Source organism: Schistocerca piceifrons, chromosome 3, assembly GCF_021461385.2.
Source record: "Schistocerca piceifrons isolate TAMUIC-IGC-003096 chromosome 3, iqSchPice1.1, whole genome shotgun sequence".
NCBI classification, from domain to species: Eukaryota; Metazoa; Arthropoda; class Insecta; order Orthoptera; family Acrididae; genus Schistocerca; species Schistocerca piceifrons.
The window spans coordinates 949,431,444-949,553,339 of record NC_060140.1 but is presented as its reverse complement, the minus strand read 5'-3'; the positions used below and the strand labels follow the sequence as shown (position 1 = coordinate 949,553,339).

The following is a 121,896-nucleotide window of genomic DNA, read 5'->3' as shown; positions in this document are numbered from 1 at the left end:
AAAAAAAAAAAAAAAAAAAAAAAAAAAAAAAAAAAAAAAAACCTGGAATGTTGTTCTTGAATGGCAACACAACAGGACGAATCACCAGACTGACATAAAATTTTCAGTGAAGGTGCATTCAGCATTGGTTTGGGGTCAGTGAAATGCATGCAACAAGATATATGTATGAGAACTGTCCTTGAAGTACTCGATTTGTAATAGTTTGTTGTGTCATTGTGGTGCCACCTGCTGCTGAAATTGCTGTTGCAGATGTATTACGATGCGCCGGGGCCATACATTGAACACAATGGTCTGCTCTCTTGGTATTGCCACGTCACTGTCCATAGTCTGGTCTTCTTGCGACTGTAGATTCTCATGATCACCACAATGAACATAATGAACACGAGGGTTCTCATAGCCCTATTATATGACCTCATTCAAGCTCAGTGAGGTGTTGATAATGGTGTCTTTGCCATCTTAAACGCATTCTTGACTAACGTCCACTCATCACATGCAATCTCAAAAGTAACTAATGCTCACAATCGTTACAGCGTGTATTTAAAGCAAACCTGATTTGCATCCTCATAGCAGTGTTACTGGCACCACCCTTATGCGACTGGCACAAAATCTGAATAGACATCATCTTTCAGATGTAGAAACACACCTAGCAAATCCCGTTTATGTCGCACAACTCCTTCTTGGTGTGGCGACTTTTTTTGCGTCAGTGTATTAACTGATGGTATTCCACTGATGAAAAAGCAACCACTTGGTGACTGGAGGACATTGCTGTTCTGGATTGCAGACCTTGACACTGCGAGGGCAGTGGAGGTTAATACCGATATTTATTGATTATGTATGAAGGCAGATTAGCATTTCAAGGTAAGAGATTTGAGTTTTTCTTTATGCATCAAGTGAGGGAGGTGATCAAAGTAAAAATCTAAGTGAGTTATTAATATACCTGATGAACAGTAGAGCAAATTACAAGTGAGAATAAAAAAAGGGCAAGGCATACTTAGGGTTTTCCACATAAAACACTGGAGATACAATAAAGTAATAATGAACAGGTAATAGAGAAAAAAAAATATTTTCATTATATGCAGACAGGCACAACTGTGGTTTCTGTTGCCTGATAGTGTGATCGTGTGTGTGAGTTGCGTTTGCGAGTGTGTGTGTACGTCTATTGCTGATGAAGGCCTTAATGGCCAAAAGCTTTATTTGTTTGTGACAGCCTTTTTGTTGTTCCTGTCTGTGACTCAGCATCTCAGCTATATGGTGAGTACCAACTTCCGTTTTCATAATATTGTTCCATTCCATCCTGGAGTTTCCATTGTTTGATTTCCATTATATGCCTGCTACGAGCTAGATAGTATATTTTCTAATATCACTGACCTCGTGAAAGTGACACACAACACTTGATAGAAACACAATAAAATGCACTGGAACACATGATTACTTCCCCTGCAGGATAATCAGAATAACAATAATGGAGGCTAAATATGAGGCTTTGCAGGCAGACACAAAACATAACCACAGCAGCTGGTTTTTGATGGTGTATCAGCATTGTCCACCAGAAAAAAAATATATCATGAAATAAATAAACAGAATTATCTTATTTGCCACTTAATGGCATGTATAACGAAAAAAAAAAAGCTCAAAAAACCAGTAAGAGGGCACATCTTTCCTTCCACATCAATACATCTCCTATTATGACCTATTTTAGTTAATGATCAGGGCAGTATAGAATCACTTTGTTTCCTACTTACTCACTTAAAAACTGAATTATCATAAACTGGCTCAAATTAGCATATTGAAAAGCTTATCTTTCTACTTCTTTTCTTTTATTTCTTTAAAAGCTTATCAAAAACGTTTGTTCAGATTTCTTTGCAGTTACCTTGCAGACAAAAGTTGTGTTTGCTGGTGTAGTGCATCAACAGCCAATACAATTATCCTGTAGAGACAGCAGTTAGACTGCTGTTTGAGACCTATGGTTGAACATCTTGAAAGATCTGTTAGGTTAGTAATACCGATACAAAGTATGTGTGTCCCTGAAGGAGAAGGTGGATTCATATGCTGGACCATCACTCTACACATCCGCTATACAGTGAGTGGTTACCTTCAATGATTCCATTGCTTATATTTTACATAGATATGCCTAGTACCTTTTCGAGCATTAGCACATTTTCTACATGGAAGATAAATGAATATTGCTACTCTTTTCCTCTTCTCTAGCTTACTTTAATAGTCTTTTGACTATCACCAGCCACTTGTTTATACATTCCGAAAAAATTCAGAAAAATAACAGTACAAGTTACCTTCATAATGACAATTTCCCGCAGAAATTTCAGTTTCAACAAGGGCAATATCATCTATGTCTTGTAACACCTATTACCCCACTGTTCCCCACATTGATTATCAGATAATGCAATCCAGAGGCAACACAGACAACATTAGCAAAATATCAAATATAAGAAAAGCAGGAATGTAGACAGGAAAGTAAAAATGGAAAATATTCAAAATAAATACATAACAAAATAATTTAGGACAATTTTTCAAATGGAAAGTAATATGGTGCATTTAATAAAACCCCGTAAAGTTCATATAAATTCTGTAAAAAACTTTAACAGTCATATTGTCTTACTATATTTTATAAAAAGTAAATTTAAGCAACATCTGCTTTAAATTTCTATAAAATTATAAAATTTATTGCACAGAGAGGTAAGAGGACAGTTTCTTCTGAGTTTTTGAAGAAACTGGTTGAGACAGCCACGAAGAAAAGTATCGCTGCAAAATAGCATGTTTTCCAACATTCACTGTCGGAACAATATGTTCTGGCTGCAGAAACTGTACAAACTCACGTAATTCTGAATAGCTGGAGTGTTCACTATAGGGGACACCTGTAAAAAAACACATTAGAGATTTATTAATGGCACAAATTAAGAGTAACTCTTATGCAACTTACATGTATGAAAGTTTTCAGAAACAGCTACTAGACGAAAATGCTACTGTTTTAAAAAATTTGTTATTGTTAACACAATTACAGCTCAGAAATTGGACATGTTGGCTGTTTACAGTGAATGATTAAAAAACAGTGTTGTCAAAAAATGGAAATTTCAGGTAAAGAGTTCCATTGGATGAATTTTTACAATTTTGATGAACACCTATCAACAATGTCGCGAACAGCTTCATTCAAATGGTAATAATCAATAGCCGTCAGAAAAGACTGTCTGTGATTGGTTTACAGAATTTCATTCTGGTTATGCTCCTGTCAGTGATGAATTAAGTGATGGCCAACCAACATCAGTTTCTTTCCATGACTGAAGAGGACTGGCTTGACACAAAAGAGGCATCATCAAGCATTTCGAAGATTGTGGTCTGTTTGAATTTGCACAAACATTTAGCTGTAGACAAATCTGTTGCTGATGGATTCTACAACAACTTGAGCAAAACTCAGAAACATGCTCGAGTCAATCAGCCTGAGGAAATGTTCAATAAACTATGCCAAAAAAAGCAAAATCACCATGCAACACTGTAATTGGAGAAAATGTGTTTATATTTGTATGAGCCAGAAACTTACCAGCATGAGATGGTCTGATAACCAGAAATTGCACAGATTGAGAGCCAGTGAACAAGTAGGCCATGCAACTGGATCCCCTTGTCTGATCCATTGACCAGGGAAGACACGATTGGGATATGTTCGGACATTAACAGCGAAGTAGGTGGAGCACCATCATGTGGCAGTCACATAACCCTTTGAATCATCAATGGCATTTCTCCCAGCAGTGGAGGCAAAGTCACCCACAAGAAACGCTGATAGTTCTGGTGACAAGGAAGGAAGACTGGTCCCACAATATGGTCATCAATTATCCCAGCCCACACATTCCGGCTGCACCGATGCTGATGATTTGCTGTCACCATATCAGGAGGATTGTGCATAGTATCCCACAGATGACTGTTATGAAAGTTGAAGATAGCACTCCACAAAAAGGTGGCCTTATCTGGTAATAGGATGGACGACACAGATCCTGGAATCATGGTTGCCTAGTGAAGAAATCAGTGACAAAACTGTTCCTGCTGTGGAAAGTCTGTCGCTAGTAAGCCCTGTACATGATGTAAGAGATAAGGGTAGTAACAATTGTCATGGAGAATGTTCCACATGATCGTCTGGCTTACTCTGTACTGGTGGGCCAACTGCCTGGTACTGGTACGGTGGATGCCTTCCACAGTGTTAGTCATATTTTCTTCCAAGTCTGCTGTCTGAACATTTTCGGAATGTCATTCATGATTTCCTGCTTCCTGATATGACCCTGTCTCAGACAAACGGTGAAACACTGTTACAAACATTGAATGCTGTGGTTGTTGCCAGTGGGGATAGACCTCCTGATACAACCTTGCTGCCTGCTGCATGCTACCATTTGCCTTTCCATAAGTAAACACCATGTCGGAAAGCTCTCAATTCGAATATGGAACCATTGCGTACAATGCTGTATCAACATCCATTACAAGGTGCGACAGCTAGAGAAGTGAATCAGACACAACATTACAAATTATTACAGCAGAAGAGGGTGCTAGAGCACGACGTATGAGGAACAGTACCACCCTCTAGGAGGAAACCATGCATACTTTAACTGTGGCTGCATGGTACACTGTGTATTAGACCGCAGTATCTGTAACAAAGTATGACTGAATAAATGGTCTCTGTGCTGGTGTAAGTTGGCACCAGCACACCAGGTGGCAAAGAAGTTGTGAGAAAATCAACAGAGGCCAAAAACGGTCTTGCAAGAAAGGCGTTGCCAATGCCGTCTTGGCCGCCAGTATTTGGATCGCCGCTGCGGATTGGAGGGCCCAGTCAATTCCAGTCTGTCATTCTGTGAGTCACCGAGACATCAGTCGCAGCCCAGTCACTTGCAGTTGCAGACAGTCGCAGGCAGCACGCAGCGACCATAGTGGAACGTGCAGGCTACACTTAGCGACCAGAATAGTGTACATAATGGGACGTGTACTTCACCAGCAGTGAGGCTAATGTGGACTATTACAGAAGAGCTTGTACCACGGCAGCTGGACTACCTTGAGTCAACTAATTTTCTATTTTAATATATGCATGCAGTTTGTGATATAGACAGAGGATACTGGCTGGCAACCAGCATCCTCTCCTTGCTTCCCATGGTACAAACCTACAGTGACAATGAGACAACACAAAAGTCCCTAGCATGGAAGCCATACATTTCTGGACATAAATTCATTAGACCTTTTTTGTTCCATATCCTCTCTTTGATCATTTTCTAGAGTTTGCATATGATGGAAAAAATCACAGCTGAAGGTAGGAGAAACACCTTCTACATTCTGCATGTAATGGAAGACTACCATGCAGGTTTCTCACTCACAAATCACATCTGAATACTGTCAATGTGTCTTACTGTAAAGAAGACACGTTAAGTTGAAGACAAGCACAATTAAAAGACACTTGCAGAAAGCTTTTGGCCACAGCCTTTATTAGTAAAAGAAACACACCATTTACACACAAGCAAGCACACCTTATGCACACTGCTTGCATCCCATGTGATAGTTACATTCCAGACCGAGATGCTGGAGTTGGTGATCATGTGTACATGAGCTGTGCTCTTTTACTGATGAAGGCTGTGGCCAAAATCTTGCTATAAGTGTCTTTTATTGTGCCTATCTCCAACTTAACGTGTCTGCTTTACGGTAAGTAGCAAACAGTCTTTTCCTACATTGCTGACATTCCTACCTGCAGTTTCCACATCTGAATATTGGCTATTTGTGAGAAGGTCATGTTATGCCTCATGTAAGACGGAGAAACATCTACCAGTGCATGCCAGAATGAAAGGGCAGCCAGATCATGGACAATCAGGACTGTTTCACCATTCCAGCATAATACTGATCGTGTTGATCAGGATCCCATGACTGCCACACAACTATGAAATCAATGGCTTCAGGAGGGTGTAATATACCGAAACACTAGCAAATAAATGAAAAATGTAGTGAGGCAGATACAGACCAGAGCCACATGCATACCAATTGGAGTAACAATAGACGTTAACGTTCGCTAGTGAAAACCCATCTAGTATTCAGTACTAACATTTGAAGCCAAATGACTTCCAAAGATGACATTTATACAGCTATATCAACAAATAACTATTCTATATTTTGTAAAGGTAAAATCTAAATACTGTAACACATATGTTGACTTAGTATTTCCATTTTGTAAACTGTTATGCTGTCAAGAGAGAGCAAGTAGTTTGAAATGTTTTTGGATTACATAACTTGTTAGGGAAAGGGCATCCGACATATATTTTACTGCCAAATATTCGTACCACTAACAACTACATAAGAATATTGGATTATTTGTTGTGAGAACTCTATACACACAATGGTATTGTGGCACGAAGGTCACTAAAAAAATTAATTTTACAACAGTCTGCCATCAGAAATAAAATGTATGAAGACTCTGTTTTTGTATGCAAAAATCTGAAATCCTCTTTGCTTGATAATTACTTTTACACTGTATCTAAATTTTGGTCCATGTGCATACAAAGCTATGAAATTGATTGCAGAAATGATTTTTGTACAAAGAATTTCCTGTGTGTGTGTGTTTATACTCTAGCTCATCAAAGGCTTTCTTCCAAAAGCTAGCAAAGTTTTCATTCCCTTTTGTGTGTCTGCTGATAAGTCAATACTTCTGCTTTTCAGAGAGTCCTTTACTCTAAATTATTTACATTTGGCCATAATTTTCCTTGCTATATCTATCTATACTAACTACATAAGCCTCTTTAGATGTCAAGTGAATATTTCACAAACCCAGAGTAGAAAAGGGGGGGGGGGGGGGGGAGAGGAGCAGCTTCAAGTATTGCAGATAAGTCTTTCCAACAACAAAGATAAGATTAACAACAAATTTCCATTGAACACTCTAAGGGGAGAGGGGGGTGGGGAGAAATAAGAACCACAAAGGAATTGCCCACATTGGACGGAAATTGGTACGTGCGATATACATGTACAGAAAAACAAATGAAGAAAACTTCTATGATTTATTCAAGAGGCAGAACTTTACAAATTGAGCAAATCAGTAATGTGTTGGTCCACCTCTGGCCCTTGTGCAAACAGTTATTTGGCTTGGCACCAACTGGCAGAGTTGTTGGAGCTCCTCCTGAGGAACATCGTGCCAAATTCTGTCAACTGGTGCATTTGATCCTCAAAATCACGAGCTGCCCATAATGCTCCAAATGTGGGGAAAGATCTGGAGGCTTTGCTGACCAAGGTAGGGTTTGGCAAACATGAAGACCAGCTGCAGAAACTTTTGTCGGGTGCGGGCAGGCACTGTCTCGCTGAAATGTAAGCATAGGATAGTTTGCCACAAAGAGCATTGACAGAGGGCAGAGAATATCATTGACGTACCTCCTTGGTGTGAGGGTGCTGCAGATGAGAACCAAAGAGGTCCTGCTATGAAATAAAATGGCACCCCATACCATCACGCCTGGTTGTCAGGCCATACAGTGGTCAACAGTCAAGTTTGCTATCCCAACGTTGTCCCGGGCATCTCCAGGCATGTCTTTGCTGGTCATTAAGACTTGATTTGAAGTGTGATTCATCACAGAAGACAATTCTACTACAGCCAATAAGATTACACAGTGAAGGCATGTCTGTAGATGCTCCACACAGTGGTGGGGCACCAACTTGACTGTCGCCCACAATACGGCCTCATGAACAGGAGTGGTGGTCTGGGGTGCCATTTCTTTTCACAGCAGGACCCATTTGGTTGTTATCCACAGCACTCTCAAAGCATAGCGGTACGCCAAGGATATTCTATGCCTCATTTTGTTGCCCATTGTGGTGAGCCATCCTGGGCTTACATTTCAGCAAGATAACGCCAACCAGCACATGATGAGAGTTTCTTCTACTGCTTGTCTTTGTGCCTGACAAACCCTATCTTGGCCAGCAAGGTCACCAAATATCTCACCAGTTGAGAACTTTTGGAACATTATGAGCAGAGCCCTTCAAACAGCTTGGAACTGAGGATCCCATGCACCAATTGAACAGTATTTAGCATGATATACCTCAAGAGAACATCTAACAAGTCTACTAATCAATTTCAAGACAAATAACCACATGCATAAGGGCCAGAGGTGTAACAACACATTATTGACTTTCTCAATTTTGAAGCTCTTTCTCTTGAAATAAATCATCCATTTTATCTGAAATTGTAATCATCGTTTTGTCTGTTTATGTACTTCACATCTACCAATTTCCATCCCAAGTGGATAATTCCTTTGATCTCACTTCTTACAGCACTGTAACCTTATTAACTGGATGAGATATGGGGTGTTTCTTTCTCACACAGATTCCAATACGACCACACACTGCACACACAAATTGAAATAAATGAAATATGGAAGTAAGTATCTTTACATTTATCTACTAATTTCAGTCAAATGACCTAAATAATTGTCCAGGCAGCGGCAATACTGCAATATCATTATCAGAACCCTTTGAATCTTCAGAAGGAAGTTGAAGGAAGAAGGTGCAAGGTTCTGGTGTTGTGGGAAGTCTAACAGAGTTACAGATGCAATTTCTTATTTTCCATCTACCCGTTTTTCCTAAATGACAGTATTATGAAAAACATAGAGTGCTAATCACCATACAGCAGAGAACTTGAGTCACAGACAGGTACAACAAAAACTACTAAACATATAAACTTTCATCCAAAAGGCCTTCTTCTGAAATAGACCACACACACACACACATTCATGCCAAGGCAGTTCACACACCCACGACCTCTGTCTCTGGCTGCCAAGTCTTTTTGCTGCACCTGTCTGTGACTCAACTTCTCCACTATACGGTGAGTCACAATCTATCCTTCTCATGATATTTTCATTACTCCACCCTGGATTTTCCATTTTTTTTTCTCCTTAATATCCTTCTGTCCTGCCCCTTGGCTGGCCAGCGTATTTCAACTACTAGCATTGAACACACATTCAGGCCTTACATGGAACACTATCTTTAACAATTTTGTCTCTCATTACAATCTGATCGATAAATTTTCCATGAGAACCAGCCTTCGAAGAATTCTTTACTTGACACCTTTTATTTGTGTGTATTCTAATACCTTTGCACAACTGTTCCAAAGTAGCATATGTTTACTTGGTACTGCAAAGTCAAACTTAAACCTCTATAAACACGTAAATGCTCTACAAATACATGTGGTCCTTCTGCTCGCAAAACCATAACATCATTTCTCACTACTTCCATCAATCTCATTCTAATAAGAATTTCATCTCTGAAAACCAAATCCACAAACAGACTATTATTGTGAGAAGTAGGAGGGCAGTGTCCTACACTAATCTCCTTATAGCCCATCTTAAACAGTTTACTTGAAGTAAAAGGCTCTCACGTAATTCCTTAGGAAAGGAGTTCTTTTAGATCTCTCACTGGTGTTATCAACATAACTATAAATTGGTACAAAGTTCACAAAGACTGTACTCATTGCCACTTTCGGTCCGGTCCATTCCTTGAAATGCCCCCATACTGTGATACGTATATATTGGAGAGTGCTTCAGACTTACCGTAAATAGTGACATTGTCATCAGCTGTTAGCTTGAAGGTTAGTGAGGGTCCTGAGTCTTGCAACTCCCATCCTGATGGCCGGAAGGCAAGAACATTGGAATATATCCCTTGTAAGCTCTTGAGATGATCCTTCAAGTCCTGTAAACAAAAATGTTTTACTTAACTGGCTGTGACGTGAGGTCTGAGTGGGGTACGGTCAAATTGGGGGTGCCCCCAGGGACCAGTGTTGGGGCCACTCCTGTTCCTTATTTATATAAATGATGTGCCCTCTAGTATTACAGGTAATTCTAAAATATTTCTGTTTGCTGATGACACTAGCTTGGTAGTAAATGATGTTTTGTGCAACATTGGCTCAGTTTCAAATAGTGCAGTTCATGGCTTGTAGAAAATAAACTAATGTTAAATCACAGTAAGACTCAGTTTTTACAGTTTCTACCACACAATTCAACAAAACTCTACATTTTAATTTCACAGAATGGGCGTATGATTAGTGAAACTGAACAGTTCAAATTTCGAGGTGTTCAGGTAGATAGTAAGTTGTCGTGGAAAGCCTATGTCCAGGATCTTGTTCAAAGGCTTAATTCTGCCATTTTTACTATTTGAATGGTGTCTGAAGTAAGTCATTGTTTAACACGAAAATTAGTCTACTTTGCTTACTTTCATTCGCTTATGTCATAAGGTATTATATTTTGGGGTAACTCTTCCCATTCTAAAAGGATATTTTTGGCTCAGAAATGGGCAGTTCGGGCAGTAAGTGGTGTAAGTTCGAGAACCTCTTGTCAACCCCTGTTCACTAGTCTAGGTATTTTGACATTGCTCTCTCAATATATATATTTTTTTACTGTCATTTCTTGTTAACAATATCAGCTTATTCCCAAGAATTCCCGAGTATTAACTCGGCAGAAATCCAATCTGAATTTGGATTGCACTTCCTTAACTCTTGTGGAGAAAGGTGTGCAGTATACTGCTGCATCCATTTTCAGTAAGCTACCACAAGAATTCAAAAATCTTAGCAGTAATCTGCACGTTTTCAAACTGAAACCGAAGAGTTTCCTCATGGGTCAATCCTTCTATTCTGTTGAGGAGTTCCTCGAAAAATTAAGCTAATTTGTATGTTATATTGTTCATTGCATTTACTTAAACTGGTGGCTTGACATTTTTTGGGTTCCTAAACATTTCATTTTTTCTGTTATTACTTTTATGCTATAATTTCATGTACTGAAATGTTCCATGACCTTGGAGATTTGCTCCTCAATTTGGTCCTACAGAACTAGACATGTAAATAAAAAAAAAAAAAAAATTAAAAAAAAATAAAAATACCTCTGTTGGTTTAATAAAATTCAAATGTCCATAGTTTGAAAAAATAAGCTGATAGCCTTAATTTAAGATGATTTCATATTTCTAGATTTCCAGAAGGCTTTTGACACCATACCACATAAGTGGGTTGTAATCAAATTGTGTGCTTATGGAATATCATCTCAGTTATGTAACTGAATTCGTTATTCCCTGTCAAAGAGGTCATAATTCGTAGTAATTGGCAGATAGTCATCGAGTAAAAGAGAAGTGATTTCTATGGTTTCCCAAGGTAGTGTTACAGGCCCTCTGTTGTGCCTTGTCTATATAAGCTATTTAGGAGACAATCTAAGCGGCCACCTTAGGTTGTTTGCAGATGATGCTGTCATTTATTGTCTAGTAAAGTCATCAGAAGCTCAAAACCAAATTGCAAATGATTTAAAAGATATTTGCATGGTGCAAAAATTGGCAATTGACCCTAAATAATGAAAAGTGTGAGATCATCCACGAGTGCTAAAACGAATCCATTAAACTTCAGTTACACGATGAATCAGTCAAATCTAAAGGCTGTAAATTCAACTAAATACCTTGGAATTACAATTACAAAGAACTTAAACTGGAAAGAACACAAAGACAATGCAGTGGGAAAGGAGAACCAAAGACTATGTTTTATTGGTAGAACACTTAAAAGGTGCAACAGATCCACTAAGGAGACTGCCTGCCCTCTTTTGGAGTACTGCTGTGTGGAGCGGCATCCTTACCAGATAAGATTAATCGAGTACATCAACAAAGTTCAAAGAAGGGCACCACATTTTGTATTATCGAGAAATAGGGAAGATAGTGTCATGGACATGATACAGAATTTGGGGTGGAAATCATTGCGGCATTGCAGTATCACCTTTTTCCCATTTCATTTCTCTTGTAGAACAAATGTTTATGCATAACCAAGCAAAAGATTTATATGGCTCAAAGACTCATTACGACTGTGAGATACAGATTAGCTCTGACTCATAATATAAAAACTCTGCGGATATAATGTGGAACATTACGCGTAAAAGGAACTCACTGACTTTCTGTGTGAGAATTGCAGAAAGTAGGATCGCAGTGGAACTGTAATTAACAGCATTATTGTAAGCTGCCATTTTGAACAATGAATGTAATTTGATGGATTATGATAACATTTCATTTCATACAAGATGATGACGTATACTTAAATGTAGCTAGGAAAATCATTTCTGGAAAAATACAATTTTATGAATGAAAAAGGTATGTTCAATTCTATGGTTATTTTAACTTCTCCCTTGTCTGTGGCTCAGAGCAATATTTGGTGAGTCGTAACTCATAGGGAACTTTGTGTCCTAGGAAATCAGTAGAGTATGCGCCATGGCTGTTTATGCTCTATTTTAAGAAATTAAATTCTGGACTTTATCAAAACTGATACATACCTTGGGCACTGATTACCACATTGCATAGCGAGTATGTCATAGGACCCAAGCCATGCGGTCTGAGGCGCCTTGTCACAGTCCGTGTGGCTCCTCCCATCGGATGTTCGAGTCCTCCCTCGGGCGTGTGTGTGTGTGTGTGTGTGTGTGTGTGTGTGTGTGTGTGTGTGTGTAAGTTAGATTAAATAGTGTGTAAGCTTAGTGACTGATGACCTCAGCAGTTTGGTCCCATAAGGCCTTACCACAAATTTCCAATTTCCATAGCACCCAAGACGGCTTCCCCACGGCGTATGAGTGTGCCTCTGATTATTTTAAGAATTTTCGGAGTTGACAATTGCCAGAATTCTGCAGAGCCAGGTGCTGACTTCAACAATAAGGGTTAGACAAAATATGATTATGAACCATAAGCTCTAATCATTGTGTTTTATAGACTTGAGAATTCAAAATTAACAAAATTTCTACCTGGAAGTGTGGGAGATAATTTTGTAAAACTATTGGGGATGCGAATTCTCTTGCCCAAAAGTTTCCAAGTAACTAGATATTATTCAGTCACAATAATTTGACTTCAGTTACAGGGGCAAAGAAGTTAAAGCATGATTTCCTATTGAAATTTTAATCATCAATGTTCTCCTCCCAAAGCAAAAATATTTTGTTGACACTGGTCTACATAGAGAGAAACAATCACAATAATAAAATAAGGGAAATTGCAGTTTGCATGGAAAGATATAGATGTTCATTTTTTCTGCAAGCTGTTTGAGAGTGGAATAATAGAGAATTAGTGTGAAGGTGATTCGATGAACCCTCTGTCTGACACTTTAGTGTGATTTTGAGAGTAGCTATGTAGATGTAGATTTACGTTATGATAATGGAAAATATCAGGTAGGATATAAAATGAATAATTACATGAAGAAAAACCTTCATTACTGTATGGCTTATGGAGAAAATGTTGAGCAGCAAATACATACAGGTTATCCATAAGTACCTCTGGAAGTTTCAGAAGAAGACTGTCAGAAAACTGTAAGACATACAGAAAACAAATACATATCAGAGGATGGAGCATCTCTCCAAGTCTTTGACTCACATTACTGGTGTTCAATATGGGCACCATTTGCAACACGGAAAACATCAATATGATAGTCATGGTCGATATCAGTGAGCACATTAATTATATGACCTCGGAATTCTTCCAAATTAAATGGGTATGGCCGCAAGAACACATGATCTTTGATATAACCCCTTAAGAAGAAATTACACTGAGTTAAGTCAGATGATTGTGGGGGGGGTCTCTCTGAAGAAGAGGAGTGTTATGATGCGAAGCATGTCCAACAAAACACTGAGGCAGTTCGGCAGTGAGGTAATCACGAATGTCTGAGAGAGAGTGTAGTGGAGCACCATCTTATTGCTAAACTAACTCTTCACAGTCCTACTGTAACTGTGGCACAGACTACTGCTGCAGCATGTACAGATGCATGAAACAGTCACAGTTTTCTCTGCAAGGAAAAACAGTCCATAAACTTTTGAAGAGGGCATGGCAAACAGATGTTAACTTACAGAATCAAGAATGTGCTCCATAATCCTGTGTGGGTTTTCAGTGTCCCAAAGAGACACCTTATGATGATTCACCTTTCCAAATACATGAAACATTGTTTCATCACTAAAAACAAACTTCTGTGTCAACCAATCTTCCTCCAGAGGTGATTCTTGTTGCACGCTGTTGAAGTGAGATGTGATGTCATTATGACACGCAAATGTTGTATGGAAGATGATAGGAGCCAAGCATTGACTTTTGTGATCATTTGACAGACATTAAACTGTGGTAGCCATTTTTTATGATGGATTCAAGGAGAGGATCATTATATCCTCAATTAGTATATTCACCACAATTTTGGAAGCTGTTGATGCCTTTACATTTTCTTTGGACATATGAACCTGACAACTTTTGGAAAATTTGACTCCAAAGTAGTCTATCTAAATGATAAAACTGGCTGTATTCAAAGCAAAGTCACTGTGGCTCAGTCAGTTAATTGCATATGTTCGGTGACAGAGGTCCCATGTCCAAAACTCCCCAAAGTATGATTTTTTTATGCGAAAATTGCCATTATTTTCAGAAGCGACTCAGTTGTTAAAATGGAAGACTGAAATGTCTAAAGCCAAAGAAGAGCTTGACAGGTACCATCTATACCGTCAACCAATCACACATACCGATATCGCTGAAGAATTGCATCAGTGTGTCTGAAGTTGACTAGTAGGTTATTACTACTGGGGTAAGGATTACTCGATCTGACCTTTAAATACACTTTTGAGATTTTCAGTCTCACCAGTGAGGAACACAGGTGCCACTCCAACTTGTTTGCCATGAGACATCAGGGAAGTCATAAAGCATTTCTGCTGAAAATAGTTGCCCCTTAAATACTAGTTACTCATCACAATTCTAAAAGCTTAGGGCATGATTAATGACAATGTACGAAGCAAAGTAGTCTTCCCTGACACACGAAAAATAACATTTTCCTCTTGGATGTAGAAGGGCATACCATGCCACAGATTATTTTTCAAGGTAATTTAATATCTTCATCCCATTTTACTCGAAAGTCAGCAAGTACAGAATTCTTCAATTCAATATTCATCAACATTTGGAAACTGCAGTGAAAGTACTTCTGGAAATTTTAAAATGAGTTGAAAGTAAGTGAAGATGGGTAATATTAACATAACTTTGCATTTTACTGTTATAGGGAACCATCTGCAAATACTGTCAGCTCAGTATAGCCACCCGAAACTGGTATTTCAGAAAAAAAGCTTTTTGGTCAACTATTTTCTGCAAAAATGCTGTACCTATCATGTACACACAAATGAAATGAGAAGTTGCATTTAGCATTAGATGTGAACGATGACTTCCTTGATGTCTCACAGTGAAAGTCTTTGTCCCTAATGAAATTGAAAAATTTCTAAAGTGATTTTGAATGTCAAATCCAGTAATCCTTACCAGTAATAATAAATTACTAGGACAACTTCAGGCACACTGATAAAGTTTTTCAACGATACCGATATGTGTAATCAGTTGACAATATGGAGGGTATCCCCCAAACTTTTGAAAGGGAAATTAGAAATTTACTGTATTGCATACATCATGATATCCCTAATGAAAAATTACCTTAAGCATCTAATACTATGGAATCAAACCAAAATACTGATAATACTTACCCGGCTGTTGAGCTCTTTCATAGCAAGCACATGCACCTGAGCCTCATGTGGTTTTGTTACAAGTCTCGTTTCAATGTTTGGATCACACAAACATTTTAGTACACCTCTCTTATCAGGGCGTGCCCACAGTTTTGCTCCTATTGCTTTACTGATACCTAGAAAAACTTTTTCCTTTCCTGAAAGTAACACTGCCCTATTAGAAAAATTAGAGGTTACACCATAAAATGTATCATTACAATGATGCTCACTGTTACAGTGGCCAAAGAGACAGGTATATTATATACTATGACGTGATTGACAGTACGAGAAAATTCTGTGTGAGGAATATTACACCAGCTTCAAAATTGTAATTTTGTGATTGTGCAAACACAGTTGCACATTTAGTATATCTCTATGACTAGAAGGTAAAATGTGAACAACTTACCAATGAGATATGTTCCACACACTACCAAAGTTTTAGGACATCTTTGCAATGTTACTGTTGTTATTTCTATGGCCTTTGCAATAACTTCTTCCTGTGATGGAAAATCATACTTTGGATCACAATATCTGTAAACAACACATTTCTATAAGACAGAATACTTTAATGTGAATCCAACTGCAAAAGTATTTCGCAGACAACTACCAAAGTTCCTGATTTCATCAAGGAATAATGAAATTATGTTTACAAATGACAACATTATTACTGATAATACTACAGAAGTGTAGTACAACACATACTATAATAGAAGCAGCACTGAACAGACCAATTGCTTCAGAATGTTATATAAACTATTTCTGATCGCTAGCAGAAGAAATTAAATGACCAGTTGTGATACATCCCCAATAACTATGCGCTGCAGTTTCTATAGTCACTGCAATGCACAGGAATAGATAAATGACTGTACAACTGTAATATGGGAAAGGAAAGAGATATAGACAAAAATACATGTATCACTAAGATTTCATCACATGACGACGGCATTGTAGGCACACTGAAAAAAAGACTGTGAGAAGCAAGAGGAAAAACTGAGCACACCGAATAGGAAAGACAAAGAGAGAGAAGAATTTGACGACTTGTGTATGACAAGAGGAATGGCCAAAGAAAAAAGATGGGTGAACAAGACAGTTAACTGAAAATTGCAATTAACTGGATGAAGAGGGAACAGAAGTAATGTAAGGGAAATAATACAGGAACACAACACTCCTTGGTTACAATTAGCACTGAAAGTACAACAGCTACAAAAGTCATCAATGCTGTGTTATGTGGTTTGGTCAGTAGCGAGGCAGAACACTTCCCTGTCTTCATCACAGACAAAAACACAACAAGAAAACCAGGAAAGATAGTGCTAACTGTATCAGAAAGTTCCTTGTATTTAATAGGTATACATAACTTCCTGACAAGCACTATCCCTGAGATACAGTCTGCAAAAAGGCCTCAGATGCTAGTTCCCCTCACAAAGGAGTGCATCCTATCCTGCCCAGCAACACCTCGGACACCAACAACTGAACCACATCCTTTGCCAGGGCTTTGATTGCTTATTATCGTGCCCTGAAATGAGGGACATCCTACCTGAGATCCTTCTCACTCCTCCTAAAGCAGTGTTCCATCACCCACATCATCCTACATCTTAGTCCATCCCTATGCCACTCCCAATCCCAACCCCTTGCCACAACGATCCTATCCCTATGGAAAACCCATGTGCAAGACCCACCAAATCCACCCAGCCAGCACTTCCTATTCCAATCCTGTCACAGGTTTATCCTACCCCATCAAGGGCTGGGCCACCTGCAAAAGCAGCAATGTCATTTACCAGCTCTTCTGCAATCATGCAGCAAAGCTTTTTACATTAATATGACTACCAACCAGCTGTCAAATGGTTCAAAGGGCTCTGAGCACTATGGGACTTAACATCTGAGGTCATCAGTCCCCTAGAACTTAGAACTACTTAAACCTAACTAACCTAAGGACATCACACACATCCATGCCCGAGGCAGGATTCGAACCTGTGACCGTAGCAGTCGCACGGTTCCGGACTGAAGCGCCTAGAACCGCTCGGCCACTGCGGCCGGCCAACTAGCTGTCCACCAGGATGAACAGCCACCACCGAACTGCAGCCAAGAGCTTAGTGGACCATCCTGTGGCACAACATGCAGCTAAACGTAACAACCTTGATTTCAATGGCTGCTTCACTACCTGAGACATCTGGATCCTCTGTTCCATCACCAGCTTTTCTGCGCTGCAAAAATGGGACTTATTCTTACAACACATTCTCCGCTCCCATAATTATCCCGGCCTCAACCTATGGTAACATACTGCCCCACACCCTTCACCCAGCAGTTTCCAGCCCCTCTGTCCTATCACCTCCTCCCAATTCCCATCTCCTGTACTCTTTGTTTATCACCCTGTGCCAACACACCTACTCATCTTTCCCTGCTCCTCTCGTTTTTTTGCTGTTTTCCCCACCTCCCTGCCACACAACCTGACATTGCACCCATTGGCATTCTAGTCCCTGCACATACTGCCAGTCAGTGCTTCTCCCCACCCATACACTGCTATCCGTTCCCCTTCCCCAACCCCTCCAGATTGCGGCTACCAGCCCACTTGATAACTGCATTCTGGCTCGAGCTGCTGGAGTTGACGGTGTTGTGATCATATGGTGTGCTTGCTTGTGTGAATGAACGGTGTGTGTTTCTGTTCTTCCGACAAAGGCTATGGCCGAAAGCTTACGTGTAGATGTCTTTTAATTGTGCCTGCCCGCAACTTAGCGTTTTATCTACATGGTGAGTAGCAGTCTATCTTTTCCTACATTTTTAACTTTCTGTAGAGTATTATATGACTTATAAGTGCCCTTCGATAGTTTATGCTTACCTTATTTTACACCACGGGCATGAAAAGCCCTTGCAGGAATACAGATACTGGTAAGAGTAAAGATAGAGTCAGCACAGAATAACGTGGCCAGTAGATGCACAGTCAGCAGGGCACATGTGGGGAGAGCAGTAGTGGTGGGGATTAATGGGCAAGTGCTATAGGGGAGATGCCAAGAGCTGGAGGGTGAGTGCCGTTCTAAACATTTTTTTTGTAAATATTAAGTGGAGCCCATCCATGCCCACACTTGCATGGTGACCATTCAAAAAGATCTATCACTTCTGCTTTGGTTACTATCTAAAAGGAATTCTGCTGAGAATGCAGTGATTTATTTTTGCCTGGTTTGTTAACCATTTGGAACTTTCAGAGAAGCATCACGAGTGGCGAATTTTGGGTAAAACCTACACATTTATCTTGTTGCCATGTTGAAATTTGCTTCTTTTGCCAACACACAGGGAAATTTATGCTGTATCACCTCACTAACATGTTGTGCAGACACAATTGTGAGAGAATTCTAAAACAGTGGTTTACTAAGTTTATTAAGAGAGGAACTGGGGACAAGTAATGTCAGTAACTTATGACAAAGCATGTCCTTGGCACAAACTAAACGTGTAATGTCTTCACTTATGTTGTTCCAAAACCCATAGCATTTCTCATTTCACTAGCTATTGATGACCCTTAAAAATCACATTCTCTCATCAAAAAAGTCTGTTGTTAGTGCAATAACATGGTAGCCTCCTCTTTGTGTGCTACCATTTCCCAAAGTCTCATTTTATGTCTTAAAACGTTTATGAAATACGTGGAATGTTATAAATATTTTACTCTGGCTTTATCGCTGGCACAGCATGATCCCAAATGAGTGTGCTAAATCAGTCCCCCCCCATACACACACACTTGCCTTTTTCTGGCTGACTAAATTGTGCCAACTGTACAGTTCAACTGGGATGATGGGTTGCAGCACATAGAGTGGGCAAGGAGAAAAAGGATGCAAGGAGTGAAGGAAAGGGTGGCAATGGCTGTGAGGGAAAGGACAGATGCACGGGTTAGGAATGTGGCACTGCTGAGCTCTTTCTGGCTGTAAGAATCCTTCTGGAGCTTACTGTCATCTGCTAGCACAGATTTCATACAAAATATGAGACATTAAAATTGCTCTACAAACTGTGTATCATAGGTGCATTTCTTAACTTTTCTTATTGGTTTACCAGATTTGCCTGTCATATGTACAAATAAATCACACAAAAGTAGTGGAAAAAATGAACCATCACAGATAAACTGTCTGTAACCCTAGTATTCAGTTACTCAATACGCACAACAGCATGATTCAACACCGGATCCATCTGAGGCCTCCCTTCGACACACTGTTCCACCCTACTACCTCCCAGTTTCAAATTATATCAGTCTTCTACACTCACTTACACCTCCCCCCCTCCTTCCCTTCCACTACACTTCTTGCATCTGATTTCCTATTCCCCCCCCCCCCCCCCCACTTCTTCTTACCACCTTTTTGGTACTTATCTCTTGTCACTTCAATCCGTTACTCGTGCATTTCTTTCTTTGTCTATCTAAGCTCTTCCTCCTCTGTTCTTTACATTTTGTCTGGCAAATGCTTGCTATCCTATTTATTTCACCCCACACCCTCACATATGTGTTCTGTTCTTCTTCCTTTCTTGCCCTGAAGAGGGGGCTTGTGGTTCTGAAATCTAGGGGTTATTTTTCTTTGTGTGTGTGTGTGTGTTTTTGAAAAACCAATAAAAGCTGACTGAAATATATATTGCATAATCTTTGTTCTACTATCCTCAGAGATGATTTACAAAGTTTCTCAGAATTTGTGGTTGGGATTCAAGATCAACGTGAAATGTAAACAAATAAGGTGAAAGCCCGATAAATGCCAAACTTCATCATCTTGCTGCTCCACGTAAGGAATAACTAAATATTGCCTGTGCACAGGTATTTTCACCTTGGAAAATGATTCTCTCGGCATTTGATTCAAACAGTTTCAGTACAGTGGTCCTAGATGCCGATATCTCCCAACAGATTAAAACTGCGACACCGGTATCCTTACCTTTCTATGTGATGCCAACACACATCACATGCCAACTCAATGTTTAAGTCACTTACACTACTATCACCCTCTCCAAACTTCACAGAGGTTTTCCTTTGTAAATTTATGGAGAAACATCAATGGTAGGAGGGAATGGCAGATGAATGGCTTAACCACAGCATCAGAATTTTTTTCCCACAATGAATCTCTCTCACAATGAATTAGAGTACACACTTAAACATAACTTCCTGGCATGTCACAGCAACATTCAAATCCAAATACTTAAAGCAAGCAAGATTCAAACCCAAACTTTTAGTGTGCAGATGACAATTAGTAACAGCACTTCCCATAAACAACGACAGTGCCACGTCTCAGTCTACCCCACACTTTTAATGTGAAATTTCCTCCCGGCATACATTCCTGCAACTTCACAGGCCATTAGAATTCTTTTGTCAATTGTCTCCTTCTGTTAGAGCCGACCTTAATTCAACACTCTTTCAAATTTCTGTGCATGTTTCATTTCAGTTTCAAAATTATTAATGAGCACAGTGTTAACTAAGTAGTGAAAATGAAAAACAGTAGTTGGTGCCATGGTTCCAAATGCTAGTTAAGCAGGGCATCATCTATCAAGAGAGCTGGACAAAAGTACGTGATGAAAATACTCAAAATGGTTGAAGAAATATTTTACAGAAACAGGATGACAATAAAAAAGCAAAAAAACCTGCTTACGTGGTGTCGAGGAATAGCTTGTTTATAGAGCAGTGTTGAATGGCTGGAAATGACTTCATGACTCCATGATAACGAAAATCACCCACATGTAAAAAATTTCTACCATCAGGTAGCTGAAACAGTAGCATAATTGAACCAGGACAACTGCAAAAGTAAAACAGAATATATGTTATGAAAAAAAATCACCATGTCGGTAAAAACATCCATTATTTGTCATTCCACTTACTCCTACTAAAATTCTTATGCTAAAATTACATCTTTAAAAAACAACGCTCTTACATTTAAGAAAACTGTGAAATGAGGTTTTCCTAGATTATACAGTACATTCCTTAGTAAGTTGAATGTTTGTAATTTTTATGCAAGAGACATAGCATACACTGAGATGACAAAAGCCATGGGATACCTCCTAATATCGTGTCGAACCTACTCTTGCCCAGCATAGTGCAGCAACTTGACACTGACCCGGCAGAAATATTGGCCATGATGCCTCTACAGCCGGCCATAAGTGCAATAGTGTTGCCATGAAAGGATTTTGTGCATGACATGCTCTCTCAATTATGTCCCATAAATGTTTGATGGGATTAATTTTGGGCAATCTGGATGGGCAGGTCATTTGCTCGAATTGTCAGGGACGTTCTTCAAAGCAACTATTCTGAGCCACTGACATTGTCCATTGTTATCCATAAAAACCTCATCATTATTTTGGAATGTGAAGTCCAAGAATGCATACACATGGTTTCCAAGCAGCCTAACATAACCATTTACAGTCAGTTGAACCAAAGGACCCAGTCCATTCCATGTAAATACAGCTGACACCATTATGCAGCCATCACCTGCTTGCACAATTCCTTATTGACAATTGGGGTCCATGGCTTCATGAGGGCTGCGTCACACTTCAACCTTACCATCATCTCTTATCAACTGAAATTCGGACTCATCTGAAGGTTTTCCAGTTGTCTAGGGCCCAACTGATATGGTCAACAGGCCAGGAGAGGCACTGCCGGCTATTTCATGTTGTTAGCAAAGAGACTCGTGTCAGTCGTGTGCTGCCATAGCCCATTTACGCAAAAATTTGCCGCACTGTCCTTACGGATACGTTCGCCATACATCAAACGTTGATTTCTGCGGTTACTTCAAGGCTTGGTGCTTGTCTGTTGCCACTGAAGACTCTACACTAGTGCCGCTACGCTTGGTCATTACGTGAAGGCCATCGGCCACTGCGTTGTCCGTGGTGAGAGGTAATGCCTGAAATGTGGTACTCTCAGAACACTCCTGACGTTGCGAATCTCAGAATATTGAATTCTCTTATGATTTCTGAAATGGAATGTCTCATGTGTCCAGCTCCAACCACCGTTCTGTATTCAAAGCCTGTTAATTCCCACTGTGTAGCCATAATCATGTTACAAACCTTTTCACGTGGATCAGCTGAGTACAAATGCCAGTGCACTGCCCTTTTATACCCTGTGTACATGATACTACTGACATCTGTACATGTGCATACTGCTATCCCATGACGTTTGCCACCTCAGTGTAAATAAAAGAGCAACAAAAGAAAACATACACAAAATTTTTCAACATTTTGAAATTTTTATTCTATACTTCTTGATATTAGTAATATTACTGAACAAAAATACTTTAACTTTTTACTCTTATGATTTCTGAAATGGAATGTCTCATGTGTCCAGCTCCAACCACCGTTCTGTATTCAAAGCCTGTTAATTCCCACTGTGTAGCCATAATCATGTTACAAACCTTTTCACGTGGATCAGCTGAGTACAAATGCCAGTGCACTGCCCTTTTATACCCTGTGTACATGATACTACTGACATCTGTACATGTGCATACTGCTATCCCATGACGTTTGCCACCTCAGTGTAAATAAAAGAGCAACAAAAGAAACATACACAAAATTTTTCAACATTTTGAAATTTTTATTCTATACTTCTTGATATTAGTAATATTACTGAACAAAAATACTTTAACTTTTTAGAAAGGTAGTGGTGTGGAATTTAAGTCACATCTATATATTTTATTGTAAGGCAGAAGTGGAGATACAAATTTGTCAACTTACTGATTTGCATCTAATGCTGTAACCCGAACCATTCCAATCACTCTTTCATCATTAAGTTCTAGGACAGTCAAGTACTTCTCATCCACACCAATTTTTTTCTTGACAAGGGCAGCTAGTAAGCATAAAAATTAACAATCATATATTTTATTCACTTTCAATAACACAATAATATTCTCTGCAAGTTGACACAATAGGTTTGGTTTAAAAAAGCTGAATGTTAAACAAAATTTTAAGCCACAAAATTGTCATTACAATACGGTTACACAACAAGTAATGTGGTTGTCACCACCAATAGACTATAAATGTTACCATGCCTCCATTTTGCCATTCCAATCCCTCTTGCTTTTCTCACAACAGTTCCTATTTTTGACGAATTGTCCTGATGTCCCCAGGCACTCTTTTTGGACAGTAAAATGTCCTGGATTTTCATCTTACACAGTATGAATTAGTTTTTCTTTTCTTTTTAACTAATCATGTGATCTGATTGGATGGTTTCTTTCAGAAGACCGGGCAAGGTTCCCTAATTATTCCAATTATTGTGTGAATTTGAGGAATGTTGGTATTACGCTTAGTTCCATCAAAAAATTAAGCTGTCTCAAGCCTCTAGCTCAATAAATAACATTGATTTTATAAGGAATTTGAAGGGGTTGGTGTCCTATCAGCAATGGTGTTCACTTGGGTCTGCATTATTGTTTTTATTCGGTAACACTTTTCCGAGTATATGCCCATCTTTCTGAGTATACGGTCACGAGTATATGGTCACACTGTCATGTTGTTTTGTAGACCACTGTTGCGAACAGTCTTCATCAGAGTTACTCTTCATACTACTGGCCATTCCTGTTTTAAAATGTTATATAATGTTGATTTCATCCTGCTCCTAGAGCCATTTTGTCCTGAACATCATTGAACTCTATTTTAATTCAAGGAGGAAGTTGAGACTGACATCCTTTATTAATAGTAGTTTTTTATTTTAATTTCCATTGGCTCATATCAGTGAGTGAGGAACAAGCCATTTCACTCCCACAGTGGCAGCCTAGACAACTGAGTGCACTCTGAGCCTTCAGTCTTTATGTTTATTGCCACATTTGAGTGGGGAAACCATGTGAGCAATGTCAGCCCAAAGGCCAGTTATGGCTGTCAGTCAATATGATCGGAGCTGTATTTGTCATTTACAATTCATACTGGCATGCTGCCTCACAATTCCAATCACCTCTCACATCTCTCTCTTGAAGGTAAGGCTTCACAGCCAGCATGCGAGCTTATGGAAAACGTGTAATATATAACTGTGGCAATGTTCCACCACTGCTGACTTCCTGTGTTCGTGTGAGCCATATGTGCCTTTGTTTTTCATAAGACATGTATTAACTAGACACTAGATCTCACAGTGTATACTATAACACTCTCAAAGCCAACTTTATAAGTCCAGAACTGGAGATCCTAGCATGCCACATTTAGTTGCTGCATCAATATATTGGCTTGCCACGCACTTGGCAGATAACTTTTCCGCATATTTGCTGACACCCTGCACATACAGTAGGAGGATGAAGTGATTCTACACTTTACCTTCAAGTGTCCTAAATCAGTACACCAGTGCGTAGTGCAGAATTACTACTGCTATTATTATTATTATTATTATTATTATTACTGTAATTATTACTGCATAATGGTGGGAGCTGCTGTGCACCTGCATATCGGTACTGGTTGGTTTTCTGTACACTCTGTGCTGAGTGAGCCATCGGGTTTTCTGTACACCTCTACATCAAGGAAGGGAAGCATGACACTCTCTTCAATTTTCATCATGAGCTGTATATTAGTATAACATTTACCTGGAAAGTAATGTCACTATGTCCATATAAACTAATTTATTGATCAGAATGGTACAATTTATCAAAATTCTTCAAAATAGGACCCTTTCCCGATAGGATATAAGAAATTAGAGCTCATATGGAGGTATAGACAGTCATTTTTCCCTCGCTCTATTTGCGAGTGGAACGAGAAAGGAAATGACAAGTACTAGTACTGTAGTGCTGGCAGAAGAGCCAACACCGTGTTGCTAGAGGAGGCTAAATGCACGTGTTCAAAGCTCACGCAGACTGGCGTGAGGTCTGGAACAATTAAAGGAGTTGAGTCTAATAAGAAAAGAACGTAGTTCTTGGAATACTTAACTTTAATCCATTATTGGTGTACATCGCTCTTGTTGATTCGTTAATAACTATCTCAATATAAACAGGTAATGGCGCCTTGCTAGGTCGTAGCAAATGACGTAGCTGAAGGCTATGCTAACTATCGTCTCGGCAAATGAGAGCGTATGTGTCAGTGTAGCATCGCTAGCAAAGTCGGCTGTACAACTGGGGCGAGTGCTAGGGAGCATCTCTAGACCTGCCGTATGGCGGCGCTCGGTCTGGTATCACTGATAGTGGCGACACGCGGGTCCAACGTATACTAGCGGACCGCGGCCGATTTAAAGGCTACCACCTAGCAAGTGTGGTGTCTGGCGGTGACACCACAAGTACATGGTACCCTATGCCACGCACGATATGGTGGCTTGCAGAGAATCTGTGTAGATGTAGATTTAAGGGTTTAATGCACCATTGACATCAAGGTCATTAGCGACAGAGCAGAAGCTGGACTATTTCGAGGCCGTGGAAGGATATCAGCCACACCATTTCAAAGGATGCCTGGAGAGATTTACGGAAATCACAGAAAACATAAATCTGTATGACAGGATGCGGATTTGAACTCTCGTCTTCCCGAACAAATGTCCAGTGTGCAAGCCATCGCGTCACCTCAGTTGGTCCTGCAAAGTGAGCACGACTCCTTTAATGGCATCCCGAGTGTGTTCAATAGTATTGAAACCACATGAGCTGGAAGCCACACAAAGACCTTCCCGTGTGTCAGGTTTTCTCAAACAATTCAGTAGCAATGAGATGAAGTACATTGGTTTTCTGAAGACACTGGTCACCTGTGAGGTGCTTAGGCAAATCAATGGATGCATACAGTCAGGTCAGGCAGTAGGTTCCTACATTGTTCACCAGTTAAAAACAATGTCAGACAAATAAGGGATCTAATATTCAGTATTCACCTTAATTACATATCCCTCATTTGAGAATATTTCCACCACCTATTCGAATGTTGAGAGGTGGAATATACCCCTTGTGTACCTATGATGTGCTAATACTTTGCCATCACTAGGTGATAAAGGGTACCATGTATCAGTACAGCTGTGCTGCATCCAATGGTAACACTACTTTACCCACAGCAATCTCTCTGTTCTGTGACGCACAGTAAATAGAAGTATACATCCGGGGTGGTGGCTTCTGTATCCCCTGCACTGCACAGATGCTTCTGGGTAATACGTCTACATTTTGCAAGAGTTGACAGTGATCCACGTCATCAACACATTACAGGCCCAGAGCAGCTCATTCTTATGGCAGTGAGGAATTTGTGGTACATCCTTTATAAAGAGGCTATAAAAAGCCCCAGGGCCTGCATGACCTCCATTATGAAGAGTCACATACTGCTTGTATCCACAATCTGGCAACAATCAAACTCAATGAGATATCGTGAGTTTTGACCTTCCTGAATTTGACTGTCACCCCCATTTGTCAATATAAGGTCTGATGACCACTACGAATCATACCAAACTATTCAGACTGCCAGGATGATAAGTGCTGAGTTTCCATCACAATGGCTATATCTAATTCAACTGTTCATTTGTGTATTTATGTAATAATATAATTTACATGATTATACTTCATCTATATTCAACAGGTATTCCTAAACTTGCCTGTAACTGCACTGCAGTAGATTGGTTTACTGAAACCTTTACGAAGACCTATGTAGTGGTCCAAATGAAAATGTGTCAGGAAGTATGAAGTAATGCCCGGAATGATCCCATACTGGAACGCATCAACAACAAATGTTGTATCTGAAAGAAGAATGCACAGAAAGACAGAATTACATCTAGGTTCATGTTAATAAAAAAATCAATGAAATTTATACACACAAACAATGGAAATTATTGACCAGACAAAATCAAATTTTACAGAAATTTTCAACTGTCTAAATATTAGCAAATGAGAAACAAACTAAGAAGTAACAGACGGACTGCAACACACTCAAAATGGATGTAGCAGGAATCAACACATAATGAGCAAAACATCTTTCATTAAGATATCTGCAGTGCACGTAAGACACACTGTAATACCAGATATGCGATTTGAAACTTAACTATGGAATGGATACTGTCGCTCTAAAGTTTACAAGTATGAGAGGAAAATATCATGAGGCACAACTTCTGTTCATTTAGATCAGTTACAATCCCAATCAACACAGTGAAAGCTAAGTACTCCTAAACTGAAGCAGTTCCTTCGGATGTATCACAAACCAAATGCCCCCCCCCCCCCCCCCCCCCGTCCCGGCCACACGAGCATTCATTTTCTAGCAGTCTCACTGCCTGCTCAAAAAAGAAAGCCTTCCAACCACTGTTGATTTCTTTTTTGCCAGGGTTTAATACCTTATAAGCAATGAGGAGATCCTGTTGATATCTTTTTTGCCAGGGTTTAATACCTTATAAGCAATGAGAAGATCCTGTTGATATTTTTTTTCCCAGGGTTTAATACCTTATAAGCAATGACAAGATCCAAGTGTTTCACTGACTCAGACCAGGTTTAATAATGACCCAAACTCATTATGATTTCATGGGCTTCACTAGGAACAGCATTTTGACAGTGATGTCCGTAAGATTAGTTGTGTCACTATTCTGATGCCATGATCATGGTTCAATAACAGTGACTCGCAGTCAACAGTACTACAAGCCAACAGTCCATGGCTGGCTGAAGCCAGATGGTGCAATTGTTAATGTGTAGAATCCAGAAGATTTATGAAACTATGTTGTTGTTGTTGTTGTTGTGGTCTTCAGTCCTGAGACTGGTTTGATGTAGCTTTCCATGCTACCCTATCCTGTGCAAGTTTCTTCATCTCCCAGTACGTACTGCAACCTACATCCTTTTGAATCTGCTTAGTGTATTCATCTCTCTACGATTTTTACCCTCCACGCTGCCCTCCAATGCTAAATTTGTGATCCGTTGATGCCTCAGAACATATCCTACCAACCGATCCCTTCTTCTCATCAAGTTGTGCCACAAACTCCTCTTCTCCCCAATTCTATTCAATACCTCCTGATTAGTTATGTGATCTACCCATCTAATCTTCAGCATTCTTCTGTAGCACCACATTTCGAAAGCTTCTATTCTCTTCTTGTCCAAACTATTTACCGTCCATGTTTCACTTCCATACATGGCTACACTCCATACAAATACTTTCAGAAATGACTTCCTGACACTTAAATCTATACTCGATGTTAACAAATTTCTCTTCTTCAGAAACGCTTTACTTGCCGTTGCCAGTCTACATTTTATATCTTCTCTACTTCGACCATCATCAGTTATTTTGCTCCCAAAATAGCAAAACTCCTTTACTACTTTAAGTGTCTCATTTCCTAATCTAATTCCCTCAGCATCACCTGACTTAATTCGACTACATTCCATTATCCTCGTTTTGCTTTTGTTGATGTTCATCTTATATCCTCCTTTCAAGACACTGTCCATTCCGTTCAACTGCTCTTCCAAGTCCTTTGCTGTCTCTAATAGAATCACAATGTCATCGGCGAACCGCAAAGTTTTTATTTCTTCTCCATGGATTTTAATACCTACTCCGAATTTTTCTTTTGTTTCCTTTGCTGCTTGCTCAATATACAGATCGAATAACATTGGGGAGAGGCTACAACCCTGTCTCACTCCTTTCCCAACCACTGCTTCCCTTTCATGTCCCTCGACTCTTATAACTGCCATCTGGTTTCTGTACAAATTGTAAATAGCCTTTCGCTCCCTGTATTTTACCCCTGCCACCTTTAGAATTTGAAAGAGAGTATTCCAGTCAACATTGTCAAAAGTTTTCTCTAAGTCTACAAATGCTAGAAACGTAGGTGTGCCTTTCCTTAATCTTTCTTCTAAGATAAGTCGTAAGGTCAGTATTGCCTCATGTGTTCCAATATTTCTACGGAATCCAAACTGATCTTCCCCGATGTCGGCTTCTACCAGTTTTTCCATTCATCTGTAAAGAATTCGCGTTAGTATTTTGCAGCTGTGAGTTATTAAACTGATAGTTCGGTAATTTTCACATCTGTCAATACATGCTTTCTTTGGGATTGGAATTATTATATTCTTCTTGAAGTCTGAAGGTATTTCGCCTGTCTCATACATCTTCCTCACAGATGGTAGAGTTTTGTCAGGACTGGCTCTCCAAGGCCGTCAGTAGTTCCAATGGCATGTTGTCTACTCCCGGGGCCTTGTTTCAGCTCAGGTCTTTCAGTGCTCTGTCAAACTCTTCACGCAGTATCGTATCTCCCATTTCATCTTCATCTACATTCTCTTCCATTTCTATAATATTGTCCTCAAGTACATCGCCCTTGTATAGACCATCTAATACTCCTTCCATCTTTCTGCTTTCCCTTCTTTGCTTAGAATTGGGTTTCCATCCGAGCTCTTGATATTCATACAAGTGGCTCTTTTTTCTCCAAAGGTCTCTTTAATTTTCCTGTAGGCAGTATCTATCTTGCCCCTAGTGAGATAAGCCTCTACATCCTTACATTTGTCCTCTAGCAATCCCTGCTTAGCCATTTTGCACTTCCTGTCAATCTCATTTTTGAGACGTTTGTATTCCTTTTTGCCTGCTTCATTTACTGCATTTTTATATTTTCTCCTTTCATCAATTAAATTCAATATTTCTTCTGTTACCCAAGTATTTCTACTAGCCCTCGTCTTTTTACCTACTTGATCCTCTGCTGCCTTCACTACTTCATCCCTCAGAGCTTACCCATTCTTCTTCTACTGTACTTCTTTCCCCCACTGCTGTCAATTGTTCCCTTATGCTCTCCCTGAAACTCTGTAGACCTCTAGTTTAGTCAGTTTATCCAGGTCCCATATCCTTAAATTCCCACGTTTTTGCAGTTTCTTCAATTTTAATCTGCAGTTCATAACCAATAGATTGTGGTCAGAGTCCGCATCTGCCCCTGGAAATGTCTTACAATTTAAAACCTGGTTCCTAAATCTCTGTCTTACCATTATATAATCTATCTGATACCTTTTAGTATCTCCGGGATTCTTCCATGTATACAACCTTCTTTCATGATTCTTGAACCAAGTGTTAGTTATGATTAAGTTATGCTCTGTGCAAAATTCTACCAGATGGCTTCCTCTTTCATTTCTTAGCCCCAATCCATATTCACCTACTATGTTTCCTTCTCTCCCTTTTTCTACACTCGAATTTCAGTCACCCATGACTATTAAATTTTCATCTCCCCCCACTATCTGAATAATTTCTTTTATCTCATCATATATTTCATCAATTCCTCATCATCTGCAGAGCTAGTTGGCATATAAACTGGTACTACTGTAGTAGACGTGGGCTTCGTGTCTATCTTGGCCACAATAATGCGTTCACTAAGTTGTTTGTAGTAGCTTACCCGCACGCTCTATTTTTTTTATTCATTATTAAACCTACTCCTGCATTACCTCTATTTGATTTTGTATTTATAACCCTGTATTCACTTGACCAAAAGTCTTGTTCCCCCTGCCACTGAACTTCACTAATTCCCCACTAAATCTAACTTTAACCTATCCATTTCCCTTTTTAAATTTTCTAACCTACCTGCTCGATTAAGGGATCTGACATTCCACACTCCGACCTGTAGAACGCCAGTTTTCTTTCTCCTGATAACAACGTCCTCTTGAGTAGTCCCCGCCCGGAGATCCGAATGGAGAACTATTTTACCTCCGGAATATTTTGCCCAAGGGGATGCCATCATCATTTAACCATACAGTAAAGCTGCATGCCCTCGGGAAAAATTATGGCTGTAGTTTCCCCTTGCTTTCAGCCATTCGCAGTACCAGTTACAGCAAGGCCGTTTTGGTTATTGTTTCGAGGCCAGATCAGTCAATCATCCAGACTGTTGCCCCGGCAACTACTGAAAAGGCTGCTGCCCCTCTTCAGGAACCACACGTTTGTCTGGCCTCTCAACAGATACCCCTCCGTTGTGGTTGCACCTGCGGTAACGGCCATCTGTATCGCTGAGGCATGCAAGCCTCCCCACCAACGGCAAGTTCCATGGTTCATGGGGGGGTATGAAATTATATACAACTTATTTTGTTTAAAGAGGTTCAAAAATCAGCCAACCAGTTGTAAAATTTGGGCCTTGTTACATCATATGATGGTACCTTAGATTAGATGAAGCTGAGTGGCTCCTGTCATATATAAAATTGACAAAACAAGAATTATCTCAAGCCATGGCTTTAGATAGCAGCCAGATTACATGTATCATGCTTCAGAATGAATGCTCACTAGTAAATGTCCATGGGTAGAGGCTGTAACAGGAGTCACAGGATAAAATATTTGCATACGTTACGTGTACATCATGCTAGAGACTAAGGCCAACTGTTATTTTGTTTATTACTAAAATTTTCTATTTTGTTTAAAATGCTACATTTCATTGCTTAATCAAATCTTTTTACTATATTAAAATCTGAATTTCACTGGTAATACCCCCATTATGAACTACAATTTGCCAATTGAAACTACTGTCTAATAATATGACATGCAGGTCCACTTACGAATGGGAACATTATACAGCAATTACCTGGAATCTTCTTATAAAAAGGGCATTTCTTCTCTTTTGAAGTATCAGACACATTGTTTCTTCCAGAAATGTTTCTTGGAGCAGCGTTTCTTGGAGCAATACTTTCGCTACTTGATGACACACTTTCTGATGAAACGACCTGCATATCTTCATACCCTCTTGCCTTCATACGATCCATAAGTTTTTTCCACTCATCTTTTGCTGACTTTTTTCCTGCAGAATAGTAAACAACGGGGCTTACAAAAGGAAATATGTATTTTCTCTGCCATTAAGCAATGAGGGGACGTTTGGAGCATAAACAGTGTGGAATCCAATATGTATAGAAAATTGCTATGACTAGATATGGATTGTGAGCGAAATTGTTGGAGATCTTGTTAGATGTGACTGAGAGAAACCATGGAAAGCTAAATGTCAAAGGTAGAACAGGAATTTAAACCTTCAGCTGCTAAATATATGTTCAATATCTTAAAACACTGGGGCACCTTGTTCAATTCACCATTAGCCTGAAAATATATACAGACCAGGCCTTGCAACAGAAAACTAAATATATTCAATAATGTACAAGTCAAATCAGTATAACATTCAATAGTGATGTGTAGTAAAAGTGAAATCAACCGTTACAAAACAATGAAACTTGTACTGTTTTACTCAGACATTTGATCTGTCTCTTCAACTGAGATTTCACTAGAATATAATGCTGGCAGTTCCCAGTGTATATAAAGCACCAGGAGTATAAATGAAATACAAGCTATAAAAAACTACATATACAAAATTTTAGTGTAGTTCAAGGAGATAAAGGAAATACTTTTTTATGTGACAAAAATGTCACAGATACACCGTTCCCTACTAGGGATCCATAAGGCTTTGACACTAGTGATGTTTTAAGATGGTGTTCAAGCTGCTGTCAGATTCTGCTGAAAATGTCATCCACTTACATTAATGCAAAACTGGCATCTACATGTAAATGGTTGTCTAATACACTCAAATCAACCAGAGGTTTTGCAAATAATGGCTGCAGTATCAGCCAAATGGGCAACTAGCTCTTTGGAGTATCTAATACACCAAACACTTCATCTCCCCCTACAAAAAGAAATTCACAGGTCAGGAACATCTCTAAAACAATATTCATCACAGACAGTTTGAACACTGTCTCTGAACATCACTAGTGCGCAGACAGACACCAAACCTAAGACTAAAATTACTGCTTACTGATCATTTTGATTCCGAGAACTGACTTTACTGTTTTGAACATAAAAAGATGATCTAAATACTGACTCATATTTTTCTTTTAAAATTTTTTTAAAAACTAGTTTCCACCATAATCATAACCAGCCAACTCAAATTTATGTATCGTTTTAACTATGGTCAACATATAAAACAGTAAAGGTTTTACATAGAAAACATACACTTCAGAAAAAGAGTGGTGAAGATGAGTTTTGGAGCGATCTTTACTGCTGTCTTTCATTGAAGCTGCATATTTTCATAGTAAGTAAGCACAAATATGAACAGTGACAAATATGGCAAGTTAGCTTTGCAGGCACTGAATTTTTCATGATGGCAACTACTCGATTTTCTTCTGTCAGTCAATCAGAGCACAGGACATGTGATTATATCAGTAGTGAACATTTATATTCTCGCTTGTCACAAATATTTAACTGTTTTTGCAAAAAAATCTAGTCATGGTAACAGACTGATAGTTGTAAACCCATTCTACAATATAAAGGATTTCATGACCTGTGATATTAAACTGTAATGTAAATAACAATTCTGTTCTTTTATAGCATGTACTGTGTTGTATTATGATAATGATGATAATAATAATAATAATAATAAAGATTTTATTGTCTTTAGGCCATTACAGCAATTGACAACGTTAAATGAAGTTACAATTTATAATACAGTGTGATAAGGTATTGACTACTGAAATATTTTAGCTTATATTACAATAAATGTACAGTGGGTCATCTGTTGGATTACTGCATTTTACAGTTGAAGAATTCATTGATATCATAGAACGGGTGGGCAATAAACCATTCATGCAGTCTATCTTTGAATGTATGTTCAGGAAGATCCTGTGTGGCATGTGGCAACTTATTAAATAGTTTTGTGCCCTGTGACTTCATAGCTATTTATTGATTTTGATAGTCTGTGGTAAGGCGTGTATATGTGTTTGAAGCTTTTTGTGTTGTAACAATGTACATTTTCTCTACGTTTCACATCTTGTAGGTTCTTCTTCGTAAAGATTAAGACATTGTATATGTAGAGGTTTATTACAGTCATTTCTTCTGCAATAATAGGATGTCATATATGACTACAGTTACCCACCAAGGTAATGCCATAGGATATTATACTTTGGAAAAATGCAAAATAAGATGATCTGATGTATGTTTCAGGTACACAATTTCTGAGTTGTCTTAATAAATAAATTACTCTAGATAGCTTACTACTAATATAGTTTACATGTTGGGCCCCAGGATAACTTTTCGTCTAAATAAACTCCAGGAATTTAACAGAACTAGGGTCATCAGATAGTGGCTTGTCTCTTTAGAGTGAAGATTATCTGCTGAGTTTTATTTTCATTTAGCAGGAAACCATTTGCTCTGAACCAATATGCTGCATGAGTGAGTGTATTTTCAGAACAGGTTTTAAGATCATTAAGATTGTTACTGCTATGAAGAAAAGTCGTATCATCTGCATACAATATAGTGGTGGATCTAATAAACGAGGGGAGGTCATTGATCATTATCAGAAACAGGAAGGGCCCCAGTACAGATCCCTGAGGCACACCTACTTTAACATTTTCTATGTTTGACATTTCCTTACCAACACAAACTACCTGTTTACGGTTGTTGAGATAACCTTTTAATAGTCTGAGACTGTTTCCTTTGATGCCGTAGAATTCTAGTTTCTCTAGTAGTGGCGTTTGCTCAACATAGTCGAAGGCCTTGCTTAGGTCACAGAATGAGACCTGAGCAAAGCCTTTGTTCTCAAAAACTTCGAGGATGTAACTGACTACCGTGTTGATTGCATCAATGGTCGACAGATTCTTCCTAAACCCGTATTGTGTAGCATTAATTATTCCTAGATTCTCAAAGTGAGATGATAATTGTTGGTACATGATGCATTCTATTACCTTGGAGAATGTGGGTACTATTGAAATAGGCCTGTAACTAGATGGAGAGTCTTTATCTCCCTATTTGTATACTGGGACAATCCTAGACAGTTTTAACTCATCAGGAAAATATCCCTCAAGTAAGCACTTGTTTATGCAATGGGTTAAAGGGTAGAGAATGCAATCACACACTTTTTTTAGCAGGTTGCATGATATGCCATATATTTCTAAGCTATCAGATGATTTCAGTTGTTTTATGACCCCTTGTACATATCTTGGCGATACTTCGGAGAAGGTTAGCATGCTTGTATTTAGTGACTGTCTACCCCAGTTTTGGGAGAGTAACTATGATGGACTAATGTCTGGTTTGATAATTGCGTCTCCTATTTCTTTCACTGAATTAATAAAAAACTCATTGAGTGTTTGTGGTGGGATATAAATTTTGTCTTTTTTAGTATCTGTGGCAGCACTGTTAATTACTTTCCAAGCGGTTTGCATTTATTGGTGGAATTATGTATGCTGTTGGCATTGTAGGTTTTTTTTGGCTTGCAGGATGGCTTTTTTGTATTCATTCCTGCATTCCACATAGGCTGATTTGGCACAGTCAGACTTCATACTATTGTATATGTTGTACAGTACCAAAACTTGTTTCTTTAGATCTGTTAGCTGTTTAGTGTACCATATATTTTGTCTGTTTTGAGATCTGGATTTGTGGCTGCTGTCCATTATTTTGATTTTCTTTATGGGAATACTATGGTTAAATAGGGTCAAGAATGCATTAAAAAATCTATCAAATATTATTTTGGCTGGCAGATCATTACTTGATGTGTAATGTCCATCGACACTACAATGGCCAAACCAGTCTCTGTCAGCAAGGGAATTACGAAATGTGTTAATTTTATCCTCAGTTACGGGTCTGGTAATCACAACTGTTGGGACAGGTCTGTTTGCATTGCTCCTATTGAGGGGAATTTTACCTGCATAATTTAGAGATACGGAGTCATGGTCAGAGAATGGGAACACTACAACTTCGCATGAGTTTTCAGTGGTCTTGAAGTTTACAAAGATGTTATCTAAACATGCTTTGTTTCTTGTGGGCCTATTATTAACATGATGTAAATTGTATTGTCTTAGTAAGTTTTCCAGATCTGCACACTACCCTTACATTTAGTAACATCAAAATCAGCATTCAAATCACCTCCTATTGCAATATCATAGTGTAGCCATTTAATATTACTTAATTCACTCAATAGCATGTCCATTTTTTTCTAAAAATATGTTAATGCTTCCCTTTGGTGATCTGTACATGGATACTACTATTAGCTTATGACTATTAATGATTATACCCGTAACTTCAAAGTGCTGTTCATCACACAAGGAATTTAGGTCTAGTTTGGTTATTGTACAATTAAGTGACTGGTTGGAATAAATTGCCACACCACCTCTAATGTGCTCTTTCCTACAGTAGCTATTTACTATACTAGTGCATGACTTTGTCTATTGCTGTAATAGCTTAAAGACAATAAAATTATTATTATTATTATTATCATCTCATCTTCAGAGTACTGCTTGTGTCTTACATGAGCTACCCCTGCCAATTAAAAACGTTCCTGAGTGATAATTACAAAGTGAACCTTACCCTCACATTCGTCACAACATCTCTTACAGTCAAATGAGCATCTACTGTGCTTTTACACATATTTGTGGTGCCTTCATTCCAACTGCTCCCTGACAATGACAATCCCCTTCCCACATCCCCACTCCCACGTGGAAGTGTGAGTTCAGCCTTCAGAATTTTCATAACAGTACAGTATTTTTTTCTCCAGAGGTATATATCTTCTAAAATGACTGAGTCCAGTGAATGTCTACTGGGTTCGTGTCACTGCCTGGTTTTTCTTCCTCTAATGTCAAAGTTTCCATTAATCAACTAGTGCATGTTCACTGCACTCTACTGAAAGAACTGCAGCTAATTTCACTATGTAGTTGAATAATCCTTCTTTCACCCTCTTTGCTGAATGAAACAATGTAAAACAGGACTATCAAATGAAGTTCCAAAATATGTGTACAAACATACACACAGTGCTTTCCGGCTTGCATGGAAATATAACATCTTTCTTGTTGGTTGGGAGGTTTTTTTTCCACTGTAAAATGATCAAAAACAGGAAAAGACAAACATATCCGCTTGGAAATTCTATCTGTACATGTATATTCAGTTTCTAGAAGTACTCAATCATCTGTAAGGTTTTTAATAAGATTCCGTCAGCATTATTTAGTTGGAAAAAGAAGTCTTCTAGGATAATCAATAATCACAACTGCAAAGTATTTAATATAGACAGACATAAATTCCGGCCAGAAAGTCATTACAGAAAAAAGTAACATTTAGCTATCTTGAGGTGTCGGATATTCTGCCAGATATCAGTATTGTCCATGCACAATATTTCAATAATGCCACTCATCTTCATCACCTGCTACCTGAAGCTGCCAGTTGAGTGGAATGGGTCCATTATTTATACCTACTGCCTTATCACTCCATGGTTGGCTCCAGGTATTTTATTTGTGGTCCATTTCCACTAGAATCACCCTGGTATGTCCTGTTTTTGGTTTGGTGCATTTGGTGGTGAGCTGATATTCTGTTTTTGGTCTGTTGTGGCTGACAGCGATCTGGCATTGCGTTCTCAATATGGTCCATATGGTCCACCAGATGCATAGGGTACACACCTCGTCAGACCAAGATAGGCTGACATCGGAGATAGAGACTCTTTGCTTAGTATTCTGCAAAACTGGATACATGGCGAAACGGATTCAGAAGATTACTCAGCCAGCCACTCTGCCACACAAAAGAGAAGAAGAGCAAGATGAAGCAAAGTCTATGGCTTGCCACCTTATGCAGATATGATAAGACCTGGAAGATTCTCAAGAAACATAACACTGTATGTGTTTTGTCTGCCTACAAAAATAAGAGGACTACTGGGAAATGTGTAAGATCACCTTGGTTAACAAAACCCAGGAATCTATAACATACCTTGCCAAAAATGCTATGTCATACATTGGCCAAATGACTAGGGCAGACGACATGACATACCAAGAACATCAGAGGCACAACTGGCTGAGACAGGCAGCTAAATCACCTATTGCTGAGCACTATCAGGAACTTAATCATACTATGATCTTTGAAGACATTAGTTCTGCCACAGACCCCTAGATGATGGGACAGTGTTATGAAGGTGGCAGAAAATCTCATGAATCATGAAACTAGGTAGCAATTCAACAAAGCCTGCCATCCTACGCTGAAGGCGTTAAAAATGCAATAGTTGCTACAGCAGAACTAACAAAAAGAAGAACAGAGAATGTGGACATGGGGAATGAACATCAGACAGAGCACCAGGTACACCATCTCAAGAACAGAATGTCAGATCGTGGTAAGGTGTCCCCTGGACACTTTCCAGGAATTCCTTACCTAAAACTTGGCCTCACCATCCTTCCCCAAGTCACTTCCTAACAACACTAATCTTTCATCACAAGAAACAACAGCCATACACAACCTCAAAACAGCTCCTAATCTAATCATCCTCCCAGGAGACAAAGGCTCCACCACTGTCAAGATGAAATGCAGTGACCACCTAATAGAAGGCTTCTAGCAACTGCTTGACTTCTCCACCTACCAGCTCTACCACAGGAGATGATCCAATCCTAGAATTCCAACATAACCTCCAATCTTTACTGAAGTCCTCAGACCTATACCGGAATCTCTCACCCCTCTCCTAACATCCTCTAGATTCCAAAACCATTTCTAATTCCTCATACACTTTACCAACTACATTGTGACACTCAACTGCTTCTCCTTAGAGGGAAAGGGATATAAACAAATATGCAGCACAGCATTAGACACATGCAGGGTACCCCCCCCCCCCCCTCCATGCCAACCTTTCTATGGACAATCTAGAGGAAAACTTCCTAGCCTTGTTTGGTTCAGGTTCACTATGAAATCTTCATGATCTCCCTACAACCCCCCCCCCCCCCCCCACAAAAAAAAAAAAAAAAAAAAAAAAAAAAAAAAAAAAAAAAAAAAAAAAAAAAAAAAAAAAACACCAGCTGCAAACAGATTTCCTGTGCCATATTCCCGATCTCCCCCAATCCTCCCAGCACACACACCCCAAGAATCAATCACAAAGAAGAGACCCCCAACCCTCATCACCCAATACCTTCATGTATTGGAGCATATTCTTCACCAGAGCTTCGGATTATCTTTTATCGTGCCCTGAAATGGGGACATCCTATCCGAGATTCTTCCCACCCCTGCTAAAGCAGGGTTCTGGGTTCTGCAGCCCACCCAACTTAGACAACATACTAGTCAATCCATATGCTAACTCCTGCTCCCAAACCATTGCCACAGGGATCATATCCCTGTGGATGATCCAGATGCAAGACATGCTTATCCACATACCCAGCACTTTTTTTCCAGCCCTGTTACAGGTTTACCTTATCCCATCAGAGGAGGGCCATCTGTGAAAGAAGCCATGTCATTTTCCAACTGTTCATAACTACATCCAAACAATGGTCAACAACAAAGTTGACCATCTGGTGGCATAACATGCAGCTGAGCACAATTGTCTCGATTTCAATGGTTGTTTCACAATGCAGGTCATCTGAATCCTTCCTTCCATCACCAGCTTTTCTGAACTGTTTGATGAACTTTGTAACACATCCTTCATTCCTAAAACCCTGGCCTTAATCTTCATTAACCCACTGCTTCCATACCCTCCATCCAACACACACACACACACACACACACACACACACACACACCTACCTTATTGATACTATGTCTAGAAGATACTTAATACAATTACTACAGTCAGAGTATGCTAGAGGTAAAATATCTGTCACTTACTCTCTTTATCACCAGCCACAACTGGTTTCTGTGTGTATGAAACATTTGTAGAGTAAGTGCCTCCTGAACTAACACATGACACGACTGATACTTCTTTCATAGGCTGTACAGGTGCTTGTTTCCCAGAAAATCCCAGCCCATCAAGAGATGATTCAAATCTTGGCTCCAAGCACCTCCTCTTTGGCGATGGTGTTTTTACTGTATGTCTTTGATTTGCCACTGTACATTCTACATGCATAGCACTCCGGCAGTTGCACATTTCTACATTTACCTGTAAACATTACAACTACATTTCATTACATGAAAAATGCTGCAAAGGCATTAAATGGGTACAGACTGACAGGAAAAATATGTCATTCGCATAGTCGAGTATCTGATTTTAACTGACTCAATACATTACAAGAAATTAATGTACTAATGGAAACTACAGGATGGAAGTTACAAGACATTATATTATGCTGAATAAACAGTGTAAAGCTTGCAAACTGTCACATATTTTGTAATTACCTGATATATTCAGCATGAAGACATTGCCCTGTACACTTGGATGCTGTAGATTTTATTAAAACCTTTATTTGGCCACGAACAAATGTAGAATACAGTGCTTACGAGATGCAACTGCTTAAACTGTCATCTTCACCTCAGAATACAAACATGCAGTGCCTACATCAAGAGAAGAGTTATCACAGTTTGTCATCACAATACAATACAACATATGTATGTGAAGTACAAACATCTTTTTAGTAATCTGAATATTAAAAAAGATAAAGTAATAATGCCCAATCACAGTATCAGTCAAAATTTTCCAGGCCAAGGTAGCAAACAGTCTATCTGCTGCACATAAGTACACTGCTGAGGGCAGGAGGAAATTAGAACACTTGGAAAGACGATGTCGATTTTGATCTGATGATGGTATATGCCACCAGGAAGATAGTAAATGCACTGATAATTGTTTCAACATCATCCACCAACAGATAACGTAGTGGCATAGCTAACAGAGTGCCATCAGTGTCTACCCTGATGTGCTGCATCAGTTGTGCAACGATGCTTGTATCAGTGATCACATGAACATTCTCACACCTATGGATGAGGTTCTGGATGTCCATGCAGCACACACTCACCATGTTTGTCGAACTGCAATGGAAACATTGGCAGATCATACAGCTACCACAGCACAAATAAGAGGCCATGTGAGCCCAAATGTGTCAACATGAACTTTTGCCAATCAGTTATTAACAGTGGGAATACGAGCATGCACACCTCTAGACTGTCTTCCACTCTCGCCACAGCATCGACATGCACTGCCTGTCTCGTGCCATCAGTGGATCACTTGGAAGAAGGAAGGCATGCCTTGGTCTTCAGCAATGAAAGCAGATTTTGTCTGCGAACAAGTGAGGGTCATTTCACATACAACATAGACTTGGTGAGTGCTGTCTTGTAGAATGCATTCATCCAAGTCACACTGGCCCCAAACCAGGCCTTATGGTCTGTGGTGCAATAAGCTACAACTCTCATTGACCTCTGGTATTTCTCGAGGGGCGCTAACAGTGCTCGGTACATGCCGAACATTATTAGACCCATTCTTTTGGCGTTCTTGCAAAAGGATGGTGATGTGCTGTTCCATCAGGATAATGCTCATCCACACACTGCCTGTGAAACTCAACATGCTCTACAAGACTTGCAGCAACTTCCCTGGCCGGCATGATCTCTAAATTTGTCTCCAATCAAGCATGTGTGGGATATCCTGGGACAAGAAGTGTTGCTGCAACTTGTCAACCAACAGCTCTTGCAGAACTAAATGAACAGGTCGATCACGTGTGGTACAACTTATCCTAGGACTGGGTGCCAGAGTCAGTGTTTGCACTGTCACATATAGCTACACCAAGAACTAATATGGATGTCTTAGCATAGGTCGATACCTGGTACCTCAGAACCGCTTCTGCTATTGATCTGTAAATGTAATCATTTCAAGTAATCCATATGCACTGTTGCAACAATAAATCTTGAATGAATTGGAAATCTCAAAATGGGAGTATTAATTTTTTTTTCAGCAGCTTGTACTGTAAATGTAACTCTTACGTTGACATTTCATTAAGGATGTTAATACCATAATGATAAAGTGTCTTACAAATTCTCTTGCTGTATACACCACATGTTTATATCCTTATCTGAAGATGACCATTTAAAAATTCAAAACTATTTTCTACACTGCGATCTTGGCCAAATAAAGGTTTCAATAAAATCTACAATATGACAATGGAAACTTCAGGATGGAATAACGACAATATTACGAAAAGAATAGTTGCTACTTAGCATGTATTGGAGACCCTGAGTCGCAGACACACATAATAAAAAGACTGTCAAACATAGCTTTCAGCCAAACAGGCCTTCATCAGTATAGATAAAACACACACACACACACACACACACACACACACACACACAAAAGCACAAAAGAAACACTCACACACACGACCTCCCCAGCTGCCAAGGCCAGACTGCAAGCAGCAGTGCATGATGGGAGAAGCTAAGAGGTGGTGCGAGGAAGGAGGAAGCTAGGGTGGGATAGCAGGGTAGGGGTGGGACACAGTAAAGTGCTGGTTGTGGGAGCATACAAGGATGAGGTGGATGAGGTGGGGAGAGGGTAGGGCAGCTGGGTGCAGTCGGGAGGTTAGACAGAGGACAGTTGGGGAGGGGGGGGGGGGGGCAGTAAATGGCAAACGAGGGAAGTAAAAAGACTGTGAGTGAGTTGGTGGAATGGTGGTCTGTGTAGTGCTGGAATGGGAACAGGGAAGGGTGAGGATAATGACTAAAGAAGGTTGAGGCCAGGAGGGTTAAGGGAACGTAGAATATATTGCACGGAGAGATCCCATCTGCGCAATTCAGAAAAGCTGGTGTTGGTGGGAAGGGCAGATGGCACAGGGTACGAAGCAATCATTGAAATGAAGAACATTATGTTTACCAGCATGCTCAGCAATGGGTGGTCCAGTTGTTTCTTGGCCACAATTTATCGGCGGCCTTTAATGCGGACAGACAGCTTGTTGGTTATCATGCTCACGTAGAATGCCTCATGACTCATATCCCCCCAATTGACCTAGATGCAAGACCTGTCCCATGCATCCTCCTCCACTACTGACTCCAGCCCTGTCACTAGCATCACCCATCCAACCAAAGGCAGGGATACCTCAGACCAGTCATGGGATCTACAAGCTAAAATGCAACCACTGTGCTGTATTCTACGTGGGCATGACAACCGACAAGCTGTGGCCAAGAAACGGCTGGACCACCCAGTTACTCAGCACACTGCCCAACACAATGCTCTTCATTTCAGTGACTGCTCCACAGTGGACCCACAAATGTGGCCAAGAAACAGCTGGACCGCCCTGTTGCTGAGGATGCTGCCCAACAAGATGTTCTTCATTTGAATGACTGCTTCACAGCCTATGCCATCTCGATCCTTCCCACCAACACCAGCTTTTCCGAATTGCACAGGTGGGAACTCTCCCTGCAATATGACCTACATTCCCATAACCATCCCAGCCTCAACTTTCATTAGTCACAGTCCTTACCCAGTTATACCCTTCCCTGTTCCCATTCCAGCACTATACAGCCCTCTCTGCAAACTCACCCAGTTTTACTGCTTCTAGCTGCCCTACTCTCCTCCGACCTCATCCCTGACTGCACCCACAACCAGCACTTTACTGTCCCCCACCCCTACCCTGCTACTACTATCCCTCACTGCTTCCACCTCCCCCTTCTGGCCTTGACAGTCATGTGTGTGTAAGCTGTGTATATGGTTATAATAGAGGGAAACATTCCACGTAGGAAATATATATCTAAAAACAATGATGATGTGACTTACCAAATGAAAGTGCTGGCAGGTCGACAGACACACAAACATACACACAAAATTCAAGCTTTTGCAACAAACTGTTGCCTCATCAGGAAAGAGGGAAGGAGAGGGAAAAGACGAAAGGATGTGGGTTTTAAGGGAGAGGGTAAGGAGTCATTCCAATCCCGGGAGCGGAAAGACTTACCTTAGGGGGAAAAAAGGACGGGTATACACTCGCACACACACACATATCCATCCACACATATACAGACACAAGCAGACATGGGGTGACTTCGGACACTTTATTTAACTGCCTCAGATAAATATACCTACACATACACTTTCTGGTTCTGGGATATTTTATTTGTTACACATATACCCTACCACTTCCATAACAACCAATTTAATCTAACAATATATATGAAAGTTACAATCAAAATAATGGCAAAACCATCCGAAATCACCCTGTAAGACGGTACCAACAAATATGAAGTACAGAGGCTATACAAGCTTTAAGAATGCGCTTACAATGGCTCACTATCTACCATCACGGCTTAACACAGAAAGAAAGCCAGTTTTACCAACCTTCGTTTTTTTTTCTAAAATTGCTTATCTTCATTATTTGCAGCTTGAAATGATACCTTCACCTGTTTTATAATGAAGATAAATACTACAAAATTACCTTTGATGGTTATATGGACTGAAGCATTTAAGGTGACTGCTCTGAGGTCTTTCTCTCACAGCATAATGGTTAGAGTGCTGAAGTGGTAATCTGAAGGTGCAGAATTCAAAACTACTTGTTTCCATTTTTTTATCATTTGTATGAATTCACTAGAATGAAAAAGACAGCAAAATTCTGGCCAATGTTTACCCAAATTATGAAATTGAGTACGAGAGAAATGAAATAGATGGCCTTACTGCATATTGACTTTGCTACAATTCAAATATTTTTTCTTCAAGTGGCTAAAGTTTCTGTGAGATCTGATGTGCCTGATTTCCTGTAACTGTTGGATCTTCTTTGCCTTGAAAATGGTACTGAGAATTTTTCTTGGCTCAGATTTTTTGTCACCATGCAGTGTTTTAACTGGGAGTTAAGTAGAGTCAATTAGGTGGAGACTGGTACCAATGTATGTTTCTGGTTCTGTGGGAGTAATCTGCAGCTTAACTTAATGTAACAAGGTTGCTACAGATCTGATAGTAGTATATGTGTGGTACTGCTTTTATCCTTGGCTCGCAGACCAAGGCGAGGCTGGGGATCATTGCTAAAGCTATTTCAGTAATACTCAAGTGTTGGGACTTGATCTGCATCTGCTGATAAATTTTTCCCACAGTGGGCACAATTGCCCCATGCAGTGAGCCTGCATACCTTATTGCACTAGCACTGCGTTTATGCTCGTCACCACATGCTGCAAAGGTAAGAGACCATCTATGATGCTTGTTAGGTGTTCTTTCATCATTTGGGGAAAAATAAAGATAGCAATGAACTTCCTTTGGTGCCTAAATTTTTAATCTATTCACTTCTCATATCATCTAAAACTGCTGGTTTATCATTCTTTCACCTTCTTAATGACTATATCATCAAGTTCTTGCATGGCAATTCCAACTTTGGGGCTGCTAGTCTTGATATCTATTTGTCATTCCATTATGTTAGACCCACAATTTTTTCATTTAAGCAAGACCTGATGAGCAATAGTATGAGGAGATAGGTTGATTTCCCAGGACCTATACTGAAGACATTAGTCTACCTTTACAATATTCTCCATGCATTTCAACTGGTTTAAGACATGCTGAACACGATACAGGTTCAAACGAAACGATTTTGTTTATCTGTTGTTTACCATTTCAGCAACATCTCTCTGAACAGAGGGTTTAGCTGAAACACAGAACAGTCTATGCACATCATTAGACTATGCCCGGAAACATAATTTACAGTCCACCCATATGCTGCGGGTCTATTGTCTGAAACTGCTGCTTATCTTTACCACAGGAAGTTCTCAATCTACTACAGCCAAAACTGCATTGTCTACTTACTGAACAATTTTTTAAGTGGCATTCAGTATTTAATAAAAATTACGAATTCACAAATTTTTTTGGGAATAATGTTGGCTAAAGCAGAAAAATGCTGGTATTAACAAGTGCGTAATCAGGAATTTCATAAGCTTTTCACCTTCAGCTGTAAAATGTAGTAATAAAGATAATGAGAAGGCTTACAATGCAGACAGTTCCTTAAAATATCCTTGCTGACTTTTGGTCTGACAATTTAAAAAAAATTGTAAAAATACATGAATATAGAAGTCCTCCAGTGAGCTTTGAACCCACAGCAAAAACAGGCATTGCTTCAGACAGTGATCACATTACCACTACACTGGGGAGCCAATGCTGTGGTCCATTGTCTGTCATTTTCATAGTTTAGCTAACAAAGATATTCTGTGACATAAAAAAAGAAAGTGGTTTTATTTTCTCGGTGGAATAACCTTTCTGGACTCAAAACCATAAATCTGACAACCCAATGTCACACCTTACATGAAAATCACTCAGATTATTTAATGCAACTGACAAGAAAAAAATCAAGTGAATTTAGCAGGATAAATCTATGGCATTCCTGGAAGTAACTTGATGGTCATAAAATAGCCAAATATATTATTCAATGTTGCCAATTTTACTAGTCACAGGAATAATATTTTTATACACCCAATGGTTTTCCTGTGGAGGCTCAGCAGTGCAGAATGTAGCTCCGAAATATAAACAGTATTAGCCAATTACTTCTACTCTCATTTTTGTAACTAGGCTTAGGGGCTAGAGTGCAGATACTAATAAGACTCAGTGCACTGATGGGAAGCTGAAAATCCTAAATTAATAGCTGTCACAGTTATTACTGTTTTTCTTTCTTAAGCATACCGCAAAGTGAAAAGCTCATTCATCAGGTGTGATTCCTTTTTTGGAGTGTTGCTGGTTAAGTTTAACACATTTTTGATCTTTATAGACTTAAAGAAGATATTCCTTGAGAACACTGTCATTGGCACAACCCCAAAATGGAGGGACACAAATGAAAAGACAAAAACAGAGCACTGATTGCAAAAGGCAAACATCCACAAAGAAATTAAATAAGCTACAAGTAACATAAAGCCTCAAATCATTAAGTGAACTATTCAAAGAAACAATGCACAATTTTTGCAATTACCAGAAAAGTGTGCTGCAAAGGCATACAGAAATTAAAGCAGGGCATATAATACGGAACACAGTACCCTGTCAGCACAGTCTTTAACATGTAATTCAAAAGTAAAGCTGTCATTCAGTCTACAATAATCAGAAGAATGCAAATTAACTTCTACCCATGTAATTACAAAACAATCATTGCTGACACCATGTTCATAAAAGTAAAAGTGTTCTTGTGAATAAACTGTTCAATTTGCAGCATGCTTATGAGAAAAAAAGAGAGAGAAATACCAATAAGGGGTTTATCTCGTCGAGTGTGTGGCATATTGCAAAGTAATGCCTCACAGTCAGTGCTGTTTTTTCTTTAGCTATTACCTAATGGTTTGATGTTAACTTCTCTACTAGGTCATCACAATTCTAACATGGGAATCATCGAGGCACAATTGTTAGAGCAGATAGCCACGTTATGTGGAAGTTTGCAAAATTAGGTACCACTCATTTTTTGATCTAAACCCTGGTAGCATTCCAAAACAGTCAAAGTCTATCGACTACTGTACTGGGAAGGCAATTAATGCATAACCAGAATGACCAATAGACGTGAAAACTAGTGACCTCCCAGGTGACATCAGGATGGGCAAATCATAAAATAAAGGAGAAATACACATTGCTTAACCCCAACTAGCATCCTACAATGTCATCAGAAATTTCAGCAAAATAAAAACCAAAGTCAAATAAAATAAAATGGTTTTTTCCCAATTTAATGAGCCTCATAATAGCCATTAACTCCCATAGCTAGTTATTTGTTCTCTACAAGGCTGCCTTCGCTTTGTCACACCATTGTCTACTGTCTCCATACAGGAACAAGATCCATGCATGTTAACTAAGCACTGCTGTAGCTACAGTTTGCTTGGCATTTTGGCACATTTTTGGGAGGACGCAGGAGATTGTAATAGAGGGTAAGAGAGAGACGAATTCAAAATAACAAAAAATAGTTTTAAAAGGTACCTCACAATTTATTACTTTTTAAGTATGTAGGGAAAGGTTAACTGAAAGACAAATGAATGAAGTCTACAACTTTGCTTCCACTGCTTTTTCTCTAAGTTTGAGGCTTTACTGTGAAAAACTTACAAAACATTTACAATTTAAAGTACTGGTCATTCCGTAGCTTCAAAAACCTTCTCTCATTCACCACCGTGATGGTCTTTGTCATCATAAGTACCATTCTTGAAGTGCCGAAAGCATTATCTGCAGATTCTTTCACTAACAGGTGCTTCACCATATATCTTACCACTGGACTTATATTATGAGCTTCAGCTACAGATTTCTTCACATTAAAACAGAAAATTAAAACTTCCCACAAATGATGAGAACTGGGCTCATAAGCTGACAAAATCAACTGAGAATAACTTCATGACGCAATCACAAATCAATTAATATTTGAATGGCATTATGTTACTGTATGATGCTTTCAACCTAACACGTGTACCACCACTTGCTGCTACTGTCATCTACTGCAAAACAGTAGAAGAAAAGTTGAGGACCGAATAATATTAAAAAAAAAATATTTTAAACAAATTTGTTTCAGTTAAAAAGATAACTTAAAGGCAAACTAACTCATGTTTAATCATGTCAGGTTTGGCACTTCTGTATCACCGAGTGATCTGCCACCGGCTCTCACTGACAGAAAATTGATCGAAAGAATAAGTAAAGAAAATAAAATGTTTTCAGTGCTCTATCTTGTCTAGAATCCCCCATTATTTCTGACTTTAACCATATGCGGTTTCACGAGGACTCTATGAGGAGTCAAATATAACTGCCAGAAGAGACAGCATCCTCACAGGCTTCAAGAACGCAATTTCAAAGGGCATCAGATGTATCTCGTTGGTTTTGTGGCCACTTATCTGACAGTTTTCATGCTACCTCATCTCAAATGTTCTCCACTGGATTTATATCAGCAGCCTCTGGCAGCCAGTCGATGATGCTGAAGCCCTTGTTGGACAGCTGCTGCTGAACAAATGCAGAACTACGCTCACGGGAATGAGCTTTCCTCCATTCCAGATGCTGTGTGTGTACGTGGAAAGGGAGGGGGGCTGTGTTCTGTCCTCATAATAGACACACAAATTGCCAAAGTGGCATGAAATAATATGGCTTGCACCCAACAGCCAAACATCCCAAACGGGATCTCTCGGCCAATAACATCATACAAAAATTTTATTTTTTCCTACAGTGTTTAGCATTCACACTGAAAGAAGCATCACATTCTTCATTACACGGGTGTACTACCCACTATCAAGAGTTCCATCATTCTTCACGATGTCTTGTCCCTCCCAGACTTTAAATCACTCTTGGACCATTGGAAAACCTTCTCATCAGCTTTTGATGCTGCATTGAGGAGCAGATCCACAAATACCAGCTGGTATAAAATATTTTTCTCTCCGAGTTCCTGTTACACAGAAGGTCTTTGTGTGTGCAGTGCATTTTCCCTCAGCCTTTGTCTAAGTCTGTCACTGTAGTTGAGGAAGCTGGTCTCTCACCGTAACTCCTTCATATTTAGGAAGAGGAACAGTCGGCTCTTATGCACAGGATCTCTGTCCTGGTGTGTTTCCAGTCTCTTCCTGCCTGAGGAAGGACTCTGTTGGCGCTGTCTGTTCCAAAATAATTCCTCCAATAACTCTTTACAATGGTATGTGCCACACCATATCTTCTCCCAGCATCTCTAGCTGAAAACCCACTATATTCAGCCAGAGCGATGAATCTGTCATGAAATGAATGCTCTCAGTGAGTAACTACGAATGACTGCCAGCGACATGATTTCTGGTTTTAGCTCTGCCCTTAAGCCAAGCTTGTGGAGGCCAAGTGGGTCAAGGCACTAAGACATTTTTTCAAATCCCACCTGTGAAATTGATGATTTTGTCTTGAGTTTGTGCTCATCCATGTGTGTCCCAGAATAAAAACTTGTAAGCTAGTTCTTAAGAAACTTGCTTGAATTTTTAACAAATCATTTACAGCTGCACTGAACAGTTTCTAAATGCTAGTTATCAGGGTCTACAGCAAGCATGTGTCTGAGGTCAGTTTCTTTAAGATTTATATGTCTAAATAAGGATAAAAGGTCTGCTTGGCCTACCTCCTGTTGTATATAGAACTAAGGCAGTAAGACGGAGATCACTGGTTCGAATATAAAAGGCACAGCGATTTTCGTACAGTGTTGGCATTGTCTCTTCCTGTACCAATACTCAGGGAGTAATAACGATAACAATAAAACACAAAAAAATGGTTCAAATGGCTCTGAGAACTATGGGACTTAACATATATGGTCATCAGTCCCCTAGAACTTAGAACTACTTAAACCTAACTAACCTAAGGACATCACACAACACCCGGTCATCACGAGGCAGAGAAAATCCCTGACCCGCCAGGAATCGAACCCGGGAACCCGGGCGCGGGAAGTGAGAACGCTACCACACGATCACGAGCTGTGGACAATAAAACACAGTGCATGGTTGTTTAGCCTAATTGCTGAATGCCAATTTTGTGAATATGAACCACTGTAACACTTATGTGCACAATGTTGAATTCCCAAACAAAAGGAAAAAGAATCACACATACTGGAAATATCTGCAGCACACATGTATATAATGTAGGTCAGGCTGTTGTTGGTTTGTCCTGAACACCATGCATTTATTAGGTCTGGAGCTCAAGCCTAGGCATACACCCTTATCATTCTGAGGTTACAACCATCCCACAGGTGGATATTTAATCCAGAGTTCCCAACATATAAGAAACCTCCACTTCCATAGTCATTCTTGAGGTGAAAATGCGTAGCTTTTGACAATATGTGTTACTGCCACTTAACTGCTGTTGTGTGGATCCAGGATACCTAAAAATTAATAAGTGTGCTAATTATGTGACATGCACAGATGGTATACTGCAGTTGCTTGCTGAATCATGTGTGGCTGCAGCCAGGCTCACGCTGGAGGACAGGCTGTGTCATCAAAGAAAACTGCTTTAACACCTTCAACATTATCAGCATGACAAAAGATTGATTGATTGATTGATTAGTTAATTGAGATGGGTATGGGACCAAACGGCGAGGTCATCAGTCCCGCGATTCCAATGTGAGTTACAGAAGAACGAGGATCTGCTAAAAGTGGACAGATCCTGTCAGGGAAGTCAAATTATGAAATAATGAACATTAAACATACACAGTAAAAGCATAAAAGGTGAGACCAAATCTACAAAGTGGAAAAAAAGGGGGGGGGGGGGCGGTCATGGGGCCATAGACCAAGAAAACTGCAAATGAAGTCCCAACCACAACCAACCTGCCCCTGCTCCATGGAGGATACCGAGGACTAGGTCAACCATCCATGGATCATATGCTAATATTAAATTTAAGGAAGACCATACTTAACACGAAGGGCCGAAAGAAGGGGACAGTCCACCAATATGTGAGATATCGTCAGTCTGGCTCCACAACCACGTTGTCGGGGTGGGTCGTTACGTAGGAGGAAACAATGGGTGAGCCGGTTATGACCAAAGTGTAAACAGCATAAAACAGTGAACTCCCTCCGAGAGGAGCAGAAAGAAGAGCGTCAAACTGCAGTAGACTCCTTGTTTGTGCAGAGTTTATTACTATGAGCAGTAGTGCTCCAGATGGCATTCCACTGTCGTGCAAAGAGAGATTTGATGTAGATCTGCATATCCACAGCTGGAATCATGAAAGTAAATGGGCGGTAAGCATCTGCTTCTCTACCCAAACGGTCAGACAATTCATTCCCTGGGACGCCCACATGACTTGGGACATAGAGAAAGACGACTGAACAGGTGGCATGCTGAACGGCAGAGAGAAGATCATGGATAGCAGAGAACAAAGGGTGCAAAGGGTCACAAGAGTAGCATCAGTCAATAGCCTGCAGGCTGCTCATGTAGTCTGAACAAATTAAAACACTGTGGAGGGAGGCTTGAGAAACAAAAAGAAAGGTCCTGTGAATGACTAGAAGCTCTGCTGTGAATACACTACATGATCCTGGCAATAAATGGTGCTCAAAGCCAGTAGGAGATATGAATGCATATCCCACCTTATCAATAGTCTTAGAACCATCAGTGTAAAAGATGGTGGCACCCTGGAACTCTTCAAGGATGGCCCATACAAGACACCGGTAAACCATAGCAGCAACAGAGACCTCAGGATCCTCGAATAGATCTGCCCTAATCTGTGGTTTAGGCACCATCCAAGGCTGGGTGGGGGGAGGGGGGTTATAGGAGGAAAGACACTGGATGCAGTCCAGTGAGTGGAGATGGAGATCCCGACAGAGGTAAGTGAGGCGCATGCCAACCGGCAATCCCACCTGTGGGTGGGTGTTAGGAAGGAGACATCCCTCACCGGCGAAGAGCACAGGGTACACAGGATGGTCAGGAAATTAGTGAATGGTGATTGCGTAAGAAACAAGGAGTTGGTTCCATCGGATGTGTAGAGGGGGAATACCCACTTCTGCGAGGAGACTATCAACAGGACTAGAGCGAAAGGCACCAATAGCCAGACGCACCCCACAATGATGGACAGAGTCAAGGAGTTTAAAAGAGGAAGGAGCTGCTGAGCCATAAACCTGACTACCATAATCTGGTCTGGACAAGACCAGACCACAGTAAAGATGGAGAAGAGTGGAACGGTCTGCACCCCAAAATGTGTGGGCCAGAAGGCACAGAGCATTAAGCTTCCGCATACATGTAGTCTTTAGGTGGTGAACGTGGTGAAGGCCCAAGAAACGGGACTGTGCTACAACATCAAGGAGTTGGTTGCCTAATTAAAGTTCTGGATTGGATTGTACTGTGGGCCGATGACAAAAATGCATAACCCACATTTTGGAGGGAGAAAACTGAAAGCCATGAGCAGTGGCCCTTGCAGAGGCCCATCAGGTGGCACCTCGGAGCTGGCGCTCAACAGACACTACCGAGTGGGAGCTGCACCAGACACAAAAATCGTCAACAAACAACACCGGGGTAACCAGAGGCCCAACAGAGGTCGCAAGCCCATTGATGGAAGAGGGTGACACTTAGCACAGAACCCTGTAGAATACCATTCTCCTGAATCTGGGAGGCACTGAGTGAAGTGCCAACTCGAACCTGGAAGAGTTGGTAAGATAAAAACTCACGGATAAAAATTGGAAGAGGACCACTGAAGCCCCAGTCATGGAGGGTAACAAAAATATGATGGCACCAAGCCATGTCATACGCCTTACGTAGGTCAAAGAAGACCACAAAAAGGTGATGGCGGCTGATGGCTGATTCCAATCACAGTAAATGGTCAGTTGGAGATCGCCCTGCCCAGAAGCCACACCAATATAGGGACAAAATGCCCCGAGATTCAAGTACCCCACATAATCTAAAGTTGACCATCTTTTCGACCACTTTACAAAGTACATTCGTAAGGCTAACGGGGCTGTAGCTGTCGAGAGACATTGGGTTTTTCCCGGGCTTAACGACAGGAATAACTATACTGTCTCGCCATTATGATGGAAAAGCACCCGTGAGCCAAATGTAGTTGAAGACCCTGAGCACTGTTGCCTCTGGGGAATGTCCAAGTTTTGGGTCATCTGGTCATGGATGGAATCCAGCCCTGGGGCTGTGTCTCATGAAGAGCTAAGAGCCCGCACCAATTCCCATTCAGCGAAATAATGCTATAGGGCTCAACACGGTGCTGGATGAAACAGAGGGGAGGTCTGTTCAACTCTGTGTTTCTGCCGGAGAAAGGTAGTAGAGTAGGAAGAGGATGATGATGCCATCACAAAGTGTGTCACGAGATGTTCTGCAAGAAACGATGGATCAGTGCACAGAGCACCTTGGAGGTTCAGACCCTGGACAGTTGACTGTTGCTGGTGGCCCAGAATGCCAGGGAGCTTTGACCAAACTTGCGATGAAGAGGCATACATTACCAGGGAGGAAACATAGCACTTACAGCATTCCTTTTTACTCCGCTAAATAAGGTAATGAGCCTTAGCAAGGTGACACTTAATAGTGAGGAGGGTGATATGTGACAGGTGTCACTTAAATTGCTGAAGCACCCATCAGTGGTCCTGGTCAGCGACTGTAACGTCCTCAGTCCACCACAGTACCAGATGATGATGAGAGGGACCTGTGGATAGGGGGACAGCAGAGCCAGCAGCAATGAAGAAGAGTGGCAGAGATGCCTTGCACGACTACATCAATGGAAACTTCCAATACCAGTTATTGAGTTATGGTCTTTTTGATTGTTGAGGATTTTGTCTCCTTGTTTTTTGCATTAATATTTGTTCTGGTATGTCTTCATTATTAGGAAAGCTGTATACTTAGTTTGTTTCCACTCCAAACTCTCTGACCGATGGGCATAGCAGTCTGGTCCCTTCAATCCCACAATTCTCTCTAATTCCCGCAGTTGTCCTGTCAGTTTGATGTTACTTCTGCAAATAAATATTTTTCATATTATCCTTGTCTGTAATGAGTGGTCTTCACCATATTGTGTAAGTTTCGTGGTGTCCACCATCTTGATGACATCAAGCATCAAGGCCATCAGGTGGTACCACACTCTTCAGTTCAGCCAATGGTTAACAAGCACATAAAAAACATCGCTCAAAGTTTAACGGCAATCTTTGATTTCAGTCATACTCATGTTCATGTTGATAGTTCAACTATATAATGAATGATTTACCTTCATTCCACCCAAGGCTTGCCAATATTATTAGGTTGGTGCGTAAGTTCATAGTGTTTTTGCTTTGCATGTTGGTATTCCAGTTGCTATGAGCTTATTTATCAACTGTCACTTTTATTTGTAGTTCACTGTTGATGTTTGAGTTTATATATTGTCATTTTGTCATCTGGGATGTGAGTAGAGCGACAGATGCTACAAAATGAAGAGCCAAGTGGAGAAACCAGAATATTTTCGACATATTCTTCTGTTTGAGTTCAACAGTGGGGTGACAGCAGTGGAAGCAGCCAGAAATGTTTTTGCCTTGTATTGGGATAATGCCAGTGGACAGAGCATGGCAAGAAAGTGGTTTTCTCATTTTAAGGTGGGTCGTTCTGACATCAGTTACTCTCCACATTCACAAAGACCTTCGCGGTTTGATGACGATCATTTAAACGCACTGATCCACAATGATCCGCATCACCGTACCCGAGAACTGGCAAATGTAATGAATTGCAATCATTCCAATATTGTGCAAATTTTCATGCAATCACTCTAAACCAAAATCACAAAAAACAGCAGCTGGCCATATGTAAATCTCTGCTTGCTCGTCATCAATTGGCTCATGGGCAACACTGGCCATTCCTATCCTGTATCATTGCTGGTGACAAGAAATGGTGTCTTTATGCTAGCATGAGGAAAAAGGAATGGTTGAGCCCCAACAAATCAGCAACTTCCCGCACTCATCCACAATGGAAATGGGAATGAGCTTATGGCATCGTTGGCTGGGAAGCCCCACTCGGGGAAGTTCAGCCAGCAAGTGCAAGTCTTATTTCATTTGACGCCACATTGGGCGACTTGCGCGCCGGTCATAAGGATGAAATGATGATGAGGACGACACAACACCCAGTCCACGAGCAGACAAAATCTCCAACCTGGCCGCTTGCATGGGAGGCAAGCACATTACCACCCTGCTAAGCAGGCGGACACACATCCACAAAAGATGATATCATGCATCTGGTGGAACAGCGATCGTGTGGTGTACTACGAATTGCCTCCCCGAGGTTTAACTATCACTGCTGACATTTACTGTAATCAGCTGAGACGTCTTGCAGATGGAATCGAAGAACAATGACCAGGAAGGCTGCACTAAGTGGTGCTACTCCACAATGATGCCCTCTCACACTCTGCTAGATTGATAAAAAACACTATACGGGAGCTGGGTTGGGAAGTCATTCCGCACCCAACTTATTCACCTGATTTTTAGGCCTCAGACTTTCTCTTTTTCTGCTCTTTGTCTAAAAACCTTCAAGCAACTTCCTTTCCAGATGAAAATCTGCTCCTAACAAGGCTCGACAAGTTCTTCACCTCAAAACCACGTGATTTCTGCAGTAATGGAATTGAAAAGTTACCCCAATATTGGCAGACTGTTGTAAATAGTGAAGGAGAATATATTATTGACGACTGAAGTCTCTATTATGTGTTACCTGTTGTGTTTATTAAACTTTACAACGAACTTATCCACCAACGTAATATATTAAATACATAAATGGTACACACACATGGAGCTGCTATTTACTGACTTCCCTGTCTCTCAAATTCTGTAGCTTCGGATAGTGGTCACATTGATTATTTCTCGGCCTAATAACAATATACTTTTTGTAACAAGTAGCATGACCTTAGTTGTATCAGTTTTCTAAACCAGGTATTTGGTAAGTTGTGACTTGCAATGTAATCATCAATCTTTCAAAATTTAGGAAGTTCTAACATAACCTTAACCTTTGATTTGGATGATACAGACTGCCACAAGGTGCATGAGCAAGTAACACACTTCGACAAATGAGGGAATTGCTGTTGACTTTACAGGACTGTAGCTGCCAGCATGATGCACAACAATCTAGTGAATTTCATTAAGACAGTGGTATTTTGTTTTAGCAAATACTGTTTATCACTTGAGTATGCTCAAGTCTTCTACTCGTCTGAGTATATTATTCTTTATAATTTCTTTTGTTTCCTTATACTACATACTGTCACTTGTCACATTTTAATTACTTCCCAATAATATATTTTATATCACAAATGAGCTGGATTGCAGCAAAACTGAAACCTGACTTAACTCGAATAAATTCCATGAGGGTGAATGGTTTAGTAATGTACATGTACACAGTGCAATTAACTAGAGATATCAGTGTTTCATAATGAGCAAAGAATAGTCACAAAAAGCATAAAACCACAGTAATACAACAAACTAACACATAATTAAGTTACCACACACACAGTTTTATGGTAATGCGCATCAGTTTCATGCCCACACACACTATTTTAGTTTCTCGATCGGTCTAAAAATAACAAAACTGAGATTTGTTTGTCAGAAATGTTGTCTTACCTCATCAAGTAAAGCTCCAGGGACAGTATCAATGCCAAGACCTTGCCACCCAGTTTTGTTGTAAGTAAGATGAACTTTGACAGGACTTACTAGGGACTTCTTTGGTGAATTAATCTCCATTTCTACAGAAGGTACTTCAGAAGTGATTCCATGAACACAATTGCATGGAATAGTCTTAGACTTAACTGGGCTTTTAAGATTGGTGGTATCAGCACTGTCACATTTGCCTTTAAATTTAATGCTACCTTTAAACTGAAGACTTTTCTGAACAAAAATTTCTGTTTTATCAGTTCTTGCAGAGCTATCACTGTCTTCATCACAGCTCAGGCCCACTGTATTTGATTTCAGACTATTGGAACTGTCGCAAGCTGAAATTTCTTTTTCGGTATCCACCGATGCAGCTTCCACTGACTGACTATCTTCCAGATTACCTGAAAACTGATTGTTCTTACCACCACTCAAGTTTCTTAAGATGTTACTAGGCTTTTTAACTTTGAATGGGTTTTTGGAAAGTTGTTCAACAGGCGAAGAAACTTTGAGAATTGAAACAGATTTGGACGATTCATCAGAACCCGAAAAAACATCTGTTCTGCTAGTTGTTAGGGCATTATGGTGTATAAATCGTTCTGAGGGCACTTTAGTAGAGCTATTTCCTTCAGAATGCTTGGATGAGATACTTTTTGTATGATTTGTTTTGTTAAAATCTGCTACTGATTCACTAGTATCCACATTGCCGTTATCATCAACATCAGCTTCAAAATATGTTGACTGTGATGAAGAAGAAACTGATACTTCTTTCCTCCCATCTGAAGCAGTATTTACACAGGCAGCTTGATAAGTTGTTTTCTTAATACAGCCTCCTTCATCTCCCTCATCCGAAAATAAATCTAAAGAACTCTCAGTACTGGTCTCTGATATTATCCTCTTATTGTCCAACAACTGACTTCTGCCCACATCGCACAAATCATCTTTCGATGGGTGACGATTGTAGTCAATGACAGTTGCTCGAATTTCTGCCAATAATTTGTGGGAGAAGTCTTTAAAGTGAAAAATGCTTGTTTCATTACACTCCTTTCCTTGGGGACATTCTGAAAAAGAGTAAAACAAAGGGATGGTATCAACAGGTTGATACATTAGGACTTGACTAACTGAAAACAAGCAAACAAAAAAGTTTAAAGTTAATATAGTGACTGAAATTTCACAATATCGATATCCATTTCTGCCATTAAGTATTTTGGAACAACAAACAAGTATGAAATGGATATTCACATTAAGCAAACGAACAATTGGCAATCATTCATCTGTTCAATATGAACAAAATAAATCCAAAACTCTGAAATTTATTTTATTATTAGGTAGTACATTCAGAAAGCTTGGGTCCAAGCAAAAAGGACACCACCCGAGGATTTAGACAAAACTAAAGAGTCTTAAAAATGGCGTGCCTTCAATTTCTTCTGTAATGGTGGAAATGTACACATAGAATACGTCCATAGGACGATGTAGCAAATCATCACTAGAAAAAAGGGACCACTGTGATGCAGGAAAATGAAAATTGTTCATGGAAGTACGGAGGTGGTATAATTCAGGAGACCATCAAGAAAAGAGCAAAGTGTGTAAGGGATCCAATGCTCCTAAACAATGAAACCAAAGTGTGAATGGAGAGAGGTAAGAAACGTGTACGTGTGTGTGTGTGTGTGTGTGTGTGTGTGTGTGTGTGTGTGGTGGTGGTGGTGGTGAGGTTTGGGGGGAGAAGGGAATAAGAAGAGGGACTACAAGGAGTTTTATCCTATCGTTCATCTCACACACACTGCTTACTTCCCTCTGGCCCCCAAACCTTTTCCATTCTAGTAAATTTTCTAGTATAAGGAGCCTGACCCACGCACATATCTCAAAAATATCTTTCTACCCTGGTCCTCAACAACTCTTCCAATTTATCTCCATGATCAATTTAACACTACTCCTGCTGTGATGAGACTGAGCATTCTCTTACACCGTTTTCCATCTCTCTTTGCCTGCTGTCTCTCTTTCACCTTAGCACCTTCGCTGCTGCTCTTACCTCCCCCCCCCCCCTCTTCCACATTCAACTCAGCCAAGAATACCACTCATTCTATTCAGTCAGTTGCAAATGTATTTTTATTACATTTTACTGGTAACCGTAAAGCGTATTTAAAATATATTTGCATCTTACGACTTAATTTTATTCCGAAATCAAAACTGGTAAAGCATAATAAAAACATATTTGCAACTGATGACTGAATTTTATTCTGAAAAATCTAGTAAACATGGGCTCTAAAATGCATATATTAAGAGATATTTCACATGAGTGAAGATAAACAAGTGCTCATACCTCTTAAGATATGCACTTTAGAGCCAATAGTTACTGGGCAGTTTTCCCTTGTTTTGGTCCATACTATCACCTCTCAAAATACAGAAAGGAAAGCTAACAGCAGAAGAGATTTGTTTCAAAACATCAGAGATCTCTCTTCAGGTATGCATTTTGGAGCCCATGTTTCCTCAAATTTATTGCTTTCAATGATCGTTCCTGTTATCTCCATGAATATTGACCATTCCTCCTAGGACACTGTGTTGCGGAAGGGAGGAGAGGGGTGTATTGGAGGTAGAGGATATGGAGATGTAGAGCTTCTTACTATTAAGAACAACACATATTTTGAACACTGAGCTATGATGTTAAGCTTCTTTTTTCTGTGCTTTATCAGCTACTTAACATCTTCATTACATGGTTTTGTAACTGTTTCTACTCTCTTCATTACTTGCATTACTCCCACATTTCAGCCATTACTACTTTTGGACATAATCCACTGTGGGCAAAGTGCATTCTACGTTTAATAAATTTTGCTTGATAAGTGAATAAATCACATGGGAAATGCAGAGGTGTTTTGTTATCTAGTACAAAAAACTCTGGCATGTATTTTCTAGTATACTGTTTACATATACCATACATCAGAACAATCAGAGGTGTTTTTGAGGTTTTAAAACTGTCAGTACACACACAACAGCCCACTGAATGATTATAATGATGGAATATAAAAGAAGAAAGGTTTACAAAAAATATAGTCTCTTTGGAGTATGGTTGGATACATTAATGAAATAACTAGTTCTACATCTAACATGTGTCATATGTGTACTACATGAACAATGTATAACAAACTTGTTATGTTGTTACAGAACCTTGTTCCAATCTTCACACTGGGTATCATCTAATACAAAAAGTGACACAGGAAACTTGTGATCAACGGTGTAGCCAACATGGCAACTATCACATGATGTCAAAGGCGATTTTTTCAAATGGGTGAAGTTAGAGCTCAGTTTGTCACCACAACCAGGTCTTTTCAGTTTTACACTTGTTGGCTTGGCCAACTCACAATCAAGCTCCACCTTCCAACCTAACCTACACCTCACACTAAACCAAGATTCAATCTGCCATCACAACCAGTTTTTTTTTCTTTCTTTTTTTTCCCCCACGTTCATTGGCTTTCGCAAGTAACAACAAAACTGCAAGTGCACACACCAAATTGTGATGTCGCAGACCCATTAACATTATGTCCATAGTCAAAGCCGGTGACTGCATTTATCAAGACATTGCTCTCAGATTCAGGGCGATGGAGGATTAACGCCATGTCAATTATGGTCATCTTGATTTAGTTTTCCTAAATCAGTTCAGGCAAATGGTAGGATAGTTCCTTCCACAAGGCCATGGCAACCACAAACATATTCCTAATAGAAGGTAACTTGATGTGTCATAAGCTTTTCAGTTATCTGCCATAGCATTTCAGAAATGGGTCATTCCATGTCAAGTCACCCAGGCCTTGACACCAACCATGTCAGATTTTGATGAAACTTGGTACAATTACTTCTTTTATCATCCTGAAAGCACTTGTAAAATTTTTTTGCTCTATCTCTTATAGTTTTTTTTTAATAAATTTTTAAAGTTTTTAGATTTGGCGTTGTTTCAGCAGTCGGAAATCGTAACTTAAACGTGTCCTCACAACTAAAAAAATTTGTATATTAAAGAATACTCAAGATATCAGTATGAAATTTTGGAATAAGTTTGTGTATTATATCTAAATGTTAAAAAAATTACCATAAAGATATATTAAAACCTTCCAAATGAATAAAAATTTACATGTTTTTTTTAGCTAACGGATGTTTAGTTTTACAAAAACTGCAATATCTAGAGTCTCAGACCTGATAGAAAGCTCAAATTTGTTTTAAAATACTCTTAATTGTATAGGCTATTAGATAAAAGAAAAATTATGTTGGCTTTTTAACCTGTTTAATAGTTATCTAATTTTTAATATAATATTAATTATATTTTAAAAATAAAAAGTACAAAGTGACTTAGACACCGAAAATAAGTTTTTGTCTTCTTCGAGTAACAATGTACGCTTGGATTTTGTTTTGTTACTCCTGTGATTTGAAGTAAAAAATTATTACAGTGTTAAATAGTGCTTGGATAGTATTTTATTAAGTTTATTCGAACTTTCAGTAAGTACTGTTACTTAGTTTACAGAGATTCTTTTCCAATATCCTATAAAAGTAACCAGAACAGTAATCAGACCAAAAGTGAAATCAGTATGTCAGATATTCAAACCTGTAGCGTAGGGTTATTTAAAAAATCTGACTGTTTCCAAACAACCTACACACCTTCAAAACAGTTACAGCCGGTATCTGAATGGAGCGAGGAAGAAAAAGATTTGATCCACTTACAATCTGGAATTAATCTGTGTGAATTTAAGAATATATGTTCATAACACAGCTACTAATTTTTAAACGTTTTTGAAAAGTATCAAACAACATGTGTAGACCCACTAAAAAAACACAAAAAGCCCATCAAAAAATCATTGAGAAGTGTAGGCTTGGATCTTTCTAAACAATTACTGACAAAAAATATTAGCATAAAACCTGGACAAAGTTTTGCTCAACATGCCGTAACTTTTGTCAGGAAAAATAAAGAGTTGAAGTCAATGAAAGTGAAACAGATGATGAAGTCATGGTTGAATTAGAATCACAGGAATCCAGAAATGAATCCCTCGTACAAACAAACATTGCCCTTGATAATTTAGGTTTAACACTGATAGATCTTCATGGCTTGTCAGAACAAAGTAAAGGGTCTTATTTTAAAAGGAAGGTTAGCAGTATTGAAAAGACTGCAAAAAAGGCGGTTTCAAAAGCATTAAAATATGATGCACCAAGTTCTGATGATGACAAAGAAGATACAAGTGTGGTTGAGAAAGCAAAGGATTTTGATGTGATGATTTCTCTTATGAAAGAGAAGATTTCATCTGTTGGGAGGTCTAGAAAAATCCAGATTCTCACCTTGGCTCCAGATTCTTGGAGTCAAAATAAAGTGATGAAGGAATTTAATGTAAGTGAGTACATGGTGCGACAAGCTAGAAAGCTAAAATCCGAAAAGGGTATTTTGGAAACTCCTGGTCCAAAAAAAGGTAAAACTCTTTCTGAAAATACAGTAAGACTTGTAACAGATTTTTATGAAAAGGATGAAAGTTCCAGAGTGCTACCTGGAACAAAAGACAAAGTAAGTGTTCAAAAAAATGTGTACATGCAAAAAAGACTCATTTTGTGTAACTTGAGAGAACTCTATTATTCTTTCTAATGGGAGAATCCCGAGGTAGAAGTAGGATTTTCAAAATTTTGTTTCTTGAGACCTAAATGGTGTATCCTTGCTGGTGCTGCAGGCACACACACTGTATGTGTATGCAGTATCCACCAAAATGTTAAACTATTACTGGATGCTGTGAAAATTGAAGAATCTTATAAAGACCTAATTAAGATGCTTGTGTGCAACACGGAAAACCAAAACTGCATGCTACGTCATTGCAACAGCTGTACTGCAAATACTGCACTAACTGAGTACTTATCTGAAAAACTAAGTGAAGATTATGATTTAGAAGAAGAAATTGTAATCAGTCAGTGGGTTAACACAGACAGGGCAGAAATGATCAAACAGTCGTATCAGTGTTGAAGACTACATTTCTTTATTGGTTAGGTCATTGGAAAAGCTCACCACACACTCGTTTATAGCAAAATCCCAATCAGCTGCCTTTAAAAGATTGAAAGAAGACCCATCACCCAAAACAGCAATTATTGTGATGGGTTTCAGTGAAAATTATTCCTTCGTTATACAAAATGAGATCCAAAGTTACCACTGGAATAGAGGTGGTTGTACTCTACACCCAGTTGGAGTTTTTCTAGGAAATGAGGAAAACAATGTTTTTGTTTCCAACCAATGTTTTATTAGTGATGACCAAGAACGTGATACTGGTTTTGTTAACTTTGTACAAAGAGAAATTACAAAGTGGCTGTCATCACATCATACTGACATTGACTCAGTTCACTACTTTACAGATGGTTGTGCTGGGCAGTACAAAAATAGAAACAGTTTTAAAAATTTGACTGAACACTTGAGAGACTTTAATTTGAAGGCTCAACACTCTTTTTTTGCAACAAGTCATGGGAAGTCAATTTGTGATGGCCTAGGAGGAACTATTAAAAGAATTTTAAGGAAAGCTAGTCTACAGCTTTCAGACAAAGAACAAATAATGACAGTAATCGATGTGTGTTCATTTTCACTTTATTGACAAAAAAGAAGCTGATTTGCTACGGTTAAAACTAGAAAACCGTTTTTCAGCAACCCGAACCATTCCTGGAACAACAAGTTTTCATAACTTCAAACCACTTCCAACAACCAACCTTGAAATTAGAAGGACTACAGATAGTGTAAAACCCTCCTTACTCTTTTCTTTCCATTCATCTTCTGATTGGGTTCGTGTTGAACCATCCATAAATAGCTATGTGGCTGTAAATTATGATGGTAACTGGTACTTTGGACTGGTAAAAACAATATTCAATGATGAAGAAGATGCAGAAATTCTATTTCTACATCCTTCAGGACCAGCTGCATCATTTTATTGGCCTGAAAGAGAAGATTCTTGCATAGTGCCTTTGGAGCACATAGTCTGTGTAGTAGACGCACCTCACTCAAGCGGCACTGGAAGAATGTATTACTTCAATAAAGACTGTATCAAAAGAACTGAAAGCTCTTGGATGAAGTGGAAAAACAAGTTGAATCAGCATTAATGTTTATTAAAAAGACAAAATTACTCAAAAACTTCAATGTTTCAAGCAATCAGTTGGGTTATACACATGTGTCGTAAGTACACAATCTTTGTACATAATTCTAATGTAATCTACTATAATTAATAAACATGTTAAAAAGCCATCATTATTTTTGTTTTATCAAGTAGCCTATATGTTTAAGAGTAAATTAAAACAAATTTGAGCACTCTATCAGGTCTAAGACTCTAGATATTGCAATTCTTATAAAACAAAACATCCGTTAAAAAAAAGAAAAGAAAAAAATACATATATATATTTTTCTCGTAGAAAATATATTTTAACAGTACCATTTTTATCTTCAAATATGTATAATAAACTTGCTGCAAAAATTCATGATGTTATCTAGAAGAGTTTTAAAGATAAGCAATTTTAAAGTTTTGAACACAAATTAAATTTACCATTTCGGAAGGTTCGGAAAACACAAAACATAAAAAATTTATAAAAAAAAAAACCTATAAGAGATAGAGCAAAAAAAAATTTGCAGGTGTTGTCAGGATAGTATTAGAACCATTTGAGCCAAATTTCATGAAAATGTAAGGAGGTGGGTGTAAAATTTATTTTTTATTGGGTGATTTGATGTGGAATGACCCAGATCTGAAATATATGACGTAACTATACAAGAATTATTATTGTAAATGATAATTCAAAACATCTGTTTCTGTGAAACGTGTATGATTAGCGACAATTTGGGGCAGAAAAAAATCATTCTGGAACAACAATTTTCCGTTTTACTTTGAGACTGTATACGTAGTAATGTTAAATGATTGATATATTCTTCTTTACATTTTCAAACCCAAGGATTCTGCAAGATTTGTAAGATAAATTATCTTGAACAGTGAAAACACTGATTGCCACTCTCATAATAAATAAGTTTCTCGATCTTATTACATTTAGAGGGCAATTGTAAAACTTACCTCTGAGATCATCCCAAACCACTGAGCATGCACTAACATGAACTTCTGGCAAAATATTTAGTGACGACAAAGGCATCTGGCACAGTGGACAAAACTGCTGCTCGTCATCCGGTGTCTGTCTCTTTTGTGCACGGTTCTTTTTACACCCCTTCTGCAAGTTTTTGTCTAGTTCCTTAGCAATATCGGAAAATTTCGCATCTGCAGTGTCATGAGTGCTTTTCGAAGCTTTCAGTCGCCTGCGAACTTTCTGCTGTGAAAAAGAAAGCTTAGTTCTTGTTACATCCTTACGAATTGGGCTCGATTGCAACTGAGACGCCCTCGCAAATGAAACAAAGTCTTCAGATAAATCGTCACTCATTGATGTAAATAGAATCTTCATTTGGGAAGCCAAAAATTAGGAAACGATTTCGTTGCATAAGTATATACACCCCATGACATAAATATTGTCAATACCACACTACTTGCACAACCCGCTTCGGCGCTTCATGTTTTGTTTTGAAGATTTGAACACAGAAAATGTGATGGGCGATACATTGCAATTAATCGATTAATCGTTATTAATCTCATAATCGATTATGGACAGACCAAATCATACTGAATTGAATTGAATTGAACGTATGAATTGAATTGAATTGAATGAAATCTTATTGTAGTTCAGCTATTACAGCAATTGACAAAGTCAAGTTACATATATACAAGCTATAAAAGTTACACAGCATATAGACATAGGTTGAAGATCACTATGTCACTATTGGTTTTCCATAAAATACTATATTTAAAATGAAATAATATGAAAACATTGCATCACAAATTACTCAGTTAAAGAAATTATGCTGTACTCTCCAATCCGGTGCCACTATGATATTTTACAATCATAAAATTCCTGAAGTGAGTAGAAAGGATTTGCAGCTAACCAACTGTATGATTTGTCTGTAAATAAATCAAATGGAGCTTCTTCCCATTCTAGTGGCAGTTTGTTAAACATATTCATACCCACCACTTCGTAGCTGTTCATTGACTTGGATAATATGTAGTAAATCTGTAGTAAATCTGGTTGATTTAAAGGCGGGAGAAGGGACCAAACTACGAGGCCATCGGTCCCTGTAGTAAGGTATGTCAAGATGGCTACTATTTCTGGTTCCATAAGAGCGTACATCTCTTCTACACTAGTGTTCTTATAAGTTGCTCTTTATATGCAGTAGGGCAGTGTAAATATACATGTTTATAACAGTTAATATTTTTAAGTTGATAAACAGTGGTTTGCAGTGGGCCAATTTATCACTGTATGTGATAATTCGAATTCCTTTCTTCTTAAGTACCAAAATGTCCTGAATGTGTGAGCTATTGTCCCAAATTAAAAGCCCATGAGATACAATGCTTTGAAAAAAAGTAGAGTAGGCCGATCTTACATAGGCCGCAGGTACATGGTTTTTTAAATTCTTTAACAAATACACTACTCTAGACAGCCTTGCATTTATGTATTTAATATGTGGCTCCCAAGTCAATTTACTATGTACAACAATACCTAAGAACTTAACACCATCCAAGAAGTCTGGCAGATCTCTTAAACTAAATACAATCTTTTGAGTTTTACTCTCATTAAGCAGGAACCCATTAGCTCGAAACCAGACTGATGCTTGTGATATTGTGTCATTTACCACAGTTTGGAGCATATCCATGTCTGAGCTGATATTGAAAAAAGTGGTATCATTTACATAGAGAATGGAGTGAGTATTTATCTAAGATGGTAGATCGTTTCTCATTAGGATAGATAGCAGAGGTCCTAATACTGAGGCTTGTGGCACACCACACTTAACTTCAGCTGGCTGTGATCTCTGTTTACCAATACAAACAATTTGTTTACGGTTGCTGAAGAAAGATTCGAAAATGTTGTCAACTTCACTGTTTGTGATTCCATAATAAACTAGTTTGTTGAGGAGTGAAATGTGCTCCACACAATCGAAGGCTTTGCTAATATCACAAAAGGTAGCAAGGAGAGCTGCATCAAACTAGTCTCAGGACTGAAGACCATAACAACAACAACATGTGACCAGTCATAATTACTGAGTGAGACCATGAAAGTAGACAATTTTTCTTGCATTATTGGTCTTGTGATTAGGCTCTTTAAACTCCTTATAGTCCTCATTAGGCCTATCTGTACCTATTTTTATCCAAACTGAGTCATGGTCCGAGAAATCAAAGACAGCTACATCTGGAGACAGTAACTCTCTATTGACATTTGTAAATATGTTGTCGTGACACAGCAGACTGTCTTGTGGGTTTGCAGTTCGTAAAAATGAAACTGAATTGTCGTAACAGGTTTTTAAATTCATTTACGGTGTGCATATCTTTGTTTACATCAAATGTGGCATTGATGTCACCACCAATCACCATACTATATTTCTTCCACTGAGGACTAAGAAAGAAATTTAGTAAAGTCTAAAGTTTTTCCAAAAATATTAATGGACTTCCATCTGGTGTTCTATAAAGAGATACAATAGCAATTTTTAATTGATCCAGAAGTACACTTGTGAGTTCAAAATGTATCTCACTGCACAGAAATTCTAGATCTAGTTCATTACTACAATTTATTAATCCTTTCTTAATGTAAATTGATACACACCCATGAATATGCTGCACTATGCTAAAGCTGTATGCTAAGTGGAAATCATTTAGTACATGAAAAGATATTATTTTCCTTTACACCAGTGCTCACTTAATCATAATGCATCAAATAAGTTTTCATTTACAAATTCGTTTAAAATTACGTGATTTCCACTTATACTTTCAATACTGAAATGATCTATCTTGAAAGTCAAAAAATTTGTGAGTAATTTTTTTTATGGGGGCAATCATTACTGCTATATTTCTCTGTAGTGTTACCGACATTTATTATATTATTCTTATCTTTAATCTGGTCATCCAGTGTGAATCTGGGCAAACCTGTTAGTCTCGGCCCTTCTTTGCTACCTCTAAAAAAGAGTTTTCCCTAAATATAAGTGGTATTGACTCAGAGCTATCGATTCTTGCTATGCCTAAATCATTGGCTACTTTTATGATTTCATTACTCACATACCTCTTTCCGAGTTGATTCAGATGGAGAGTATTAGCAGTGTGGAATCTTGTACCTAAGTTAGTTATCTTTAAAAAACAGACATTTTTAAAGTATTTACAAATTTTCTTTATTACTTCATTTACTCTTCTCACTTCAACATTCACACAAGACTAGGGTGGAAAATCATGCCGAAATGGTATTGAAAAGATGAGGATTTTCGTATTTTGTAGTTTCTGCAGTTTCTTCTTTAATGATACCAAGAAGTCTTTTGCTTCATTTATCGCTCAGTTCCATAGCTTCCACTGGTGAAGAACCTGCTACAACATCTTTAAATTTTGCACTAGATCATTACGTCACGCCACGCGACGCCACCATCACATAAGGATGTATTCACACTGTCTGTCACGTCAGTTTGCTTAGCCCAGTGCCATACTGTGAATATGAGTTACCATCCGTGATACAAATAGCCTTACTACAGACATGAAGTTAGCAGTAGAAATGTATCAACCAGAAGGGCCATTTTCTACCATGTGATTTATCCATCTCTTTACGATCTTTGCACGCACTAGGATATAAACATCCAAATATTTGTGACAGAGTTGTATGGGGCTCTACTCCATGCACACAAAGATAAGCCTCTTACGGCCAGTTGTACAAACTCGCGATAAATCCAGCTACAGGAGTAGGCTAACCACGGGTTAACTTGGAGATAAGAGTGTGCGTCGACCCCATTTTAATCCCCAGTAAATTATTCCCAGAAAAGAGTGTCTGTCTAGTTAAGCTGACAACAACTGAAGAGCATGCAGGATACTCTCGCGTATTCGTCAGTTTATATTTACATAGTCGTCGTCTGCAGAAATAGCCTCCTCACTTGGGTGGTAATCGTCCCAGATCGCAAAGCTGCCCCCTTGAAGATACTGTAGACTGAGAACTGCTTACTTCCCGATGCGGAGTTAGCCCCTTTTCTCACTATAATTTATCGTAGAATACTCGAACAAAAAACCATGCCCAGATCACACCCATCTACAAGAAGGGCAGTAGAAGTGACCTACAAAATTATCGTCCAATATCCTTAACATGAATTTGTTGTAGAATCTTAGAGCATATGCCGAGCTGAAGCATAATGAGGTATCTTGAACAGAATGACCTCAGCGCCAACCAACATGGTTTTCGAAAACATCGGTCATGTGAACCCAATTCGCACTTTTCTCACATGAGATACTGAAAGCTTTGGATCAAGGCAACGACGTAGTTGCAGTGTTTCTTGATTACCAAAAAGCATTTGAGTCAGTATCACAACTACGGTTTTTGTCAAAAGTACGATGATATGAGGTATCAAGTGCAATTTGTGACTAGATTGAGGACTTTTTGTCAGGGAGGACGCAGGATGTTATCTTGGATGGAGAGTCATCATCAGACTTCAGGAAAGTGTGCTGGGACCCTTGCAGTTCATGTTGAATATTAATGACCTTGCAGGCAATATTAACAGCAAAATCAGGCTTTTTGAAGATAATTAGATTAGATTAGATTAGTTTTCGTTCCATAGATCCATGCTGAGGAGATCCTCGTGGATGTGGAACATGTCAATTTTTTTATTTTTTATTTTTTTAAGCTGAAATAACAATACTAATAGTATGAATCTATACAATACATCATTTGTTTCTATTAAAAAATTCGTCAATGGTGTAGAAGGAGTTGGCCACTAGTAAGTCTTTCAGGTTCCTTTTAAACTGATCTTTATTTGTGACTAAATTTTTTATGTTTACTGGCAAATTATTGAAGATGAGTGTTCCTGAGTAGTGAACCCCTTTTTGAACTAAAGTAAGTGCTTTTAAGTCCTTGTGCAGATCATTTTTGTTCCTGGTATTGTACGTATGAACTGAGCTGTTTGTTGGAAAAAGAGATATATTATTTAGGACAAATTTCATTAATGAGTAAATATACTGAGAGGCAGTAGTTAGTATACCCAGTTCTTTGAAGAGGTTTCTACAGGACGTCCGTGAATTTACTCCACAAATAATGCGTATCACACGCTTTTGGACTCTGAAAATGTTTGTTTGACTTGAAGAGTTACCCCAAAATATTATACCATATGACATTATGGAATGAAAGTAGGCAAAGTATGCAAGCTTTTTCATTTTTATGTCGCCTATGTCTGCTAACACTCGAATTGCAAATACAGATTTGTTAAGGCATTTCTGCAGTTCTGTGGTGTGCTCTTCCCAACTGAATTTATTATCAAGTTGTAATCCAAGGAATTTAAGACTGTCAACCTCTTCTATCTGCTCTTCTTCGTATTTTATGCATATGCTGTGTGGAAATCTCTAACAGGTTCTGAATTGCATATAGTGAGTCTTTTCGAAGTTTAATGTCAGTGAGTTGGCTTTAAACCATTTATTAATATCCATGAAAATATCATTAGCAAATATTTCTAGAACTACACTTGACATACTATTTATTGCAATACTTGTGTCATCTGCAAACAAAACGAACTCTGCTTCTGGCAGTGTAACTGATGAGAGATCATTAATGTACACAAGAAAAAGCAATGGCCCTAAGATGGATCCTTGTGGGACACCACACGTAATTTCTTCCCATTCTGATGATGACTGATGACTTAATTCACTAGTCCCTTGCACTGACAGCCTTTGTTTCCTGTTAGTGAGGTATGACTTGAACCATTTTGCAGCACTGCCCGTGACACCATAGAATTCTAATTTACTTAAAAGGATGTTGTGGTTCACACAATCAAATGCCTTTGACAAATCACAGAAAATACCTGCTGCTTGTAATTTGTTATTTAATGAATTAAGTACATTTTCACTGTAGGTGTAAATAGCATTCTCGATATCAGAACCCTTCAGAAATCCAAACTGTGTTCTTGATAATATGTTATTTGTGGTCAGATGGTTGAGCAGCTGCCTGTACATTACTTTTTCTAAAATTTTTGAGAACGCTGGCAAAAGTGAAATCGGTCTGTAGTTTGATGTTATCTCTTTATCCCCTTTCTTGAATAGAGGCTTAACATCTGCATATTTTAGCCAGTCAGGAAATGTCCCAGTTATAATTGACTGGTTACACAAGTAACTTAGAATTGTACTAAACTCACAAGAACATGCCTTAATTAACTTTGTTGATATTGCATCGTACCCACTAGAATGCTTTGTTTTTAAAGATTTTATTATGGACGTTATTTCTTTTGGTGAAGTGAGTGATATATTCATGTACTTGAAGCTATTTGTGAAGGCTAGTTTCAGATATTCAAGGGCATTATTTACTGATCCTGAAAGTCCCATTCTATCAGTAACGGATATAAAGTACTTGTTAAATAGATTTGCCACACTATGCCCATCAGTTACTAATGTGTCATCTACCCTTAGTGCTATTTGCTCCTGTTCCTTTCTGGTTCTACCAGTCTGCTCTTTCACTATATCCCATATTGTTTTTATTTTGTTCCCTGACATTGCTATCTTCTTCTCATAGTGCATTTGTTTAGACGTTTGAATTACTTTTTTTAATGTTTTACAGTATTCCTTGTATTTAGCTAAATCATCAGCATTGGAGCTATTCTTGGTCGACAAATACATTTTCCTTTTTGTCTTACAGGAAATCTGTATTCCTTGTGTAATCCATGGTTTTATTATAGACTTCCGTTTAATTTGAGTAACTTTTAGAGGAAAACAGTTTTCAAACATGGTACTGACACTGTTCATGAATGTGTTATATTTTTCATTCATGTCATGAGCACTATAAACGTCTTTCCAGTTCATATCTTTGAGCAGTTTTCTAAAACACTCAATTTTTGGTTGATTGACTACTCTCTTGTACTCAGATCTAGCAGTCTTGATAATCTGCTTAGAATTTACATCTAAAACAAGGAGCTGCATGTCATGATCTGATAGTCCATTTATAACAGGTTTTATGATATGATTTTGTTCCTTTGATTTGTCTATAAAAATGTTATCAATGGCCGTCCTTGAGGATTTAGTGATCCTAGTTGGAAAGTTTACAGTGTGAGTTAGATTGAAAGACAACATTACTAACTGCAGTGAATGTTTACTGGAAGATTGCATTAGAAAATCTGTATTAAAGTCACCAGCAATCAAAATTTCTTTGTTTCTTCCTGTTAAATAACCCAAAAGAGCTTCTAGATGATCTAAGAATAGATTATAATTTCCTGCAGGTGCTCAGTAAATAGTTATTATTATATAGGATCTCTTATGGAACTCTACTTCTGTTGCACATGCTTCTAGATGCTGCTCTAAACAGAATTTATTAATGTCAATGTTCTTGAATTTATGGCAGTTTTTGATAAATGTGGCAACTCCTCCTCCATCCATATCTACTCTGCAGAAGTGGGAAGCTAGCTTAAATCCTGAAATGTCTAACATATCTATAACAATGGTCACTTGATGTTCAGAGAGGCAGATTATGTCAATTTGGTTAGATGAATTCATTTCATCGATACAAATGAGTAGTTCATCAACTTTATTTCTAAGTCCCAGAATGTTCTGGTTTAATAAAGATAACTGATACTGCATACTAATGGGATTGTAACTGCTTTGGCGAAGATGAACTGGCAGTTTCTGATTACTTTCTGTTAAACACTGTTTAAATGGAGGCTGTATGATGCAATCTGACTCCTGTTAATGCTATTATCTATATTGAAGTATTATCTGAGAGAAGCTGCTTAAATATTTAGTCAGTGATATTCAGTCAGTGACAAGATTTCAACATGATGCACAGATTGGCAACTTGCTCGGTTCAACAGAAACATCTGATCCTACCTGTCTGTTTCAATCCATGACGTAACAGTGTTGTTGTGTGTGACGTCATTACGGTGCGGATTTTTTTAGTTGATTGTTTTGGTAAATGTCGTGTTGTTGTGTTTGATGGTGCCCTCATGTGGTGTATATGTATGTGCGGAGTGTAACATGTTGTACTGGGTTCATTTGAAGTTTCGTGTTTACAGTTTAATGTTAATGAGTGTTAGCTGTTGGTCAAGTATCGTACATTGGATGTGTTTTCAGTGAGTTATTAAGGCTATAGTTTGGTTCATGGGTTTGGCTTTTTTAAAGGTTTTTATTGGTTTGGTGTTTGTTGTGCAGTAAGTAATTTAATTCACTGCGTGTTTCGGTTGTTAGGTGTGGATATGACCCTGAAATATAATAATGCTTCATCACGGGCTGAGATGGGAAGAAATAATGTCGGTTATTGTTTTCTTGCACTATTTGGTCTTATTGAGCAGGTTGTCAGATGCAGCATTTGGGTGAGAATACCGTGTGTACCTGGCCAGAATTACGGCGTCTCCAACCAGGGACCCATTTATGTGACAGTGTCAGCATGATAACAGCTGGCGTTCCATTAGACATGGTATCTAGTTTGAGAAATCTAGCCTCGCCATGAGGGAGATTGGTTTGTTGACGTATTATTTTTGTTAGAGATCAGTGGTCGTTAAACTGTGGCCTGCAGGCCACATGCGGCCCAGATCATGTTTTTGTGAGGCCCACGACCCTCTTCGGCTGCACACGGGTAGCATTAGCTATCTACTTGTGTGGTGTACCGGTGTTTTGTTTACGGAAACTGCTTAGAATTTTGATTAAAGTCGGGTAAGTAATTAGGTAACTGAAAATCATCCACCACTTTCATTTAACGCGCCACTCGCCAGTGCTCCGCAGCGATAAAGGCGTGATGCGCCAGCTAGCCAACAATGTGAGCCATGCATCAAACGCGGCGTGTGCCCACGGCCGCTTGTTTGTCCCGCAGCCACCTCAATGTTAGCTTTGTCGTGTCAGTGTGTCAGTCGTGAACAAAGTTTCGGTGCCCCTGAGCGTTCGTCACGTATTGGGTGTATTTGTGCTCATATCTGGTGATATAATTATTGGTGGAATAAATAATGTCTGATGTACCCTCAAGAACAGTGACTAAGGGGAAAATATATGAAGAGAAAAGAAGTTTCCAAGAAATATGGGAAGAAGAGTTTTGCATTATAAGTGGACACAAAGAAGGTACTGCTACTTGTTGAATATGCCAGGATACAATTGTGGGACTGATGAGATACAATTTATTTCGTCACTACACAAGTAACCACAATTCACTTACAGTAGCTTTTCCTTTGAATTGAAATGAAAGAAAGGAAAAAATTGGTCATCTAAAATCTACCATTCGTCGTCAACAAAACGTTATATTAGCAGCAGCTGGGCAAAGTGAGGCTGTCACAAGAGCATCATACCAAGTATGTAATATTCTGACAAAAAATATGTAAGCTTTTATTGATGCTGAATTAGTGAAGCAATGTATGATGGCTGTTTCTGAAACTTTGTTTCAAAATTTCTCCAACAGTAAACATATATCAGCTGAAATAAATAAGTTCACACTTTCAGAATCTACATGTCGACGTCGTATAGAAGATATTTCAAAATATATGTTTGAGGCCAAGATAGTCATGAGGCCCACGCCTACTACAGTAGTACAAGTTTATATGCCAACTAGTTATGCAGATGATGGAGAAATTGATGAAATGTAGGATGTGATAAAAGAAATTATTCAGATACTGAAGGGGGGCGAAAATTTAATAGTCATGGGTGATTGGAATTCGACAGTAGGAAATGGAAGAGAAGGAAACGTAGTAGGTGAATATGGATTGGGGCTAATAAATGAAAGAGGAAGCCGCCTGGTAGAATTTTGCCCAGAGTATAACTTAATCATGAAAGGAGGTTGTACACAAGGAAGAACCCTGGAGATACTAAAAGGTATCAGATAGATTATATAATGGTAAGACAGAGATTTAGGAACCAGGTTATAAATTGTAAGACATTTCCAGGGGCAGATGTGGACTCTGACCACAATCTATTGGTTATGAACTGTAGATTAAAACTGAAGAAATTGCAAAAAGGTGGGAATTTAAGGAGATGGGACCTGGATAAACTGAAAGAACCAGAGGTTGTACAGAGTTTCAGGGAGAACATAAGGGAACAATTGACAGGAATGGGGGAAAGAAATACAGTAGAAGAAGAATGGGTAGCTTTGAGGGATGAAGTGGTGAAGGCAGCAGAGGAGCAAGTAGGTAAAAAGACGAGGGCTAGTAGAAATACTTGGATAACAGAAGAAATATTGAATTTAATTGATGAAAGCAGAAAATATAAAAATGCAGTAAATGAAGCAGGCAAATAGGAATACAAACATCTAAAAAATGAGATCGACAGGAAGTGCAAAATGGCTAAGCAGGGATGGCTAGAGGAGAAATGTAAGGATGTAGAGGCTTATCTCACGAGGGGTAAGATAGATAGTGCCTACAGGAAAATTAAAGAGACCTTTGGATAAAAGAGAACCACTTGCATGAATATCAAGAGCTCAGATAGAAACCCAGTTCTAAGCATAGAAGGGAAAGCAGAAAGGTGGAAGGAGTATATAGAGAGTCTATACAGGGGCGATGTTCTTGAGGACAATATTATGGAAATGGAAGAGGATGTAGATGAAGATGAAATGGGAGATACGATACTTCTTGAAGAGTTCGACAGAGCACTGAAAGACCTGAGTCGAAAGAAGGACCCGAGAGTAAACAACATTCCATTAGAACTACTGATAGCCTTGGGAGAGCCAGTCCTGGCAAAACTCTACCATCTGGTGAGCAAGATGTATGAGACAGGCGAAATACCCTCAGACTTCAAGAAGAATATAATAATTCCAATCCCAAAGAAAGCAGGTGTTGACAGATGTGAAAATTACCGAACTATCAGTTGAATAAGTCACAGCTGCAAAATACTAACGCGAATTCTTTAGAGACAAATGGAAAAACTGGTAGAAGCCGACCTTGGGGTAGATCAGTTTGGATTCCGTAGAAGTGCTGGAACATGTGAGGCAATACTGACCCTACAACTTATCTTAGAAGAAAGGTTAAGGAAAGGCAAACCTACGTTTCTAGCATTTGTAGACTTAGAGAAAGCTTTTGACAATGCTGACTGGAATACTCTCTTTCAGATTCTGAAGGTGGTAGAGATAAAATACAGGGAGTGAAAGGCTATTTACACTTTGTACAGAAAGCAGATGGCAGTTATAAGAGTCGAGGGACATGAAAGGGAAGCAGTGATTGGGAAGGGAGTGAGAGCCTCTCCCCGATGTTATTCAATCTGTATATTGAGCAAGCAATAAAGGAAACAAAAGAAAAATTCGGAGTAGGTATTAAAATCCATGGAGAAGAAATAAAAACTTTGAGGTTCGCCGATGACATTTTAATTCTGTCAGTGACAGCAAAGGACTTGGAAGAGCTGTTGAACAGAATGGACAGTGTCTTGAAACGAGGGTATAAGATGAACATCAACAAAAGCAAAACGAGGATAATGGAATGTAGTGGAATTAAATCGGGTGATGCTGCGGGAATTAGATTAGGAAATGAGATGCTTAAAGTAGTAAAGGAGTTTTGCTATTTGGGGAGAAAAATAAGTTATGATGGTCGAAGTAGAGAGTATATAAAATGTAAACTGGCAATGGCAAGGAAAGCGTTTCTGAAGAAGAGAAATTTGTTAACATCGAGTATTGATTTAAGTGTCAGGAAGTCGTTTCTAAAAGTATTTGTATGGAGTGTAGCTATGAATGGAAGTGAAACATGGACGATAAATAGTTAAGACAAGAAGAGAATAGAAGCTATCGAGATGTGGTGCTACAGAAGAATGCTGAAGATTAGGTGGGTAGATCACGTAACTAATGATGAGGTATTAAATAGAATTGGAGAGGAGTTTGTGGCACAACTTGACTAGAAGAAGGGATCGGTTGGTAGGACATGTTCTGAGGCATCAAAGGATCAGCAATTTAGTACTGGAGGGCAGCGTGGAGGGTAAAAATCGTAGAGGGAAAGCAAGAGATGAATACACTAAGCAGATTCAGAAGGATGTAGGATGCAGTAGGTACTGGGAGATGAAGAAGCTTACGCAGGATAGAGCAGAATGGAGAGCTGCATCAAACCAGTCACAGGACTGAAGACCACAACAACATGTTTGAGGCAGTAATTAATAAAGTCAAACTACGCAAATACTTCAGTCTTGTATGTGATTCCAGTACAGATTTAGCTTTGATGGCTCAGTTTTCATTATTTGTAGGTTACTGCACAAATGATGGAGTAACAGAGGAAGATTTTTTAGCAATTATAACCATGAAAGGTCACACAAAAGGATGCAATTAAAGAATTTGTAAAAAAAATGACTTATCTATGAGCAAATTAATTTACTATGTACAGATGGTTGCCTGTCAATGACGGGTATCAACAATGGTTTGATAGCACTGATTAAGAAGGAATGTAATTTGCCATATTTACTCTCCATTCACTGCCTACTGCATAAAGAAAGTCTGGCATGTCAAATTTCAGATACGAAATTGAAGAATGTTATGCAAATGGTTGTAAGCATTACAAATTTCATTCGTACCTGTGAACTTAATCACCGAAAAGTTAAAGAACTTTTGCAGAAATTGCAAGCTTGTTACAGTGATGTTGTCCTACATACTGCTGTCAGATGGCTAAGCAAAGGAAAACTGCTGGAACGGTTTGTCAATTTGAAATCTGAAATTATTTTATTCTTACAAAAAAGTGCCAAAAATTATCCTGAACTTGATGATGATGAATGGTGGATACTTACTGCTTTTTGACCGATATTACACAAAAATTCAACACACTCAACTTGGAATTACAAGGACCAAACAAGATAATTGGGCAAATGACTAACAAAATATTTGCATTTTATGCCAACCTGCAATTATATACAAATGAACTTGAAGTAAAAGATCTGTCAAATTTTCCAACTGTTGCTATGCTCCAATCAGACTTAACTATCGCTGAAACTATTTATCAAAACATGTGAGGATATTTGGAAGCCTATTTGGAAAAAATAAAAACATATTTGCAGATGTTAGAAATATTTGAAGCTGTTTCATTCTCACAGAGAACACTTGGCATGTTGAACATGATGATCTCAAATTATTCTGCCAATTTGGATTTCCTAAAACTAATTAGCTGAATAAATAATCGAACTTCAGCATGACACACAGCTTAAAGCTCTGTTTATAGAACACCATGAAACACAACAGTACGCTGAAGTTTGGAAATGTATGCCTATCAATTATAAAAATTTACAAGACTGTGCACAGTTCATTTTAATACTATTTCCTTCAACTTACCTTTGTGAAGCTTCATTTTCGAAAAGGAAGTACCTGAAAAATAAATATCATAATCGGTTGTCCAGTCATTTAGAAGATGCAATGAGGATTGCATACAGCCCAAACGGCGCAGATATAGACGACTAGCCAAAAACGTTCAACATCACAAGTCACACTAATGAAAAATTATATATTTATATTTAAGTTTGTTTTGTAATTATAATGAATAAAAACCAGTTTCATTTAGAGACCTGTAGCTTTCTTATATAGCCTCTTGCATGTTCAGAGCATCTGTCCTTTTCTTATTTTTTAAATTTCTTATTTATTTCTACATTTTTGTAAGGTTGAGATTAATGCAATTGTAATAACGTTTTTGTGGTCATTTGAATAATGTAATATAATATATTAATAATACATCATCTCATCGAGCATGAAAGTACTTTAAAATAAATTTCAGGAACAAGATACACTGATCCCAGGTTTTTTTTTGGTAGTGGCTCAAAATTACTAATGATTTCCTTCCTTCCCTCCACCCTTCATATGCTCCTGTCTAGCTACATGAATAATGTAAGATTATGCAAGTCATGTGAATTTTATTTTCACAGAGATAATGAAACTGGAATGAATTAGTCAGATGCACTGTATGCTTTTTTCCAGTTTATTGAAATTTGATCGGTAGCATTTTATGCAGTTTTCAACACTCATAAACATGGTGACATTCATTCTTTGAAAATCTGTGAATGGCACATGTCATCGCTGACTCATGCTATCACAACGATTATTCCAGTCAGTCTCAACACTCGACTTCTGTGAAGACTGACTAAAAATATAATTGTTGACAATGTGACACAGCTACTCGTATGTCTGCTACGAATATATCCCTCATAATCTAATAGTAGTCAAACTGGTGGATGGGTATTTAAAAATCTTTCTCCCTGTATTGCAGAATTTCAGTGTCATAAACATGGCTTATTGTTGTCAGCAACTGCACAGCAATATCATTTGGCGAAGGAGTCACATACATTCTACAGTTGTGAGTGGTTTGTTTCTGAAAGTACTATTTCATTTTAACAGGGGCTAATGTTTACAGTTTCTGAAGAACGATAAATGATATATCCAAACCCGGTAAAGACTACATGGGTTGCAGCTGTCAGCTGTAACTGTCTCCTTCGTCAAATGAAAAATATTCCAAGAATTGTAATTAGGGGCGCATGAAGTTGTTCTATCACCTTTACACGTGGCACTTGGTACAGGGTCAGACAGATTTGTCGTTGCGGTGGGAGGGGACGTAATAATGGAAATGTTTTCTTGTAGGTTTCCCAGTGCTGACAACAAATGGGTGTGTGTGCCTCATACTAATTATCTGCTATTGTATCAACCTTAAATGAAAGTGCGTGGGATTCTTGAAGACGCTTTATAAAGACAGTCATATGCGGTACATATTTGTTAAAAGAAGTAATTAGTCATTAGCTCGTAAAATGTGTGTGTGTGTGTGTGTGTGTGTGTGTGTGTGTGTGTGTGTGTATGAGTGTTTGTCCTCCACTTCTCCTCCTAAACCTGTGGATCGATTTCAACCACACTGATACACATAGTATTTTCAATCTGTAAAGAAATATAGTGGGGTAAGCTAAGTCAAAGTCTTATTGGGGCGAGGGATGGTAACATGGAGGGAGAAGGGGGAAGAGGACATGGACACATACAGGGGGAGTGCGAAGTGGTCAGATAAAGGAGTGAAGAGATGGTGACTGAGGGGAAAGTAGAGATGGACGACAGAGAATGAGGGAAGGAAGATACGTAATTACATAAAATTGGAATAAATACATATCTAGCCAACGCCAGGTACCTCATCTAGTATGAAATAAAATTAAGGCTGCTGTAGTTCAGTCAAGTGAGTTGAAGAAAAATGACTTTCAAAACATATAGAAAACAGTTGTGTTCGTTACATAACAAATTTAAGTATAAGTCCATTTTCTGTTATTAACCACCTGTTCACAAAGACAACGCAGCAATATTTCGTCAGGCAATTACAGTGTTACAATTCTACGGATCGTTGAGGTTAGCAACAATCGGAAACAGAGAACATTTTACGTGTAGTGGTCCGAATGGTAGCGACTTTAACGATAAGTGCTAGAAAGTCAGTGGCAAAGAAGTTTTTACAGATACATTGTCTCGAAGCTTGGCATACATCAACGCCAATTTTTCAGTGATATCAAAAGCCATCAAACGACTGGAAGCTGTTGGCACTCAGCTATCCGAGGCCCTGAGTATTGTGTAACATGTGCAGAGTGAGTTGGGTCGAGCTCGTGGTCATGTAACTGACAAAGTGAAAACCAAATTGCAAAGTGTTCTCCAACGGAATCCTGGATATTCTACACTGTGCAAAATTAGTGACAGTCTTTCAGGGAATGCCTCAAAATTTGAAGATACTGAAACAAAGCTGAACTCCAGTGACCTGGCTGCCTTCAAATACGCTCCAGTGACCTCTTGTGAAGTGGAGAGGAGCTTTTCCAGGTACAGAACTATCCTCAGCGACAACTGTAGATCTTTGACAATGGAAAACCTGACAATGCACCTTGTATCCAGTGCAACTTTGCAGATACTGAAGCTTGACATACGGTATTAAATAACGTGAACCTCTTTAAATACTATGTAGATATAAAAACATTGCTTTTCTGTTTCGATAGATGATCTTTTCACTGTACTTTGTGTTTAGAAAATAAAACATTAAGACATTAAAAAAATAGGTGCAAATTAGCCACAAAACCTACAGAAAGAAAGAACTATACTTACAATATTTTGAGAAGTGAATTTTGTATTACTTTATGGTGAATAAAAAATTAAATAAACAAACAAGAATGCTTTAAATAAACGTCTATTAAGTCATATTTTATTTTTAAGGTCATATTTATGCAAGTTTTAGGTCATAAATGCTTGCATATTTCACTGTTTTTAGGTAATTAAATTCAGAGCCCTATTCATAACACACTATTGACGTTGTTTGCCAGTTAATGAAAATATCTGGAAATCTGTGGCCCGAGGTGCCACAGAAAATTGTTAGTTTTGGCCCTTGAGCAAAAATATTTGTCGACCACTCGTCTAGAATGAGATTTGCACTCTGCAGCGGAGTGTGCGCTGATATGAAACTTCCTGGCAGATTAAAACTGTGTGCTGTACCGAGACTCGAACTCAGGGCCTTTGTCTTTCGTGGGCTAGTGCAAGAGCACTTGCCCGTGAAAGGCAAAGGTCCTGAGTTCGAGTCTCGGTATGGCACACAGGTTTAATCTGCCAGGAAGTTTCAGACCACTGGTCTAGGCAGTTCAATGAGGCTGAACGAAATTACTCAACTACTAAAAAAGAGTTGTTGGCAGTAATATGTGGAATTTCGTATTTTCGTTTTTATTTTTAAGGTCCGAAATTTAAATTGATAACAGAGCATTCATACTTGAAGTGGTTGTTAGGCCTAAAAGACGTTTCGAGTCGGTTAACAACATGGACACTCAAATTGAGTGAATTTGATTACAAAGTGGTTTTAAGCCAGAAGTAAAGCATATGAACGTCGATGTTTTAAGTGAAAAAATAGCAGTATTACAGGAATTTGCAAAGAGTCAAGCGGTGTGGAAAAAGGCACAGGCAGCTGATAGTGATTGTCAACTGTATAAAACGCAGCCTCAGTTTGTAATGCATTGTGGTTAACTGTGCAGGTTTACAAAGTGCGATCTACGCATTGTGGTTCCCACATAGTTCAAAACCGATATATTACAACCAGCACATGACCATGTAATATCAGGTCATGGGTGTAAGAGGACAACTGATAAATGAGTTGCAGAAAGATTGTGGGGGGAAAACACGGCATACAGATGTACAGTAGTATGTCAAAAACTGCACTTTGCATGTGGAGAGAACAGATTTAAGTCATCAGAAAACGCAGTTGCAGAGGTTATCAGTAGTTGAAAAATCGTTCCAAAAGGTAGGACGTGATGGATGAGGACCTTACAGCAGAACTCCAGACGGTAACAAATATGTACTCACAATGATAGATCATTTTTCGAGGCACATAGTAACAACTCTGGATCAGAAAGCTAGCACCGTTGCACAGGCAATGGTAAACAACTGGTTACTAAAATTTTGCGTTCCAGAGAGCAGAATCACAGATCAAGGAACTACCGTCGTACCCAATTTAATGACACAGTCATACCGTTTATTGCAAATCAAGAAATTACGTACCACCTCATTCTGTCCACTAGGTAATGGACGAACTGAAAGAGGTCGCCACACAGTATCGAAAATGTTAGACCATTTCATGACTAGTCAATAAGTCGACAGGGATACCTATCTAAGTTTTGTAGTCAGCATGTATAATTCAAACCTCCACACAGGAACAGGGCTTTCACCATACAAAGTAATGTATGGATAGAAGACACCATTACCTTTTGATACAGCTCAAAGAAAATCAGCAACACGAGGTGAACTGGTGAAAGAAATTGTAAAACAGTTTAAAAGAACTTTGGCAGAGGATGAAATGTGCCAACACTAAGGCTTTAGAAAGTCATGAACATATTGGGCTATGTGTGAGCAAACTACCGCAGTACAAGTTAGGGGTGTGGGTATCACTAACTAACCCTTATCATCAAAGGGCAAAACAAAAAAGAGTTCTCAACGAAGTTTCAAGGAGCATATCAAATCTTCGAAATGACTTCACCAGAACTACAACTACTAAGATATTTGTAATTCTTGAGTTTCTCCCGGCGATATTTGTAGTCCATATCAGTAGAGAGGAGCCATTTAAAGAAGCGATTGATGCATTATTGCAGGTCCCTTCGCCATTTCCAGAAAAAGGGAAGTTGGCTAAAAAAGGAAAAGATACACATAACTTACGGTATGAACTTAAATCTACGGGAAAATTGGGCGAGTTTACACGTTTTATACTTTAGGTGTACATGGGTTATGTTGGAATATACGTTATGGTAATTCGGTTAACATTATTTTTCATTTGCTGGTCTTTGATTCTGTAGATATGCACTGATCTGAAGGAGGGAGGGCATTGATGATAATTCCTTTTCTCTCTGAATAGTGATTTAAAGGAGCTTCCGAAGTCACCTAAGTACATGTGATGAAAGGATGGTGAAACGAAGTAATTGCGGTGATTAGCGGACAGTTCAAGGGTTGCAAGGATCGAAATTGAAACGTTGCAAGAAGCAGTTCATCACGCCACCCATGGGCAGTTTATTGAGTGTGGCACTGCTCACAGCGCGTATCGTGAGAAAAACCGCCTAAATTGTGGTCCTTCTCCACGACTGGCTGCTGCGTTCGGAAGTTGCGCGCCAAAATGAGAGTCTTCTGTTATTGATATTAAACAAACTAAAGAGCGCATTTACTTGAATTTCAAATAAAAGCATCTCTCAATAGCGTGCTATCATTCCAGCATTTCACAAGTATTAATAATCAGCAGAATAATAAACAACTGATAAACGAAAAGGCATACAAGGCACTTTGGTGATCTTCGGATAGCGTCTAACTTGGATGGTGGGCGATGCGGGTCGGCGGTAAGATCAGAGCTGATTGTGCAGTCTTGGAGGACGGACATATTGTCCGCCGCTGTATCACTTAAGACAATTTGCTATGTGTTGTTTGTAAACGTGAGAGCTGGTTCGCCTGTGTCGGAGGACAGACATGTTGTCTGCTGCAGGCAGTGCCAAGACTTTATTAGCAATGTATGGTTGTGTGGACATGTAGCTGAGAACAGTGTGATAGTATTTACAGAAAATACGCAGTTCATTAATTTGTTGAAGAATAGGAATTATTTGTGATTCTAAAGTGGAATGTAATTGTGCAATTTCTCGTGCTCTGCTAATAAAAAGCGAATGGCATCCCATATAAACAAACTAATTGGAAATTTAATTATTCAGATAATGTCAATTCCTCACTAAGAGTTTCTTACAGCCTCAAGACTACGGATTCACGATCCATGTGCTGTTTTCTGCGTAGGGGACAACAACTGTAGAAGACTGCAGGTCGGTGAACATTAATTAGAACTTACATATTCCATTCAGAGCGGTGGAAGCAAATAGGCACCTTGCGTGTACTGCAATCCTAGTACAAATGAAATCAGTGACACGTCATCTGTGGTAACGTTTATCATACGCAAGTATATATCACTCTATCTCTCTCTCCCTCCCTCCCTCTCTTTTTCAACTTGCCATAGAAGTTCTAGACCTGCAGCCATATTTCCAGAAAACTGGAGACCACTGTATTTAGGGCCTACTCCATATTTACACTGGAAAGAGTGATTGTCAATTGTTAGAGAAACGGAAAATCAACAGGGATGACAAAATTTAAATTGCGAAATAGCGGATTACTAATCAAATGAATCAAGTGCGACATAGCAGGAACATGGTTTCATATTTCAGTTACTATCACAAGAATAATTGCCTTTTCTCAACCGATGTTGTATTATCCAGAGGATCCAATGGTCCAAATGGCTCTGAGCACTATGGGACTTAACATCTGAGGTCATCAATCCCCTAGAATTAGAACTACTTAAACCTAACTAACCTAAGAGCATCACACACATCCATGCCTGAGGCAGGATTCGAACCTGCGACCATAGCAGTCACGCGGTTCCGGACTGAAGCGCCTAGAACCGCTCGGTCAGCGCGGCCGGCGATAGAGGATCCATTACGCATATTACCTGTACAGAAATTAACCTTTCTCAACAAAACCTTGGATTCCAGTCTATTACACTCTTTAGGTGGATTGATAATCTTAGAAAAGGGAAGAATATCAGTTGACCAGACTCTACAACATGTAAACCAACATCATGAAATTGCAAGTAAAAGGTAATAATAGCGTATCCACAACAAATGTTATCCTGATTCTAGTGTTCACTTGTGCAATCTGCTTAAAACCCAAAATACCCCATTCAAACGAATCACCGACCAATCAAATATCTGTGGAATGGATATATGGAGATATTCGTCCTAGAGCGACCAGACATCTTAGCATGACGTGTGAAAGCTCTTTGGGACAGCGGAAAGTGACTTTGATATGAGCAGGACAATGCCATTGACTAGACGCTCTGTAGTAGTGCTCTGTTTAATAAATAGTATTCTCAGATGGCTCTGAGCACTATGGGACTTAACATCTGAGGTCATCAGCCTCCTAGAACTTAGAACTACTTAAACCTAACTAACCTAAGGACATCACACACACCCATGCCAGAGGCAGGATTCGAACCTGCGACCGTAGCGGTCGCGCGGTTCCAGACTGAAGCGCTTGGAACCGCTCGGCCGTTGCGGCCGGCAGTATTCTCATGATCCAGGTGTGTTATCTCTGTCAGTGGCTTACAATCACTGTAGTCACTCACATCCTACACTGATGATCCAATGTCAACCGCGAATGTGTGCAATTTCGTCTCCGAACTCGATTGTGGTTACTACGTAGTGACAATGAGGCAGTTGTACGGAAGGGGCACCATACCATTACCAATGGAAGCCGCTCACATGAATTCAGTGCAGGATCGGTGTGGACAGTGTGTGAATCCAACTGTAAAAACTGGACGAACGAATAATCCGTTGATGCCACATCAACAATGGTGGCACACGCTGAACGCGTTAAATGAGTGAAATCCAATGAATTCGCAGACTCATCCTAGTACCTTCTCGACTCTAACCTTCTCAGCAACGCCATGTTTGCAACGCCCATGTCTCCCACACCGCGCAATGTATGTCAACATTCGCAATTCACCATGCAACAACCAACTACATTTGAATAAATGGAAACCATCTTGTCTCACAAACTTCATGGACATAGTGTGACCACAAGTAAATTGAAATTTTCGGGCGGCGCCGAGCTCAAACTTTGACTTTTGTCACCAAGACTCCGAGCTGGTGGATCATGATTTTCGAGTGCATTTTTCATACAATCAGCACTTTTGATGACTGATCTGTTCAGCTACCTGTTTGGCTACTCAGAACTAATTTATGATATCATCAAGTTGCCCCTAGAGGAGAGCAGATACGAGATGGCCAAATCAGAGTGGTTACAGAGACAATCCCGCACACCCAAACAACAACTTCAAGATGCCATGTACGAGATCAGACTGGGTGATAGTACACTATCACTCCTCCGGCGCCACCTCCATCCCTCAGCCAACCCCACTCTTATATCAGAAACCATGCTGTGGGCCTTGTGTTTGGTCAAGCTAATGACAGACCTCCAACTCGTCATGATCGCGAATGAGACGGAGGCAGTTGGATGGCACTTGGCTACAGCTCACAGAATGATCACTGTCATCCACTGTAGGCAAAATGTAACAGCATCCCAAGATTCAACTCAGTGATGTGTGGCAGACAATATCTGTGGTACCGCACAAACGCAGCTGACTAATCACAAAGGGCCACAACCATGGCAGACCAAAGTAATCCTGCCTCCTTCGCAGAAATACACACCAGTGCTCACAGCTACGCATGCCAACAACATCATGTGACTCAAACTGGCTTGAGGTCCTGCTCGCTACTGGTATCACACACAATTTGGCGACGCTGCACGCAAATACAGGGCGTTTCAAAAAGAAAGAGCAGATTTCAAACATTTATTTCTCAAAAACTACAAATGATAGAAACACAATTCCAACGGTCCTTCACTCAATATGAGTACCAAATGTTACACAACAAATATCAAAACTGTACCTCAATATGAGCACCATTTGTTACACGACAAATATCAAACCGGTATCTCATTTCTTGCCACACACGACGCAACTGGTCTTTAGTTACCGAATTCACGGCCGCAACAATTCGATGTCGTACCTCTTGAAGAGTAGCGGGCATAGGTGGGACATAAACACAGTCCTTTATGTACCCCCACATATAAAAATCGCAGGGAGTAAGGTCTGGTGACCTGGGAGGCCACAGACGATGACATTGATCTTGTGCTCCTGCTCTTCCAATCCACTGTCCTGGAATGGTGTTATTTAGGTACCGTCGTACAGGTTCAGAGAAGTGTGGTGGGGCGCCATCTTGCATGAAGATGAAGTGATTTGAATCTTCCTGAAGTTGAGGAAATAGCCAGTTTTCTAACATGTCCAGGTAAATGGTTCCTGTGATAGTTTTCTCCGTGAAAAAGAAAGGTCCATAAACTTTGTTTACCGAAATTGCACAAAAGACGTTAACCTTTGGTGAGTCTCTTTCATGTTGAATAACGTCCCTCGGAGTTTCACTCGCCCAAATTCGTACGTTATGCCGATTAACTTTACCAGAAATGTGAAACGTTGATTCATCTGAAAAAATTAATCGTTCGGCAAAATTGTCCTCTTCCCTGTCCTGTAGAATTGCAGTTGAAAATTCGAACCTTTTGTTGTGGTCGTCAGGACGCAATGCTTGCAATAACTGCAGTTTGTACGGCTTCATGTGCAGACGGTTACTGAGAACGCGCCATACCGTTGTTTTAGACATGTTTAGTTCGTGACTTGCCCGTGCCGTGGATTTTCTAGGGCTCCTTTCGTAAGCTGCACGGACACGCTCGACATTTTCATCCGATGTGCGTGGACGACCCGTGCTTTTTCGCTTGCAGATGCAACCATCTTCTACGAATCTGTGATGCCACTCATAAATTTGCTTATGACGAGGCGGCTGTTTGTTGAATTGACGGCGGAATGCACGTTGCACACCAACAATGGACTCTAACTTTGCAAATTGCAGCACACAAAATGATCGTTCCTGTGGTGTCGTCGCCATTTTCCTACAAACAAACGCCAGCGCCACTGCGGATTTGCATGGAACTTCTGCGCGGACCATTGAAAAACTTTGAACCTTTCTCTGACAAGAAACGTTTGAATTGTGTTTCTATCATTTGTAGTTTTTGAGAAATAAATGTTTGAAATCTGCTCTTTCTTTTTGAAACGCCCTGTATTGGGATCCTTGCGGCTACCCAAACTGAACAAGAGGGTCGCAATGGGCGCTCCAGCATGCGACACCTCACCAACCTACCAAAATATCTAATACACACACACACACACACGTCTGCCCCAGATGTTCCCCATGGATGTCTCTTCATTTTGGACAAAGCATCAGATCAACATACACTATTCGACAAGAGCTCCGATGTAAGTTCGCTTCATTGCTTCTCCTATCTGATTTTTTAGCCCTCACGCTCCAGGTTGCCAATAACTCCGACATTAGTGTATATGACACTGTTGCACACACTCTGCACTTGTCAGACACACTCCTGTGTCCATGGACCTCGTTGGTTACCAACATGGTAGAACCAGTCATTGGAATCGACTTTTTACGACGTCATCAGCTCTTGCCTGATGTCTTACAGTTCATGCACATCTCAGGCAAACGAGTGCAAGCTATCTCTGCCTCTTCCATGCCTCCACAGCTGGCACCTGTCGCACTCCCCCATGATCGCACCATCTATGACATTCTCTACAACTGCGCCAAACTAGCAAGGACAATCTCCACGCACATCATCTCTGCCTCTTCCATGCCTCCACAGCTGGCACCTGTCACACTCCCCCATAATCGCACCATCCATGACATTCTCTACAAATGGGCCAAACTTTCAGTGGACAATCTCCACACACATCAGTGCTATACTGCTTGCAGCACGAAGACGTGTTCACTCTGAACAGAAAACGATGAGCGTTGATGACGCATTGCTGCTGCCACCGCAGCCCCAGCAGCAGAATATCAGCAGCTCTACATGACAGACAACAAAGACCTGGACATGTCCCCACTTCCCTCGTGTGGGCACGTCCCCTCCCCAGCACACACCATGCGAATACAGACGCCGCCAGCCGCCGTAAGCCACCCCAAGATCAGAAAACAACAGTGCACAGTTTCTATTAACAGCGCTTCCAACCCTGTCGCCTCACACATATGCACACAACCTGTGCTTTTCACGACAGAACCGTGCATTGCATAATAACCATAGGTGGACACCGAGTTTGACATAAACCATGACGATTAGTACCCACAGATCTACAGTTTGCCAAAGCCACAGTTGATGAACCTCTTCAAGCAGGAATTACTCGTCCTCCATGTACTAATTGAGCTTGCAGGATCAAGCTTGTTCCTAATGAAAATGGCGCTATCAGACTGGGTGGCGATTACACGGACCTCAATTCTCGAACGTAACAGCTACCACTTTCCCAAAATGCAGGACTTTACACACACCCTTGAGCGGCTACAGTGTTCAGCATGATTGATTGCAAATGTGTCTACCCACAAATACCGATGCACCTCTATGACATCCAAAACACTGCCACTGTAACTCTCTTCGCACTGTTTGAATATCTCTTTATGCCAATCATGTTTAAAATGCTGCACAGACTTGGCAGAAGTTCATTGGCAGTCTCTTATTCCGCTTCTCCATCTACTATATGTATTTCAACAGTGAACTCATCTTCTCATGTTGGTATTCTGTAGGCTAGCACTCACACAACACCAAGAACAAGTTCTATCCACATTGCAGGAGGACGAAATGGTCAGTAACGATATGAAATCACAGCTTCATCAGACAGAGGTCACCTTCCTCTGGCACACTCTTAATGGTGCTGGTATAAACTGACAACTGAACATACACTACTGATGCAAGACGTTCCTCGCCGAGAAACGTACCACGACCTACGACGATTCCTGAGGATTCTAATCTTTTACCACCGATATCTCCAACAGGAAGCTGAGTTGCAAATCCTGCTATCAAATGCCTTGAAAGGAAAACACGGGAAAAGGAAATTACCTTGGACCCCAGAAATGACTGAAGCATTTCACCTCTCCAAAAACTGCCTGGTTCAAGCTGTTACAGGGGCACACCCACAAGAGGATGCATAATTGACACAACACACACGGGCGACACTGCAATTGAGGCAATTCTTCAAACAGATTGTTAATGGGGTACCACAACCACTTCAATTTTTCTACAAGAAACTGTCGGCCGCGGAATCGAAATGGTCATCATTTGACCATGAGCTGCTCACAGTTTACTTCACCATTTTTTATTTGAATGAAGACACCAAAAATCGCCATGTAACAGTATTTACAGATCATAAGCCCATGGTCGATGCCATTTGCAATCAATCCACAGACGCCAGCCCCAAACATTTCCCTCACTTCGATTGTAGAGCCAATGCATGACAGACATCAGACACATGCATCAAGCCGATAATATCATTGCCGATTATTTCTCACGTCTTTCTGCAGTCTCACTGCAATAAGATTACGCATATGTGGCACAATAACAAGCAAACGATCCCGCCATCACACAACTACTCACTGAGGGACATACGAGCCTTCAGACTGAACGACACACTTTGTCTTTGACAACCACCACATCACTTTGAGATGTCTCTCTGGGAAAACCATGCCCACTTGTCCCCCTCAACATGCGACATGAAGTATTTGACAGGTTTCACTACCACAGCCAGCCTGGGGCCAGGGCAAATACACAGCTGATTAAAGGCCATTTTGTGTGGTGTAATGTAAAACATGGCAGTCTCCATTGGGCATGGTTTTGTTCACCCTTCCAAACGAGAAAAACTGGATGTCATGCTCAACTTGTCTTAGGCAACTTTTCCATCCTGACAGCAAATTTCAAACATGTCTGCATCGTCATCGACAGTCCACTGCCTGAGTCTGAAGGATTTCATTACATTCTCTGCCATTGATAGAACCACTTGCTGGGTGGAGGCAGACCTCCTCTATGATATCACGGCAGACACCATTGCATGGACTTTTGTCGTACTGTGGACTGCTCACTTTGGCATACCTGACCATATTACGACCAACCAGTGCAAACAATTCGAGTCAGCCCCTTTTAATGCTCTTTGCTGCCTCTCTGGGATCAACCATTTCCACGTCACTGCTTACCACTCACAAAGCAATGAGCTTGTGGAGAAGTGACATGGAACAATCAAAGCAGCGCTCTTGTGTTACAGGGGATCATGGATCGAGGCACTTTCATAGGTGCTACTAGGCATACAGACTGCATATAAAGAGCACCTTCAGGCTTCATTCGCCAAAGTGCTGTATGGAGAACCCCTTGCACACTCTGTAGATTATACTCTCTCCGCAACTGATGTTGCTGAGTTCTGTCTTCCAATATTGGTAGAATGCTTCAAAAATCACATACACCACACATGAATCCCTCTACTGTCGCCAAACTCCACACTGGAGGTATTCGTTCATAGAGATCTTGATCAAATGATGTTGCGTGATGACACAACATGTCCTGCACTGCAACCTCCTTATTTGAGACCCTCCAAAGTGCTGAAACATGTAACCCATACTTTTGACATTTTGATTAATGAGAAACATACCCATGCCTTGCTTAACAGTCTCAAACCAGCGTGGACGCTGCAAGATGAAAATCCTCCATTATCACTGGACGACGAATACACCCACCTCAACAGCCACAATACTGATGCATGCAACATGGTATTTCAGCCACCACAAGAGCTATGCGACTCTGCCACGTCTCCGTATGAGACGACTGACCGTCCCACACCGCCAACTTCACAGAATGGCTACATCAGATGAACATTGCAAAACCTAACCCTACTATCATGTGTATAGCATCTGCCACACTACTACATCCTCTGCTAGAAATGGTCCAATCACGCCAAACGCAAGCACCAGCCATACAGTTATGCTCCTGCACACTGTACAAGAAATGGTCTGGTCAGGCCCTCTGCGGTTCTCACACACAGGCCAGCTAGTCACATGCATCTGCACCACCGCAAACAGCAATGCCGCCTGGTACACCTACACCTGTTGACACAAGCTGGTCGCCACATCCCACAGTGCTCTGCACTTCCAGCGAAGCTCTGTGGGAACATTCATCCTAGAGCGATCGAACATCTTTGGTACAAGCGGTGTGGAAGCACTTTGGGACAGCCAACATGAGTTCAGTGAGAGCTCAACAATGTGATTGACTAGTTCCTCTGTACTAGTGCTCTGTTTAATGAATAATAAACCTCGTGATCAGGGTGTTTTGCCTCTATTGGTGGCTTACTACCGCTATGGTATCTCACCTCCTACAGATATATACTAGTGATAAGAATTAGGAACAGAAACTGTAAAGAGTATTAGTAGTAGAAAAACAGACGAGAAAGACAATATAAAGTTAGATAGTCAAGTTAACATAAACTAAAATTAAGAACCTTACAGTTCAGCTCAAGAAGCAACCAAGAGCTTGAACGTGGAGTCATATTAATCTGTAAATACGAAACATGTATAGACTAGTTTAGCAATAGATAGAGAAAGTAAAATTCAGAACTAATTTCCTAAAGTAGAGGGGAATGCTACACTATAGAGTAGAAAATGGGAAGAAATTAAAAATTTTCTTAAGTTCATGCTGGTCAGCTACAGGTGTGACACAGCTATGTAGGAGAAAGAAACAAGTAACGCTGTAAGTCGGTCGTGTGCGTGATTACAAGTTGCAACATCAGCAACAGTCACTAGGTACAAGCTACACATTCACCAGAACGTCCACTGAGGGAGAGCGAGTCAGAGATGTATTCGTTAGCACTTGCTGCATGGAGCAACAAGCTGTACCTCGATTCAGTAACACCTGTCAGAGCCTAGACATTTGAGTTAAGAGTCTGTACCAAACTGGTAACCAAACGCAGCAGAATGAGGACCACTGATAACTAGTAAGGAATCTGGCCACATTCGATCATAATGAACAGAGCCGCATGTCGCCGCCTCCCAGTCGTCTTCTACCTCTGACTTCAGATTGTTATTAGGATTAATGTCGTTCATACTGAAACACACGATTCAATGATTATTTTGGTGTAGTGACATCCATGTACCAGATGTTGCAGCACTTTTCATGAATATGCTGCTTGCCATTCTCGAGACAACAACATCCAAGTAATCATCACCTGCCACTCAAGGGACTTCATGTCTGTCAACTACAACATCACCGAGTGGAGACTGAGTTTCTTCCAACACCAGGATATCTTGTGGTGCACATAACACTAACATCATCGTCACTGCTGGTTGAGGGGGTCATCTGGGGTTTCTGCCCCTGATCGTTGCTGCATGCACTTCTGGATGCTAGGGCCAAACTGTCCAGTGGTGCCAGGATCAGCCTACTACACAACTTCTGACAGCTCGTTTCATCCCAGTGGATCAGTGTGGGTCATCATCGTCTTCTGGAGCAGGACAGAGGACGCTCTAATGTAGTGTGGAGACATAATCTCGCGCTACAGCTCTGCCTGCTAGACAACAGCCCAAAAGACTTCAGCCGAATTGCTCGTGTAGTGGATTGGTACTAGCAGAGCTGAGCCAACAACAGGAGTCAGCAGAATTCCTCCATGTCAATGGCATATGGCGTCAGCCGAGGCTGACGAAAAGATGCAGAACTCTAAATCTGAATGCATAAATATCAACTTGTTAATCATGTTTTACTGGCGCAGAACGACGCTCTACAAGTTCAGCAACACCATTCTGACAATGTAGAGGTGTCCCCACTCGGCACTCCCACAGGGCAGTGGGTTGTAGGGCTCATTTAATAGAGTGGGCGGTTTGCTCTAGTGACATCGATGTCGACGGGACGTTAAACTCAATTCACAGATCACGGATCTGTTATACACGGGAGGAATCTACACTTGTGGCGGGGTAGAGGGTCTCAGGAAAGTACAGAAAGTGGGTTCAGTCTCAAAGGGAGCAGGGCAAACACAGGATGAGGGTAGACCTAGGAAACAATTGTTGTTCTAAACTGTCGGAGCTGTGTTGGGAAAGAACCAGAGCTCCAAGCACAAACAGAAAGAATTGAAGCTCAAATCGTTATAGGTACTGAAAGCTGGCTAAAGCTGGAGATAATTTGACCCGAAATTTTTGGAAAGGATCTAATAGAGTTCTGAATTGATAGTGTGTACATGGTGAACATCAATAAAACCAACATACTGGAGGGTCTGATTCCTGACGAAATTGAGGGAAAAAAAGGTCCTATGAACATGTGTCTGGAAATGCGTCATTGTTGTGGTAGTTGACGCTGACGAATGAGAGTTCCTCTGACCATGTGTCTTGTATTCCTTGTGTGTTGCAGGCTGTGTGATTGATGCCAGAGTACTGTAAACAGCAGAATGGTTCGGTATTCATGTCGGCAAAAAGCCGAGACGGTGTTTGTGTAGAGCCAAGACTATGGAAACGCGCGAGAGGCAGTATGGCTATACCAAAATAAGTACACTCACAGTCATTTGCCACATCACACAACGTTTCAAACCCTTTTTCGGCGTTTGTATGATCATGGGTCCTTTCTGACAGACGAAAGTGGAGGGAGCAATGGGCTGTGCGTCGGCCAGATCTGGAGGGCAAGGTTCTACAGGATAGTGAGACGAACCCTAGTATAAGCTCCATATCTGGTGCATGAACAGTCCTCCACTTCCCTGCACTTTCGTCTGTCTGAAGTGACCCATGATAACACAAACGCCCATCAAGGGCTTGAAATGTGTGTTGTGATTGGTGTCTGTTATGCTACTTGTTTTGGTACAGTTTCCATCTGCTTGGCTGTAAACGAGGACAATCTCAGCTTGTTCCCGACATTTAATACCGGACCATTCTGGTACTTACAATACTCTGTGCCCTTGCAACACACATGTCACGTGGTCAGAGAACCTGTCATTCGTCAGCACCATCTACTGTCGCAATGGTGCATTTCCGGCCACATATTCACTGGACCTTTCTTCCAAAATTTCCTATAAGGAATCCATCCCTGCAGTTTGTCGGTCTTATTAATTTTCACGCTGTATACAGCTGACGGTGGCGTATTTGTTACGGTTAGTAGTAGTTTCTCTCGTAGTTAAATCTAAGTGGGCAGCTCCTGTGAGTTACAATCGGCAGAGGTTACACTTGCCAACCAGAATAAACTAGTAATCGGTTGCTTTTGCCTCTCTATTGACTCAGATGATGCCATTACCGTACAGTTCAAAGAAACCTTGTGTGTCATTTTAAATAGGTCCCCCACTCACAAAATTAACGATAGAGGCGAATTCAGTCTACCCTCAATATGTTAGCGAAAATACACTTTTGAAGTCGGTGGTGGGGATAAAACATCGTCTGAAACTGTACTAAATACTGTCTCCAAAGATTAATTTGAACTGTTAGTTCAGGAACTGTAAATGGTCGTAAACACATGCTTGCTCTCTTAGCAACAAGTATTCCTAAGCAAATTAGAGCATCATGAGGGATACAGGGACAAGTGACCAGAAGGGCATTGTATTGAGACTGAATACTGTAACTTCCAGTTCCATCAAAAATAAAAGCAAAATATATCTATTTCAAAAAGCAGATGAAAATTCAGTTGTACCTTCCTGAGAGACGGTTTCCACTCCTTCCAAACTAACTATGTAAGTAAATATGGAATAAACTGCGTCAGTTGTAAAAGGCTTTTATGTTTCCAATATCAAGACTGGGTTTTGGTTAACATATCAATTAACAGGTGTAACATTGCTGAAAACAATGGAGAGAAAACGCTAAAGAAAATTTTTTTCACAAATGCTTGTAAGCATAAGGCAACGAGTACAAATAAGAACTACCTTGCAAGCTAGCCTGTGGTGGCGGCAGTTCTCTGTCTGCCAAACGACTAAAAAGTCGTAACCACCACACCCAAGAGGTGTCACGTTTATCAATAGCGCAAGGAAATCTGACAAGTGGCCCCCAGTGTGGATCACCCCTGAGTTGGCTAACTAGACAGAAAATTAATTTAATTACTTCAAACCCACAACAAAACAAATGACATCGTAGGGAGTGAGAAAGGGTGTCATTGAAAAATTGATAACAAGGACTTATGGTATCGCAAAGAGATTTATTAAGTAATACCAAGATCAAGAGGGAACAAACATATAAACAGAAACTTCAACTGTGTAACATTTCATTAACACGAACTCAGGTTGGTTGGCAGTAGATTGGGGAACCTAACTGGAATTTACGTATAATTGAGACTGGCTACTGAGTGGAAGGTTGCCAGCCTAGGCAAGCACACTCTGCTGTATCGTTCCACTGACTGGTCTCTTACATAAAAATATAATTAAGCATACAGTGGACACTGGGAGTGGCTACTGCGAGGCTTCTGAATTTGCCGAAGCTGCGCAATGTTACTGATATAGCTGGTGAAAGACGAGATACTGTCGTCTGCGTGCAGGTGCTGCTGTAGCGTCGTACTGCGGGAGATGACCCCCACGTCCGCCGGTGATTGTCTCACATCTGCGAAAATATGAAGTTTCGCCCGGGTCTTTACAACTAACTGCTCTCGCCACAGAAACAGAAGAGCTCTAGCCACTGTACTCCGCGACTATCGAGAAGCAAGTCATTGCCTCTCCTGTTGCTCAAAACCTTCTGAAAAACAGGCGTTCCCCCCAATGTTCTCGAATAAACTTATCATGCCTCGGCAGTGGTTACTGTGCCAATTATGTTTTCTTGCAAGGAGAGCCGATCTTCTTCAACCAATCACTGCACAGCAGTACACATTCTGTTCTCCAAAAAAACAGCACACAGTGCCTGGAGGTCCTGTAGGCAAGCCCCCGGCGCATTTCGCAAAATGATGGAAGCTTCCTAGCGAAAACAAGCTCCATCTCGTCCATAAACGATTCAGCGGTCGCCGTTTTGGCGAGGCGCGGTGGCATCTAAGTAACGTGACAGCTGGAGAAATTCGTCGTCCCGCCTCACAAGGTATGCTATTGTAATAAACGTCGCTTTACCTGGACCTGCACACACGATAAGGAGACGAGGCTCCCGTACCACGTCCACTCGCTAGTGAAGCAGTTAGACTGGCGCCAGGATGGCTGGCGCCACCAGTTTCTAAAGAAGTGTCATTTTTCATTCAGCCAGGGCGATCCCACCCTCCTGCTAGGCCACTAGCCGAACAAGGCCAACCATCAGAATCACGACCCATAAACCACTGTCCTGCAGGGCCCATGAGAAGTTTTGATGACTACAAAGGAATCTGCATACTCGCTCGCTGCTCGGGGAAAGTTCTAAAGCTGCCCCTAACGCAATGATCACCTCCAGCGACCAAAAATCTGTCCCTATAGCCGAGTTTAATTCTACTACTGTTACTCAAATCATGCAGGTACTGTGAGATCAATCAGTGGTTTACCCTAACCCTAATAGTCCATCAGATTAATACCAATCAGGGAAAATTTAGATACACCAAAGACGAATGAAATTGTATGATAATCACGGAAACAAAATGAAAGGAGAAGTGCCCAATGGGTATTACCACTTCTAACGGAACATATTAAAGGCTTTACTTTACCGAAGTATGCGACACCCTCCAAATTCAACCAGTTTAACGAGTATTTATGATTATAGAAAAGTTATTGTGTATGTTAACAATGATTGCACAACATGTCTCCATAAACAGTCAACCCATTAAATTATACTGAATAACTGACCCACACAAAAGTTAATATCACTTGATCACTGATACAGCAAATGTCATCATGTAAAAACACTAAGTTTATCTTAAATAATTAATATGAAGTACGAAAAATGGTGGCCAACTTAGGTATTTTGGATCTCCTTAAATAAAAATCACCCAGTGAAACCTATTTGTTCACTAGGAGCGTTTTCACTCAGTATTCACGTAATCAATCCTATTTTAGACGAAAACCAATGTAATTCTTAATAATTCATGTTATTTACTTATTTATGATAATTAGAGAAGTCAATTGACAAACTTCTATAAAACGGCCTTTTTGTAACAAAGAATTGTTCTGGCAAGTCAACAAATCTGTCTGTCATTTTAATAACACGTTAAATTATGTCACTCGATGCAAATTAATAACTTTTCTGCACAAATTATGATAACAGATGTACATGTGACTTATAAACTATATCTCTTTTTAGTAGTTCTTTGACAATGTTATAAATACAAGCAGCAAGAAGGGTCGGGGAGCAGTCGGAATGTCACTTTGGTAAAGTGTGTTTGCGTGTTATTGTTTGATGTGGATAAACAATGCAAAGAACATGTAAAGGAAGTACTACTTTGTGTTGTATCATGGTCTTTGGTGGACAGTGGAATTAAGATGGCCACCAGAGTAATAAATATTTGATGTTTACATATTTGTTGGTTTCGCTCGTTCTTTATCATCAACAGCACATAAAAAACATGGGACCTCACGTTTTTAACCCTAGACAACCAGATTTAGAGCCAGCATCAGCATCGAGACACAGCATCGATCCAGCAAGCAGCAGCTATTACCACAATGCATTTTAATGGTGCCAACCTAACATCAAGTGCTAACAAGCTCCATAAATGGGAGTGAAATAGTGCGATTATAGCAATTAGCAATACCTACGACTAGGCGACCATTACACACTGCAGTAGCCTGCTCGGAAGGCACTGCCATCTTTCAATATTATCTCAAATTCTACCTGTGGTGAGGCCAATTGCGGTGAAAAATATGAGAAACATCAGAGAACAGACGCGATTAGGGTACTAAGAACGCAGATGTGGCACTTCCTAGTCATCCTGATAGATGGCTGTAGTGTAACTGCACCGATTTACTAGTTTATCTGTTTCCTTTCTTTCTCTGCTTGCGCCACTCCATGCCATGCCTTTACTTGTGGTGGTCGCCTCTGCTCTACTGAGTCCCATGGCACTTGGGGTCACAACAAGCGATTAAATTTAAACCTGTTATTCTGTATTATGCCTTTCTAAGTATAAAGGCTGTTTCCATTCTTGGTTCCCCAACCGCCATTGGTATGTGACGTTTCCTATAATTTTTACCTCAGTTAGCCTGACCCCAGGTGAAATTTTATAAGAAATACTTCTTATTAATAACCAATGCCTTATGCTTACAAACATTTCTGAAAAAAATTTTTAGTGTTTTTTCTTGCTTGTTTTTGGTAATATTACACCTGATGATGTGCATCTATTAGCCAGAAACCAATCATGGTTTTCGAAATGTAAAAGCCTTTTACTACTGAAGCAGTTTATCTCCATTTCTATGGTGCACAGTTACACATGTTCATTCAACAGGATGTTCGTGAAAGCACGTACTAGATGTGGCTTAAATTTAAAGAACTAATACTGGTGGCAAGTGTTTGTTCATAACAGATTAATGGAACTGATTCCTCTTGGTACACAATACAGATGAGAAGCAACGAAAGAAGCATGCCAAACACTGGTGACGTTTTACTGAAGCTCCCTATTTAGTATGGACTACAATTTGAAATGATTTTAATAGTTTTGCACAAGGAAATACTGATTGGAAATCTTGCTGAAAATCCAAACAGATTCTAGTCAAATCTAAAGTACACCTTCACTGCATGACAGTAGTGGCAATGTTACCGATGACAGTATTACTGAAGCAGAGTTACTACAGTCAGTTCTCCAAAACTTCTTCACCAAAGAAGATGAAGTAGATGTCCACAATTCGAATGAAGTACAGCTGCCAACGTGAGAAACATGAACAATTAATTATCTTTTGTCTAGTGGAGCAGTTTAAATCTCTCAAGAAAGACAACTTCTGGTCCACATTGTGTATCAGTTAGTTTCCTTTCATAGGATGCTGATATAATAGCTCTGTTATATAACAAACCATGATTTATGACAACTTTCTCTATTAACCGAATTTTGTGATCCCACCCCCATTTCTGTAATGTTTATTCCGATTTTCGGCTACAAAGTATGAAATTCATATTTCTCACACAATTAAGCAAAATGTTGGTGTGTCCATGTGATTTAATATCTTTCCAAATCCATCCATTACATAACAACATTTTGTCATGTTTCTGTGTGATAATTTTGCACCACAAAAAATGGTTATCTTAAGAATTTCACTTTATAATGACATAGATTCAAAACAGAGTATGAATGTATGTGAAATGTAATTTTTTAATTTTTTATTGACATTACTTGTTACAAATGCCACATGGATCGAATATTTTCCAAATGCTCTTTACCCACCATTTCATTCAAATGTATTGTTCAGTAAATTGAGTAATGTCATTATGTTCTAAAAACACACATAACGTTTTCATAAATAATTCTGCAGTTCATGAAAAATTAAATATATGCTACTATTTACATGGTACCTATTAAAAATTGTTGAATTTATTTTCGTAATTCGTAAATGGCTTTTGTTTCTATAGTATTTCTGTAAATTTTGTAGTTATAAAAAACATATATCATTCAAATTTATCTCTGTTCTTAAAAGTGGATCTTGTACCATTAATAAATTTGACTAATAGAAGCTTCTAGATGCTTCTGGAATGAACAATGTTTTGTATGTACTTGGGATTCGAGCCAAAACACCTTATGTCAGTTCTTCATATCAATGCACGCACTTCTTATGAACTTTTAAACTTCTTACATACCTGCACATATAATCGTTGTTTTAAACTTGTGAGAAAGTGTACAAGCAAATTCTTCCATTTCGTGTTAAAACTGTTTATGTTATAATGTGATATATAATATATAATGTTTATAAACAAGCTAGTGATGAGTGAACATAATAATATAAAAAAACGTCAGAATCGAAAGTCAGCATCATGCTTCAGTCTTCTACTAAAAGACCTAGACACTTTACGCTTGAATCATGATTTTTAATGGACGCCAAACCCTATTCATTAATGCCTTACATAACTTAAGTAATCACGCAACTTCTTCTCTTTGAAAATTAAACGTTACACGAGGACTATTAGAAAAATATACTACCTTATTTTTTTGTGAAAACCTGATGGATTTGAATCTTGCATGCTTGCATGGGTCGACCATGAACCTTCATGGCACGCATGAATATATCCTGCCTCTAGTCAGTTGCTGGCTAGCAGCAGTTGACTGAAATAGTGTTTAGTGCTAGCATAGGTTTTTCATTGCAAGGGAAATGGCGGAACGAATGTAGCGGAGCCACTGCATCAGAGTTTGCCTGAAACTGGGCGACAACCATGTGGAAACCGTTCGGAAGATTCAGACAGCTTTCAATGACTATGCTAAGGGTATCACACGGATTAAGGGGTGGATTAACCCGTCTAAAGACTGCCGCACATCGATGGAGAGCGAGCCACTCTCTGTACGGCAATCAACATACCAAAATGAACAGGTCAGTGCCAAAGTGAACACCGTGGTGATACTGACCGTCATGTGACTATCAGAGAAATTGCAGAAGAGATGACTTCTTCTTGAAGTCTTAAAGGACATGCTAGACTCCACAAACAGTGACCCAACTTCGTGAACACCATAATCACTGGTGATGAGTTCTGGGAGTACAGGTATGACCCAAAACCAAATCCTAATCATCAATCATCACAGTGGAAGCATACCTTGTCACCAACACCAAAGACAGCCCAACAATTGCGCAGCAATGTAAAGGTGAAGCTGACTGCTTTCTTTGACTCCCACAGTGTGGTAGACCGTAAGTATGTAACACAGGATCAAAAGGTCGCCTAAGTGATGCTGTGTGGCGCAAGAGACTGGACTTGTGCTCAACAGGAAATTGGCACCTTCATCACTACAATGCTCCAGCACATTCCTTGGGCTTGATTCAGACATTTTTGGCGAAAAATCAGTTTCCTGTGCTTAAACAGTCTCCTTACTTTCAAGATGTGGCCCTCTGCGACTTATTGCTGTTCCCCAAACTCAAGATGCCATTGAAAACAACGCGATTTCAGACAAGAGAGGACATTGTGGCAGCAACGACAGCCGAGCTTAACTTCATTCCGAAAGAGACTTTTTCGACAAGCTTCCAACAATGGCGGCACCGCTGGGAGAAGTGTCTACTTTGGCGTTGTTTAGGTGACCAATGCTGTAGGTAAGCCAGTTTTTTTTCCAACCAAAGGTCAAATAATTTTCCAATAGACCTGGTATTGCAAAAATAGCGATGTTCACTAGAAATTCATGAATGAAATGTTAACAGCATGTCCAAGGGGGTGGTTATACCAGTTAGCAATCGTATACAATTGCTCACTTGGTGGAAGAACCGTACTGTACCTCCACAGTGAAAAGTTGCACAGAGCACACCAATGCTCAAGAGATGGAACTGGAGTAATCCGATGAACTTCAGACTCATATCACTGAACTGATTTGCAGTAGGATTTTTGAACATATACTGTGTTGGAGAGTTATGAATTACCACAAAGGAAACGATCTATTGGTACATAGTCACTGTGGACTCAGAAAATATTTCTCTTGTGAAAGACAACTAGCTCTTAATTCACATGAAGTAATGAGTGTATCGGAGGAGGATCTCGAACTGATTCCAATTTTGTAGGTTTCTAGAAGGCTTTGTACACCATTCCTCACAAGCGACTACTAATCAAATTGGATGCCTATTGAGTACTGTCTCAGTTGTGCAACTGGATTCGTGATTTCCTGTCAGAAAGGCCACAGTTTGTAATTATTGACAGAAAGTCATCGAGTGAAACAAAAGTGATATCTGGCATTCCCCAAGGAAGTGATATAAGGGGCCTCTGCTCTTCCTAATCTATATAAAAGATTTAGGAGACAATCTGAGCAGCCCTGTTAGATTGTTTGCAGATCATGCTGCCATCAGATGATCAAAATGATTTAGACAAGATATCTGTACAGAGCAGAAAGTGGCGGTTGATTCAATAAGGTCATCCACATGAGAACTAAATGTAATCCATCAAATTTCGCTTTCACAACAAATCACATAAATCTAAAGGTTGTCAGTTTAACTAAACACAAAAGGATTACAATTAGAACAACTTGTACTGGAACGATCACATAAATCATGTTGTGGAGAAGGTGAATCAAAGACTTTGTTTAACTGGCACAACAGTTATAAGATGCAACACATCTAATAAAGAAACTCGCTACATTATTCATGGTAAACCTGAATACCTACATTATCCTTGTCGTTCCTCTTCTGGAGCACTGCTTTGTGGTAAGAGATCCTCACCAGATAGTTTAGATGAAAGAGATCGAAAAAATTCAAAAAACCGAATGGGGGAGAGGGTGCTGCAAGCGTGATACACGAGTTTGTGTGGTAATCACTGAAACATAGACTTTGTAGTTGCATAAGTTATTTCACGAAATTTCAATCACCAACTTGCTCCTCAGTCTGCGAAAATACTTTGTTGATACATGCCAACATATGAATAAATGATCATTATAATAACATATGAGAAATCAGAACTTGCATGGAATGATTTATGTGTTCATTTTTTCCACACTCTGTTCAAGAGTGTAATGTTAGAGAAACAATCTGGTTCGTAGGACCATCTGCAGTGCACTTTCGTGTGCATTCCAGAGCAGTCATGCAGATGCAGACGTAGATTGATGTTCATCTTTTAATCTCTTTTCAAGACGCTATCCATTACGTTCAACTGCTCTTAAACTCCTGAACCATCTCTGACAAAATACAATGTCATTGGCAAACTGCAGAGTTTTGGTTTCTTCTCACTGAACTTTAATTCCAGTTCCAAATTCCTCCATGGTTTCCTTCACAGTTTGCTCAATATATGGACTGCCTACCATCAATGATAGGCTACCATCCTATCTCACTACCTTCTCAAACATGACTTGCCTTTCATGTCCTTCGGCTCATATGATAGAAGTCTGCTTCTGGACAAGTTGAATACATTCTTTTGGCTCTGTATTTTATCCCTGATATCTTTAAAATTTCAAAGAGCATAATCCAGCTCTCATTGTAAAAATCTTTCTATAATCTAAATTGGTTTGTCTTTCTTCAACCTATTTTGTAAAATATGTCATAGAGTCAACATTGCCTTATATATTCCTACATTTATCTGGAACCCAAACTGATCTTTTGAAGATTGATGTCTACCAGTCTTTCCTTACTTCTGTAAATAATTCGTGTCACTATTTTGCATCCATAGCCTATTAACTTGGTTCAGTAGTATTCACACCTGTCAGTACCTGCCCTCATTGGAATTTGCATTATTATTATCTTCCTGAAGTCTTATGGAATTTCACCTGTACGCGTCTTGCATAACAGATGGTATAATTTTGTTATAGCAGGCTCTCCCAAAGATCTCGGTAATTCTGTGGAATTGTCATCTACTTAAGGAGCCTTGTTTTCATGAGGTCTTTCAATACTCTGTCAAATCCTTCTTACAGCATCATATCTATCATTTCATCTTCACCTACTTTTTCCACTTTCTCTATAATACTGTCATCAAGTTTGTTCCCTTACACAGATCCTTTATATATTCCTGCCACCCTTCAGTTATCAGTTCTTTGCTTAGAACTGGCTTCCTATCTGAATTGTTGTTATTCATACAGTTGCTTCTCTTTTCTCTAAACGTCTCTCTAATTTCCATACGGGTGTCACCCTTCTTTTCCCTAAATATACATGCTTCTACATCCTTAAATTTATCATCTAGCCATTCCTGCTTAGCCATCTCGAACTTCCTTTCAATGTCATTGTTTAGACGTTCCTCTTCCCTTTCGACTCCTTGATTTGCTGTTTTGTTTCTTTTCCCTTTTGCTGATTAAGTTTAATATGCCCTGAGTCATCTAGGGATTTCTGGTAGGCCTTGTCTTTTTACCAAATTGATCCTCTGCTGATTTCCCTGAGTCATCTCTCAGTATTATCCATTTGTTATCTATGGACTTCCTTACCCTTATATCAAAACACCATTGTCTACTGCTTCTCAACAAAATCTTGCAATTTCTTCCGTTTTTATCTAGAGTTTGTAACCAATAAGCTATGGTCAGGATCTACATCTGCCCTGGGTACTGTCTTACAGTCTAAAATCTGGTTTCGAAATCTTTGTCTTACCATTATATAATCATTCTAATACCATCCAATACCTCCACATCTCTTCCGTGTGTAAAATTTATGTCATGATTCCTTAAGTAACTGTTAGCCATTATTATATTATATTCTGTGCAAAATTCTACCAGGTGGCCTTTTCTTTCGTTCTCTTTCCCCATTCCATGTTTTTCCTTCTCTTCCTTTCTCTACTAGCAAAATCCTGTAACCATCACAATAAAACATTCATCTCCCTTAACTAACCAAATAATTTTCTTTATTTCATCATACGAGGGTAAGTCAATTATTATCTGCAAAGTAGTTACAAAATTTTATTGTAATCAAACAGGAAACTTACAAACACATATTTTTTCGACATAGTCTCCTTGCATTTCGATGCACTTAGTCCATCGTTGTACAAGCTTTGTGATGCCCTCATAAAAGAAGATTCTTGGTTTAGCTGTGAGCCAGGAATGCACCACTTCTTTCACTGCTTCATCAGATGCAAATCGATGACCCCTTAATGCCTGAGTGAGCCAAACAAGTGATAGTCGGAAGGGGCAAGATCGGGACTATGTGGAAGATGATCTAGTACTTCAAATTTGAGTTTCTGGAGCGTTTTGGCAGTGTGGGCAGCAGTATACGGATGGGCATTGTCGTGCAACAACATAACACCTGTTGACGTCAGTCCTAGGCGTTTGCTTCGAATTGCAGTCTTTAGCCTGGCAGTAAGCATCTCCTGTAACCTACACTGTTTATTGTTGTACCCCTTTCCCCATAACGTTCCAGTACTGGACCTTGCACATCCCAAAAACCGTAAGCATCAGCTTTCCTGCGGGACGGTTGGGTCTTGAACTTTTTCTTGCACGGCGTATTTGGATGTTTCCATTCCGTACTCTGCCGTTTACTCTACGGCTCGTAATTATGTTTCGTCACCAGTAATGATCCTGTCTAAGAAGCTGTCCCCTTCGTTACCATAGAGATCCAAATATTTTTTGCAGATGTCCAAGTGCATTTGTTTATGCAACTTTGTGAGTTGTTTTGGGTCCCATCTTGCACAAACTTTATGAAACCCAAGTCTGTTTTGGGTGATTTCGTAGGCAGAACCATGAATAATTTGCAGACTTTGTTCCACTTCGTCAATAGTAAATCGTCTGTCTAAGAGCATCATTTCACGTGAATTCTCAATGGTTTCTTCATTTGTGGCGGTAAACGTCCAGCTCCTTCATTGTGCTTAGCACTTGTGCGACCATTTCAGAATTTTTCAATCTATTCATAGACAGTTCATTGTGGCAAAACACTGTTTCTGTACTGTACTGAAAGTCTTCGATGAATTTCGGACCCTGATACGCATTATAACCACAAAAAACGGATCATTGAACGTTGCTCTTCTTAGGTGCAAATAGACAGCAGAGCAGCAATGATTAACAGCACGGCAGCGATAACGAAACTAACCTAGCAGCTTGAAAATTGCAAAGATATAACAACAAATAAACAAAGCAAGCGTCATCAACGTAAAATGAGAGTACTACCAAAATAAACTAAAATATAACTAAATTGCGGATAGTAATTGACGTACCCACATACATTCTTTCAATCCTTTCATCATCTGCAGAGCAGGATGGCATATAAACTTGAACTACTGTTGCTGTTGGCATCATGTCTATCTTGGTTATATTGATGTGTTCACTATGCTGCTCTTAGTACCATCCACACATTTCTGTTTTCCGTTTCATTATTAGGCCCAACCTGGTGTTACCCCTATTTGATTTTGTGTTGGTAATTTTGTGAAAATTACCGAACTATCAGTTTAATAGGCCACAGCTGCCAAATGGAAAAACTGGTAGAAGCTGACCTTGGGGAAGATCAGTTTGGATTCCATAGAAATGTTGGAACACGTGACGCAATACAGACCCTACGACTTATCTTAGAGATTAAGGAATGGCAAGCCTACGTTTGTAGCAAATGTAGACTTAGAGAATGTTTTTGACAATGTTGATTGGAATACTCTTTTTCAAATTCTGGCAGGGGTAAAATACAGGGAGCGAGAGGCTATTTACAATTTGTACAGAAACCAGATGGCAGTTATAAGAGTCAAGGGGCATGAAAGAGAAGCAGTGGTCGGGAAGGGAGTGAGACAAGGTTGTAGCCTATCCCCGATGTTATTCAATCTGTATATTGAGGAAGCAGTAAATGAAACAAAAGAAAAATTCGGAGTAGAAATTAAAATCCATGGAGAAGAAATAAAAACTTTGAGGTTCGCCAATGACATTGTAATTCTGTCAGAGACAGCAAAGGACCTGGAAGAGCAGCTGAACGGAATGGACAGTGTCTTGAAAGGAGGATATAAGGTGAACATCAACAAAAGCAAAACGAGCATAATGTAATGTAGTCGAATTAAATCGGGTGATGCTGTGGGAATTAGAATAAGAAATGAGACGCTTAAAGTAGTAAATGAGTTTTGCTATTTGAGGAGCAAAATAACTGATGATGGTCGAAGTAGAGAGGGTATAAAATGTAGACTGGCAATGGCAAGGAAAGCGTTTCTGGAGAAGATAAATTTGTTAACATCAAGTATAGATTTAAGTGTCAGGTAGTCGTTTCTGAAAGTATTTGTATGGAGTAGCCATGTATGGAAGTGAAATGTGGACAATAAATATTTTAGACAAAAAAAGAATAGAAGCTTTCGAAATGTGGTGCTACAGAAGAATGCTGAAGATTAAATGGGTAGATCACATAACTAATGAGGAGATATTGAACAGAACTGGTAAGAAGAGAAATTTGTGGCACAACTTGACTAGCAGAAGGGATCGGTTGGTAGGACAAATTCTGAGGCATCAAGGGATTGCTGCACAATTTGAGTTACTTGTTTAATTGTACTATTCCGTGGGTCTTGAACTCGTTTACTTTGCATTTGCGAGTTGCGCAGATTAGAAAACGTTATTGAGTTTCCCAAGCAGTGTTCCACGTAGAAAATGTACCTCCACACAGTGTTAGCGGGACATTCGTGATTAAGCTGAGTGTCTAGAAAGCTTTGGGTTTCAATTTTTTTGAAGACTTTGTGTTTGGTTCATTGAGGGAATTTATTAGTCAACATTACGAGAGTTTGTGTTCATTTAGTTGGTAACTTGCCTATTCTGTTGCATTTTAATATGGTATGCGTCTAGATTTTAAGTTAATAAACGACTTATTAATTTCCAGACTTGATTTGAATCTCAGTAGCAAACCACTGTTCTACAACTGATCCTAGTTAGGTGACACAATAAATATAACAGTAAATATGAACCTTAGCTCCTAATTTGATCGTTTCATTGTGATGGTGTTACATTGCAAAGTATGTGCCAACTTTTTTGTTTAATTATTAAGTGTGAATATACTTTGATATTTGATTATGATTTATGAGCACTGTGTTGAGCTCATCTTAGATATGCTAAGGGCAGGTTAAACAGACAAGAAAGTAAAGATAGGCAGTGCAGGTTCTATTTATGGAATGAGGCTTTATTTTCCCCATGACGTATTATACCTAAGAGGATGCAGTCCTTATGAAGCCATGCAGTAGAGCTGCATCTCCTAGGGGCAAAAATCATGGTTGTCGTTTTCAGGCCATTCACAGTACCAGGACAGCAAGGTAGCACTGGATAATGTTATAAAGCCAGATCAGTCAGTGATTCAGACTATTTCCTCTGCAGCTTCTTGAAAGACTGACACCGCTCTTCAGGATCACCAAGATGTTATTTGCCTTATGATGGGCATTTTACCGTTTTCTCATGTTAATGTAAGAATAGATATGTATCCATTGCTTAGTAACAGTGATTTGTAAGAGGTAACCACTGTTAATAACCATGGTACAAACACCTGTTCGTGAAAATAAACTATTGTAACAAAATGTTTTTACATCCCTGCCACTGATGCACCAAACCTTGTTACTTGTCATTATTTTTCAGATGTCAGGCTCTTGTGTAACTACATTATTCCTAGTTTAATACCCACTGTTTCACTTGCATAGTCTGCATGGCCAGCATAGATTTATTTTTTTCTTTGATTAAATTTTTATGTTGTTCACTTTCTACATTTTCACACTAATTAAGGCCATAAAATCTTTTCTGAATGTATTTTTGACCAAAAAGCGACTTTTGAAGCAGGAGGCCACAGTTTTTGTTAATCATGCCTTTTGCTTTTTTGAGGTGATATTTCCATAGGAACCTTCATTCTGTAACACATATTTCTTTATATCAAACTGAGAAGTGAAATACCATTTTTCATAGATATAGCTTTAAAATGGTTAAGTAGTACCCTGTTAATGAACTATTTCAGAAAACGTTTCACCCACTCTTTTACACCATTAATGGTTGAATTTACAGAAATGTCAAAACATGCATTTTTTTATTTCTGACCAGTTTTCCTGGTTCTGTTTTCAAAATTGCCTTAATAGCAAATATATTCAAAAAGTCTTTCATCCTGTATTTCACTCCCTTTAGGAGTAGAATTTCGAACAATCCCTTCTTAAACGATACCTAAAGTATGAGATCTACATCTTCTGCAAATTTCAAGTTTCTATCGTAAATGGTTTTGGCTGGGTGATGATGAATCAGTGCATCAGTCTGGCCCCATTTCATCTTCATAGGGGCTGAATTACCAGAAACTGTGAAATATGAATTTTTCTGTTGCTAACAGAGAAACCAAAAGCAAATTATCACAGATTTAGCTTTGAAAATGCGTTTCTAATTAAATATTTCATAAAACATTTCATCGCCTATTTCATCACTTTGAGGGTTGAATTTCCAAAAACATTGAAACATATATTTTTCATTTGTAACTGAGAAGTCAAATTTAATAATGATTTATTAAAGAACTTTCACCCACCTTTTCAATCCCACAGGTGTTAAATTAACAACAATATCGATACATGTATTTCTATACCTCTGACTGAGAAACTAAAGACCAATTTTCGGAGGTCTGGCTTCAAAGTTGTCTTAACAGCGACATATTATAAAAAAAATTGCATACCCTATTTCATATCCTTAGGGGTGATATTTCGAAAAACCCATTCTTAAACAATGCCTACAATATAAGAACAACACACATTCAGAATTTCAACTTTCTATCCCTAGCGGTTTGGGGTGGGTGATGATGAGTCAGTGAGGGGCGGTTGTACAGTCTCGGGATATTTCCAGGGCTAACTAACCAAAGAATAGAGTAACCATTGATTAACTTGGACAGTGCGTTGTACCTTTCCTTTTCATTCCTCGGTTAGCTATTCCCGGAATAGCGTTCATGTCCCGTTAAGTTGGCAACAACTGAAGAGCGCTCTGGATGTTTTCGCGTGTGTCATTTCATAGTAATTTAACCGTCGACTTCAGAAATATCGTGTCAAACATGAGTGATAAGCTTTCCACATCCCAAGACTTGTCGCTTGAGGATACTTCGAGACTGTTAGATACTGCAAATGAGTTCAAGAGTATAGCAGAAAACAGGAAAACTGCTTCAGTCTCATTCAATGAAAACATTAGTGCAAAACATTTAAATAAATTGGTAGGGTACTTGTATGAATAACGGTCTATCTTGAAATTAATCAGATGATCAGGTATTTGTTATTTGACCAGAAAGAGATCTTTCTAGATTTCCAAATAAAATATATGAAACAATATGCAACAGTTTCCATTCAAAAACAACTTCACATAGATCGACAGGGCAGCTACAGCAGATGTTTGATTATTATTATTTTAAAGAAACAAACAAGTAAATATTATATACAGAAAAGGTAGCAAAGGCTACAGATTGGTGGCGCCCCATATGTGGAATGTAAGTTCCAAATTGTGTACGATTAAATACACAGTTTGGTGAAGTTGTTACCAGATGGATGCCACAATTATTTCGTTTCAGCTGCAACATTTATGCATGGTAGTATTCCATCAGATGTAGCCGTATGATAGCATTGTGAATGTATTATAGTGGCCAAGATAGATACGAAGTCCATGCCTACTACAGTAGTACAAGTTTATATGCCAACTAGCTCTGCAGATGACGAAGAAATTGATGAAATGTATGATGAGATAAAAGAAATTATTCAGGTAGTGAAGGGAGACGAAACTTTAATAGTCATGGGTGACTGGAATTCGACAGTACGAAAAGGGAGAGAAGGAAACATAGTAGGTGAATATGGATTGGGGCTAAGAAATGAAAGAGGAAGCCATCTCTTAGAATTTTGCACAGAGCATAACTTAATCATAGCTAACACTTGGTTCAAGAATCATAAAAGAAGGTTGTATACATGGAAGAATCCTGGAGATACTAAAAGGTATCAGATAGATTATATAATGGTAAGACAGAGATTTAGGAACAAGGTTTTAAATTGTAGGACATTTCCAGGGGCAGATGTGGACTCTGACCACAATCTATTGGTTATGAACTGTAGATTAAAACTTAAGAAACTGCAAAACTGTGGGACTTTAAGGAAATGGGACCTGGATAAACTGAAAGAACCAGAGGTTGTACGGAGATTCAGGGAGAGCATAAGGAAACAATTGACAGGATTGGGGGAAAGAAATACCGTAGAAGAAGAATGGGTAGCTCTGAGGGATGAAGTAGTGAAGGCAGCAGAGGATCAAGTAGGTAAAAAGACGAGGGCTAGTAGAAATGGGTAACAGAAGAAATATTGAATTTAATTGATGAAAGGAGAAAATATAAAAATGCAGTAAATGAAGCAGGCAAAAAGGAATACAAACGTCTCAAAAATGAGATTGACAGGAAGTGCAAAATGGCTAAGCAGGAATGGCTAGAGGACAAATGAAAGGCCGTGGAGGCTTATCTCACTAGGGGTAAGATAGATACAGCCTACAGGAAAATTAAAGAGACCTTTGGAGGAAAGAAAGCCACTTGCATAAATATGAAGAGCTCAGATGGAAACCCAGTTCTAAGCAAAGAGGGGAAAGCAGAAAGGTGGAAGGAGTATATAGAGGATCTATACAAGGGCGATGTACTTGAGGACAATATTATGGAAATGGAAGAGGATGTAGATGAAGATGAAATGGGAGATACGATACTGCGTGAAGAGTTTGACAGAGCACTGAAAGACCTGAGTCGAAACAAGGCCCCGGGAGTAGACAACATTCCATTGGAACTACTGACGGCCTTGGGAGATTCAGTCCCGACAAAACTCTACCATCTGGTGAGCAAGATGTACGAGACAGGCGAAATACCCTCAGACTTCAAGAAGAGTATAATAATTCCAAACCCAAAGAAAGCAGATGTTGACAGATGTGAAAATTACCGAACTATCAGTTTAATAAGTCACGGCTGCAAAACACTAACACGAATTCTTTACAGACGAATAGAAAAACTGGTAGAAGCCGACCTCAGGGAAGATCAGTTTGGATTCCGTAGAAATACTGGAACACGTGAGGCAATACTGACCTTACGACTTATCGTAGAAGAAAGATTAAGGAAAGGCAAACCTATGTTTCTAGCATTTGTAGACTTAGAGAAAGCTTTTGACAATGTTGACTGGAATACTCTCTTTCAAATTCTAAAGGTGGCAGGGGTAAAATACAGGGAGCGAAAGGATATTTACAATTTGTACAGAAACCACTTGGCAGTTATAAGAGTCGAGGGGCATGATAGGGAAGCAGTGGTTGGGAAGGGAGTGAGACAGGGTTGTAGTCTCTTCCCAATGTTATCAATCTGTATATTTAGCAAGCAGTAAAGGAAACAAAAGAAAAATTTGGAGTAGGTATTAAAATCCAGAGAGAAGAAATAAAAACTTTGAGGTTCGCTGATGACATTGTAATTCTGTCAGAGACAGCAAAGGACTTGGAAGAGCAGTTGAATGGAATGGACAGTGTCTTGAAAGGAGGATATAAGATGAACATCAACAAAAGCAAAACAAGGATAATGGAATGTAGTCGAATTAAGGAAATGAGACACTTAAAGTAGTAAAGGAGTTTTGCTATTCGGGGAGCAAAATAACTGATGATGATCGAAGTAGAGAGGATATAAAGTGTAGACTGACAATGGCAACGAAAGTGTTTCTGAAGAAGAGAAATTTGTTAACATCGAGTATCGATTTAAGTGTCAGGAAGTCGTTTCTGAAAGTATTTGTATGTAGTGTAGCCACGTATGGAAGTGAAACATGGACAATAAATAGTTTGGTCAAGAAGAGAATAGAATCTTTCGAAATGTGGTGCTACAGAAGAATGTTGAAGATTAGGTGGGTAGATCACATAACTAATGAGGAGGTATTGAATGGGATTGGGGAGAAGAGAAGTTTGTGGCACAACTTGACTAGAAGAAGGGATTGGTTGGTAGGACATTTCCTGAGGCATCAAGGGATCACAAATTTAGCATTGGAGGGCAGCGTGGAGGGTAAAAATCGTAGAGGGAGACCAAGAGATGTATACACTAAGCAAATTCAGAAGGATGTAGGTTGCAGTAGGTACTGGGAGATGAAGGAGCTTGCACAGGATAGATTAGCATGGAGAGCTGCATCAAACCAGTCTCAGGACTGAAGACTACAACAACAACAGTATTCCATCATATGTAGCTGTATGATAGGTGGTGAACTATAAGTAGAGGGAGGTGGTGTTGGGTTGTTTGGGGGAAGAGACCAAACAGCAAGGTCATCGGTCTCATCGTATTAGGGAAGGATGTCGGCTATGCCCTTTCAAAGGAACCATCCCAGCATTTCCCTGGAGTGATTTAGGGAAATTACACAAAACCAAAATCAAGATCGTCGGACATGGGATTGAACCGTCGTCCTCCTGTATGAGAGTCCAGTGTGCTAACCACTGCACCACCTCACTCCATGAACTGTAAATAGGCAAAAACATATAAGCAACTATGAAATGTCTGTTTTCTGAAATAGTTGATCTTTTCGGTCTTTCCAACAAACTGTGACAACTCAGACGTCATGGAGATCGACTTGACTGAAAATTCTGAGAAGTATTACTGGCTAGCTTGCTGTTGTATTTACATCTTAGAATGATTAATTCATTATAGCAGCAATGGCTAGTATACAGAAAACTCCATTGCTGAATTATTGATTACTATTTGTGCAGTTCTTGGCCATATATACATTCTGCTTCTATAATGTGGTGATTGTTAATTCTATTGATGTTATATGAAGACTAAGAAGCCAATATTTACAGTAAGCAATCATTATTTTGTAGAATGCTGGGGTAGAAATGTACCTATGGAACATACAAAACTGGAGGCTGTTGTTATACATTACACTAAATATTTGAGGAACAGCAACTATTTGATACATAATTTTAGGTTTTGCAGTCATCTCTAGCAGCTATATCGGGGGTGGGGGGGGGGGGGTGGGGAGGGGAAGTAACCACAACTTCACTGTGTTCTTCCTTCTTTTCTTGTCATCTCAGCTTAGAACTGTCAGCTTCGTTTCCAGAATAAAAATACCTCTTCTTAAATGTGAAAGAACTAGCAGAGTCCCAGAGAGAGATGCTTCAAAAGTTGCTTGACAAGAACCGGACAATGGAAAAGGATTGGTATTGGTTAAAAAAAGGATCATAAAACTCAAAATTAGGACCCGAAAATAAAAATCAAGACAAATAATTTCAGAATAAAAATACAATAATCCATATACATTTACTTTCTTTTCTTTTAATTACATAAAATAAATTGAATAATTAATAAAACTCTGTCTTGTGTATGTTATCTAGTGCCAAACACATCCTTTTAGTGAAAGACATCATAATTACGCCAGTGACTGTTGAACTTTTTATTTCCACTATTGAAATTTCCTTTTAGTAATCATGCTGGCTGTCCCCTTGCCAATACCAATGACGTCTCCAATGGACAGAAAGAAATCACCAGAGACAAAATATTTGAGTGTCTGTAGTAACTGGTTCATTGGTGGAACAGTCATTTCTGAAAGGAAGAAAAGAATGATATGAGACAATTCGAGAGAAATTTAAAAACATAATTTATCAGCCACTCTTTCAACTGTTATGATTATGTAGGTTCAACAACATGAAGATTCCTGTTAACTGAATGAAAAGTGCCTATGTTCTTGTAATACAGAGATAATTACTTCATGATAAATATGGATCTGATTATGTGGATAATACTAATAACTGAGAAATGCAACAGCTATCTGCTATAGCTTTCTTTTGAAAAATTGACTTTCTTATTAATTTTACTGTGTTAAACTTATCCTGAGTAAGTACAAATAAATTACATATTTATGGGAATAAGCTAGGTGCAGGACACTGAAGCATTCACTAAAATATGGAAAGTTATTGTCCCAGTGGGAGGCAAGGGTGGAGAATATTTCTGCTATAGACCTGGTTGAGTGAACTAGGGACATTAGTGTGCTATCAAACTTTATGTTACATTAAACAATCATAACAAGCCATTAACTTCAGAAAACGATATTTCACACAAAAATATAAGATATTTGAATTTACATTACCTTCAACTGCCTACAGTTTGACACAAAGAAGAACACCAAAAATAACTTGATATACCTTTCTGAACATCATGTAGTCACAGGTATGCACATGGTAAATGTAAGTGGACATGAGCTTTCAGCACATCTAAGTAGACACTATGGAGAGAAGAGGAGTTGCCATATATGTTAAAATCTGCCATATGTGAAAAAATTGGAAACTAAAAGGTTTTGTGCAGAGTAGCAGATAGAAGCATGTGCGTTTGAGCTTAAACTAAATAATGACACTTCTATAATTGTAGCTGTGTATAGGTCCCCACTGGGAAAGTTTCAGCTATTTTTGAAAAACTTTTTTGTTGTGCTACCTGACAGACACATGGAAGCGAATTGTTTTTTGTTGGGATTTCAATGTAGATTTCCTGAAAGCGTCTGATAGAAAGCTTGACCTTGAGGTATTACTTGGTTTCTTGAATTTGAAGTCAGTTATTGATTTTCCGTCTCGGGTGGTACAGGAAAGCAACACACTGATAGTTTCTATAGACCAAGATAAATTTAATCAAATAACAACTTTTCCTGTGAAGAATGTTCTGTCTCATCATGATGCACAGTTAGTTAGATTACATGACATAGCTCCATACAGTAATGCAAAACATTCCCCAAAATAGTGTGTTCAATTAATGATTTAACAGTTGAAAATTCTAGGGAAAGCTTGCAACAGTTAGCCTGGGCTGAAGTGTACAGGGAACCTGACGCTAATTTAAAATTTAACCTCTTCCATGATACCTTTGTGAGCATATTTGAAAACATTTTCCTCAAAGAAAACGGTGAAATATAATTGTAAGAAACCATCTAAAAAGCTTTGGTTTAATAAAGGCATAAAATATTTTCTAAACAGGAAAGGGAAATTATCTTACAGATATGAGGAGTAATGATCCAGAAACAGTGAAAGATTATAAAAACTACTGCACTGTATTAAGAAAAGTTATTAAAAAGTACAAAAGTATGTGCATTATATCTGCAATTAACACATCTGATAATAAAATTAAAACAATTTGGAATATTGTTAAAAGGGAAACAGGGCAACTGAGAGCAGAGGAAGACTATTTCTACAAAACTTAATGAAAAGTTTGTTAACAAGAAGCCAGAAGTAGAAAACATTTTTAATAATCATTTTTAAATGTTGTAGAGAAAGTAGGATCCAGTTATTCGTTACAAAATGCAAGGAAGTATATGGAAGAGGCCATACCTATGCAATTTGTTAAAATTGAAATTCAACTCACCCCTGCTACTGAAATTAGGAAAATTATAAATTCACTCAAAAGTATAAGCTCCCATGGAATTGATGGCATTTCCAACAGAGTACTAAAAGCTCATTCCCTATAGATAAGAAGGATTCTCAGCCATATATGTAGTAGCTCACTGAAATAGGGCATTTTTCCAGATAGATTGAAATACGCTATTGTCTGGATAGAACTGCTCACTTCCGACAGCTTTAGCCAAAATTTTCGTAAAAGCAATGTATTCAAGAGTAGCATCACATTTTTGTAAAAATAAAGCACTAACAAAATATCAATTTGGTTTTCAGAAAGGCTTTTCAACAGAAAATGCTAATATGCTTTCACTGATCTAATATTAAATGCACTGAATTACCGAACAGCACCCATTTGGATAGTTCGTGATCTTTCAAAGGCTATTGGTTGTGTGAGTCATTAAATTCTTCTAGATAAGCTTAAGTATTGTGGTATGAATGGGACAGTGCACAAATGGTTTCAGTCATATTTAACTGGAAGAATGCAGAAGGTTGAAATTAACGATGCAGATAGTCTACAAAAATTAGCAGAGTCATCTAACTGTGCAGGTATCAAGAATGGTGTCCCACAGGGTTCAGTCTTGAGTCCCTTATATATATATATATATATATATATATATATATATATATATATATATTAATGACTTGCCACTGTATAGTCATAAAGATGCAAAGCTAGTTCCTTTTGCTGATAATACAAGTATAGTATTCATACCCAACAAACAAGAATCAGCTGAGGAAATTGAAAATACTGTATTTCAGAAAATTATTATCTGGCTCTCTGCAAATGGACTATCACTAAATTTTGAGAAAACACAGTATATACAATTCTGTTCAGTAAATGGCATAACATCTCTGATAAATATAGACTATGAGCAGAATTCTGTAGCTAAGACAGAGTATTCAAAATTTCTGGGTGTGTGCATTGATAAGAAATAGAATTGCAAGCAAGACACCGATGATGTGCTGAAATTGTTAAGGTCAGCTACTTACACTGTTAGAGTAATTGCAAAATTTGGTGAAAAGCATATCAGTAAATTAGCCTACTATGCCTATTTTCATTCACTGCTTTCATATGGCATCATATTTTGGGTAATTTATCATTAAGAGAAAAAGTATTCATTGCACAAAAGCGTGTAAACAGAATAATGGCTGGAGCCCACCCAAGATCAGCTTGCAGACATTTATTTAAGGAACTCGGGATATTCACAGTACCTTCGCAACACACATATTCACTTATGAAATTTGTTATTAATAATCCATCCCAATTAAAAAATAACAGCGAAGTGTATAGCTACAACACCAGAAGGAAGAATGAGCTTCACTATTCTGGGTTTTTGCTCTGGCACAGAAAGGGGTGAATTACGCTGCAACAAAAATCTTTGGTTATTTGCCAAATAGCATTAAAAGTCTGACAGATAGCCACCCAACATTTAAAAACAAATTAAAAGAATTTTTGAAGTTTTAGATATGATGTAGTAACTGGAAAAAAATTATTTTGTGTAAAGAAAATTTATGTTAATGTGACACGTTCCACATCATTATGAAATGTCGCATTCATGATCTATGGAACAAGTATTAATGTATGTATGTCTATATGCATTCAAGGGAAGTTAAAAACATAGCACTTCAGGCACTCCTTCCATATGCTTCAACTATACAGATTCAATAACTAGATTCCTGTTCTGCTCTTATAACACACGAATATTGCTATCATTTTATGATAATTACAGGTGGACTGATGTGGATAATACTAATAGTGGGAAACAGCAGCTATGTTCGATAGCTGGGAGCTAACTTCTTTTATTGGAGCGTTTTGCAACACAGAAAATCGATGTTCCATCAAAAACAGAAAAAGCTGTTAATACAAAGAGTACACGTAACTGGCATGGTTTCTCGATTCGGTTAAGTCTATCATAGTTCTGTCTGCTAAATAAACTGTTATGTTAATGTGCCTGATTTACATCAATAACACAGCCGAATTCACGAGGTACTGAAATTGAATGCATATTACTATTATTAATAAACATTATTATTCAAGAAAACAGAAAAATAATTGAACTGAATTGAACTGAATGAAATTTTATTGTCCTTTAGCTATTACAGCAATTGACAAAGTCAAGTTACATATACGCAAGTTATACAGCATATATACATGGGTTGAAGATCAATATGTGACTATTGGTTTTCCATAAAATACAATATTTAAAATGAAATAATATGAAAACATTGCATCATAAATTACTGAGTTAAAGAAATTATGCTGCACTCTCCAAACCGATACAACCATGATATTTTACAGTCATAAAATTCCTAAAGTGAGTAGCAAGATTTGCAGCTAACCAACTGAATAATTTGTCTTTAAATAAATCAAATGGAGCTTCCACAATTCTAGTGGCAGTTTGTTAAATCTTCATACCCACCACTTCGCAGCTGTTCAGTGACCTGGATAATCTGTAGTAAGGTATGTCAAGATGGCTACTATTTCTGGCTCCATGAGAGTGTACATCTCTTCTACGCTGGTATTTTGATAAGTTGCTCTTTATATGCAGTAGGACAGTGTAAATATACATGTTTATAACAGTTAATATTTTTAAGTTGATAAACAGTGGTTTGCAGTGGACCAGTTTATCACTGTTTGTGATCATTCAGATTACTTTCTTCTGAAGTACCAAAATGTCTTGAAGGTGTGAGCTATTGCCCCATATTAAAAGCCCATAAGATATAATGCTCTGAAAAAAGCAAAGTAGGCCGATCTTACATAGGCCGCAGGTACATGGTTTTTTTAAATTCCTTAACAAATACACCACTAGACTAGACAGCCTTGCACTAATGTATTTAATATGTGACTCCCAAGTCAGTTCACTATCTATAACAATACCTAAGAACTTGACACTATCTATGAAATCTTCTACTGGGAGTTCTCTTAAACTAAATACAACTTTCTAAGTTTTACTCTCATTAAGCAGGAACCCATTAGCTCGAAACCAGACTGATACCTGTGATATTGTGTCATTTGCCACAGTTTGGAGCATATCCATGTATGAGCTGATTTAGAAAAAAGTGGTATCATCTGCATAGAGAATGGAGTGAATATTTATATAAGATGGTAGATCGTTTATCATTAGGATAAATAGTAGAGGTCCTAATATTGAGCCTTGTGGCACACCACACTTAACTTCAAAACTTCAACTAGCTGGGATCTCTGTTTACCATACAAACATTTTTTTTACGGTTACTGAGGAAAGATTCGAAAATGTTGTCAACTTCACTGTTTGTGATTCCATAATAAAGTAGTTTGTTGAGGAGTGAAATACGTTTCACACAATCGACGGCTTTGCTAAGATCACAAAAGCAAATTTTTTTCCTTCATAAGCATTAAGAATTTTTTTAATCAGGGAGTCAATGGCATGAACTGTAGATTCGCCCTTCCTAAAGCCAAATTTTACCATAGTAATAATGTTATTACATGTCAGATAATCACACAACTGGGAGTTGATGATGGATTCAAAACTTTAGACAAAATAGGTGTCAGAGATATTGGGTGGTAGCTAGATGGGCAATTATTGTCTCCTGTCTTGTAAATGGGCACTACCCTGGATAATTTTAATACATGTGGGAATGCTCCTTCAATTAGACATCTGTTTGTACATTTAGTAAGAGAATATACTATGTGCCCAATTATCTTTTTTAACATATTACAAGAAATACCACATATATCTTCACTATCAGAGGCCCTAAAATTATTTCCAATAGTTAAAACAACAACTGGTGTGACCTCTGTTAAAAGGAATTTATCTTTCAGGGTGTAGTCTACATTATGATATTTAATGAGTTCAGCTACAGTTTCTTGCTGCCTCTCAATGCTTTCCCTAATTAACAGATTTCATACAGTAGTTATTAAATTCATCTGCTCAAATTTCTACCTCAGCTTTCTGCTTGCTTTTTGCCACTGAATTTATTATAGTCCATGCTTTTTTGCATTTATTTTTTGGTGACTCAATGCTGACTAGGTTATGTTGTTTTTTGGCTTCTGGCTCTGAGCACTATGGGACTTAACATCTGAGCTCATCAGTCCCCTAGAACTTAGAACTACTTAAACCTAACTAACCTAATGACATCACAAACATCCATGCCCGTGGCAGGATTCGAACCTGCGACCGTAGCGGTCACGCGGTTTCAGACTGAAGCGCTTAGAACCGCTTGCCCACTCTGGCCGGCTTTGGCCTCATTTAAAGCATACTTACATTCCTTTAGTGCTCTTGAGTGCATTTGTTTAGCCATATCAGTTTTCTGAAATCTGTAAGAATCTCTATACAACAACAACCTCCTTTTCATATTGGCTAGTTGAGTGGTATACCATGGATTCTTATCCCTATGCCTACTACTGTCACTTTTAGGGTTAACTTTACATTTGTATTGCGGGCAGTTAGTCTCGAATATATTTAAGAAAGAATGAAAAAATCTAAAGAACAACGTATTGGCATAGGCCTGAGCGTTATTGTTATACATATGTGACCAGTCATAATTACTGAATGAGACCATGAAATCAGACAATTTTCCTTGCGTTATTGGTCTTGTGATGACTATTTTAGGCTCTTTAAACTCCTTATAGTCCATATTAGGCCAATATGTACCTATTTTTACCCAAACTGAGTCATGGTCCGAGAAATCGAAGACAGCTACATCCGAAGACAGTAACTCTCTATTGAAATTTGTATGTATGTTGTCGAGACAAGCGGACTGTCTTGTGGGTTTGCAGTTCGTAAAAATGAAGTTAAATTGTCATAACAGGTTTTTAAATTCATTTACAGTGTGCACATCTTGGTTTACATCAAATGTGGCATTTATGTCACCACCAAACACTATACTATATTCCTTCCACTGAGGACTAAGAAGGAAATTTAGTAAAGTCTCAAGTTTTTCTAAAAATATTAATGGACTTCCTGCTGTTGATCTATAAAGAGATGCAATAGCAATTTTTAAATGATCCAGATATACACCTGTGTCTTCAAAATGTATCTCACTGCACAGAAATTCTAGATCTAGTTCATTACTATAATTTATTAATCCTTTCTTAATGTAAATTGATACACCCCCATGAATATGCTGCACTCTGCTAAAGCCGTTTGCTAAGTGGAAATCATCTAGTACATGAAATGATATTTCATTTCCTTTACACCAGTGCTCACTTAAGCATAATATATCAAATAAATTCTCATTTGCAAATTCGTTTAAAATTACGTATTTTCCACTTATACTTTCAATATTGAGATAACCTGTCTTGAAAGACAAAGTTGGTGAGTAATTTTTT

The 121,896-nt window shown here is 39.1% G+C and overlaps 1 protein-coding gene across 1 annotated transcript; it reads right to left on the bottom strand.

Moving 5' to 3' along the window:
* Positions 1–2,551: 2,551 nt before the first annotated feature.
* Positions 2,552–65,473, bottom strand: LOC124787919 (DNA cross-link repair 1A protein-like). The gene is made up of 11 exons (XM_047254906.1): positions 64,979–65,473; positions 56,907–57,994; positions 39,876–40,146; positions 31,873–32,085; positions 26,965–27,105; positions 23,178–23,289; positions 21,107–21,250; positions 15,913–16,037; positions 15,489–15,664; positions 9,555–9,693; positions 2,552–2,873 (listed from the first exon to the last, which is right to left on the bottom strand). Exons 1-11 carry the CDS (start codon positions 65,355–65,357, stop codon positions 2,680–2,682), a joined length of 2,982 nt encoding a protein of 993 aa, XP_047110862.1. The 5' UTR covers positions 65,358–65,473; the 3' UTR covers positions 2,552–2,679.
* Positions 65,474–121,896: the final 56,423 nt, after the last annotated feature.

Coding starts and splice junctions, on each gene's coding strand:
- LOC124787919 (XM_047254906.1), bottom strand. CDS start 65,357: ATGAAGATTCTATTTACATCAATGAGTGACGATTTATCTGAAGACTTT. Junction 27,106..31,872: donor TTTTTATAAGAAGATTCCAG/GTAATTGCTGTA, acceptor TTCTTCTTTCAG/ATACAACATTTGTTGTTGAT. Junction 16,038..21,106: donor AAGCTATTCCTCGACACCAC/GTAAGCAGGTTT, acceptor TGTTGTTTACAG/ATATTGTGATCCAAAGTATG.